The sequence below is a fragment of the Vidua chalybeata genome, chromosome 6 (assembly GCF_026979565.1).
Source record: "Vidua chalybeata isolate OUT-0048 chromosome 6, bVidCha1 merged haplotype, whole genome shotgun sequence".
In the NCBI taxonomy this organism is placed as follows: Eukaryota; Metazoa; Chordata; class Aves; order Passeriformes; family Viduidae; genus Vidua; species Vidua chalybeata.
In genome coordinates, this window is record NC_071535.1 from 7,848,624 (window position 1) to 7,956,694 (window position 108,071).

At 42.2% G+C, this 108,071-nt stretch overlaps 1 protein-coding gene and 1 long non-coding RNA gene across 4 annotated transcripts; both read left to right on the top strand.

Moving 5' to 3' along the window:
* Positions 1–3,124: 3,124 nt before the first annotated feature.
* On the top strand, positions 3,125–62,090 carry NUDT14 (nudix hydrolase 14). Of its 3 annotated transcripts, XM_053946501.1 has the most exons (6): positions 3,217–3,290; positions 3,647–3,746; positions 30,797–30,840; positions 44,519–44,583; positions 49,330–49,567; positions 60,030–62,090. In XM_053946501.1, the coding sequence occupies exons 3-6, from the start codon at positions 30,824–30,826 to the stop codon at positions 60,268–60,270; spliced, it is 561 nt and encodes a 186-aa protein (XP_053802476.1). In that variant the 5' UTR covers positions 3,217–3,290; positions 3,647–3,746; positions 30,797–30,823; the 3' UTR covers positions 60,271–62,090. The 3 variants fall into 3 exon arrangements, with proteins under 3 accessions (XP_053802474.1, XP_053802476.1, XP_053802477.1); XM_053946499.1 differs by lacking the exon at positions 3,647–3,746 and having other exon boundaries at positions 3,125–3,290; XM_053946502.1 differs by lacking the exons at positions 3,217–3,290; positions 3,647–3,746 and adding an exon at positions 15,210–15,322.
* A 19,389-nt stretch (positions 62,091–81,479) lies between these two features.
* LOC128789641 (uncharacterized) lies at positions 81,480–88,696 on the top strand. Its single transcript, XR_008431493.1, has 3 exons — positions 81,480–81,972; positions 83,385–83,442; positions 86,427–88,696. It is a non-coding gene; the product is annotated as an uncharacterized LOC128789641 (long non-coding RNA).
* The last annotated feature ends 19,375 nt before the right edge of the window (positions 88,697–108,071 follow it).

Consider the following 108,071-nt stretch of genomic DNA (forward strand, 5'->3'; position numbering starts at 1 on the left):
ATTCACAACTTTGTATCTGGGTTTTTTTGGGTTTTTTTAATAACAAGAAAACACTCCAGAAGCCACTGTTAAGGGAGAAAAAGGAATGTATTTAATGTAGTGAAAGGCAACCTGTCATTCTGACACATTCTCAGTTTTCTGGAAGTCAAGTTAACAGTCATATTTGGCAAGGAAGATATGATGGCATAAGGCACTTGGTTTGTGGAAGGACATCAGAGGTAGCTGTTTTGATTAGAAGTGCAATGATAAACCTGGATAGCACCCTGCAAAGAAACTGTGATAACCAAGAGTAATCCAGGATGTAAGAAGTTTGGGAACTGATGAACTAGGGACAGGATCGTAGAAATGTAAATGATACTGGAATAATGCTAATCAAACCCAAAAGATTCTGCAAGCAGTTAAACATGGACTTAAGTATTGGAAATATCTCATAGAAGGTAATAGGCATGAACACAGTCCTTTAACACTTTGGACATCTGTTTTCCCAAGTTTCTGGACATATCCCACCACTAGTAGTTCTGCTTTAAAAAGGAGTAAACACACACGGATGTCAAGGAATACACAACAAAGTAGTTGGGGCAGTTTACTGAGCAAACATGCCTTTGGATCACAGGTGGGAAAAGAGCTCTCCTGACCCCTGAGCTGAGGAGCTGAGCAGCATCTCTGTGTTGTATCATCTCCTAATCCTTGCTGTGAACTCAGTGCACCTTGAGCCAGGTTGGTGTCACTGTGCCAGACAGCCACAAAAGCAGTGAAACGGAACAGGAAAGCAGGAGTGTGTCTCACCCATACAAAAGTTGTTCCCCTTTATTATTGTCCCTTTGAATAAATGGTAGCTGAGAGAAATTTCCTTCTTGGGATTGTTCCTGGACTAGCAAATGCAAAGCCACTTGCTGCAGAGGGTATCTGAGCCTTAATAAAGAACTATAATGAAATTCAGTTCCAGGTGCTGAATGATAGTCCCACTATGCAGAACATATTTTTCCTATTTATTTTCTTGCTCAGATTTCACCTGTAAAACAGGAACATTAAGGCAACTCATCAATCTCAGCCTGTTAAATCCTCAATTCAGCTGGCATACTCACAAAGAAGATTTTCCAACAAAGGAATCGACAGCTTTCCATTGCAATTGCAACACCAGAGCATCTCAAGATGCATTTTCCTGAGACACTGTGCTCAACTGTTCCAGGTACATTAACGAGACCAGGTCTGTGACACTTCACAACCCCAAAAGCTTCCCACCTAAGCCTAGGAATGGAATAAGCAATCCATCATACAGTGTGACACGTTCCCCAAAACACACACACACTCAAAACCTGAAAGTGGTGTCAGAATGTTTACTGAAGAGGGCAATCTGAGTGGCTGAACCGACCTGGGTAGCCGGTAACTTTTAACATAAGCAAACAGAGATACTGTAAACCTGCTGTGCATGGAAACTGTGTTTATACTTAAATTGGACTTGGAAGACTGAAATAACTTACTAGAAAAATATAGCTTAAGTTCCCAGGAGCTCTGAATGACCTCGAGATCATTCTGAAAAAAAAAAGAAATATGTAGACATATACAGTGATGCAAACAGAGTTACACAAATATTTTTGAAGTCAGCTAATAAAATACATTTCCTTGCCTATTTTTTATGATAGCTTTGCAAACATACTTTTAAAACCACACTTTTCAGCCCCACCAAGCATTTTTTTTGCCACTTACGTTATCAGAACTGATGGTAAGCATTCTGCAATGTAAGCGCTGCCTCATTTACTTCTTAGTGAGTTTTGTAATTGCTGAATCTGTTCCTTTTAGTTAGACTGCTGAAATTCTACCACATGACAAGACAATAAACTTAGTGATGCAGTGGAAGTACAGAGGAAGACAAAAAAAGAAAAAATACAAGAAACTTCAGATTTTTCTCAGTGTGGCCAATATATTGACAAAATATTTTGATTTATATGGCACCTAAATTGCTGTACACAGGAACATCTGCATGGAAAGTGATCACAAATCAGAGAGATAACAACCACCACAAATTGTGAGCTCTCTTGCTCATGAACCTAGAAAATAATTATTAGGAATATGAAAACACCCAGAGTAATGTAACCTAATGTTGCATAACTGTGATCAAACTTCTACAATAACCAGGAAACTGCTAAATTGAATCGTGTTCTGCTTAAAAAATAGTGAATAAAAGGAGAGGTGATAACTATTTTATAACTTGAAAACAGCCAGAGGAGTCTAACCAAGCTGCTTTTATTCTCCAGCTAAGGGCTGGGTGCATGGCCAGTACTGGAAGCTGAACCTAAAAAGGAAAGTTGGAGATGCATCGAGCGATGGATTGCAGGTTATCCAAGAATCTGTATTTGTAGCTGCATTTTCCACACCACTCATACAATCTCCATTTAGCAGGAAAGCACACACATGCAGGCAGGCAGAAGGGACTGTGCTTTCCACAGCAAGGTGCTCATTCTGCAGAGCCCGATGATGTCCAGGAGCGGGATGACCTGGGAGCACATAGATCACATCAAGGCTTGGGAGGAGGGGGGTGGGTTTCAGTTCCCAATTATGGGCATACCCCATAAATTTTGGTGTAAAGTGTGGGAATAACTGACCCTCTGAGAACATCTGCCAGGCTCCTGAGAAAACAGGAGTGTGAATAGGTGTTTCTGGGGAATTATTCTACTCCATGACCGGAGATTGTAGTGAGGTGAGTGGGGGGCCAGTCTCTCCTTCCGTGCCTGCAGTGAGAGGAAAAGAATAAATAGCCTTAAGCTAAGAGAGGGGAGATTCAGAATAGACAGTAGAAACATTTTTCCACTGTTATAATGGTCAGACATTGCAACAGGCTGCTCAGGGAGATGGTGGAGTCACCAGTTCAAGATGTGTCTGGATCTGGCACTGGGCGATGTGTTAGCGGTTCAAGGGTTACAGGGGCAGTGCTAGGCGGACGCTTGAACCGGATGATCTTAAAGATGTCTTCCAGCCTTGGTTATTCTGTGAATCAAGGCGGCGAGGCTCCTGTGTCCCGCTTTGCGGGGGTGAAACGCAGCATTCCGTGATTCCGGCTCCCTCTGAGGGCAGAGGCCGGAGAGCGCCGCAGCCGCGTCCGTCAGCTCCGGCGCCGCTCCCGGCCCGTCCGGGCGGCTGCGCGCGCCTCTCCCCTTCCTCCTCCTCCTCCTCCTCCTCCTCTCGCCGCGGCCGCTGCCCCCACGGCAGGGATGGAGGCCATCGAGGAGCTGGCGGTCCAGCCCTGCACCTCCTCCCTCTACCTGCGGCCTTTCCGCCTCTCTTACCGGCAGGTGAGTGGCGGCACTGGCCCGCCCGCCCGCCGTGCCCCGTCCCTGCGGGGCCCGTCAGCCGCCGCCTGCGCCATTTTGGAGCAGCGCCGGTGCCACCTCATGGCACCCCCGGCTGCCGCCAGCCCTCCCTCGGCCCGCCCTGAGGTGGGGTTCGAGGAGGGCAGCGCAGGTGGCCCTACCGACCGTGGGGTCACTGCCTTGGGGTGCCACCGGTTCCTGCGTCCCCATGGGTGCTCCCTGTGCCTGCCGCCCGCGCTGGGCTGGGGCTGTCACTTTCACCCCGTGCTGGTGTTGTGTTCACCTTTCTGGAGGCATTCCACACCCACCTGGACTCATTCGTGTGTTACCTGCTCCAGGTGACCCTGCCATGAGAGGGGGCTGGAACTGGGTGATCTCCAGAGGTCCCTTTCCACCCTGACTATTCTGTGATTCTGTGAATAGCCTCAATGCCCGCAGGTAGGAAGTGGGGCAGGAAATCCTATCCCTTATCATGTCTGTATCAACATGAGTCACCTTTCACAGGATCACGGAGAACTGGTGCTTCCAGCAGCGGCAGGAATGCGAGCTTTGAAAGGAAAGTCACTTCTTACAGTGCAAAGCATTGCGTGTCCCTTGGGTGCTTTCCTTGGGCCTGGCTGTTGGCTGGTCCAGGGCGAGCTTCTCCCCGGGCAGAGTGGTGGGAGGGGAGATGAAGGAGAGTTCGGACAGCCCTAGAAATGGATGGTGGAAAACACATCTCTCATTCCTTCTTTGCTTTGCTTCTAAACACATCAGTTGGAAAGGCAGAAGAGGAATGTATTGAGTCCAACAGTGAGATAAACTACAGAAATTAAAAGCAAGGGTTCAAATAGATTTCATCAAAGCAGATGGGCTGATTTTTCACATTTTTAAAAATGCATTTTATACATGATTTTCCTAAAGAAAGCTCTCTTCTCATTTGTTGGGATAAATAAACAGTCTTGATTCATGAACAGCTGAGAACTTTATAGTGAGTTATGTCTTTTTAGGTATCAGAAGTAAACCTGAACAACATTCTTTCATGTTCTGAATTTTTGCTGGCTTAGCTTACAAGTGATGGGTCTTACAACTTAATTTAATTTTCACTTCTGAGTCATGCTCTATTTACATGAAAAAAAATGATTTAATTAAAATGTTTGAAACAGTATTGCAAAATTACATTTAATTGAATAGATGCGCCTTAGATGTGATGAGTATTGTAAAGAAGAAATAAGGATATGTTTGGTCATGTGCTGTGAATTGACAGAGATCAGCATTATCACTAAATGAAGTAGCCTTGCCCTTCTTGCTACTTCCTCTCCTTGCACAAATGTCTGTGCAGCAACTGAGTGAGCTGGACCAGGGTAAAACCTAATCTAGCCAAAAAAAGGAGTCAGTTTTAAGCTAGACAAGATCAGTGATTCAGTTCATTATGCTGGCAGAGGGAGGTGGTAATGTGGTAGTTGGGGATGAGTGTCTGGGGCCTGGTGAGAGATTGTTTCTCTTGGCTGCAGCACTGTCTTAAAATGAACTTGAAAATGTAGTTTCTATGGCATCTGTGCAGAGGCTGGCTTGGGTCCAGCCCACTGAGAGCATGAGCTCAGTGTGAGCACAACTGTCTGAACCTGACCTGAGAAACAGGCCTTACGTTTATTGAAACCCACTTTACATTTAAAAACTGACTTACTAACCAGAGGAAATACTAAATATTTTCACTCATTTGACTAATTGTTTCTAAACCATTTAGGTCTGCTGAAAACCCCATTAAACAGTCAAGTGTCTAAAATCCAAGAGAGTTAGATGCCTGTTGTGCTTAAGAATTTTGAAAATTTTACCACTCCTCTAAAACTGACAGTTGTTTCCAAAATCTAGCCCTTGATCTTAATGCTTTTATACTGACTAGGTCTTCCCTTGTCCAACTATTTTAATTCACTAGCTGGAAAAAGAAAAGAAACTTTTCTTCTTCCCAGCTCCTAATTGTTCCTAAGTAACATTAATTTCCCCCATCCATGAATTCCCTGCAATTGCTTGCTGAACTTGACCCAAATCTAATAAAAAAGTCTTTCTGGATAACAGAATAATCTAATGGGGAAAACTTGAATAATGCCATTTGTTGCACTGTGAAAACTGAAACTAGTTTGGATACTTATGCAATATGTGGAATTATGCAATATGTGGAAGGCTTGGGGTGGTCTTATAGGTACATTTTGTGAAGTTATGACATATCCCCTATAATTAATTGTAGTCTCAAGAAGATTAATTGGTGTATTTTGATGTTTATATAATATTAATGGAGGATAATAGGGGCATTGAAGACTGAGAATTTGAAATCTATTTTCAAAAAGGTGTATTCCTAAAATAGGCATTGATATTTAACATAAATCTTCTGTCTAGGGACATATAGAGAGTGAGAGGGGTTTTTTTATTCATCTGTTTTCTTTCACAACTACTGCTTTTCTGCACAAATAGGAAATTGCAAGAATTTTTACATACAGTGTAGGATTTTAAGATTATTTCTAAGCATTCATGAATGCTTGAATAACAGCACTGATTTCTGGACATTTCATATCAAAATTATGCTACTTGTGTGGAGATAATTTGAATCCTACTACTATATATAATACAGCAAGGTCTTCAACAGAAAAATAAATTTTATTATTTTAAAGATAAATGTAGATAGGTGATTTACATTTCAGTCTACCCTGCTAGTTTGATTTTATCTATTCAATCTGCACCCCACTGGTTTGTATACCACTGTTGTTCTAGCAGCTTTACAGACCACTCAAAATCTGTAAGACACCAGAAGAGGATCCATTTGGGGGCTGAAATCTAAACAAAATGCTGAGTAAGTTAGCTCAGCTGGTCAGAGCATGGTGCTAACAACACCACGGCCACTCCTGAGTGTATGGGCCATTCACTCAGGAGTTGGATCAACGATCCTCGTGAGTCTTTTCCAACTCAGAATATTCTGTGATTCTGGAAATACTTTTGTAAATCCACACAGGTTACACATCTGAAGGAGGCTGTGGTCACACCTGATGAAGAGTGGAGCCACAGAGTCAGATCATTTTCTATCTGCTCTCAGAGGGATTTTACACATTGACAGTTGCAGGCCCAAGGATTGCATTAGTGTTTGAGCCACTTTAGTATTTTCCTTGGACGTACAGATGCTCAGATTGGGAGCTGTGGACAAACAGAAGAACAGAGTTGTGTTTACAAAGAATCCAGTCAGACAACTACTGTCATGTTAGAAAAAAACACAGCACTGTCCTTGTAGGTTTATGCTTGAGTCCCAAGTTCCCCTGTGTTGTAAGAGCTTGAGTCATCCTTTAGTCTGTATTTGGTTACTTATGGAAATACTCTTTCAGAAGTCTGTGAGAAAAATGTCCATTTCCGGCTCGTTCACTGAAGTGAGGATTGTATGGAATCATGGCAGTTCCTGAAGAAGGAATAGTGGAAAACCGTACAGCAATTTATGCCCATGGTGGATTCTGTTGTTCCCATAGAGGGTCATGAGAGCTTTTCATATGAAGTGTTTCATCATCCTCTCCTTCTGCCCATCTGTATTTTAAATGAAAGCAATGAGCTCTGAATTTTTCTTGTAGAGCATAAAAGTAGTTGTATACCCTTCTGAAAGACTTCCAGGTTTCAAACCTTGCAGATTGAGGCACCCTGCAGCTTCATGTTGGGCATCCAAGCTATGGAGAATAGCCTGGCTTGCTGGACAAATCACTGTACCAGTCACTCATTTAAATTATTAGTTCTGCCTTTGTGTAGTGTAGAGGTAGAAATGGAAGTACAGCCAAGGAGTTGTGGAATTCAGCAAACTGCAGTCAGATTTCAGTGAGGGCCAGTATGGAGGGGTAAAGTACAAATTAAGATTATATTCTTCAAAATAGGTGTCTGAAACAACTTCAAAAGGGACCTCAGCTTCTATTTGGGATTTTTAGCTGTCAGACCTGCTCCAGGTGGGGCCCTTAGTCAAATCAACCATGTTTGAAGTGAGGTAGCCTGGGGTTGAGAGATGGACAAGGTACCTCATGTAGCCTGAGGAATATTCTCTTCATTTTGTCAGTAGGAACCCTGTATTCCTATATATTTTGGTTCTGCTTGATACTGAGAGAAGAAAATGAATTTTTCTCACATAGAGGATAGCATCTGTCTAGCTTTAATGTATGCTTGCCCCCAAAGTGCAAATTGATTTGTTATCTAAATTGGTTTTTTTTTAAACATACATCACCTCCTGAAGAATTGGCTTCTTTACCAGGAACTCCATGGTAAATCTCTTTTCACTTTTTCCTATTGAAGTTTTTCTGCTTTTCATAAATAATTTATTCAAGAGACCAGAGGGATGGCTAATGAGAGATTAACTCAATGCCCAAGGGCTAGGGCATTTCCCTGGGATGTGGTAGACTCAGGCTGCAAGATCTCACTTCAATTAATATTGCTTCCCACATCACAGGAGAGTATGCTCACTGCTGGGATACACATTTGTGTGTAAAACTTCAGCTCTCTTTTGTGTATGCTAGCCAGGCACTAACCTATATATTAGACAAAAAAAAAAAAAAACCCCAAAAAAACCCAAAATAAAAACAAGTTTAAGAACTCTGCTGAGACTTCAAGTCATTAAGTCAACTCTGAGTAGCAACAGTTAAGAAGAGTAGTTAGGATTTTGAGCAGCATTAAGTATCCAAATAGGATTTGGATACAACAAAGTCTTCTCAATCAGCACCTGAGCACTGATTTCAGTGGTTCTGCGTGTTGGATTTGGACCCTTACACAGGGTTTTGACAGAGCTATGGTGGATCTTGCTGTAGCAATTTAAGAAATTACTGCATGCAAGTTTTTCCTGTGCTAATGGTTCTTACCCCCTGGGAATCAGTAGAAGGTGGCTTTGCTCCAGCTCTTGCTCTGTTCCAATTCAAACCCACTGCCATCAGCCCATTAAGCCAAATCACTGAGTTTTACACAGAATAAGTGAATTGTCTTCACATATTCTTTTTGGTGGCCTCTGTGCTAGGGACAGCACTCTTCAAAGGGGAGGCACAGCATCCATCAGCTGGGGGGAAGCATCTAGCTGGTGGAATAATACCTTGAGCTGTTACAGAAACATTTGTCCAGAGCTCACATATCAAAACCTTTATGGATCTCTCCCAGACTCATATACCTTTGTTTTTGAAAGTTGTTCTGGCAGGGGAGCTCTTGCCACTGTTTCCTTGCATTCTATAAACATATATGTGTGTTCTGCCCAGGAACTTTTAGAAGTTTGTCACCAGACTAGAAGCAGCTGTCAGTAATTTTCCCAGCATATTTGTGTGTGAGTGAGTTTGTGTTTTGAATCTGTGGAATGGTGAATGGGTATCTGTTTCAATGATGCAGGTGGGATAAACCTCAAAAACTCCATGCATATCGACAGAACCACGCAGTCAGTAATGGTAAATTGGAACTGTTTGCTCTTTTCTGAGCTTCACATTCCTTCCACACTTCGGAGTAGGTCAATGCCTTGGCATCACATTTCCTCTATTGATTTAATACTTAGAATAATTTGTTTTAAAGTTGAACATGAAAAATGCTCCCTTCAAGTTCATTTTAATGCATGATGGGTTTTATTCACTGTTAAGGGATTTAAATTATTGTATCTTTGAGTTTTAAGTTGTTCTAAAACAATTTTCAAGGCTGCTGTAGATTCTAACACCTCATGAACTTTGTAATGGGTAGAAAATGTGCTTCATGAGCAGAGTGCAGTTCATCAGTGAAGAAAGAATTTCTTCTGATCTGAGTTTGCTGCTGCTTTCTTTTGTGACCATGAGCAACCACTGTGTCTTACAATTTTAACTGTCTTGGAGATGTCATCAAGATTAGAACATGTGTATACATGGAGAAAGAAGTGAGGCCTGTATCATTAATGCCATAAAAACTTTGAAGATGAAAAAGCAAAGCAGGGCAATGTAACAATAATATTAACAGTCTTATTTTGCATTTAGGAATTTTTGTATATGGTAATAGCAACATGAATGTGCCCAGCTGCCTGAAATATTCTCTGGAACTTCCGTCTGCTTTTTTATAAACATAAAACATTCTTTTCTGTTTTGACAGTTAAAAATTACGCTGTTGAGGGAGTAAACAGATTTTTAAGTTACCTGTTCAAACAAGTAAGTCTTCTGTTGAATCTTCAAAAGGTTGCAGTAGTAGGAAATATGTTACTAAGTAACACATTTATTTGCAGTTCATTTTTTTAAAGCAGTAGTGCAGTGAAAGGAGATGCCATTTTTTCCCTGTGAAGTTTGCCTCATTTTCTGCAGCTTGTCAAGTCTGTTATGTCAGTATTGAGTAGTAATCTTAAATGGAAACATACTGCTTCCAGCTCAGGGAGTCCCTGAGCTGCAAATTGCAGGAGTCTGAGAGTGTTTTAACAATATATTCTTACTTGGGCATCTTGGCTTCTGTCAGGGGTAGATCCTGGGTGAGACTGATTTTTGATCTTATTGCTGCTGTGTTAGCAGTGAATGTGGTTGAGGTGCAGTATAATTCTTTCATATGTTTGAAAGAAAAGAAAGAAAAGGTTTTGCAAAGACAGCATTAGGGAGTTGAGTACTGAGGGAACCTAATTTCCTTTGAGAGAAATGGTGTTCTCTGCAATTAGAACAGGGATTTAAGAAAAGGAACTAAGGAATCTAGGCATATCCGCTTCTGTCTCTGCCATATGCTTTGAATTCAACTCTGAAAATTTGTACAAGTTATTTTTGTATAAGACATTTATTAATTACTGAAGGGGAAATGAGAAGCATTAGTTAATAACAGCAGTAGTTGAAAAGAACACTAGTACCTGTTTTTGTTTCAGTGAAATTATGTCGTGTTAGTCTTAATTTCTTTATCCAGCATGCTTTGACAAGTGAATGTAAGCTTTGAAGTAAATGCATGAAAAGTAGTTGACAGTGACAAAATTTCGTATTTTTAGGTCAGTCATACTACAATTTAACACACTTGTGACAGCAAACGTCACATAATGGAAAGAATAAGGCCTTGTTGAGCACCTTTTGCAGCTGAAATGTGTCTGCACTTACATAAACGATCAGTAAAATCTCATTTAATGCCATCAGACTACTTGGGTTACTGCACAGTAACTGTGAAGTTAAGACTGAGTGTAGGAGGAGGTATTTAAGTTGTAGTGAGCTTAAATTGTACTTCTCAAGTTCTGATCTGCTGCTCACTGAGTGCCTTCGGAATACTTGTAGGTCATCCATATGAGGCAACTAAGACAAGCAGATAAATTATTAGCAGGCTTAATGTGCTACCAAGGCCGGCAGTTTCCCTGGAAGATCTGCAGATGAAGAAGTTGAAAACCATCAGCTCTGGCAATACCACTCCAGTAGCCTCATCTGCAAGGACTTGTCTGCACAGGACTTTCCTGATTAACTCCATGTCTCATTCTACAACAAAGAGTCTGGTTCTGTTTACGTTAAACCATTTTCAAAGTACGACTGCACTTTGAATTCGTACCCTACCTTAATCCATGTTAACTTTCCAGTGTGTGCCCTCAGGGAGCAGTAAACTAAACTGGATGACTGTGTCCACACAGGGGTTTAATGGAGTTTAAGTAGCAGAATTCAAGTTCATCAAGGTACTTACTTCAGATTCATTTTCTTGATGTCCTGGTATAATAAAAGAATAAAAGTGGTTTAGTTCTAAGTGAATGAACCATGTTATAAAATTCATCACTAAAGTTTTATTATACTTTTGCGTGTGAAATACAGTTCCTGTAGGGTATAAAGAAGGCTTTTTTGGCTTGTTTGGTACCATCTCTTTTGTAGTAATTGAAGTTAGATCTGAGAAATAAAATAGTGCTCATGTTCTTCCAAAAACTAAATGCTGTATTTGTTTTTCAGTTTGGATCAAAATTCATGTGTTTGCTTAACTAGCAGAAACTTTTCCTCATACAAAAAATGTGTCATCTGAATCACAATCTCCGCTATGACATTATGTGTACTTGATATGTTTTAAAGTAGATGAACACTGTAAAATTTTAAGTGTTTATAGCAAATCTGAATATCATCTGTAAATGGCAGTATTCTTTAAAATGTCAGGGTTTGATGTTCTATAGGGGATGAAACTATCCTACTCTATTTCTGAAAACAAGTGTATTTTAAATAATTTTATCTCAACTGCTGCCATATTTAAAATGCATTTGTATTTTCAGCTGCAACTCATAAAAGGTCAGCTCCCATGCTTTGAAAACTATACAAGTTGATACTGAATAAATGAGCATGTTTTACACAGCAGGCATATAATGTTATCTGCCCCTCTGACTTGCACTCATTAATTATTCTTCATAATTTTTAACTAAAGTTAAAGAACTTAGCTTTTTGGTACTGTCCTTCAGACATTGATCAAAATCTTGTTAATATAGTAACACTAAAGTTTACTGAAGTTTAAACAAAGTAAAGCTCAGTTTTTCTTAGTGGTCAGCTCATGTCACACTAAAGCCCTGATCACTGATCAAAACAGCATTAATTATTTGTTTCACGTTGAGGTTGCTGTGTCAAAATCCTTTAAATACCTCTTGGAGAAGAGAGGGAATCTTACAGCCTGTGACAGAGCAGCTGGTGTGGACATGGGCTGATGCCCCAGTTGACAGGTTGTTGGATTAGAAAGAATATCAAAGGCAGTGAGTAAGATTAGGGATAAGTGAACATCTGACAGCAGTTTGCAGCAGGGGAGAGCAGATGATAAACAATGGGAGCGGGGTGCGTGGGGGGGTGAGAGGTGAGAAGGCCATGGGAAAAGTGTGGCGGCAATCACTAAAGCTCCAGGTTGCTGAGCTTCATGAATAGAACAGGAAATGGGATTTGCTGGGACAGATGTGCTGAGTGGTGATGAATACATTATAGGGAAATGAGGCTAAACTCCTGAAGATGAGAGATGTTTTTTCTCTTGAAATAGAAAATATGGGAAAAGTTTAGCCCTCTGGAGAAGTAAATATTCTTGAAAATTAATATAGAAAGAAATAATGCTAATGCTAATTTTAATTAAATTATTATTCCACAGGAGCGTTCATGATAAACTCTAAGTTGTGTACTTCCAGCATAACAATCTTACCAGTGCTATTGCACACAGAGGATTGAAAGTGTTTATTTTAGTCATGAGACTGCACAAATGGTGGAATAGTTTGAATGATGGAACAGCCTGGAATGGAGGCTCTGACTGGATAATGCTTAGAAGCATATTCTGTATCTGGCATGTATTACATAGCACTCACATAACATATGTTTGATCCTGCCACTGTTAAGAGACTTGTACTGAGTGATCTTGTGAGGTCCTTCCAGCCTTAACATTTTTTCAATTCTGTAAAGTGATTGAATGCTTGTAGAATATCATACATAACTCCTCCTGTTCCTTAGTGTATTGTTTCTTTACTTCTTGGACTTCCTTAGTTTATATTCTTGATGGATCCTTTTCCAATATTTATGATATAGTAATGTCAGAAAGCAAACAAACGTTTTGCATGTTCTCTTATAGGGTTGTATGTCAGTTTTCTGACTTAGAATTTCTTATGAGATTTTTTCTTTCAAATTTCTGTCAAGAAAAACTCACTAAAAAAACATCTCACACTAACTTTTTATTAATGTATTACTTTAGCTGAAGGGAGGACAAGCAGAAAGTATAACTGTTAATATTCTGAGAAAGTACCAATAAGATTTGTTTACAAGACATCTAGAAATTTATTCCACAAAGTATTCTCACAGTTTGAGTTACAAATACAAGCTTGGTAAAATAATGTAGAAACACAAACCATGAGAGTCACCAACTGGTAAATATAAAGCTCAGTGTTGTAAGGACAAGAGGTGACTTAGCTGTAATGGGAATGCCTGCCATCTGTCCTTCCTGACCTCAAATTCCTCATATGTGCTGCCCCTGTCCTCAAGTTGGGGAGACATGAGGCTGGTCTCCTTCAGTCCCTGCTTGCTGCTAGCCATGCATACTGTAACTGTAGCTCTCATTTGTAAAAAAACAAGGGATTGTAAAAAAAGAATCTGGGATTGATGTGTCCCATAGTCCTGCTTCATGAAATTAGCTGTTCACATTTGAGAAATTCCATGTTCGGTATCTTGACCACAGTGACATCACTTGAATACAGCAACTGAAGAGTTGGTAGAGCTTTGGAGTCACAGATGTTCCACAAAATTAACAATCAATGAAATTTGTCCTTCAGTCAGCCATAATCAAAGAAATAAAATTATGGTGAGCACAGCAAGACAAATCTGCTCTGCTGATTCTAATTAGTATAAGTACTGTCCCTAATAGGTGTATTTTCCATAAAACTGGGATTTCTGCATTTGCATGAAACTATAACCAAAGAATTTACCATTTGTTGTAGGCAATTCGCATTTTAATGATCATTTATAGTTGGCTTGCACAGTTCTTCATATCCCAGTATTGAAACTGTTACAGGGTCACTGTCATGCAAGTTCCAGAAATACTGCAGTAACACATAGAACTGCAGATAAATCACTAATCAGTTAATCACCGATTTAATCAGTTTACTGAATGCCAGTAGTATATGTTATTTAAGTAATAGGTACATGTCTCACTAGTAGTGCACTGTATTAGAATGGATGACAGATTAGAAGGTGTTCACAAGTTACTTGAATCTTTCTGTGTGTGACTTTTTCCCAATGGGAAGATGATAAGAGGACTGCCTCTGCGGGAGTCAGATTTCAGTTGAGTCTATCAAAATTGAGAGGTAAAAGTGAAATTAAGAGAAGAGCAGAATCTGGAGCTAGTTGCATCTGTCACTTTGAACTGATTTTTGAGAGGGGGTGGGGAGAATGGAGAGGATGAAAAGCCCTGAGGATCTTTGTGAGGAGGGTCTGTGAGAAAGTCTTAGGAGAAAAATCTAAAGATTGTTCCTAAGCCTTGGCTTCTGTTAGCCCCCTGCTGCTGTTCTTCATCAAGTTGTTTTAATGGCTTTCAAAGCAAGTGAGTGGAAAATGGTTTCTCTGGAACTTTAAGGAGTCTGAACTGAAAACTGTCATTGCTTTATAAGTAAAACACATCAAAGATTGATGGAAGAATTGCTTGTTAAACACATTGTAGATTTAATTTTAAAAATGGCTGATACCATAAAAGAGACATCAGATCATCATAACTACCTAAAGGTGAAAGTTTAATGGCTTGTCATCTGCTCAGGAACCTGTGTAAAGTATCTCTTTCATAGCTTTTGTGACCCTCTGTATATATGCAAGATGTTTTTTTTTCCACAAGTGTTGTGGTTTTTTTCATCACGTATAGATGGAAAAGTACCAAAGCATAAAAATATGTAGGTGGTCGTTACTGTGCTTTTTTAATTTTCTCTCTGTCTTAAGGGATGCCTTTTTCTGGTATTTTTAATTAACTAGTGCTTCAAATTCTTATCTAGTTCTGATATAGTTGTTTTTCCTTGTGTTGCAGTGCATAATATTTGTTGTGTGTGTTCAGTGTGTGCAAAGTGCATTTGTGTATCATCTAGTAATTGCATGTTTCTTCTGGAACCTGCCCTCTTATTTTCCTCTCCTCTCCCCTCCCCACTGTCAATTCCCTCCAGAGTCCTTCCAATCAGTAAATAGTGTGTTTTTTACTGTTGTGTTGTAGATCTAATGTGAAAAAGTGAAGGAAAAAAAAAATGTATACATTGAAAACAGCATTTCCACTAAGACTATGAGCCTCATTTTCTTAAACCAAATGCTTTTTCTGATCTCATGCTGCATATGATCAAGGTGCACGTTAAGTAAACAAATACAAACAATTCTTTTTAAAGACTAGAATAATTCCTTAGCAAGCTGATAAAATATAATATCCATCTTCAGATTTCAAAAATATTCAGTGTTGTAATTCCAATTTTAATTCACAGGTTCCTTCTGGAGTAAAACAACTACATCTGTGCATGATTCTGACTCCAGATCTGATTCTATGAAATGCAGAAAATTGTTTTTCCCAAGAGCCTAATATGTGATGACTGCAATTACTGGATTTTCTGCAGATGATAAGGCTTAGAAATTGTATGTTTCATCAAAAAGCATGACATTATTTTAGTGAAATCTGTAAGATTTTAATTATGTACGAGATCATTTAAATAGGGAAGAAGAATATTGACTATCCAATCAACTACATAGAATTTAGTCACTTGATGTTACTGTTTTAAGGATTCTTTTCCATTATATTTGTCATTTTAGGTTATATTTTAATTAGCTGTAATGGCTGTTTGTGAACTTAGATTGGATATAGCATTTTGGTTTGCTGCATAAAAAGATTCTCGACAATAATTGGGTCTGGCCAGATATTAAGATCCTTGGCATGATTTTTGTAACATTGTGAAATTCCAACCTTGCTGAATAAAATGGCATTTTAGCTCTTCTCCTTGATGAGGCCAGGTTGACCCTTACATTGTTTGTATTCAGTCCTAGTTAAAGCAAATTGGAAAGCAATTTGAGTAACTTTTCTTTTTACTTAGTTGGTAAGCTGATTGGAGTAGCAGCAATTCAGTGGTTCTTAACTAGAAATTATATATTCTGACAAACTGAGCTGGAAGAAAATATGGGGGGAAATAGGGACAAACAGTATTGATAATAACATTATAAATAATAAAAAAATATTTAGGCTATGATGCTATATAGCTCTTGTATATATTCTTATCCAGAGCTGCTGAAATAAACTAGCACTGTTGACTTTGTTTAGTTTCATTTTGGCTTCATTTTGGTTATCATTATGCCACTTAAACTTGTTGAGCTTTTGAAGCAGCAGGATTAGAAGAAAAATTGGCTTTCAAAAATCAAATCTTTTGGCAAATCTGCTGTAGAATTTCATATGTGTGTCTGCACTTAGCACTCTGCTTTCAGCATTGTAACATTTCTGACACTTGAAAATATTGGACACAGGCAATTTCTGGCTTACTTTGCAAAGTTGTGTTTCTCTTCAGAGTGACATTTCCATAGCACTGCAGTTTGTACAGCCTAAAATTTTATCTGTAACTCATCTGATTTGTACTGTTCAGATAAATTAAAAAACAATATGAGATTATTTCATGTCTTGATAGGACAAGGGAGAACGTCCTTAAACAGAAAGAAGATAGATTTAGATTTTCTATAAGGAGGAAAATCTTGGCTGTGAGAGTGGTAAGGCATTGGCACGGGTTGCCCAGGGAAATTGTGGGTGGATGCCCCATTCCTTGAAATGTTAAAGGCCAGACTAGATGGTGCTTTGAGCAGCCTGGTCTGGTGGAAGGTGTCCCAGCCCATGGCAGAGGGTCTGGAAATTGATGATCCCGAAGGTTTCTTCCAGCCCAAATCATTCTGTGAATATTGGCCTCCTATTCAGTGAAACCAGTCAGTAATCATTAGTTTGGAAATTACTGCTATAGTGTTTTACAGCATAGTTCCACCAAATCTGAAACACTAATGTCTCCCTTATTGTTTCTGTAAACCACCGTTGTTCCTTGACAAGGAGAGGTGGTTGAACTGTCAGTCTGGAGAACCCTGTTTCTTTTTGTCTCCTTACTTTCTCTTTGATCTGTCTAGGAGTTCAAACCTCTTGGCAGAAATCTGACAGGACTCACGGGAACATATGAGCCTCCCTAGAGCATTATGGGACACTCCATAGAGAAAGATTAATTTGTTAAAGTAATAATATGAATGTTAAGATTTAAGTGTAAGAATTACGTTGAGGGATGGGAAAGTAGAGATTTAATCACACCCAGGGGCTGAAAAAAGTCAGGAAAACTTTTTCATTAAACAGAAAAATTGTCAGGATATTTGCTTTTGAAGTATTTCTGAAAAAACCTAGATGAATGACAGTTGGTATGGTATTTTCCCTCCCCTCTGTCTCTGCACTCTTCTGCAGCCTGTAGGATAGAGCAGTGTCAGGCCTTCCAGTCCTGCACTAAGTGGATGATAAACCACACCCAACAGTTGTGCCTTGAGGAGAGGATGAAAGGAAGAAGAAACAACTTTCTGCAGTGGTATGTTATGTATACGTTTTAGTGAGAAAAATGTGTCTTGCTCTTGCAGGGGAAGGTGTGGAATTGCCTGTAGTAGTTGTGAATGTTGAATCTTCATTCTCGGACTAGCCCTGCTGACCCTGTGGGGTGAACTTGTGACCTTCATTCTTTGTTTAAGATTTAGGCTCTTCTGTATATGCTGTGTTCATGCCATTGCATGCTCAGAGTGAAGTCTTAGGGCTTAAAAGTCTCTTGGTGTTGTAGTGAAGGAGCCAACAGAAGTGGCCAAGAAACAGTTTTAACATGCTCACAGTATTCAGTGCTGCTGAGGAGACATGCTCAAAACCCTGGGACTCTGTGAACATATTGAGAGGATGTGGTAGCCTTGAGTTCCTGTGAGATTTGGTGCATAGGATGTGTCCTCCCCTGCCCTTACTTCACCATGGAGACACAGCAGCGCTGCTCCTGGCTTTGTTCCCAAATTTGTTGACACTCAGGATGTCCCAAATGCTGCTTACTAACCTTGGTCAAGCTTGTTAATGCAGGATCTTTGTTGGCAGGTACCAGCCTGGTGTGGAAGGCAAGGTGTGCAATTCATTGAGCTGTATTTTCTGCATTTATTTGAATGCTGCATCAGAAGTATTTTGTCCTTTGTAAGTTACATATATAAATGAATAGATTTGTTAACTATTTTAAAATCATACTCATGTGATCCGTGATATTGCTTATCAGGTGCCAAGTAACTTGGCAGCTATGCATGATGGATTGTTTTGTGTGTTGTTTGGAAGTTTTTAGATTTTTAAATTTTAAATTTTAATGATACAACAGTCTATGGACAGGGTTTTTCTTGTCAGCATTCTGCTTCAGGTGACACAGTCAGTAATTTTTTTTTTTTTTAATTAGAGCAGTGTTCATCAGCTGCATTTTTTTTGAATGCAGATTTATTATCTGTTTAAATATGGAGTGGCCCAGTATTGTGGTAGAAGAGGGATAGTTTTATTTTCCTGCTGGCTCTTTGTCAGCCAGAAAAGATTTTAATCAGATCCTATATAAGTTGCCATGGATTGTTAGAATGACTAAAGAGGTAATGAGAAATATTAGACAATTGATGGTGGTGATTAGCTTTTGGCTGAAGTACCAGTGGCAACTTAAACTGTGGTTTTATGGTGTTGTCAGTGTTGTTTTCCTGAATGACATAGCAAAATTAATGATGAAAGGACAGTTTCTTTCCTTCCTCTCTTGGATAAGGGTCATGACCTAGAGTAGTAAAGAAAAAGAAATTATGTTTGTAGGCGTAGTGGTTGCCTTGGGACTTGATGATTTTAATGCCTTGATGATTTTAGGATTCATTTATTCCTTCTACCTACTATACTTGTATTTGCTTTTCTCCCTGGTGTGCCTTCAGAGATGAGGTGAAAGCCCTAAATCCCAGCAAAGTCAGGGGGGTGAACTTCTCTCTGAGTCAGAGATCCTACACAAGGCTGTGCTGTACCAGTAACTGACCAAGGAATCGTGAGTTGTGGGAATGTGATGTGGACCAAAGCAGGGTTTGCCCTGTGTGTAGCATTTGGAGAATCCTGTTCCTAAGGGGTTGAAAGGTAATTTTGACTGATGAGTGCACAGGATGAGTACAGGAAGGAGCTCAAGAGTATTCAGTGAGAATTCTCATCAACTGTGGGGTCTCGAACTTGCAATGGGTACTTTATATTGAATTTCACTCTGTCTTGAAACAGCTACTACAGACAGACATGATTGATCTAGGTATGTTATGATGAGTGCAGAATTATTGCCCCTGCCTGTCATTAAATATCACTAGTCTGAAATTTCAGTCAGGCCCTTTATCTTGGTAACTCGTCAAAAGGAGCAGCTGCCAGTGGACAAGAAAAGATGAAAACAGGCTTCCTGGAAATGTTTTTAATTCTTGTGGTCTCTCTAAAAAAAAAAAAAAACCCACCAAAATTAAAATTAATTTTTTTCATTGTTATGTGAGTCTCAGTAAAATTTAGAAGTTTGGAAAATATTGTCTTTAGTAACTTATGAGTTTAAGTGCCATTTTCCAAAGGAATTTTCAGGAATTGGTCTTACTTAATTTCACTAACGCTCCATCAGGTGGTAGAGCAGAAATAATTCTATAATCCTAGACAAATATTGCAGTTTAAGTGCCACCACAGAAATTACAGTATTCAAAAAAGATGTTTAGATGCAGCTGGGGGCTTCTGGCATTTGGCTGAAAATGCAGTGGTCCGCAGTAAAGTCTAAATTCAATTCTTCCATCTTTCTAGTGAGGGTCTTAAAAGTGAAGGCTATTGAATGCTAAACAGTGCTTTCGTAAATCTCATCTTTTGGAGTTACTAATGAATTATTATAAATTTGGAGTAGGGCTGTGAACCCATGTCTGTGTTCCCCGCATTAATTTATTACTGAACTACAAAGACCATGGTTGTTTGTTTGTTTGTTTGTTTCCAACTGCAACAATACGCAACAATGTATACAAATAAGGAAAACTCCAGAAAAAGTACTGAGGCACAGAACACCCAGGAGTTCTCAGCAGCCTTTGGTTGAGGTATTTCCTTGGCTTTTATTCTCTGAGCTGGAGCCAGCAGATGTGCATCGTGGACTTATGCTTCTCAGCCTTCTATTGTAGTTTTTGCTACAATAGAATTTTGTGAGATTTTTTCATAAGAAATATCAGAAAAAATATTGGTAAATGATTAGAGAAAAGGCCTTTGCGGGGAGGCTTTCAGCAAGTATGGATACAAGTGTGAGATGTGTAGTACATCTGTTTGAAAGTACAGCACTTATTTACAGTAAAGTATTTTCCTGTCACATTAGCTGAATTCAGTTTCCAAATTATGTTATCTCTGTTAAAACTTCTTTTGTTATTAGGAATATTTTTCTTATCTACATCCAGTCAAAGTTAAAAGTTTTATGTTTTCCTATAGCGTTCTAGAAAAAATAGTGTAAGTAATTTTGGAAATATGGAAGGTGTATGTTCCTTTTATCCCTGCAAAATAAGAAAGTGTGTTACAAACTTCAAAGGGAAAACACAGTTTAGTTAAATTGGCAAAATACATGCAGCAAAATTCAATAATATAACAGGATTTTATGTAAAAGAACAGTTGAATATTCACTTTAAATTTTATCAGTTGTATACAATGAGAGAGGAATCTGAAGACTCTACGTGTTAGCAATTGGTTCCTTTGTACAGAATTGGGTTTACTTTAATACTAGGAAATCCCCATCTGTACCTCAATTTATAACCTTAAATTATATGCTGACTTGGCAATAAAATGATGTGAGAAAAGTCATAAATTTGACCTTTGTGCATATTGTGTTTCTCAATGTCCTTATTCTTTCTAGTATAGATTTCAATGTACTGCTGTGCATTTGCCTTGAAATAAAACATGTTTGATCTTTACATGCAATTGTTCCTGATAATTATGTATATTAAAAACAGAAAAACAAGGTGAGAAAGGAGATGTGATTGTATTTAATGTACTTATATATGCTTAATTCTCATGTTTTATAAATTTCATTCAAAGGTAAGCGATCTTAATGATAGCTGAATGCCAAGGTAAACTGCAACAACTCCATTGTTGAAAAGTACACACAAAAAAACAAACTGTGACCTGAAAAGTAAACTTCCAGAGGATTATAGGAGAAAGTTTACTTACACATCAGGTATCTTAGTTGTAATTGTTCTGGCAGTTGATGTACATAAAATGAACAAAGTGGCTTGGCCCAGTATTGCATTAACAGTTGAATAAATTAATGCATTCTCTATTGTTTATTTTACCTCCCAAAGTGTGAAAAAATTGCACCTTTGAACAGTAAACTCTATTGCTATAACCATCTGTTTGCAGTTTCATTACACACTCCTACCAGAATAACCTTCTCTTTGAAGAGAAAATTGATATGGGTTGTAAAAATTACAGTCTCTGACCTTAGGTTTTGTGTCCCTTGAGGTGTCCCTGGTGTGGTCTCCACTGGTAGATGTTAAAGTTTCTTCAAGAAGTACCTTTATGTCTTCCAGCTAATTTTAGATAAGAAGCCCATGCATCAAAGAGTTGGCTGTCTCACAGAGCTGAGCACTCCAGTCTCTTGTTCAAGCCTTAAAATGAGCTGAGTGAGACCCCAGGAACTTTGTCCTGCCCTGCCCAGAACTGCTGGACATCTGACATGATGTCCTTTAGTGTAAAGGATGTTTTTTTCTGCATGGACTTCACTAGATCAGTCTTATTTATGAAACTGTTTATATTGTCAATTAAAGCAAATTAACGGCACTAGTATTTTGCTTCAGGTAGAATGTTCACTTTTAATTCTGTTAAAATGTCATCAGTTTGTGTATTTTTGGATGCATACTCTAGAAAGGCAGTTAACTTAGTTGTTTCCAGCTGAAATGCTTGAACAGGGAAGTTAAAAACTGAAAAATGCCATTATTTGTAATCATGATGCTTTTAAAATAAACACTGGATAGTTTAGTAATGAAATATTACAAGCTTTGTTTAAAAAGCAAACACTCCCCCCCTTCCTCTTGAGCTTAAATAGTGGCTTGTTTAGAAAACCCAGTAAAATTCCATAACACTTAAACTCTTTTGAAGTAGTTTTTCAACATCAGCAAGTAATTCTGCAAATTGCTTTTGAAGATGAGGCTTCATTTACTCCAGCGTGTGCAGTCTGATGGAGTGGATTGGTGGGTGTGGACTGAAATGGTAATTTGGGCTTCTTTGTGTGCATGTGTCTCTCTGTAGAACACTCCCTATCAGACACATCTCTGTCCTCCAGGAGTAGTTGTGAGAGGACCAAGGTTCTTCTGCTTAATAGTCATTGCTGAAGACTTGCAGTCTGTATGAAGGCATAGCATTCATGTTGACTAACAATTTTTCATTATTAATTTTTCACTTTCATTCTACTAAATAATGTTTTCATCATTTTTTTTTTTCTAGAGCAAAAAAAAAAAAAATGTTTTTTGATTAGGTGAGTTCCCAGAACCAGCCTACACAAATATCAGTGGTGGGGTAAGGGTAGAGTAAAGATGTGCAGGTGGAGTAGGAAAAGGGGCAGCCTAGTTTTTGTGTGACTTACACTGTTTTGGGACTGCACCCCAGGACAGAGTGACTTCAAGTTTGCATTTGAATTAGTAGTTATGTAATAAGAGAGCCCAACATAAGACAGTTCCCTAATACTGATATGTACATTCAAAAGGAAGAAAACCAGGTCACTCAACTAGTGCAAATTGAAATTATTTTATTGATTTTAATATTTTTGTAACTGAGTTGCATGGTTTTATGGTAGCTGAAAGTGCTTCCTTTCATTTTGAAAGATAATGTAGAACTTTCTATGAAGTCTGTAATTATATAAAAAGAAGACAGCATTCTCCTGCTTCCTACAAATCAAACCTTTCAAGTAGACAAAAAAAATTATGGTAAGTCATTATTTCAAACAGATTTGAGATGCAAAGTAGTCTATTCAAGACAGGGTTTTTCTTTTAGATGAAAAAGTTGAATATTAAATGTCCTTGAATTTTTGACTGTTCATTTGCATATTTTTTTTTATGGATGAAGATTTTTAGATATAGCATGGCAATTCTTTAGCTTCTGTAAACAAAATCCATCCCACTGACTCATTAATCCAATAAAAATATTCAACAGGAAGCAATGAAGCTTTTGAAGTGTATTGAATAAATATTGAATAGGTATGTTATCATCATTTGGAAAACTTCAGGAGTCCAAACTTGCTTTAGCTATCTATCTCAGTTTGATTTCTGTTCTTCATACAGGCTTCACAGCATTGTCATGACTGCCAATGCTTTATTTCTTAAAAAAAAAAAAATCCAAACTTTGTATTTTGAGGGTGATTTTTTTAAATTCACATAACTTTTATATATTCTGAAAATACTATGAAGGATCTTCAGAAAATGGAAGGTAATTTGGTGACTAATTGTCTCTGATAGTGAAGTGAAAAGAATAAAGTCCTGAGATTGTCCTGGAAGTGCAGTTTCTGCAGGCACATCATTGTGGGCATTGAAAACATTTTGTATTGATTCTATAGAACAGAGACTTCCAGCATTAATAATTTAGCTGACAAGAAATTGTTTACATTAGGTTATCAATGCTCTTATGTTGCCACTGAAAACCACTACAGATGTGACATCAGGTTCCATTAGGCTGAAAAAAGAAACGTAAGGAAGCCTCAACTGATAGCAGCACTTCTTCAGTAGAGAGTGGAGAAAGGAGGGGAAAGGTTCGTTTGCAGAGGGATGAGGACATAACTTTTATGGCTTTACCATAGGGGAAGTCCACTCTGTTTAACCCAGGATCTGGGACTTGAGAAACAGCAGCTCACACACATCTTTCCTGTTGCAGAACCATATATTTTATAAACCAAAAAGTTCTGAATTACTGAGTTGCTTTTATTGCAGATTTATCTCTTGGCAACTTTTACTGGTCATAAAAAGGTGAATATGTCTGAAAAGCATTAAGCTGAGACCATGTAAGGAAATAAAGGTGGCAGGAGGTAGCAGGAGCTGGCTGTGTTGATGCAGATTTTTTTCTTCATGAGTCAGTTCCTTGACTGCTTATGTGGATTAACCTGACAAAAACCCATCTAATAAAATTATAAGTTCAGTGTTCTCTTGCTATGAAGGTCTGGGCAACAAGTAGACAGCTCCACAGGAGAATGCATGGTGAATTTCCAGTTAGAAGCATTGCTTTGCACATTGATACTAAACTGTGTGAATACATTTGTAAAAGATTGGTTGAATGTGAAAATAAGTGTAATAGAAAAACAAGTTTTACACTTTTTGAAAGAAAAACATAACCTTCAAACCTTTAAAAATTTTTTGAGAGCAGAAAAAAAGCAAAAAATTGATTATTCCTCTGGGGAGTTTTACTGCTTTGGTCCATGGAAACCATTAAATAGGGACCTCACTCTTGCTTGACTTTGCTGACTCTAGTTTAAGACCATTATTTGCCAATTAATTCTCTTATCTGTTTTTCTGCACCTATAATGCAATTATTTTATTACATGAAGAATGCTCATTATTCCTTTGCACTAAGGACATTAACTGCTTTTGAGTCTTAGGAGTGTGGAAACAGAGTAAATGGAGCAATGAGGACAGAGTTATTTTTATGTTATAATTGCTTCAACTTCTCCAGTTGGATTTTTTTTCACAAATATGGAACATTTACTTCTTGGGTGACTGCTTTAAACCCAATCCAAATGGTAGAGACTGGGGGATCATGACTGATGTTTGTCATTTTAACCCTCATAACTAGTGCATATAGCTTATCTAAATCATAATGTATTTGTCACTTTTCTTAACTGCCTCTGTTTGTTTACAACAACTTTTGTCTGGGCTCTAACTGAATTGTAAGATCATTGAACAGGAACTGTTCCCACTATATGTGTTTAGTGCCTTTCACAATGGGTCGCCAAACCTCATGTTGTCTCTCCTGTAATGTAAACAGAAAGAAGTTAATCATTGTCATGGACAGATTGCTTTTCTTTCTCTTTTAGTGGTATATGTGATGTTAATTTGCTTATTTTGGACATATTTTGGACACATGTCTCCTGCATTTTAAGTGATCTGCCTGCGTGGCCTGTTACCTTTCTCTTCAAAAATATGTAATACAAGGTACAGACCCTTTTTACTGAGGTGGCTTTGGTGTAACTTTACAGTTCTTGGCCACTTAGACTTTCTCTGCCCAAGCAGAAGTCTGTGGATAAATGTGGGGGATGACATAAGGGAGTGCCTTTAATTCGGTCACTTTTTTAATTTTTAGATATTTGTATAAGGCAAATCATATAGGAGAAGCTTTAAGTAGGTTTTGGGTAAAGATCCTTTCTCCTTCACTTGTGTGTTGTCTGTCCAAAGCTTATTTCAAGGAGTCATTAAATAAGTGACAATCCAATGTAAATTTTGTTTTGTTGAATAAAACTCCCAACAGAGTAACTACAGGAAATCTGTAACTGTAAACCTGTGTGTGGAGGATTTATTTTATACACCCTTGTGTGATGTTGTGAAAAAGCTATTACACAAAGTTAAAGGAAGCATTAGAGCAGTTTTGTGAGTGTTCTTTCACTTGTAACACCAACATGTTTTCGGCTTACTCTTCAGAATAAAACTTCTAGCAAAATCTAAGAAGAATAAGCCTTTAATTGCACATGTTTAAAACATACATGTAATGCAGTTTGTCTGTATCTGTTAAGCTGTCAGTTAATTCTTTTATACATAAGCAAGGCAAACCTCTCTGTGCAGCTGCAGGACTTGAGCACTGGTTCATTGAGATGAGGCTGATCAGAGAAGATCAGTGCCCAGAAAAACCTCAGCCTTTTTCCCAGCTAGCCAGCTATGACATACTGCTTCTATATTATGAGAAAGAGTGAATATTTTTTCACATCCACCCTCTCTGTGTGATTCATGGTTTAACAGACTTCTGCTGTGTCAGCCCTTAGTGTGGCGCTGTATCAAGGTTACCGTAAGCTGCGTGCCATGGACTACAGCATCCCTGTCCTTTCTCTTCCTCACCCTGAAACTCAGTAGCATCTTATAACTGGAGTACCACAGCTCTAACTCAATTAAATTACTTACGAAAAGGATCTCATTCTTTGGGAGGATTCTTGGAATGATCCTTGAGGAAAGGCCTACACCTCTCTCTCTAAATTTGTGTTTAAGTACGTATTCCTTCCATTTGAAAAAGCTGCATCTGCAGAGAAATTGTGAGTCTCTGGAGGGCTGTACACCAGAGCAAGACTGAGGGGATTGGTTTGTTTGAGTTGGGTGTATTTTGAAAGCCCAGGATGGTATCAGTCTAACAGTGATGAGTATAGGTACCTGTGCAGACACATTAAGACTTATGTAAGAGTTGGTTCAAGAGCTGGTTCTTCTCAGGTGGCAGATTGTGCATGGGCACTGCCCTCAGGGAAAAGGAGGAAGGCGTTGAAGCTGCCCCAAGTGAAGAGTAGAAACTTCCAGTGACTTGAATCAGAGCATGTCCAGGGTCTGTCACATGTGGAGCATGCCCAGTATCACCCTACAGTCAGTGCCAGTGAATGTTTCTTTCTACATCATTAGCACAGCAAGTCCTTTTTCTCTTCTTTATTGACCTGCCTGGGCTAAGCCTTAGGCGAGTTCCTCTAGCAAGCAAGAGTTATCCTTTAGGCATTCTGGCAGTGACTTGACCTTGCTGTTCAGATATTTTATTGCCTCAGGTGGTGGACGAAAGCAAAGGACAGCAATATCCCTGGCACAGTGATTCTTAAGGGCATGTGATTTTTGCTAGAGGGCATGTGGTAAAAAGAATGGTACTTTGATAGGCTGCAGACAAGTCCAACTGATCCATTACAGACAGTGTGAAGAGACTCCTGCCTGTAATTATGGCACAGAGCTGGTGCAGGAAGAGTCTAAAGAAAATTGTTTCAGGGATGGTAGCAAGACAGAGAATGTGAAGATCAAGTATGCGTGATATAAACAGCTCTGCACAGGTAGGAGTCCCATCTGCTAATATTGCAGCCACTGTCAACACTTGTCTAGCAGAGAGCACTTGGCAGTGCCTGGTTGTCCTGGAATCACTTGAACCAGAAGGTATTGAGTCTCCTTGTGCAGACTGTCAAGCTGGGGGTGAGCTGTTGTTAATTCTGATTAAGTTATCAATGCCATTACCAAGTCAGTCTTACAGACAGTATGGTCTTGTGACCCACTTTGCACATTCAGGTGGTACTGAAATGACTATTTGTGCTTGCTTTTTAGAGTTGAGGGAGGACTGTGTTTATTTGGGTGCCTTTTTGAGGCACTGTCTTTTGCCACCCTTTGGTGCCTTTTTCCAGACTTGGAAGAGTGTTCTGGGGAAGCATCACTGTGTGCTTTCTCAGTTCTTAAATTTTAGAGACTGGTTGCCAGGCAAGATGGACATCTTGTCTGACCTGGTTTGGCTTTCTTATGCAATTAGTACTTATGTAAGTGATCTGTCTTCTGTGTAATGTGAAACGAGGTTCTCTCTCTTGCTGCCTCTTCTGGAATACAGCTTTATTAATTTACACATACTATATGCACTAGTTGAGTGTTGCAACATCACAGAACCTGATCACTGAACACAGAACTAGAGTGTGATTACTTTGTGATTAAAGATTTACCAAATCGATTATGTGTTACACAAGGTTGTTGCAGTATCTGAACTGCTATTCTGAACAGATTAAAACTAGTGTAAAATACTTCTGACATATTTATCTTTATAAACATCACAGGACACATTCCCTGTTTGAAGAATAATTTTTTTAATCTTTCTCAAATGTCATAAAATAATTCTTTCTCCTTCCTGTCATCAATGTTTAGATCTCCCAGCAATCAGTTATACTCAGTTCTCACTGCATTGAGAGATACTGTGATTGTTCCTTATCCTAGACATTGGAGAATGGACTACTTGTAATAATGCAATCACATATGCTTATTAAAATGAAAAATGTTAAGGGTTTGAGAGCGCCTTTGTGTTTCACAAAGATACTTCTCTTTTTCAGGAATGATGTTGACCACGGATACCTTTAATATTGCAGCTGTCTGTAACTGTGGTCATAGCAGAGTTTTGTCAAAGACCAGGATATGTAGAGTGGAACGCTTTAACAAGTAATCATAGCCACTTGGCTTCTAAAAGCATGAATCTTCATCAGTTCTGCAAGTAATACTTCTGTCTCAAAGATAAGATAGAGATACTACATGCAGCTTGATATAGTTGGTTAGATGCTGGCTGGAATTAATGTTCTGTAAAGTATGTAAAACAGCATAAGAACCATTGGTAACTGTTTACATGCTATTAATAATTAGCAACCTTCCTACCAGTCTGTTAGGAAAGAACCATGCATTGGGTACAATAGAAACTCAACTCCATTCGGTTGGGTTCAAATTACATTTGACTTCAACAATAGGGCATGAATGGGGCTCATTTGAGTTTCTGCCACTGTAAACAAAGAGATGTTGGAATGTTTCATTTGTTTATTGATTTATTTATTTGGACAGGTGCAACTTGATCATATGAAAAAAAAATTAATTCAAATATAGGCAGAAATTATCTTAGTAAGCATTGTCCAGTCAGAGTATGTGATACTAACCAATGTCTTGACTCAAAATAATTTAGCCTGTGGCTGGTTTTGAATTTGGGTCTTAAACTAATCAAATCATGTTCTAGAGAAAATACTTTACCTGGGCTTAGAAAATAGAAAATACAGATTTTATTTTCCGATTAATTTCTTTTTAGGTACTAAGTTCCTTCTTTTACTTTCTGCTAAAAATGATGTGCACGTCTGTGAGGTAGGCTCTGTTAATGGTAGTAGAGCTCATCCTTGGGAAGAGGCCATTCAGTTCTGATGGATCCCATCTGTATGAGGATGATTCTCTAGGGTGTAATTTTCCTCAGCTATTTGAAACCCTCTCATAAGTGCTCCAAAGTGATCAGGTTCTATAATTTGCAAAATGATGGCAAAAGGAAAGAGCTAGGAAGATTGTTGGTGGGACTGTTTGTTAGAATGCAGTATCACAGGACTAACAGCCTCAATTACTGCAAGGAGAGACTTGATTCAGGCTTTTTTTTTTTTTTTTGGCATCTCCAGCAGCTGGACACCCGCACTTCTCCAAACTGGACACTGCAAAGGGAGAGTGGATGATAGTAGCACCAACTTATGGTTTGGAGCAGGGGAAGGTTGAGGCTAGAGAAACAATATGAAATTACATGCAGGAGAAATTACCCTTGGTATAAAGTTTTCCAGTTCTTTTGTCTTAAATGGAGAATTGCTCAGCAATCTGCTAACAAATCCCACAAATACCTTGCTTACAGATAGAAATAAACCTACAGAAAAATTGAGCTGACCTTGAACACTTAATAGCTTAAATTATATTACCATACAACACAGCCCATGTTGCAGCTGTGTACTGTATCATAGTCTTATCAAAGTTGTTCCTCTGTCTCTCAGCAGGTGGAATGAATTGGATATACACTCAGGTTTTAAAGCAATAGCTTTAATATTTCAGTTCACATTAAGAATTTGCTGTCTTTATTTCCCTTTCAACATTATATTGCATTTAAACAATGACAGGGCTTCTCCTGTAATGCACACATTGGATTCCTGTCACTGCTAACAGAAGGTATGTGCACACACCAATGGAAGCGTGGATTAGAGTTTCTCTTGAGGTGAACAACTGTTTATAATTAGAGTTGTGAGAATGAAGAAAAACCCAGCTAGCAAGCAAACAGTCCCTCTTCCAAAAAGCTTGGTAAACTCATAAAGCTCAGGGGCTTAATCTCTGAACCAGAGTGCTTGTTATCTAATCCCCACCAGCTGTTGTGTACTTGGTAGCCATGACATCTGTAATAGAGCTGAAGGGCCTGTCTATATTGGTTGGCACCTTTACACACCAACTGAACTTGATTCTTCTCTCATTGCTCACATTTACCTGCTTTAAATCATTAACCAGTTGCTCAGAGTTTGATCATCCATTTAACCATACTTTATAATAGAAGTCAAGTGCTGCTTTTCACATTAAGCATATTTTAGGTATGTAGGTCTTCAGCAGGTCTCGTTTTTGTGTTGCTTATAAGAAAAAGGTATCAACCACTAGAATTTCCTCTGGTTTCATACTGATTCCTAACACAGACTTCAACCTGGGAGTGAAATCTCTTGAGTTGTATTTGAGCTGAAAAACACCATCATGCTTCCAGTAAAGAGAATAAAGAATTATATGCATCTCCATTAACTGATGTGTATGAATTGCTATAGGTAACTATACAAGGTATAATATAAATGTTAGCAAGGTATATGTGTTCATTATAATTATGAAAGAACACTTGTTTTCAGAGATCACTGTCATCTGTGCTGTAGTGGATATTGTTATTTTTAAGCTGGCAGAGGAGAGGAATTGGCCCATCCTGAGAAAATCAGCCATTTTATGTCTCCCAGTTCTTGAGTGAGTGCTGTGATTTCAAGCCTGCTGTGAGGCAGTACCCTCGGCACCAGCAGCAGTGCAGAGGAACAGCTGCTGTGTGTAGAGTGAAGTATGACCCCTTCATGTTAGGTGTAGATAAAACTCCTATTTTGGTGCTTGGAAGGGGTTAGAGGGAAGGTGTCTTGTTCCTGGATCCCACATGGGTTTAGTTAGGGGGTAAGTGCTGAGCCGGTCTCAAGGTAAGAGCATTTCTGGACATGGAAGGACATACCTGTGGGTTACTTTACTGGTTAAAACAGAGCTGTTTATGGCTTCCTGCCACCATGAATGGTTAGACTGGGCAGCTGAAGTTGATGCTGTGGCCAAAGCTGGGCCTGAAGGCTGCCATAAATGTCTGCTAGCTGTCATCATATTATTGTGGGTCTAAGATTTTGAACCCTCCTAAGACAGTTCTCAGTGTCTGTAATACTGTCAACATTCAGAATACTGGCCTCATAAACTAACTATACTAAGTTTTCGAAGAAATGCCTCTCAAGTTTTGTTAAATTTCATTATAGTAATTTTTCAGTTGGAATTAATTTAACTGATTTTTAATTTTTTTCCCCCCAGAATGGCACGAAGAAGTTTTGGGATTTCATGAGGACACATGACAGGTAATGATGGTATCACATTATTTCCCATTGTCTTCATGTTGTATTTCATACTGTATTCTCTTTCATTGGTCAAGTGTTGTTGATGTTTTCTTTCCTCCAATTTCATCTTCAATTCTCACTTCTTGTGTAATACCTGCAGGTGGTTCTCTACTGTTTAAGATAGAATTAGCAGAAATTTAAAAATCTCCTTGTGGTTTATTATGTTTTCAGTGAGTTTTGTCTGTGTTTGACTATTCCAATATTAGAGTTTTAACACATAATTGTACATTAACACATTATTGTATACATTATTTGCACATTACATTATTCACAGATTATTGTACATTTTAATGATTACATAGAAGATGAAACTGAAAGTTTGGATTGTATGAAATACTCTTTTTTGAGTGGGAATTTATTACCTGAAGGAAGGAGTTTCTTCTGTCTTTCCAAATGTATTTCTCTGAGCAGGGAAGAAAAGCAATTAACTCCTGACTTCAAAGATCAGTTCATACAAGATTATAACAAATAAGGTGTATATAAAACAGACCAAGTCTCAGTGTTATTAAAAATAAAATATTTATATGTCTTTCAAAAAGTATTAATATTTAATCTGTTTGCTGAAAATTCAGGCACTAGAAGATAATAATAAAAAGCAAGGGTAACAACTTTTTCCAAGAAAAAGATTTTCTAAATCTATTAAATGTAAAAAATGCAGCAAAACACTAAAATAAATTGTGACATAACCCGAACCACATCAAGAGATGGTTTTTTTTGTATGCATTAAATAACTAAAATCAGTTGCATTTTGGGAAATCCTTCTCTGTTGGAACCCTCTAAGTTCTTTCATGAGTCTTTTTGTGACATGAGTCTTTACATGCATGTGGGTGCCTGGGAGGGATATAAAATTCTAGCAACACTTCTTTTATATATATAAAGATTCTGAAGGTAAAATTTTCAGGAGGACTGGGAAAGCATTAGCTGGATTAAAAATGCCTCCTGTACTGCTTGAGAATGAGGAGAGAAAAGGGAGTGATATTTCAATACTGAACTTCACACTTGCTTTTGGAATTCGCCTGGAAGACAGTTCTGTCTTTGCACTTTGTCTGTCCATATGGGCATGTGCCTGAATTTATGATGGCAGATACAAAGGCTGAAATGATAATTGATTGCTGGAAATTTAATATATTCCCATTCAAGCAAGTGAATCCAGCCTCAAGTCACAGTGCTGAGAACATGACTTCCAGATGAATTTGTATGACTATTTTTGTTTAAACTTTAGTTTATCACTCTGTGATAATGTGTGAATATATGCAACTAACTGAGTGGGGTAAGTATTAAAGGATCAGTTTTCCATGAACTTCTTGGGAACAGTATTTCTGAAGGACTTTTGTGGACATTTTTGAAATAGTTGAGAACATAACTTTATAAAAAGGCTACAGCCACATGTCATGCCAGTCATCTCTGGTCACATAACATTTGTTAGCTTCAGATGCACAACAGCTGCCACCCCAACTTATTAGTGACTACTGTTGAACTGCAGAATGTCTAACACTCTTTCACAAGGAAATTCATTGCAGCTTCTGACACCAAAGGTAGTAATGTGAACTTCCTGCGTAGGAAATCCATGGGTTTACATAATTTTTTTTTGTGAATAGGAAGGCAATTATTACCCAATATATTAGTCAGATTCAAAATCCCATATAATACTTTAAAGCCCTACATTTTGATGTATTTTAATAGCTGTGATGCTTATTATGTGGAAAAGTCATTTTAACTAGTTCTTGAAGATTATAAAGAACTTCATGCTGAAAGAGCTCTTACAGGTTCATTACTGCCAATGAAAGATAAATATTGAAGAAGAGGAGAGGTTTCTGGGACACAGTTCTGTTGGTCAGGATTTCCTGGTGTGTATGTCTGTTTGAAGAAGATTGTAGATGTTTTCCAAAATTAAGATCCCTTTTCCATAATACTTTTTCATAAGTATTCATGGCTTACTACTTATGGAAGTGCTGTAAGACTGTTAAGTGATCCAAGTGTCCATAATAAACATGTATGTATACACATGTATGTATTATATATTTGCATAGAATTTATATGTATTATGAATTTAGTGATGATTAATTTAAAAAACAACTGTGTAATCATATAAAACCAGACATTGAGCCTAACCCATGTCTTTATTTGTCATCCTCTTTCAGCAGCACAAGTAAACATGCTTAAGATTGACTTCCTTGCTGCATGGTAGTGAACTGAGAGCTTGTGTGCTGGGTTCCTTTGGGAGCCCAGTGTTCTGTCTCACTTCAAATTAGGTCAATATAAGCCAATATTTAATAGATTTGCATCAAAAGATACGGGAAAATATTTACCAGGAGAGATGAAGTTATTGTTGTATAAATGTATCCTTTCCAACTGTTCGGATGAACAGCTGATTAAATTATACAAAGACAAAAGCACAGGACTGCAGTAGTCACTTCATTTGCCTTAGATGTGAGTCATCTTTTAAAATCTCTCTATATGTTGTAGTGGGGCAAGATCATTTAACTATATGTAGTCTGGTGGTGTAACTCTAGCACAAGGTAAAATAGCAGAATTGGTGCTACTTTTCTGATTTTTTCCTTTTATTTCTTTTCTTTCGTTTAGTTATTGCACATCTGGGCATGAGTTTACAGTATGTGGTTCATGAGCTTTCTTAAGATCAAGATCATTCAGAACTAGTCATCAATCCTGAAGTCACTGCTGTAATTTATTTTGAACAAGTAATTGCTTATTCCCAATCCCTCCCTGCCACTTGAAGACAAAAATAGTTATGTGCAATTTATTCCTGTTCACACAATAAACTGTGTTAAGGCAAACCTTTGGAACCTGTGCCTTCAAAAGTCAACTGTGTGTCAGCATAGACAAAAGAAGCAGCATTTCTTACCATATTTAGGTTTACATTCAAACAGAAGGAAGATCCACGACACAAGGACATACCTATGGACAATAGTTTGGTCCTGGAATGCTTTGCCCAGAGAGACTGAGGAATCTCCATCCTTAGAGAAATTCAAACCTTGACTGGACAAGGCTCTGAGAAGTAAAAATCCTTGATTACCTCTTCTCCACTGTAATTATTGAACAAGTTTATTGAGCTGTTGCTCCTAAGAGTTACATAATTTTGGCCTGTTGTGTCAGGCACACAGCAAAGATGCTTTCTGGAGTTAGGCACTGCTTACTTTTCTAATTAAGTGTAATTTTCCCTTTAATACTCAAGATGATGTGTTTGGTCATTATTAAACATATCCTGATGAAAATCAGGCAGAGTGCAAGCAATGAAAATTTAGATACAAGGTGTATTTCAAGATTCTTTTTAGACTTGGGTCTGTCAGAACTGGTTAGCAATTTGTGGGGGTGTGATTTGTGGGCTGAAGAGCTGTTAATTTTTTTAAGGGCTTGGCTTTTAAAAATAAAAGTCTTTATCAGGAGAACATTTTCCTTCTGCAAATTTGTGGTGATTTCTGTTAGAAATAGAAACATACTAAATTTTACAGAGTAACCATTGATACCTGTAACAAAAAAATATTCTCTAAAATCAGACTCAGGTTACAGTTATATTCTCCCTCATCCTAATTTTGCTATATATAGTACAGTAAGAGCCTGAAATGTAATACTTAAGTTCTACATTCATCTACTTTATAAAGCAATAGACCACGTTCGTTTCAGGTTTCAGCAGCTCCCCTTAAACAGATTCAAGGCTTTTAAAAGGCATAATTTGGGAACAGATGAAGGTCAGTGTACAGTCATGTGCTCCCTTCTGTGCTTTGAGTAATAACGCTTGAGAACAGGGACGCAACTGTACCTTTTCCTAGTTGACAAAACAAAATTATGTCTACCTCTCTATTTGAAAGTATGAAAATTTCACTGTAAAGTTCACTGCATTTAAAAGAGAACAAATTTGAGGAGACTGAATTGTGTACAAGATAGTTATGTGAGTTCCTCTCAATTCTGAAAATATCATGTGATGAATAAAAAGCATTTGGACTAAAAAACTTTCAGCTCTACGTGCATTGTACCCCATTTATGCTGCATTTTTACCTTCAAAAACATGTCACAGTGACTCAGCAATAGTTCCTGACTTAAAAAATTCTTAATGAAAAAAGCTGAAAGTTTATTCTTATATTCCTACTTTATAAGACTTATCTTTTTGTTTTTTCAAGTAAAGAGAGTCATTTGTTTCACATTTCAAACAAATTAACTCCTAATCTAATGTGCTTCCTCAGAAGAAACGACTTTACACTTTATCTATTACAAAGACAACTGAAAAGTGTAGTTTTCCATCAGGAGTGAGTTTACAGGGTGAAGGAATCCAAAGCAACCTCCACCTCAGCTTGCTCCCTCCTGCAGGTACCAATCCTGCGGGCAAACAGGAGGAGGTTCTGGAGGCAGGTTAGAAATGAGCATAACTCAGAAGGAGGGGATGCAGGTGTGGAGGCTGTGTGCTGTGCAGTTACCTGGCCCAGGGCAGAGATCAGGAGGTCCTGCCCAGGGCACTGAGGAATGCAGCCCAGCAGCTGCGGCTGCATCCCGGCCCTGGCCACGGGAGCCGGCCAGGGATGGGTCACCAGAGCCGGGCCATGGCCTGCAGGAGCCACCGGTGCTATTCTGGCTCAGTGGCTGCACAGGCAGCTATGGAGACAGGGTGGAAGTCATGTGCCCTGACCACATTATAGGAGTGGATTAAATTCCTTCTCCTATTTCATATGCCAGATCATTTGGGCTTTATGGAAACTTAATCCTGTATGTATTTTTCTGGTTTATGTCCTGGTGTATTATAAGACACCATGAAATTTAACTCAGATGCTTCCTTTGTGCAAGAATTGTCACAGTAGCTTTAAAATACAGCTTTTAAACATCATTACAGGTAAAAAAAAAAAAGAAAAAAGTTTTTCTTGGGTGGCATATGCCTTTCACTTTCAATGATGTGCTGTTGTTCTGTAAACCTTGTCTGTCTTTGTAATGTCTCCTCCGGGGTGTCAATGATGTGGAATTTTCTTGATTATCTTCAAAGATAGTGTGGAAGATAATGCACTGTTTAAAATCAGCTGGAGGTAGTTCAACAAACAAAAATCATGAAAAGTTTAGGGAAGTAATAGCTGAGAGAAGGGAATGAGAGCTGGGCATGTTCATGCAAAGGATATCACAATTGAGGAGAGAAATTACCACTTATCATAAAATGTAAAGGAAAGTTACAGAACAGGCCAGAATAATTAAATTTCATCAGTAATCAATGACAGAATGAGAAATGATGTATGGTGGGGAAAGTATTTTTAAAATTAAACACTAAGAAACTGGTTTTACCAAAAAGCAATAAGATAATCCAGGAAGGCATGTTTTGTAATCACTGTCATTGAAAATGCTCAGGTCTAGGCTTGATATCTGTCTATCAAGGATACTATCAGTATAATGATAATTTTCCTGGTACTAGAAGGAAAAAATATAGTAGCCTATTAGTTTCCTTCAACCCAAGTAATTACACGATTTGTTTTCATACAATATTTGCAAATAAAATGCACTTAATGCTGTGTTTTTTGTTGTTCATTTTGGGGGTTTTCTACAGTGAAGGCTTGACAGATCCTCTGCTTTTGTGCCAGGAATTCTGCAGGCGTATTTACTGTCTTTTAAAATTAGTTACTATGTTGTTACCTTAGGATCCAATTTAAATAAAAGCATAGGAATGAGAGAAACATGAGATGAGATGCTGTAAAGTTATCAAAGAGAAACATGAAGTAATAAATTTTCAGATTCTCATTTCATCTTCTTAAGCATATGATATGAAAGCACCCTATAGCATATAGTCTCTTCTCTGCTTTATCACTGAAACAGGGTAAAATGGCAATAAAATCTTTATAGAGGGCATTGCTTCATTGGGAAGTTAAATAATTGCCTAATTTTAAGAATAGAATCCATGAAAATTCTTATAACTAAGCAGGTACACAAGAATTTTGGCTGGTTAGTCATTAATTTCTGAATACAGGTTTCTGGTATCCAGATTAGAAGCATCTTGGGTTTTTCACAAGTTTAGGGATTTAATAGTCTAGTGTTTCCAATGATATGCAAAATAAATGAATGTGTTCATTCTCCTACAATCACTGAAATTAGAAAGGTGATTTCAGGTGAAATTAGAAAGGTGACTTCTGCTTTTAGGTGATTTTGAAATATATCTGTTCTGTGTAAAGGGTGCCAAGAGTTTGTACATGGCCTAGAGACAGTAGCATGATCATGGCCTGCACTTGGGATGGGTAAAAATAATCTTAGGCAAGCTAGGAGATGTTCTGTAGTTGGAGTGCCTGTATTTTAGAATTTTAACTGAAAACTTCTCTTGGAAAAGAGGGAATTATTTAAACCTTATTCTAGAAAATTGAGGAAAATATGAACAACTACCATCATACTTGTATTTTGGTAGGTAATAAACAAAGTTGCTGGTTTCCCGTACCTTAGTGCAGAACACTTGAACTTTTTTGTTTTGTAAGCTGTCCTTGAAACCTGATGGTGTTTTAAATCTTTGACTTTTGCCATTTCAGAATGGAATAGAGGCATACTTAGGCTTTTTGGGTGGATTATTTATTGGTCTTATTATGTGATAGCATTTATAAATGGCAGTTTCACAAATAATTAGGAATTGGAACAAAAGCCCATCAGGCTCTGACATCTGTTGCACATAATTCCCATAAAGCTGTATTTAATCAAATACGTTAGCATAAAACCTGAATTTATTTATTAAAATATTTTGTTGAAAGAATCCCATTGAGATGCAATGTGTCATTTCTAAGGGTATCCTGGGACACTGGCCAAGATATGACACTTAAGGAATGTTATTGAGAGCAGCCTGCTTTGATGTCTCATTTATATTGCAGTTGAATTTTCTTTCTAATTTTTCTTTGTTGTGTGAAAATAAGTTGCTGAGAGAATTGTTTATTCCAAAGAAGTTGTCCTGATGATATTCTCTGGTTGGCAATACAAATTGCTACTTTACAAGTAGATACAAATTGTGTTTTAAAAGTGCAAGTATATGGGTTTGTTACCACTTCTTAGTTAATTTTAAGCTGGTCTGATGATTAACCAAATATATGCTTCCTGCTTTATGCTGTCATGAACAACTTCCTGCTGCAGTTCAGTTTACTGAAAGCAATCTTCCTTTTGATTTTTTCCAAAGTAACGTTTATTTTCTTAAGCATACATGGCTCACCTCTTTATTCTGGGTTTATTTAGTATTAAATATTTACGTTGTGTTGGAGAAAGCATTCAAATTTCATCCGAATACAGAAGTCTTTTAGATGTCTCTAATTATCTATTGCCAAATCCACTTTATCTGTGATTAGTATGAAAGGGTGAATGTTTTTGTCAGGAGCTTATAGCTTTGCTTTTGTAATAGGCTGCATTTTAAGCAGCCAATTGGATTGGTGTTGGCCTTTGAAAGATGCAAAATGCTTTGAAGGAAGACTTAAATGAACCAGTAAAGATTGTGCAAGCGCACACATTTAATCTCAGGACTATCTGCATTATAGTTAAAGCTCTGGGAAACTAAAGGAATTGCACTGAAGAATAATCAAAGGGTACAGCTTTGTTACGTCTCTGTTCTGAAAACGAAGGGGCTGTTTTCTCTGGCTTAAGGTTCTGGGTGCTGTGCTGATAAAAGGAAGAAGACAGCACTTTAGATGCCACATTAAAAGTTTTCAGGACATGTCCAGCTGTGAAATTGATGGTTAATTTGAATACAGAAGTGGCACGGGGGCTACATACAATTTTTTCTTACAGACATCAAAAATAATTTCAAAATAAGATGAAGTAGGCCCTCCTAAAGGTTGACTCCTCCCAAAGAATTGCTTTTGAGTGTTGGCTCTCAAACAAGTTTATGTGGTTTTTGATTATCGCTTTCAAGTTGAAAGCACAGTCATTTTAGGTTCAAACAAGGAGAGGACACGTTCCCAAATGTGAATGTGGTTGTGTGGAGACCTCACAGCACCTTGCAGGATCTGAAGGGGGCCCACAGAGAAGCCAGAGACAGATTCTGTCAGGAACTGTAGTGACAGGACAAGGTACAGATTCAAAGAGGGAAAGTTTAGGTTAGATATCAGGAAGAAATGTTTTACTGTGAGGGTGGTGAGGCACTGGAACAGGTTGCCCAGGGAGGTTGTGGATGCCCCAGCCCAGGAAGTGTTTAAAGCCAGGTTGGATAACACCTTAAACATCTGGTTGCCTGGGAGGTGTCCCTGCCCATGGCAGAGGGGGTTGGGGGTAGAGGATCTTTAAAGTCCATTCCAACCCTTTAGCATTTTATGGACAAACTTTATTTGTGATCTTGGGTGTTTCTCAAATACGATATTTTAAAAAGACTAGCTGGAATTACAGGCTTGACATCAAAAACTATGAATAATCAATTTGTCATCCCTCTATGAACAAAGAAAGCCAAATTCATATAAGTTCAAGAAGAAAAACAAATTTATACTTTAAAGCTAAAACAATTATGGGATTTCTGATTTATTTATTTATTTATTTATTACTAATGTTTCGTCTAGTATGATTTGTAAATCTTGACATTTTCTCCTTTATGAGCTATGTGGGCAAAAATATGAAATGTATGTTTTATATTCACATGCTCTCCAGCAGAGATGAATGCATCTCTAAATACCTCTGTGGTTGCACACTACATTTGATTATTTTCTTCTGATTGTATCAAAGGGATTTTTAAAACCAAATATCTGTTGAGAGTCAAGGGGGCTGATTAAATCACTTACTTGCTTTTATTCCTGCATGCCATTTTTGTGTCTTCTTTTGGAATCTGCCATTCCTTTTTCTTTGAGAATGGTAACTGAAATACTGCAGGCGCTGTATTAGTAGTATTGGAGGGGTTTTGGTAGTTTGGTTTGGTTGGTTTGTTGTGGTTTTTTAGAAATCATATATCATTCGTTCCTAAAGTCTCCCCCATGGAGCTGAGATTATTGTTTCTAGGCAGCACTTACCAGTATTACGAGCCTTAAACTATTTTTGAGATACTTTTTAATCTTTAACAGTAGGTGAAAGTGGCTGAGGTTAATAGCTGAGAAGTCCTGGTTTTCAATATCAGTTAATATCAGTCTTTTTTTAGGTGCTTTATCTTCCACTGTTCATTTCTGATCACAATTTGTGTGTGTCACACACATACCCATCATGCTTGACACAAGCTCCAGAGTTGCTCTTACAAGGATTTAAGAAAGGTCAATTTCTTTGCCTGTGTTACCTCATCACTTACCTAATGTATTAGTATTTTAGTTATTAGTACAGGATTGTCATTAAAAGCTCTCATCTCCAGCCCTGAGAGTCTTAGCTCACTGATGGAAATACAGGAGTCTTGTCCTTGTCTTTGCTATTGCTGTACTGTGGGGATTTTCTAAAATTATTTTTTAGTTTAGAAATTCACATTTGTAAAGTCAGCATTAAGACCACATCTAAGAATAAAGACTGAATCCATCTGTATTTATTAAAGGATTTTGAAAGTTTGTCTCATGAAAAGCAATTAGTAAGTGTCAGCAGTTGCATGTGGATTAACTATAGCCCTAGAAGTACACATTTAAGAAACTGTGGTGGAGTTCATTTGTTGATCTCAATTGCTGGGATGTATTTCAAAAGAATTAACTTTGCATGGTCCATATGTGTGTGTGCACATTTTAACAGGATGTCAGTTTTCATCTGTCCCCTACCTCAGCTGCTGTGGTCAAATGCTGTGTGTCTTGTGCTGCTCCATGAAACACCACCTTCCTTTCTCAGGTTTGAGAGTGTGAAGTTGTAGTATTTCTAGCTAAGTGTCTGCTGAGCTGGAATATCACAAAGCATCCGTTTCTGTGATTTCAATAAATACAGAGCTGTACTATGTTGGGGGAAGGAAAAATGTGGAAGTAGTTTTCTATGACACACAATGGAGTCATTTTCTAAACTATTCTCAGCAGTGTTTTCAGCTGTAAAAGTTGTATTCAGGTGGGTATTTTCTCTTTTCCTAAGAGTCTTAAAGGTGGAGGAGGAATTAAGGTTCTGCACTCTTATGTTGCAGTGTCCTTGGCTCAGCTATCTGATTTCTGCACATTGACTTAGTTTAGGGAAGTCAAATATCCATCAGAGAATCCTAATACCTATTTCACTTGGGGATTTCTTGAAGTTTAAATGGTTAAATGCTACATGAGAGCCTTGGCTGAATAGTTGGAATCCCTTTCAGAAAACATTGTGTTAGGTGCCAAGACCAGACACACTTCAACTGCAAACTTGAGTACAACAGCAGCTCAAGTACAGGTTAAACACTCTGTATGTGACATTTTAGGTACATATCTTTCTTAAAATATTTTAAAGCTACTCTAATTATTCCTTTATTTATAGAAAGAACAATATTATACATCATTGCACAGTAAGCTGTTTACATGCAAGTTTGCTTTGGGGAAAACTGTAATTTGGGGAAAACTTCTACTGTAATTAGAGTAGTGATTTATTTTATGTATAAAGTGAGTGAGAGCTACTGCAGTGGGAAGTTGAGGATGAGGTTGGGTAAGGCTAAGTAGGTCTGTGGTCTTCACCAGCCCTGGAAGACGCTTTACACACCCTGTCATCTCTTAATAAATTCTTTTTCTGTTTGGCTGTAGTCCCTAATGCAGCCACGACAGATGTGGTGTGGAGGAGCCGAGTCTCCTTCACTGGGCAGTGGTATTTGCATTCCTGAGCTCTCCTTTTGCACCTCTGATTTCCCCCAGAGTCAGCTGCTGGAGGAATAGCCAGCAAAGATACACACCTCTGGAATATGGTAAAAGTAACCTGCCACACAAAGTGTAAAGATTAGCAGGTCCGAGCTGAGACAGCGTTTCCTTAGTGCAGAGGTTGTTTTAAGGCATGGATGGAAGCTTGGGATTTATCATGATCCTTTTATATCTGGGTATTGCTTTCCTTTGTAAAATATAATAAAAAAGTGGTCTTGTGCTCCCATTTGAGACAAGAAGCCTGTTACTACATTAGTACCTTTGATACCCATTTTAGATTAAATTCTTGTATAGTATTACTGCCTTCTTTTAGGGAATGTGGCTGGGCTTTTTTCTTTTCTAGTGCTTCTGTGTGTTTTTCCCAAATGTACAACTTTGGCTTCATTTCTTTTCTGTATCTTTTAATTGTGGAGATGCTTACAAAGGTCCTTGTGGCTGTTTTAATTTTTTGTATGTTTACTCCTCACTTAAAAACTGTGTATACAATACCCTAAAATAGACCTGGTTGTAATACTTCGAAGGGAATTGCCTTGAAGCATCAAATACCTCTGTAATACCTGATGGTATGGCACCACTGAAAGATGTATTTGGACCTACTAATGGATTTGTAGTAGTTCTTTTTCATAGCCTGTATCATCTGTAAAAATAGCAATTTCAGGCTGATTTTGTAGTGAATTCTTTGTATGATGGTTTAAAACTCCAGAAGATAAATATTTTCCTTACAGGCCAGACTAATCATATAAACCCACATTTTGAGTCGTTATAAGGAAACCCACTGAAAATGGGAGTGAGGCTCCTCCACTTAGCTTAGTTGAACTGTCTTGCTCTAACTTTGTGTAATACTCAAATAACTGTCCTGAATGCAGCCTTCAGTGGGTTTTCAGAAGTTACAGACCTGGTGACCCGTGAAAATATTTCATGTTACGTTGTTTCTTGTGAACAATGAAACAGCAAATGGCATTCCCAATGTTACCCCCTCCTAAGAAGGTGTAATTCTGAACTTTCTTTTCCATGACTCTCCAACTCTGACAGGAAATATTAGAGCTTGTGTGTTGTGGTTTGTTAAAAAATGTACATTTCTGTTCAAAGTTGTTTGTCAGGCTCTCAGAAATTAGAAGTAATTAAATAGAAAGTTCTACAGATTTGTGCCATTTCTGTACCCTCTCATCTCAAGATGGTGTGAGAAGCAGACAATTGTAATAACTTGCTGCTACTCCTTTCCAGCTAATTTGATCTTGTTCCTTAATTCTGACAGATTGTTTTTAATTTTCCCATCTGTTCCATAAAAATCTCAAGTGATTGACTCCTAGGAAAAAATAATGTCTAATAGCTGAGCCATTTTTAATGAGTTGGTATGAGTTATTTAATGAGACGTGCTGAAGAAGGCAAGCCAAAGGAAAGATTGGGCCTGGGGTGGTGGATGTAAAGAAAGGTAAAGGGCAACCATCTGCTTCAGGAAGCTTCCACTCTTCATCAGCAGCTTTAGGCTGCTGCTCTCTCCAGTTTCAGGCAGTGCCCGTGGACAAAACAACAAAGGTTCAGTGGCAGTAATTCCTTTTCCTCTTTTATTTAGAGCAGTGTCTGCCCTCAGACAGTACTGCTTTGGGGAGAGGAATGGTCATGAAAAGGAAAAAAAAATCAAAGAATAAAAGAATAATATTTAAGTAACCTTAAAAATATTATGGTCTGTGGTTTAACTTCATTTCTTCCCACACAAACTCCCAGATATTCCAGAAAGAACCCTAGTGCCAGTAAACAGAGTGTTCTCCTCCAGCCTCTCTGAAGGCTAAAACCTTTGCTTTAAAATTGTCTGCAAATGGCATCTCCTGGGGCAGGAAGCCATCAATATGCAGTACAGGTCTTTGAGAATAGCAAGCATGAATATAAATACTAACATCTGGACTTCTCCATTCTGTTTGGCTTTTATGTACTATTATAATAAACATTAATATTGTTTTTAATAATCATCAGATAGCATTTTCTTTGGCAGCTTGGGACTTCATTATTAAATCAAATAGTGAAAATAAATATACAGCTCTTTTACAAGGAAAGTTGAAAGTTTGACTCAACCCTGCAAATATGCCATTGTGAGTCATATCCATTGTAGAATTCATAGAATAATGAATTAACGTCTCAATGGCATACAGTGAGGCAGAACAAATGAGAGAATGCTGCCATAGTAATGAGCAAAATACACACTTGTTTTTTCAGGTGGCAGTGGGCTACCAACTAAGGAGAAAAACTTTTGCTGCATTTTCTTAAACTGGTAAAACCTGATAGTGTGTTAGGCAAGCAGAGAGCATCAGTACTCTACACATCCAGAGCATGTCCAAATACTCAGCCCATCAGGTGTCCCCATGACACTTACTGCAAGCAGCCAAAGAACCACTGAATGTGGCAGGTGAAGCTACTGGATTAAGTTTGTACAAAATTGGACTTGGATGGTGTCTGGTTTGAAACCTGAGCTCAGCAAGTATCTGCACATAGGAGATGCTCTGTGCTTTTATGGAAATCACTGGCTCTGAATGAAACTAGACTGTGCCTGAGGTTTTGACTATCCTAATTTGAGACTGATATAAGGGGGAAATATGTTTTTATTTGTAAGGATTTTTTGCCAGTTAGTACCAGTGTTCTTAGACTGGAAGAGGGGGTGGTGGTCTTGTTCTTGTTAGGAAGAAGGAATTGATTGGTGCTTATTTTGCACGCCAGGAGACAAAAGGGACTCAATTTTGAGCAAAATTGTTATGGGCTTTGGGAACATGATCCTTTATCTATCCCTCTAGATGGATTTTTTGGACAAGGACCTTGCTGTGTTGAGGCTTTAGTAATAAATCTTACATGTATTTATGTAGTTGAAATTAAATTCACAAGATTTAAGTTTAATAGTTCTGCATTAATCCTTCATAAAGCATTGATCTTTTGGTGTTTTTTATCTTCCTCCTCAGTGTGTCAATCCTGATCTTTAATACTTCTCGGCAGTGCTTTGTTGTGGTGAAGCAGTTCCGCCCAGGTAATCCTCTCTTTAACATTTACTTTTGCTCTTTAGTGAAGCAAGCTTTTAAGGGTTTAGCAGTTAAAAGTTGGTGCATCTGTGGTGATAAAATCTTTGTTCTATATTCTGTTTCTTTGTATGATAGCCCATCCTTTTCAGTCAGTCAGAATTTCTAACCAGGCAAATTTCCATTACAGATGAAACGAATGATCAGGGTAGTCTTACATTCTGCTCTGGGGCTGGTTCTTGTCCTTTTTTGGATGGAATTACAAACAGCTCTACAATGATCATGCAAGAAATTGCTTTAATTTGAAGTTCCTTCTTGACCTACTTGTACAGAAGCACAGTATTTTCTGTTTTGTTTTGTTTTATCTTAAATATTCTTTTTATTTCTAGTGTCTTATTGTCCATTATATAGTTGGGAATTTGAAATGAGGGAGATTCAGGACTGTATGCTTTTTCATCAGTATGTGGACAACTTCATTTTACCAGTTATTATGAATTTAGGTTTATATACATTTTCTTCAGAGTTTTTGTATCAGTTATTTTAACTCAAAGCAATATTTACTTCCTGGAAGTTAAAAACTAAATGCGTATTCGCTGCATGTTAATGAAAAGAAATGACAGGGTATTTCACTGACTGTTGCTAAGAGACCATTTCAAGACTGCTCATGGTAGACTTTATAGAAAACTTTCTAGGGTAGTGTCACACTGCCCTTTCTTCCTGACAGTGATTACAGCCTCTCCAGTGCTGTGCAGCAGTGTTACATTGAGAGTGCATCCTTCTCATCAAGTGCTAATTGACTTGTATAAAGTGTTTGGTTATTTGTTCATCACTAATCCACTGTCTTTTATTTGCCAGCAAATAAATGGCTCCCATAGCTCTTGCTCTCTTTGAGCTATCTTAGGGAGAAGCCTTCATATCTGTGCATACACATATATATACACACATGTATATATATGCACTGAGCAGCAACACATCATTGCATTATCTCTATGAAAGTGTCAAATCAGCCTCAAAAGACTGGAGTTAAACAATTCCAGAGGCTGTAGCTGCTCAGACACCTGGTCCTAGGCACAATGGTCAGTCAGATACCCCACAGCACTTCAGTGATCACAACAATGCCCTGCCATTACTCACATCCTTATATTTATAATTATATCTCCATTCCATGGTTATTGTCTGCCCTGGTGCCTGGTCCACAAAGCCAAGACAAAGGCTGAGGCTTTTCTCCTCACCAGATCCCACCAGGGTCCCACCAGGAAGGCGACCACTCGTTGCTGTGAGGGAACAGCTCTGCAGGCACGTCCCCTGCACATGTGCAGGTGCCAGGTGTGCTCACCTTTCCCTAGGCTGTGCTGGCAGGAGCGGCTTTTCCCACTGATGTCTGTGCTGCTTGTAAAGGCACTCATGCCTCCCATTCTGTTTGGCAGCAGCAGCCCTTATGCAGCCACAGCAGAATGGCTGCAGACAGGAGGTTTTGAGGAGCAGGGAGCTGAAGGAGTTCATGCTGACTTGAGGGTGGCAGAAGCACACAACCAGCGAGGCAAACAGTGTGCTCTAGGATTAGATCATCTTGAATGATCATGAAATCACACATTTGGGAGGAGCAGAGAGAAGAAATATAAGCATGTATCTCTGTATATGTACCTCACCCATGACTAATTTTCAAAGGTATTGGTCCATGCTTATTTTGGTAGGCAATTTACCACACATTTTCAAATATAATAAAATAATATGTTGCTAGGGTTGAGACCCATGAAAATGTACTCTGGCTTATTAACTGTAAGTATAATGACCTTTAAATGGATTGTGATGTTTGTTTTTCCACAGACTTAAAATGGGCAGTATCAAAGATTTGAATCATAAGCCGTGTTCCATTTCAGGAGGTACGAAACTCCAGTGCAGTCAGACATTTAGAGATGAGCCAGCACCTTCCCAGACAGCCAAACCCCACTGGCTCCTTAGTCTGTACTGTTGTTTTCTTCTGTTTAGGGACAGCAAACAAGTCCCTGTATGTGTCCTACAAAGGCTACTTTTAAAAACAGCAGTTACCTTATTTGTTCTGTTTGGTTGAACCATCTATACTTTGTCCCACATTACAGAAAGGAAGGTGAGAACATCAATTCTACTGGAGTTTCCACTCTGGGTGGAAACTTCCTTAGAGCTGAGTGCCTCCAGGGTAATTAGTACAGATGTGGATTTCATCACTTCCTTGGGAAGCCTTTTCCAAAGCCTGACAGCCCTTTCTGTTGTCATTCTTCCTGATGTGCAGCCAGAAGCTGCCCTGGCACAGGTTGGTTCCTCACCGTGCTGCCGCTCGTGGCCGTGTCCATCTGGCAATGGAGGAGACTGCCCAGCAATGGTGCAGGGGCAATTCCTGGCCGAGGAGGCATCAGAAGACAAGGGAACAGTGGACATGGGACAAGTGGGTGGATGACTGTGCTGGGGCTTCTGGATTCTGCTTTCCAACCTCTGTGGATTTGCAGTAAGATGACAACCTCTGGTGAGGAAGAGGAGGGTCACAGATTTCCCTCTGAAGAATGTGCCTTAGTCAGTAGGTCACACACTGCTTTTCCATCCAGTTCTTCATCATCCAGTGCATCACTTGTGCAGTCAGTTTTGCACTTTCAAGAGAGTTATGGGAGATTCTCTGCTCCCTGTCTTTAGAAGGCAGCTTGGCTTCCTTGGCTTTGTTTATCTGTGAGAGTTGAGTTTAAACTTTTGCAAGCCACATGATATTAAATTCATAATTAAACTCCTTGGTTAATGCACTAATATTTGGGCTCTTACAGAAGTGGCTAGTACTGCTTCTTTTCTTCCTTATCTACAGAGAAAAACTGTTCCTGGGCTTGAAGTGTGGCCATATCACAGGACTTTGCTCTGAAGAGGACTGCTGAATTAGGTCCTTCTGGGAATGTAGATGTTGATCTCCGTGGGGCCCAGTTGTGCTGAGGGAGAAGGAGAATGGCAGATGCCTGATGGAATGACAGGATGAGTTTCAGGGATACAGAAGACTTTTAACAGTTTTAAGTCACAGCTTCATATGTCTGTATCCCACACTCTTACCTGCATCCTGGTTTAATGTCCAAAGCCTTTAATGGGATGTATGTGCTGTTCCTTTTTTTAATTATCTTATATGGGTTTGTCAGTACTAAAAAAGAAATAAAACTTTCAGAGGATTTGGCTTGTCTCAGAGAAATCTTGGATGTGGTTGTCATTTATGATAATTTTCCTAGCTTTTAGAAGTTTTTGGAATAATGACAATAGACACCCTTCAAGGAGCTGTCCCCTAGAGCTGGCAGGGAATATTTTTTTTCTGGCTTCATGCTGTGCTTAAAAAAAAAAAAAAATGAGCTCTAACTCACGTCTTTCAAGTAAGAAATGGAAACTCCGATCCGTACCTGTTTGAATCTCAAAGACCTGGATATACCTAAAACTAGCATCTTTGAAAGTTTTAACTTCTGGAGAAAGATTAGATTTTGGATATTGGACTGATCTGGACATCTCCCTTTCAAGTGCAGATCTTGCTATTCTACACTTCTGAGGTGTCAAAATGAGCACTGCAGAAGGAGCCCAAGCACAAATTGCTGGGGTGTAGACTCTGCCTCAGAGACCAAGTGCTTAAGGAGTCACTGTGGTACTTCACTGTTATGCAACAACATTTCTCCAGAGAACTTTTTTTAAGAAATACCAAGCTACAGTATCTGGAAGGACAAAAAGTTGCCCATTAAATCTGAGTTGTTATTTATCCATTCTGCAAGATTTAGAATGGGAAATAAAAGAGAAATGAATCTGAAAACCATGGTACATGTATGTGAAGTATGTATGTAAAATATTTTAATGGAATAAAAATAGGTTCAAAGTTTAAAACAGTTTTATTCAGGGTGGTTTATAACACTCTCTTGGAAACCTTTCATGAAAAGCAAGGGGATAGACATAAGGAAATTTCAAGGAAAAAACAAGTAGAATTATGCCTGTATATTAAAGTTACAATGATCTGAAGTTGTCTGTCAGTAGGGATTCTTTGTGTGTTGACATCCAGTCCTGCAGTTCTCACTCAGGCAAAATTTCTTTTGACATCAGTGAGAGGTTTTGCTTAAATAAGGACTAAAATCTGACATTTGCACTTTCTTTAGGGGTGCATTACAATGGCAGCTGTTTGTAGATTAGTTCAAGAAGTCTTTTTCAGACTCCACACAGGAATCTGTGCAAGGAACTCTATGTTCAAAAGAGGTTTTTTTTTTTTCAAAAAACATACATGCTTTTCATACCCTTTCTAAATAACAGCTGAGTTGACAGGCTGAAAGACTCATCATTGTGCACATGGTACTTTATGTGCAACCCAACTTTCCTGCAAGATAACTGCATAGTTTAAATTAAATCCCAATATCTGCATTGCCCAACCAATGGGAGCTGTATGGTGCTTCTGGCACTTAGATTTCTTGGATGAACTAGCTTCCTTTTTCCATTCTTATTTATTTTAAGGTGTGCATGAATTAATTTCAGATGATGTAAGTACAAATAAGAGTTTAAAGAATAATTTTACAGACATGGCAAGAGAACCTTTGTTCTTTAAAATTCCAGTTTGGTGTGTCATTATTTTAACAGATAACACAGCTGAATTCCTTGTTACTCTCAAGTACTCTCATGGTTGTTAATTTCCAGGCGAAATTTGTCTACCACCCTTTTTTATATTTAATATGAAGAGACTAATATATTGCCCTTTGTTTCCTTTTGTCTTTTGGGTTTTTTTTTTTAAGCTGTTTACATGTGTGAAATAGAAAGGCATCATCCTCAAGCCTTTGAGAATCAGGACAAGCAGAGCTTCACTTCCCTGGAGAATCCCTTACCTGCTGTGGTTGGAGTGACCTACGAACTCTGTGCTGGCATTGTGGACAAGCCAGGCCTTTCTTTAGAAGAAATTGCCTGTGAGGAAGTCTTGGAAGAGTGTGGCTATCGTGTTTCCATTGCAGACCTCAGGAGGATCACTTCTTACAGGTAAAGAGCAGCAAGTTACAACACTTAGCATTTTGTTGTTTCGCAGATTGCTGAAGTGGCCTGAATGTTCCCTCTTGCCTTGTCTAAACAGAGTGTTGGAGGAACATGGACATCTGAAGGCACAAGAAAGGTGTAATTTTTAGCAAGTGAGAAGAGTATTTACAGAAATGTAAGGAATTAGAAATATACAATCAATATAATAATTATGGGATTGAATTCCCAGGAAGAGTCATGCTATTGTGATTTATTCCAAAGACTGTTAGAACAGGAAAAAGTTGCATTGGGCTCTTCAGAGTTTGGTACAGCACTAGAAAACAGCCCATCTTTACTATCCTGGGTGTTCTCCATCTCTGATTCTTATTATTCAGATTAACAGTAGAAACTGCTCAAGATGCTCTCTGATTAAACATGATTTTGCAGAAGCATGAGAACCTGTGGCATTAGATCTCTTCATAATATTTGGTCTGTAATTAAAGCTTCTTTGAATTGGATAGTATTTACTGTTATATATGAAGATTTTGTGGATTTGACTGTCAAAATTATTACATTGTACTTTTGCAGGGTTATAAATAGTTATTGAAATAGTTTTTAACATGATTTAAAACATTCATTAGGAGTAAAGGGAAAAATTAATATGTAAGTGGAAAAATACAAAGTGTGGGTTGTTGGTGAAAAAAAACCCTCAAGAGAAACTTTGCACACAGCTTTAATCCTATTCTATCTCATTCACTGCTTTTAGTATTGTTATCCAAAATGTATGTATGTTTGTATTTTACAGAGAAAGCAGCAGGTTTTTTACTTTCTTTATTTTACTTGACATCTCCATTGAACTAGGCACTGTCATTGGTTTTTAATTTGGGAATTGAATACAAATCCACAGCTGTCAATCCTGGCAAATGTTATTTCCTGCTGGATTAACAAGCAGTGCTTCTGTAGAGGGGAGGGGGTGAATCACAGGAGCTGTCTTTTACAACTCATTGAAATCAGATTAAGGGTTTGTTCTACTGAAAGAAAAAGTGTCTTCCAGATTTATGAGCAAAAGCTGTCTATAGAATTTCATAGGTTGGGTGACACTGACAGGCTGCTGCATGCAGATGTATACATATGTATGTGTACGTATGTGTGTGCATACAAATGCAAAAGAGGAAAAGTACAATACAATTCCTGTAGAAGGTTGTAGATTTAGTGCAGAAGTTTGACTCAATATTAATGATTTATATCTACGTAAAACTCTCTGTGTTTTGATGTTGATAAATGTCTTTGTATGTTACAGGTGGTTGTTCATTCAGTTGCATTTTTTTTTTTAATTGCACTGACTTGTGAAGGGTGTATACAATTGGGGTTTTCTTTGTTGAGACCTTTGCAAAGAGCTCGTAATCCTCCATTGTCCATGTGGACACAGCTTTCTGCCCATGGAGATCCATGCTGAAGTCAGAAGGGCCTGTATAATTTTTACATTTTTAAATTAGTATGAAAGGTTGACGCCTCAAAGATGATATTTCACAGGGTTTTTTTTGTGTGCTTTCCCATGCTCTATTATTAGGATTTTATTCCATATATTTTGGTACTCCTATTAGGAGAGTCCTGTTTTCCTCCAGCCAAGGATTGGCATATCTTTCTGATCCTTAAGGATTTGATGCAAAGACAGGAAGTAATCTGTTCATTTATGGTCTCCTAAGGACATTTTTTCTGTAATGACTACAGTACATATAAGAATTCCTGGGCTTTTTCTAAATGTAGCAGGTTTTTCCAAGTGGTTTATGCTGCTGTTTCATGCTGTGACTGTCAATACAAAGCACAGGCATAAAGCATTGCATTAATGCATATGCATGCCACTACAGTTGCAATGCATCCTGCACTTCTACTCTTATCTCCCATCCCAGCAATCTGTGTAATAGCTGCTCTGCATTATTTATTGATCCAGTGCCTCAGGTCAGAGTTTTGGGGGGCTCTCTCTAGATGGCTCCTCTTCCAAAGATCAGCCTCAGCTGGATTGGCACCAGTTGTGACAAATGTGCATCTGTGCTTTCTCTCAAATCTGATCATTCCGTGGCCTCTCTTGGAGGGTTTTGGCATTCTGTCTGAAGTGTCTTATCTGTCTGCACTACAACCAACTTTTCCTTCATGTCTTGCCTAAATTTCCCTTTCTTTACTTCAACACTGACACTTACTACTCTGTCCCCAGTGGACTTGAAGTACTTCTGCTCCTTCCACCTCCTTGTTAAAGCATGTTCCCTTTATTTTATTTTTGCCTGTGCAAAACTATTTTAGTTGATTAAGTCTTTATTTTCAGATCATATTTTCTAGATATCTGATCATTCCTTCTGCTGTCCTCTGCCTTCTCTCCATCTGGTCTGCATATTTCTTAAAAATTTAGTGCCCAAAGTGAAGCACAGTGCTTTAGTGGGGGCTTTCCTGGATAGAGTGGAAGCATTATCTCCCCTAGTCTCACAGATCATTCTTTATACACTGCAGTTTGTTGTTTGCCTTTTTTGCAGAGGCATTACATTACTGATGTAATTTATCTTCCACGATGCCTCCCCTGTCTCAAAACTAGGATTTGAACCTGATGATCCTTGTGGGTCCCTTCCAACTCAGAATATTCCATGATTCTGCATTGTCATTCAGCTCCTGTCCATATTCTGTGTCATCAGAGCTTTTGATCTGAAAGCAGGGAGTTGTATTCCTAATGACACCCCTTGCTGGAATCATGGTCATCAGAAGGAAAGTGCCTGACTGAAATAAAAGCAGGATTTAAGTTAGACCTGACAGAAGGGCATGAAGAGCCAAAGACACATCAAATGTAAAGGGAGAAATGGTTTTGGCTAGGGAGGTCAGTACATTTCCATGCCTAATGGATTAAGAAAGATGGAGCATGGACAATCCACAGGGAGAACTTAGACTATGGGGAAAAATTGAATATGAAAACCTGGAGTGGAAAAAGAGGAAGAGATGAATGCAGAGAAAATCATAGGCTGAGAACTAAATGGACCTGGGGAAAGTACATTCACTGTAGTAGAGAAGAATTCTCTGTAAGGAAATGAGGAAAGTATTTAGATTGTATTTAACTCTGCTCTGTTCTGTGTTCTATAACTGTATAGGTTAGAGGTAATCTGAAGATAGCAGGGATTTTCCTTATTTATTATCAGGGCCTGTAGCAGTGGTTTTGGGGGACTTTTTTTTAATTGCTTCTCAGCTAACCTGGAAAGTGTGACCCCAGTACTGCCACAGGTAATTCATACACATGCAGGTAACCCACTGGACCCCTTCTTAAGCTCTGTCGAAGCTCCAGTGACTTAATACTCATCACATAGAAGTCATACAGTGAATTAAGCAGATCTCACATTTAATTACCTTGAATGATCCACAGAGGAGCTGTGGAGTCAATGAGGAATCAGGAAAGAAGCCAGGAGTTGGGGAATTTGCACCATTTGAATAATTTGGAACAAATTGTTCCAGCAGCAGGAGGACAGTATGGTGTGGGTGAGTGAAGAAGGCTGGGTTGCGGGCAGAAAACAAGAAATACAAACATGTTTAGAGGAACTTGACTGGAGGAGGACAGAGGAATCACACTTCAAAAATCAGAAATATCTGTTCCTATTATAGAAAAATGCCAGACAGGAGGTGAATTAAAATGCAGATGGTTCATGTTGCTGTGTAGACAGAGGAGAGATCATGCTGAAAAGAATCTGCATTATTTGCAGACAATGTGGTGAGTTTAGTTTCATCACTCCACAAATTTCTACGTTTGTGCTTGGCATTTAGTAACTTCATTTTGGTATTGCAAAAAGGTTGGTTTAAATTATGGCAGCAGCTAATTCACTTTTGGAGACTTCCAGGAAGTTTTGGTGGCTGCTGGTGTCTTGAGTTCTTGTCAGTTTTATGTATGGCATCAGTCAAAAATAGCATAGGTGATTGATGTGAGGGGTATAAAGGAATTACCTGGTTCAATACTCAAATAACAAAATGAAGATAATCCAATTGTAGTATAATTACAAACTTAGGGTTCATGAAGTTTGAAGGTTGCAGTTAAATTCAACATGTTTAAAAGCTCTAAAAGAAATCTGTGAGCTTCCCTTAATGTTTGGGGTTTTTTCCACAAATGGAAAAATTTTTTAAGTGAATGTCTTACTTTGGACTTACTCATATACCAGATAAAACAATTTTTCTTTCTGTCATGGTATCCCAGCAGTTTTCTGATTGAATCCCATGTGCTGAAATTCAGCTGTGAGTTAATTTCTTAGGTTGAAGTAGTTCCAACTATCTGCCTTGAGACGTGTTTCCTTACAAGACAGGGGCAGGGAAATAAGTTGTTGTCATTGTTGTTATTGTTCTTGTTGATGTTATTGTTGCTATTGCCAAATATTTTCTTTTAGTTCTTGAAAATGTTAGTTGTCCTGAAGAATATTTATAAAATTAATTGGACTTCAATAACACCTCAGAGCATCAGGGTAGAGTTGTACAAGAGCTTCTAGTTCAGCTTCTTTTTCCTTTCATTACATCTTCATTTTCTCCCAGAAGCTGTAAAATACTCTTGGCTCTGACCTGGATACAATAGGAGCTGTAGGTTTTCAGCCCTACTGCAAAGAAATCAGATGGATTAGTTTAAAGGACTGACTATATTAAAATAGGTACTTACTTTAATCTTCCTACATTTGATTTTTTTCCCAAAGTGTACAAGAAGAGCATTCAGAGAATTAATATTGTATTTTCCAATTACTGTGCCATGGCTTTTAGCCTCTGTGCAATGAGGTAAAAATGGTTTGTATTCACAGGTTTTTATGTAGAAGGAATAATAGCCCTGAAAATGTTAGAGTGCATTATAATTAGAAAGATCACCTGCTAGTACACCTGTTGGGTGATGGCATAATGTAATATAATTTTATGTTAATTACTTCTGTGCTTTTTTCCCTGCACCTGCCGCTTATAATGTCAGAACTGTTCAAAGGTCCTAAGAAGTGACAATAGGAGCTGCATGTCACTGATCATCAGTTTACATGTTGCATGCCTAAGTGGATCTTGATTTAAACATGAATAACAGAGATGTGTTTCACATTTATTTGTAAACATGAATTATGTATTCACTCTATACCCAAATTCTGCATCCAGATGGCTTATGTCTTAGAAAAGGATATATTGCTTTCAAGAATTTGGACATTTACTATGTAAGATTAAAACCAAAAAAAAAGAGACATATTTCTGTGTTGGTAAGAATGTTGATTGTGTATAGATTTTGTATTTGTTTAATATTAACACATTACAAGAAATTTAGCTTTTAATTGCTTTCTATCAGAAATCTGAACTAAAGTAATAAGTCTTCACAAGGATAAACCAATTTATTTGTTCCTCATGTTGCAGCAGAGGAGAAGAGTATAAAATACTGTTTACATTCTCATACATGCTTGTTTCTTCAAATTAAAAATATAATATTTACGAACATGATACTTACGAATGAGATAATTGGTTGGCATAGGCGAGCACCCAGACATGAGAAAAAGGCAAAGCTAATCTGAACCAGAAGCTTTGAATTTTGGCCCTGATTACCAACGTGTTTGTGTGTGGACATGCACACGTGTGCACACTCATTGTGAAGAAAAAACTCACGGACTGTTGGCAAACTCAATCTCACTTTGGCTTCAGACACTACTAAACCTTTTTTTTTAAGCCATAAGATACTGTTTCCCACTTCTGATAAAAAATGTATGTACTGTATCTTTATGCTCATGAACTTAGGACAAGTAAGTAGTCCCATTTTGTGAGGTCAATTTTGAGCGTTGTGTATTTCCTCATGCATTTGATAAAAGGGAACAGTTAAACAAAGGCTTTGTGGTAGCTGCTATTGCCCTGTTTCAAAAACAGATTGGAGTGACAGTCTGCCTCCTGTGTTTCCCCTGGTCTGAGGAGGAGGTAGATGGAAATACTGTACTTACAGCCTCATGCTGCCAGCCAGTCCCACCCCTGGCCAGGAGGTGAGAAGTGCTTTGCAGTCATTCTGCAGAAGCTCCTTCTCTGGTGTGGCATTGCCTAAAAGTGTGTTGCCCAGGGCTTTAAAAGCCATAGCATGATTTAATCTCACTATTTGAGTGTTTTATTCAAAATGAAATATGGGAAGGCAGCATACAGTCTTGTTTTGGTGTGTTAAACTTATATATAAGTTACTGTTGTGATGAAAACCATATGACTTCGGTATCCTTACTTTGACATGCTTACATTCCTAGACTTGCTGTTGTCAAAGGTAATGGAGGTTTCTGACTGTCTGAAGCAACACAGAAAGTTTAGTGCTAATAGAGTTTTGGGATTTAAAATCTCTCTGTTGAAATTACGGGGCTTGTGAGCTTAAGCCCTAATGACTTGACAAGGAGTATTTGTGAGCCCTGTAGCTGTTAATTGGAAAGACCATCGGCTCCTCGGAGGAAACCCATCCTCAGGATGAAGAGGCCAGAAAACCAAGCTCTGTTTTGTGTAGATCATTTGCCTTTGTCCCACAGTGGCAAGTCAAGCCCTGTGCAGACACATCAGAATACAGCTGGAACAGTCAGCTGAGGTCAAGCCAGGTTTAGTAGGTCTGGGTCAGTGTGAGCCATGACCTGCTGGGTTTGGGCAGCATGCTGCTTAACCCTGGACTGACACCAAAGCCTGAAGTCTCACCGTGGGCTGGTGCTGAGTTCAGACCTGCTCACCCTCCCCCCAGCCAAGCCTCTCTTGTCCCAGGAAGGCACCTTTATCAGGAAGGTGGCTTTCCCAGGCTGAAACTCATCACTTACAGTTCGGGTGTGCTGACCCCTGTGATTTCCACAGATGCAAAGCTAATGAATATAGCTGTAATCTGTTAATAGGTGACTCATTTCAGACCATGGCAAAAGTGTTTTATTAGTAGTGGGAAATACTGGGGAAAGGAAAAGTGTATGCCATATATGTGGGATAGAAGAAGACAGTAGCAGAAAGAGGAGTATAAATAGGACTAAACGCACATCAAAATTCTTTAAGCAGCATACTCAGAAAGTGCAGGTAATTGTGTCAAAGCAGAGAAAATTCCTAGTGACAGATAAACCTGAAAGCACACTGCAAACATAATGTTTCCTGTAGCCTATTCAGTAGTCAGACCCACTTTCTCCCTCTCTGCTTTCTTCCAGTGCCCAAAATCACTGAAATGTACAATGTTTTGCACGGTTATATGGAAAAATGCTTTATTACTTCTACCTGAAAAGCTTCAAAGCAACAAATCTACCTTCTGATTTCTATAAAAGCCAAAGGTACTAAGACAGACAAAATGTGAATAGCATTGATTTGTGTGCAATTTTCTAAGGACAAGCAGGATACATTAGCAGTGTGGAAATGTCGTGAAAGACAGCAGTAAGCAATACTGAAGAATATTGAATTTAGTAAAGGGCAGTCCATGTGGATCTATGCAAAAATTATCAACTGGCAGTGTAAGCGAGAGCATTTAGAGAATAAAATATCAAGTGAAAAAAGGTAAGATATTTATTCTTTTAAGAATTAAAGTATATTTCTATATCTTTCAACTTCTTTCTGAAACCATTGAAATAGTCTTTTAGAATCAGAGACTAATGGAATGTACTGAGTTGGAAGGGACCCACAAGGATCATCAGGTACAGCTCCTGACTCTGCACAGGACATTCCAAGGGTCACACCCTGTGCCTGAGAGTATTGTCCAAAGGCTTCTTGAGCTCTGTCAGCCTTGGTGCTGTGACCACTGCCCTGGGGGAGCTTTTTCCACTGCCCAAACACCCTCTGGGTGAAGAACCTTTCTCTAATATCCAACCTAAACCTCTCCTCTCTCAGCTTTGTGCTGTTTCCTTGGGTCCTGCTGCTGGCCACAGGAGTGAAGAGATGGCTGTCAGTCCATCTGCTGCACCTCGTGAGGATGTTGAAGGCAGAATCCAGCACTTGCCCTTGTGGTAACCTCCATATGGTTGATGATTGCCCCTCTCTTAATTCGTTGAGGCCTCTCTGCAGGGCCTCTCTGCCCTTGAAGGAGTCAACAGCTCCTCCCAGTTTAGTATCATCAAATTGGGAGTAACTGTCAACTCCCTTGAGGGAGACTAGACAACAAATTAAAGCAGTGAATATGTTTATAAATAACATCCTGCAACAGTCTGCAAAGTCGCCATATAAATAGTGAAAGGACTCTAGGTAGGCTTAGGTAGGCTTAGAAATGTTAGATTTGCTGATTTGGGAAGGAAAGAGTAGAATAGAATGTAATGAGTATTAATACCAGCTTTCTTTAATTTCATTTATAGCTCACTTGGAAGTTTTTATTACATTGTAACTAGTATCTTGTGGCAAAAATGCACCAGAGAAGAGAAAGTTAGGTAATCAAGTAAGAGAGAATGATCTTGTGGGTATGTCCTGCTTTGAATATGTATTGTTAGAAATATTTGTTTGTTTCTGTGGTTAATTATATGCCAATAGATGTGAAGAAATACCATAACTTTGGGCATCATATCAAAGGAAAGACCTTGATGTCCAAGACTTTCATCTTTTCAAGTATATTAAGTGTAGTAGCTACTCTTGATATATTTCGTTCATAACAAGGGAGTATCATGTGAGTAAGTGCAAAGAAATTGCACCATATGGAAATCAATCCTGCTATTTGAGCTCTGGTGGCAAGAACCTGAATCTTACAGTGTAGCACTTTGGAAATCGGTTTTCCTTTAGAGAAAAGATGTGTGGAAAGTGAACTGATTTCCGCAGCTGTAGCTGTTTCATAAGGAAATGGTCATAGGTGCCATAGAAGGAGATTATGCTGTAAATAATCAAGCCAGAATGTTCTTATAGAAGTATTTCTTATATAAATTTGCTGGTTTCGTATATAACCTTTATATATATATAACATCAAGTGGACATGGAAATACTCAGGTTAGGATTTTCATTCTCCAGGTGGGGCATCCCAGAGGAAGGTGTCAGACTTGATACTCATCATAAATAACAGGACATTAAATATATTATACACAGTCCTGTGTTTTTTCATGGAACCTGTGGCAACCAGCAAACTGCATTCTTTGTCTTGCAAATTTTACAGCTGTTTAAAACATGGATCAAAAAGCCCAGTCCTAACACTGGGATAAAGTGATGAGCACAGAATGACAGAGGTCCAATATCAACCTTCAGAGTTCCTGAAAATGCCAAAGATGGTCAAGTTTCTTTTCATAAGAATGATCCTGGATGGGTGACACATCTTGTCCAAAGTCACAGAATGCATCAGAAGTAATTTTAGGAAAAGAATTCACTGATTCGCTCCCTATTCAGTATTTTTAAAAAATTTATATTGATATAAGAAACCAACTTCAATAGTCACTATTAGAAACCAACTTCTGTAGTCACTATTAATTCTCCAAACAAAATAATTGGCAGTGTTCTTAGAAAACTGAGAGACAAATGATTAATTCCTGCTATGGGGTGTGATGTGTGCTGGATTAACTGAAAGATTTAGTTGACTAATGGTTGGGTAAATCTGGATATACACTCTAAGATCATAACACTGCTACAAATCTGAGAATCCTCTGTATGTGTAATAATATGGAAGCTAATTTTTCATCTTACCCTAATGCCTCATTCATAGTTTCAGTGAACTTTGGATCCAGATTTAATGTGAAAAGTCGCTTGTAATCATGTGAAATGAAGAAATTGCAATTACAATGTGAATATTTTCTTGGAAGGACTAAATGAGTGGATTATCTACTGATCCCTTATTTAATAATACCTAAATTAAATAGTCCTAAGGAAATAGAGGATTAACAAATAAGAAGTATAATACACAGCAAGCAGTCTAGCTGAAGAAAGACTACATAATCTAAAATATCCTCAACTAAATCCACTGAAGCAAATTTAGCAGGGAGACTGAATTACTTTGGACATGTGCGTGCTTACAGTGGTCCATTTGGGTCAAGGCTAAAGTTCAGGAAGGATAGAGAGCGAGTCTCAGACTGCCTTTCCCTTCTTTACCTATCCAGTCCATGAGTGGAGGACTCCAGCTGTGAATGGATATAATCTTCTTAAGAGTAAAAAATCTAAATATTTGTATAAAAACAAGCAAACAAATGTAGCACGACAGCACACAGATACACTGGGGAGCTTCTTCCTGTTGTTTGTGCATCTCTGTGAGTCATCCTGCAGTTTGCCCTCCCTGAGGTCAGCTGGAGGAACTCTTGACTACAGTGTGTGTAGGACAACAGTTCACCAGTAAAAAATCTTTCTTATTTTTTTATTTTCTCCCAAATTCACATATTTCCAAAGAATATATTTGAAGATGGATCTATTTTATATGGAACTGTATTCAAAACTGTTGGTATTTCTGCATGAAAGTTGCAATCAATTTCTGTCTCAGTAATTCTGTCTCAATCAATTTCTGTATCACACATGGAGGACACAGGTTTCCATTCCTAGCTCCTTGCTGCCTTCTTTCTATCTAAACCAGAGTTTCCTCTCCGCTTTCTTCCAGGTCTGGAGTTGGTGTGACAGGTTCTAGGCAGACTTTGTTTTATGCAGAAGTAAACGACCAGATGAGAACCAGTGGAGGAGGTGGCCAGCCTGAAGAAGGAGAGCTGATTGAAGTTGTGGAAATACCTTTAGGAGAATCCATGAAGTTTGCTTATGATGAGACTTTCCCGAAGACAATGGGTGTCATCTTCAGCTTCATGTGGTTCCACAACAACATAGCACCTAAACTACCCAAAAAGTAAAGCACCATGATTTTAAGGAAAGCTTTTCTGCTGGTGCTGTGCATGCAGAAAACTGCAAATCTGCCTGCCTCAATCAACTCAACTTCTCACAAGATAAATTTTTCTTTAAATAAATTTGGATGTAAAATATGAATTAAAATATTCACACAGTTTCCATTATTAGCAAAACACTAACTGGCTTCACTGGGGCCAGGATTTGCCTTGGAGAGCCAAATGTTGATTTTTGTGCAAAGGTTAAATGAATGTGTCCAGTTCTCCTTTCTCACAGCACTGTTTGAGGAGCTGCCCAAGCCCTCAGCACAGCTGTCTCAGGAGCCTCTCACCATGTCTGTACATACTGGCAACTGTGTATTCATTGTCAGTTTTGATATTTTTTTGAAGAAAGCAGCAAACCTTAATAGTCACAGATAACAGTGTTCCTGAGTTCAGCACAGCTTTCAGGGAGCAGCTTTCTCTGTGGTGTGTGGCTCCTGTGCAGAGGAGGCTTTTGCATTTCTGAACATGCAAACCTTTATTTCATAAGCAAACAGGTCTGTAAATCCTGCTAACGTGTCACTTTGACAATGGAGCAGCTGTAAGATTATGTGCTCCTGTTTGTTCCCATCACAATGCTGGGCAGCAGTGATGGTGATGGAGGGGTGAAGGGTGGGGGCTTCTGCTGGAACACATGCTTCTTTGTTTGCTTTATGGGCAATAGTTGATAAATTAGATCAAACTTTGTCCTCGAGAGCAGGACCAGAGAGGCCAAATTCTTTTAATTTGACTATGAGGTGATGAACTCAAGTGATTTCTCTGAGGTTTGCTGTGGTCTCAATTTCCTTACCACCCAAATGAGAGGAATGGGACTCACCCCTCAGATAGCACTTCTTGGAATCTAACGACTGAAAGTGCTTTATTGTGATTTTATCATGATTTGTGCAGTTTACATGAAAGCCTGTGCAACCTGCACAGACGTACTGAGGAATGTCTTTTAAAATCAACGTCTTGATTTAATAATTTGATTTAATAAAGTGCTCTAATTAGAACATATAGTACATGTTCTATCAGTGTAGGTTGGATGTGAACTGTTTGTCATGTGAAACTGTTAAGAGCATGAATGAAACAGAATCAGGTCTGGCAATTTAATTATGCACTGGGTTATGTTATTCACTGACTTAATCAACATGTCCATATTATAAATGCCTCCAGGGGTACTGAGGTGCTAAGTGTGTTTAGAAGAGAACTGCGAATATGCAAACTTGAACTTAACAGCTGAAATAAATGCAGCAGAGGTGTCTGATGGTGTCCAGTGGCTGATTTTAAATCACTGCTTATCTCAATAGGTGTATAAATAAAAAAAGATTTTTTTTTTAAGGAGCTTTTAGAATTGCTGCTTGCTGGTTCTCCTCGTGATAGGGAGGAAAGATCCTTGGCAAGCCAGTGAAGAAGGAGCAGCCTCTGTCTGTGGAGTCAGGCTATTTGTGGAAGTTCAGACACAGCTGTGTTGAGCTGGGCCTGGTCCATGGTGAGTCAAGGGCTGAGTTATTGTGAGAAGCAAATAAATTCTGTCTGTCTGATGTATTTACATTGGAAGGTGTTTCAAGGTGGGGTCTCCACTGCTCTGTCTAGTACAGTGTGTCCTGATTGCTGCTGAGGCCTTTATGAACTACTACAGTCCATAGAATAAATAATGCCTTTTATTCCAGACTGTAGTAACCAAAGTTTCTGTTTGATTCCACTAAAATTACTGGTCACAAAGCAGCTTGTGTGCATACATGTCGAAAGTTTTTTTTTCTGTATAATGCAGAAATTGGGAAAAATAAAATATTTTGCCCCTCCAAGTGCTGTGACTGTGCCTCTTAATGTACCAAACCTCCCCAGGGGCAGTGCCAGGCTTGCCAAATTTTGGCCCTAGGTCCTGCTGCTGGTCAGCAGGAAGCTGTTCCCCATTGCTCACCAGCGCGGTGGGGCTCGCAGGAGGTGTCTGCTGGGGCCATCAGGGTGACACCGAGGAGCCATCGCCACCAGAGCAGCAGCAGAGGCTTCCCAGGGGTGGGGAGAGAGCTGGAGGTCACCCTGTGGGAAGAGGGGGACATGTGGCAGTGTGGAAGGGTGTGGGGAGGAAGCCACAGGGGTGGCAGGGTGGCATCAGTGCTCTGCTTGCTCTGAGGTGACCTCACCACCACAACCTACAGGCTTCAGAGTGCTTTTAGGCACTTGATACTGGTGGATAGTGGTGATGGTGCAGTGGCATGAGCTGGGCATTCCCTCAGCACTCCTCCATGATGTAGGCAGCCAGACAAGAAGCATTGTTCCCACCTCCCAGGCTGCTCCTCAGGGGTCTACTGGGCACACACCTCCAAACTCCTGGGGGACTGCAGTGGCTCTGATGCTGGACTCCATGCCTGTGCTCTTCCTCACCATCCCCGCATTGTGCAATTCTCAAACACACAAAACAGTCCCAGGATTACTTCCATTTTCTTCCACAGTTTGGGAATTTTCCACAGAAACAGCAGTATACTGAAAGCTGTGCATAAAGCAGTGGGGGATCTGGAGTTTGAATCTGCAATATTAAATATAAATGTGTCTTCCACCTCTTACTTTTTCCATGTTAATTTTGGTGGGAGATTTTATAAGCAATTATAAAGGTTTGAAAATGTGGGACAAAGGGCTTTGCCTTGTTGAGGGTTTTTTTTCCAACACAGTAGACAATGCATATTTATAAAAATAAAACCAGAACAATTCAGATGTCATTTCACTCATCAGGGTTCATTTCAAAGATCCTAATTAGAGTAAATCCAATATACATTGGCCAAGCCAGGCAGGGGGAAAGTTCTTCTAATGGAATCTCACAATCACATCAGTGTTTTAGATGCATCCTTTGGACGTGCCACCACACATACATCCATGGAAGGTGGACAGTTAGCATAAAGCAGGGTCCCCATTTGCTGCTAATGAATACTGGCTGCAGCCTGCAGAGCTCTGATCTGATCTCATCCCACCATCCCCATGAGATCAGCATCTTTTATTGAGTACAATTGAGCGGTCCACATTTATAACACAAGTCTTAGAATCTCTGCTGTATTTATGATGTGACTTTGAGATGTAGAAATAATCTAATGAACCTGAAGTTATGACTCAGACTTCTAATGAAGCCTGGAATGATAAAATCTTCAATGCAGTGTCGCTGTCGGGCTCACTATTGGGTGGCAGAAGAGAAGACACCTGCACCTTGCAAGTCCATGGATCCCCTCTGTTACTGCTCTTTGGGACCCTATTTGTAAAGTGGCTGCAAGCCCTGGGCTGCTCCCAGCTCTCAGGAGCAGAGATATGATTAGAACGCCTTCTCTAAAAGGCTGTCACTGTAAAGAAGCGAGCTGAATTGCCCGCTGGGGCTGGCGGGGTGCGGGATTCCCCTGGGAATGCGGGGATGCTCCCGCGCCGCTGGGAGCGCTCCCCGGCGGGAGCCCGCTCGCCTTTCCCCCCTCCCTCGCCACCGTCCCTCGCCGCCAGCCATAAAAGCGGCGCTCCCGACTCCCCGCGGGGCCAGGGCCGGGGCCAGGCCAAGGGCAACCGAGATAATTGCTCCTGAAATACACGTGCCGACCGCGCAGGGCGACCCGCTGGACAAATAGGATTTTTGCTAAATTAGGACAATTGCCGAGCACGCTCCATCCCTTCTCCGGGGCTCTATACATAGATGAAAGGCACACCCAGTTGTGCAATCTGTTGCAATGGCACACCTGGTGCTGTCTGCAAGTCTATTCACAACCGTCAGCAGGTGCGACGTGGCCTTTGTGGCCATAAAAGTCCGTCTGGGCCGCCCCTGCTGTGCTCCCCGCGCTCTGGCAGGAGAGGCTGTCACAGATTAATGTGGTTGTTTGAAGCTGCTGGGAGCCACCGCCTGAAGCTTGTAGAGGCTTCAGGGGGATCAGAGCGAAGCCTGTGCACACAGGATGGATTTGCAGCTCCTGTCGTAGTGGCTGTGCTGGGGTGGAGGTAACCGGCAGTGCTGTTGCCTGAGCAGGGACAGGGGACGAGATCAACCTGGTGTCCCTGAGATGGAAGGTGTCCCTGCCCATGGCAGGGGGGTTGGAATCATATGATCTTTAAGGTCTCTTCCTAGACAGTGATTCTATGATACAGCAGGTTTCTGCTCCTGCTGCCCAGTGGCTCTGCCATCAGGTACCAATGATTTGCAATCGAGCCCGTTTGGGCTCAGCCTCTCCAAAAAGGGGTTTGCTTGCTTTGCTTTGGGATGCTACATCTCACACAGCACAGCATTAAGGTGGAGTTCTGAGACCTCAGGCCCAATCCAGATTTGACTTTCATTAAAGGAAGGAGGCCATGGACCCTGAAGTAGGTTTTCAGTGGGAGTTTTTGTTCCCACTGGGTCATGCAGGATTTTGCTTGATACAAACAAAAAAAAGGGATGTTCAAATCCCACCCTGCTGCAAAAGGTACTTCTCAATTTGTCCAATCCTTCAGAGCTACTCTCACATTTTAATTGGCAATGCATTTTTACAAGGACTTAAATGCTCTCGAGATGAATCATAAGGGAAGAGAGGAAGAATTCATAGCAGCTAAATGGCCCAGATTTGTGGCGCTTGGAACTCTCTGGCCTGTCTCAGGACTGGCTTCAGTGCATTTCTCGTAATTGGAAATACAATCAGATCCATATTAAATCTTGCCAACCACGCACTGTATTGCTCTGCTGCCGAAGTGCTCAATATCCTGTACTGGCTTCAGTCTCTAATAAAACATTCAAAAGCAGTGACACGCAGAGAAACGCTTTTTGGACCCTTGGTTATGAGGAAAATGGGCTGGGAATGGGCAATGTGGGAATGTCTGTCAGCTGTCATCATTAACAGTGGCCCTCGTGCCCCAGCCTCATTAACAGAAAAATCCCTGGGCTCCTCCTGTGCCCACCTGTGCATCAGTTCTCAGGGTAGAGAATTGATGGGTAGAGCATTCAATGGTGAGGAAAGCATGATTTGACCCTTTTATGACAACAAAATGTTGCTGTGTGTGGGAAGCCCCTGGGGTTGAAGCCACACGTGTGAGAGACTGACCCCTCCATCCACCCCAGTGCATGTCCATCATGCTGTGAACACAGCCTGGGTTTAACCCTGTTTCCTGGGACTTGTGGAGAGGGGCTTCGGAAAGGAAAAAAAAAAAGGTCGGTTTGTTAATTCTCTGAAGGAATTAAGCCCAGACAATAAGCCCAGGACATCTCACCTGGCCCTAGGTGCCATGGAAACATCTGATGAGCCTTGCCCCAGTGCTTTGGGGTATCTGGCACTGGCCCCAGCCCAGCCCTTTCCAAAGTCCTCAGCAGGTGATGGAGGGCACGGGTGGTGCTGTGCTCTGTCTGTGGCACAGCCCAGCCACCCCGGGGGCTGCGGGCAGGACCGGGGCCATGAGAATCCCTGTGCTCCAGCCTGCTGGTCCCCTCCAGCTCTCCTGGGCCAGGCTTTGGGTCCAGGGTCACTAATCGGGTTTCCAGTGTGTCTCGCCTGGGAGGTGGCTGGTGAATAAAAGGTGCCTCCATCTCCTGCCCAGCGTGTGGGTCCCTCCAGAGTCCAGCCCTGTTTCGTGGGGAGGGGGTGTTGGGGTAACACTTGCTCTTGCAGCAATCGCTAAAATAACTGTTCAAGGCTCAATCACGCTCTTGAGAGTGCTAGAAACAATTTAAGAAATGTTCTTGGGACGAGTGGCGGTCGCTGTGCAAACAGCTCGCCGGGTTTTGTGCGAGGGGCCCCGGCCGCCGGCCCGCCCGGCCCCGCAGGAATGCGCTCGCACCGATAACCCGCACGCTCCTTTTGTAACCTCCTTCCTTTGCTCCTTCAGGCTCCCCCCGCTCCCACCCTGGCGTTTGGAGGTCCTCCTTTTGCAATAAAATCAGGAAAACAAAACCGGATTTATCACAAGTTCATGCCACACTTTCTTCAGCGCCCCTTTTCTAGTCACTATTAAAGCAAGGGCTTTGGGAGGACTTCAGCATTCCCCACGAGTCTCCCCAGGGGCAGAACTTGGGTTTTGCTGCTCCACAGATTCCCAGTTTCCCAGTTTCAGCAGGCTCTCAGTGGGAGCTCGCTGGCCTGGCTGGGTTTGTGCCACAACCCGAGCGCTGCTGACCCCGGAGCTGGCGCTGCAGCAGGGATGCAGAGGCTTGAGTTACAGCAATCCATCAGCTGCTCATCCACTTGCCAGCCCCACTGCTCTCCTGCTGTCAATCATGAGGGAGCCCCAGGGCGGGTTTGCAGCCCGGTTGCTCCAACTATGGCAGCTCAGCAGGGTGTCAGCAGCACAGGGGAGCCCCGAGCCTGCGGGGCCTGAATGCAGCCACAGAGCTGCAGAGCTGCACAGAGCTGAGACTTCCACATCCACAACAACTCTCCTTGGTCTTTGGGACTGGCATCAGGATCTGTCCTGTCTCTTCCTATCATGGTTGGGGCAGCTGGTGGGGCGGCATCAGGGCAAAGCAGCCAAGATCACATTCAAGGTTTATGCTTAGTCATGGAAGTGCTTCAGAAAACCCCATTTGCTGGAGTGAGCAACCTTTTGTCTGGTATTTATGCAGTATCTGTAAAGAGCAGGGAGAGGGGTTTGCAACAGGCTGCCAGGAAAGAAAGGGAACAGAATTAGGCTGGTGCAGGGTGTGTATGAAAATTGCACAGCCTCATGCTGACCTCCGAAGCAGCCACAACCCTTTACATCCTCAACCAGCTGATTTTGTAAGAGTGGAGACTGTCCCATCTGCAGCAGCAGTATCATGTAGCAGCATCATTTTGGGCTGCCCAGAGCTGGAGCAGGACATGGCCAAGCCATGTACCAGCTTTGTACCCAATGTTCTCCCCTGCTGCATCTTCCCAGTCATGCTGCCAGTTTCATTTTTCCAAATGGCACTGTTTTACCTCTAATGTCTTTGTTCAGGGTATTTTTTTTTACTACTATTTTTTCTCTGTTTTATTGCTCTTCCACACAACCTGATCCCAGCCTCTCAGTCAAAATCACACCAATACATCACCATAATCAGATCTGATTGCAGGGGCTCTCTGGGAGCCAAGGCACTGAGCGAAGGCTAACAGGCTTATTGATCACAACAGAGTGACAGCTCTCTCTAGCACAGGATTTAGCTCCTAGGTGGACTCTAATATGTGCATTTGTTTTTTCTCACTGGCAAAAGCAATGTGTAAATATTCTGCTGTTAATGATACAGGTCGCTTCCTGGTTAATAAATGGGGAAACAAAAAGATTGAAGCGAATGTCTTGCCTTCTAAAGCCTCATGACTGATCCTAATGCCCTGTCCTTTTTCTATCAATCAAGGCTGATTGGCAAAGCTTTTTAATTCAAGTCTCTAAGCAGGATGATCAGCATTTACTTAGCTAGTGTTGATTTCCACTTGACCAGGCTGCTCTGGAGAAAGGTATCACCTTATAGTGCAAACCCTCTTACAAGGGATAAAGAAACTGAGAGCGCCTCCATCCTCCTCATTAGCCATCCTCCCGAGCAGCTCTGGGAGTGGGTCAGGGCAGGGTGGTCCCCCAGGAGCTGGGCAGGCTCCACTGAGGACTGAGGGCAGAGCACAGGGCACCACCTCCTGTGGCCCCAGCCCAGCTGTGGTGCTGGCTCGTGGCAGCCCAGCCCCAGACCTCCCTTCCCAAATCCTGGTTCCAGGCACGGTGCGTGGCCTGGGACTGAGTCCCAGAGCTGCTGCAATATAAAACAAATCTGGCAGCGGGAGCCTGCAGCCCATGGCACACCCCCCCTGGCTATTTTTAGCTGCTTTTTCAGAGAAACAAGGCTTATGCAACCTGCCTGCAAGTGCAGGGGCTCTGGCTGCTGCTCACCACAGCACCTCCACCTCTTGGATGGGATAGTTGCTCCAGGATGAGTTTAGCAATGCTAGTGGGGAGGGCAAGCCCCTGGAGTTGCAACTCAAGCATCCACAGAGCTGGACCATGAGCTCTGCCACTCACAGGGTGATGAATTTCTCCCAGTATTTCTTCTGTCACCTGTACCTGAGCACCCACCCTGGGCTGCCTGGCAAGCAGAGAGGGGAGATGGAAACTAGGATTTAACAAAATTACTTATTTTTGTGAAGTTTTTTTGCTAGCATTTAACAAAATGACTGACTTTTGTGAAGTTGTTTGCTTACAAAACACGTTTTTGTAAGGTCCTGTTTCTGGATGGAAGAGGGTCAGAGCTGAGAGTGGTGGTCTGGCATTGCAGGGCTGGTGCTCCCAGCTGGTTTTGTCTCACTGGCTTCATAAAACACATTCAGGACCTGCATATAGCACTGCAGAATTTACACAGAGCATTTACACTTGATGCAAAAAAAGAGGAACTTTCTTTTCCTTGGGTACTATATTTAGATCTTCTTTGTGGAATAAGAGTTTGGGTTGTCTCTTCAAGAAAAGTAGAGATTTTTCTTGAAAAGCTGAGCTCCTTGGAGCAGGGGAGTCTGAAGCTAGAAAGGACCACTCTAAATGTTTCAGGGGGCTCAGGATCCAGCCAAGACTTCCATGGCATGAGGAAGCCTTCCGTTCTTGGGAAAAGCCCACAAGGCTGTTGGGGCAGTAGTCTGATGACTTTTGACATGCCCTACTGCTACAGCCATGCTCCAGCTGCAAATATCCATCCTATTGTAGTTCAAAACAAAAATATCTTGTCTGCAGGACAGCAATCAAAGGTAGTTTGAGTAATTTCATAGCCCCTCTTGTTTTGCCAGCAAACAGCACACACTGCCATGAAACTCCAGACTGAGCCAGAGGAGTGACACAGGGGAGTTAACAGGAGCCATCTGTGCAGGTTAGGAACTGTTTCCTTCCCTTGAACCAGTTTTGGGCCAGCTGGGTCATTCTGAGGTAGAGAGAAGAGTGCCTGCCTCTTTGTGCCACCTGGAGATGTCAGATCCCATGCAGCAGCATCCAAAACAGGGCAGCTTAACAGTATTCCAGGTCATAATGCAGTGCTCAGCCCTCCCACCAGCCATTTGTATGCAGATCATGGGTGCTCTAGATCAAATAAATTCTTCTAAAATTTCAGAAAAGTGAATGCCAGACAATAAAAATATTTGACACTTGTTCTAAGCCTGTGTGTGCACTGATATTCCGCTGATACAAAACACATTATTAAGCATAGACAGAATATTGCACTAATGCTATAAAACCAGCCTGAGTTGGAGTACTCAGAAAGCTGCTTATCTGCTCCTTTGGACTAAGAAGACTCAATGCCTTTCAGTTATTAAAAGGGCTGAATTATGTCTCAGTCTAAACTTGGAAGTCAGAGAAGCCACAGACCTCTCCAAGACCTCTGAAGGAAGTAAAGCCCTTTAAACCCCAGCTCAGCTTTTCAGAAAGAGCATTTGACTCCAGGAGGGATCCCTTCTTTGTTTGTTTGTTTGTTTGCTTGTTTGTCTCCAAGCTTATTCTCAAACAATTTGCATTGACACCCTTTATGAGCTTTGGCTTCTCCAGAGCTTCAAGGAAGGTTCCATTCCAAAGGATTTTGCCATCCCAGGTGAGAACAGATGCATGTGCAGGGAGGAACTCAGTGCCAACCCCATGCTTGCATCCATTTGACTCCCTCCCCTCACCAAGCCACCAAACAGCCTTTTACAAAGGACATTGTTTTCACCAGAAAATTTGGAGACTGGGAGGCTCAGACTCCAACCTAATGACCAATGTAATGCAGCCCTGTAATCTTAGAGGTCCCTGCATCAAAGGCAGTCCTTCCACTGGCAAGCTGCAAAGGCTTTGTAAATCAAGTGTGTGCTTGTGGAACACCAGCCCTGGGTAACAGCCAAGGTCCTGAAGGTTAAGGGATGATATGGAAATACAGCAGACCCCAAGGATACTGGATATATTTTCTATTTTCAGATTTATGTGCCTGTCCTGGCATGTGTTTTTTGTCATGTGTACAGCATGAGCCCTGTATTTGACACTTTAAATCAAGGAACAAAGGACTGTAACTGTAGAGGGGGCTAAATTGAATTGAATTAATTTGTTTATCCTGCAAATCAACATCTGCTCAGACCTATTTCTTTCAACTCTGAAGTTGTCATAACGGAATATTTTGCCTTCTGCTCAGTCTAATTATAGATGCATGAGCCAAAAGCTCTTAGTTTTGTTCACAGCCATCAGTGGGAGCTTTCCTGCCACACAGCTAAATGAAGGCTCTTTCTCAGGAAGGTGTTTTCCCCAGTGAGTTGTGTGTCGGTACCCATCTAAGGGGATGTTTTTGCTCTTAATTCATTGAAAAGCTTCTTTTCAGCACTAATGAAAACCATTACAGAAGAAGATCCCAAGGAGTCAGGTCTGCTCAAGCAGGGATGGGAGGAAAGTTCTCAGAGGCACACAGCTCTGTCATTGTCATTCTGCAGTACACAGGAGATGGACTTGTGCCACAGCACAAACAGAGCACCCCTCACCCCTGAAGGCCTCAGAAAGGATCATAATTCCATAAGTACCTGGCACAAAAACCTTTCCTCCATCCTTATATCATCACAGAATCCTAGAATGGTTTGTGTTGGAAGGGACCTTCATGATCATCCAGTTCCAACGCCCCTGCCATGGAGAGGGACACCTTCTACTAGATCAGGTTGCTCCCAGCCCTGTCCAACCTGGCCTTCAACACTTACAGGAATGTGGCATCCATGGATTTCTTGTCAGCCTGTGCCCATGCCTCACTACTCTCACAGTGAAGAATATGCCAGGGAAGCTCCTGCAAGATGGAGGTGCCCAGGCTGGGGCAGCCATGGGGCTGGTGAATCTCCCCAGCCCAGCACAGACATGGCCACAGGTTCAGTGGCATTAACCTGAGGAGCCTCAGCCAGGTGCAGACTTGTCCCCACACCTTTGATGCAGCAAGTGTGTGACCTTACCAACCACAGTCGCATTTCTGATCACCTCAAACTGTATATAACCTTTTTCTGCCACCTCCTAAAGAAGTCCAGATGTCCCACACTGTAATGATAGAGAAGTGTGGTTTAATCTTTCAGATTTCATCAATTTTCTTAGAAATATGAGGCATCTCCACTTCAAAAGGTCTCTGAAAGCAGAGGGGAATTTTCAGCTGCTCGCTGATGGAAATTACATGGTTTTATTTGCCAAATCAGGGCCAAACCAGGTTGGATGCAAATAAATACAGCTCTGTTGTTTCCAGAGAAGGATCTCTGTTGACTTACCCTACACAGAAAGATAGAATTACTTTTCTTTGCCTTGATTGTTTTGGCACAGCTCTGGGTGCAACAGCTTACTAAGAACTGTCAACACCAAAATCCAGCTCTGCTATTGAGTAAAATGAGCACTTGCTGCATTTCCAGGCCTTCTGACCACAGACCCTACCAGAAAAAGGACATAGGGATAGAAATGTGAAGAGAAACCACTCTTCCCTCCCTCCGGAGCTGTGCCTGTCTCTGAGCTCCCTACAGGACTTTTTCTAGTCAGGAAAAGGTCTCCAGTGTCTGTCAGTGGCTGCTCCCAGTGCAGTCCTGCCCTGAGGCTCCTCAAGATGTTGTCTGCCTGCCTACTGCTGCTGCTGCTGCTTATCAGCAGCCCTGGCTTGAGGCTACCCCAGCAGTGCATGGCCATTATTTCCTCTGTAGAATTGCAGAGTTGGGTAAAACAAGAAGCTTTTGCCAGCATTTGATATTCTCAGTTGGAGATTGCAAAGTAATTAGCTCCCCTATCTGAAGTCATCTTCAGCACACCAACTGGGGCTTCTTTAAGTAAGGCTCATTTAAAAAGAGCATCATTACCAGCATTGGGCCTCACGTTTAGAGTTTTTTCAGAGAGGCTTGAGGAGGTGAAGAGTTTTTGCCCTTAAGTCAGAGATTTGAGTGCTTTTCTCTCCTTTGGAAATATGGCCTGGAAAACACAGTTGCCAAAAGCAATCCCAGTGTAGGGTCTGTATTGGCTTACACAGAGGAGGGGTCAGGATGGATGTTTAACTCCTCTCCATGTGCCTACAGCACCTTCCTTACCTGCTGTCTCTGGATCCTCTGTCAGAGTGGTTACCTCAGAGGTTTCATCCCTGGATATGATACATTGGACCAGAAGTTATGTCAGGAGTTTGATACTGTCATTTAAATATAAAGAAAATATTAAAAAAAAAATCCCCTGAAAACCAGCCCACCCATTTATACCAGGTAGCCCAATTACAGGTTCATCCTCCAGAATCCTTGGAAAGGCACAAGACCCTGAAAGCAAATGCAGGAGTGGTCCAGATCCTCTAAAATGCAGAATAAGCAGCTGGGGGGCAGTTAGTGCTGTAGTTAACAATACAGCAGATTCTGCCTGGTAAATGGGCACAAGAGACCCAGGACAAAAGGACATGGCAAACCTCCTTGTTCCTCCAGACACTGGAAAATGCATTTCTCTGACCAGTGCCTGGGTGGTCTGTTCAGTTGGATTTTAAGTTCTAATGAACAAGGATAAAAGGTATGAAGTTGAGCAGGAATGTGCCTGGTGAAACCCTGGCCTATGCCAGAAAATCCACGAGTTTTTGTAGGGCCAGGATTTGACACTCTGCCAGCTGGCCTGTGTCTGTACTCCTGTGTTAGGAGAGTGGCAGTGGCTGGATGTAACTGCTGTGCCCCAAATATCTGCAGGACCTTCTCTGCAAGTGGCACAGGCTTTCTCCAAGATGAAAGCCTGGGGAAACAAAGGTAGCACTGAATCAGTATCCTCTCCCAGAGACGGAGCAGGAATTTGGAGCACTTGAATAATCCATCCCCAAAGAATCTTTTCCAGGTCTGACTCTGATCCTGGTGCATGCTGAGACAAGACTGTGTGAATTTGCAATCAGGGCTGTAGAGATGATTTAAGGCCCTATAATATGTATCTGACTATCACATCACAATGCTTTGAATTGGGGAGCTCCAAGAATTGTGTTTTCATGCATATTGCCTGCATCTCAGATAACTCACACCACTGTAAAATAACTGTCCTTTCAAACAAGTCCTTAGCTAATCTGCAGCCTCAGATAACCCAGGGGTCATCCCAGAGTATCAGTTATGTGTGTGGAACCATGGGGACAGGGTGGCAAGTATCCAGTCCGCTCCTTCCTCAAAGCCTCCACCATCCCTTCCTGCTCCCACCTCCTTCCCACCAAATGCCAGGTTTTCTGCAGTCCCCATCTCCCTTCCCGTGTGCAGCAGATGTGAGATGGGACAACAGAGCCAACAGCATCTCAAGCTGCTCACAGCTTCTGGCCCGGTTTTGTTTCTACATGTAACTGGTGCTGAGCATGGACCATTCCAGGGGCTCCAAGGGACAGTCAGTGTGGTGGCAGCCAGCAACTGCCAGCAGTTCATATAGGGTGGAAAGATGGTTAAAGTCACAAGCTGGACCCTAAAACTGTGCTGAAAAACAAAATAACTAATCCTGTCTCTATTGCTTGTGTTGCCTTCTCAGAGGTAACTCCGTCCAGATGATCTTCCTGAGTATTTTTTTTTTCTTATTTCCATTCAGAGTGCAGACAGTAAAGCCTTCTTGATGCAAATTTCCCCTCCAGCCTACAGAAGCTTGGCAGAGAAACTGAGCATTTATAGGGATGCTTGCTGCAGCCAGGAGCCTAAAATTAGACTTTTAATGCCACTGCCAGCACCTGAGAGGTGACCTGGTTTTCAGAAGTCGGGGGAAATGTCAAAGCCTGGTCCATGTATGGCTCAATGCTCCATGACAGCAGCTGAGTCTGCAGCTGCTCCAGATCAGCTGCTTAAAGCCTGGTCTGTGGCAGTCAGATCTGCAGCACAGAAAACCCAACTGCCCTCTCCTTAGGGGACCTGCCTGCAGAGTTGTGTCATCTGTGTCAAATTTATTCACCCACCTTACCTCCTCCAACCCCTTCTCACTCACAAAAATGTCTGATCATGCCTTTTAAGTTCTGCTGTTGAACAATATGGCACATAGGTTCATTCTGCTGACGAGGTAATGGCATCATGTATTTACAAACATCAGCTCATGGGCATTTCCCATGCCCAGGCTATGGGGTCTATTTAAAACCATAAAATGTATATTCCAAATGAGTCAAAAGAATATCTACCCTGCCCAGCAGCAGTGATGCTGCTGGGTGTGCACAAGACCAGCCAGTTTTGGCAAGACAGTGACACATAAAACCTCTTTTATAGTGAAACCTGTGTGTGTATCAACCCCCTTGCACATGCTGCACCTTGGGGCTTGTGTTTATTTTTGACCAAGGTCATCACATGAATTATATCCTCATTGTAGGGTTTGTTAGAAAGGTCTTTGAAAGCAGATGGGATTGTGAAACACTCCTTTACTACACCTAATGCATTGCAAATAGCAGTGAAAAAAATGACAGCAGGCTGGAATGCTGAGAAAATTGCTTTGCTAAACTAAAGTGTTTAAAATAAACTTTAATGTTATTGATTTTAACCCATGTTGGGAAGCTGAAGCAAGAAACAATCTTTCTAGTGTAAATGAGTTCAGCTTCAAGTCTCTGTAAAATTGAAAAAAAGCCACAACACAGGGAGTAAGAATTAGTCTGTGAAAAACTGGAAATGTGTGAGCACGTCAGGAGAAAATAAACACAGGCTGGGCATCCCTTAACACTTGATTTGGTTTTATTATTTTCTTTCACCAAGAAATATGAACATCCTAGCTAATGCTATGTGCTCCAGCTGGATGAGGGATGCAAGCAGCCAAAGCCAACTATCCACTGTCCTTTGGGCAGGGAGAGCTCATGTAAAACTTGTGCGAGGCAGAACCAAAGGGCCATTGCCCGTCCTGGAGCTGAGCCAGGACCCTTCCAGAAAACATGTTTTAGGAGACAACTTGTTTGGTTTCCATTACAAAGCCACCTCCATGTCTTTGAATGCTTCTGTAAGAGGCACAGGGAGTTGGTCTCCATGCTTCAGTCACTGAATCTGAGCTGGCACAAGCGTGTTCATCACCAGGGAAGGACAGTGGGGAAGGGGGGATGCTGAGATCACATGAAATTTCCTATTTACGCTGTGAAATGAGAAATCAGCACTTTCTGGGGCAGTGCCTGCAGACAGCTGCTAAACCTCTGGCCTTCATCTCCTCCCATCTCATCCCTATCTCGTCTTTGCACCACTGCAGAGAGGGAAGAACAACAGTGACAATCTCAGTCGGTGGCTGAGGTAAGTAAGTGTGGGGGTGAGGGTCAGACCGAGCTGTACCCGGGGGTTCCCCAGCCCGGGACAGCCCCGGGGCCCACCGGCTCCAGCAGCGAACCAGGAGAGGAGGGGGCGGTGCTGGGAGCAGCCAAGGGAGATTCAAATGGCCCTGGGGAGCAGCGAACGGGCAAATGGGCAAAAATGGACAAAAAATGGGCAAACGGCCAATGGGCAAATGGGCAAGAGATGGACTAATGGGCAAGAAATGGACTAATGGGCAAAAGGGCAAGAAATGGACTGGTGGGCAAACAGGCATGGCAGGTGGCCCAGCAGCTCATCTTGCCTTGGTCTAGCACTTTGTAGGACAGTTTGCAGGGCAGATTGCAGGACAATTTGTAGGGCACTTTGCAGGACAGTTCACCTGGCAGTTCGAGAAGGGCTCTTCTCTGACCCTCCCAGAGCAGCCAAGAGAGGCAGCAGCAAACAGGCTCCTGGTCTGGAAGGATGAGCATGAAGAGCTCCTTTCAGCCCATCCCATTGACATTCTCAGTTGTAAGCTAGCACAGGGCAGCTGCCCCATGGATGCATGGCTGATGGCTGTGCCACACTGGGATGAGAAATGTGGCTGGTGGGTCAGGCTCACTGAACACCAGTCCTTCCAAGCAGAGTGGAGGGGCAGCCAGAGCCATCCCTGGGCACTGGAATACCCGCTGTGCTAGCTCTCTGTGTCCTCTGGATCATCCCTCTTGCCCCATCCTGGCAGTGATGGAAGCTGCCGGGGCTTCTCCACCTGTGTCTGTTTCTTATATAAGCAGCCAGTCACTTGCCTTCAGGGGTGAGAGTGGAACATATGACACTCTTCCAGGAGCTTTTCTACTTTTCAACCTTCCTCTAATCCCATACCCCCTTTCTGGCTGGGCAAGTTCCATTTCTGCTCAGGGCCTATATTGTGGCCATCCACCTCCATTCGATGGTGACCCAAGCTAAAAACACAACCTTTAAAGAGCCAAAGAAACTCTATCAAAATGAGAGCTGGGAAATGCAGCCTCCTGTCCAGGCCATGTTGTAGAGCTGAGCTGGGAGTGAGGTCTTTGAACTGACCTCGCATTTGAGACTTTAATGCCCCATCCCGCCTCATGTCCCAGTCTCCTTGCAGGGGCCCTGAACTGAGAAGAGGGTCAGATTTGAAAAGGCTGCTTGCTTGCTTGCTTCTTTTTCCTGGAAATTTCCCAGCCAGCTGCTGCTGTGGCCTTGTCTTGTTTGGCTCACAAGGTCCGATAGGATCAGAGCTCAAGATAGTACCCAGATAGGCCAAAATGACTGGTGTCACCTGCTGCACACTTGTAGGAACAAACTGTCTAAGACTTAATGGTGACAGGCCTGTGAGGTCCCTTTTTGGGGTGCCTCTGGCTGCAACACCCTTCTCTACAGAGAGGATGATGCCAACACTTCTTCTAGGTCTCTCCTTTCAAAAGAGCAGAGAATAACCCTGCGTTTATCTCCAGACTTTAATAGACATTGTAATGCAAAGCAGCTGCTCAGCCCCTGAGGGATCCGTGCTTTCCTTTTGGCTCAGTCTCAGGATGTGAAAGCAAGATAAAACCAAAATCTCCTGATGAAACATCCCTGCTGGACTGAGGAACTGGAGACCCATGATGGGAGTGCAGGACACCCAGGCCCAGCCCCATCTTGGGTTGGGCAGCACAGTGGTGTCATCCCCTATTGTGACTTGATCTCTCTCTGCCATAACTCCACTCCACTTTCCTGCAGCAGCTGAAGCTTTGGTGCTTTGATTTTTGCACATACCAACACAACCATGCTGGGTATTAGATCCTACCTCAGGTCTGAGTTTTTAAAAATCAGTGTGCATCAGTTCTGAGAGACTGTTTGCATCAGCAAAGCCCCTGGTGTTGGATTACGGGGGTATTTGAAGGGTTAATAATAATAATATCTCCAATAAACTTATTCAGGATTATGACTAGTCTGTGGGTGGTCACTGCAGTCAGGGCCCCACGTGACAACATCTCCCCATCCTGTCCCATCCCAGAGTGTGCTTGTGGCTGTGGGACTACCTCCATTTGGAATCAAATTGCCAATTGTGGGCCAAAAATGGCAGAGCACAGCATAAAAAGAGGGTGCGATTTGGCCCTGGAGATGTATTTTTAGACTTTCTATTTTGGACTACTCATCTTTAGCATAACATCTGTTGGATCATTTTATAGCTGTGATTGTTTACTGGTGACCGGCTGCCACTGACACTGCAGGGATTTGATAATAGTAGTTTTTCTGTGTGTCTGTGGATACGTGTTACTAGAAGGCAGTGGGGAGGGGTGAGTGAGCTGTATTTAAACACCACAGCAAAGGGAATAAATGTTTAAGTCAGTCATTTTCTTGCTACTTGTAGGATTGTCTTTTCTGCAAAAGACAAAAGAAGGGATCTTTATGCTTATGTTTGCTGTTCAGAGATTACCTTGAATTTGACCCTTCTGCTCAGTTTACTTTGTTGAAGCTGCTGAAATTGTCATGTCCTAATGCCACAGAGTCAATTAATCCCAACTGCACAGTTGCAACTCTGGCCAGGGACTCCGTGGTTTCTGCACTCTCGGTTCCTGTGAAAGCCTTATCGGCAGGGCACATCAGAGAAAGGAGAGTGAGGGGGTTTTAAACTATAAAATTGTGGTTTATTACAACAAAAAGGAGAGCTAGAGAAGGAGAAAGGAAGAGAGGGACAGGCAGTTGCCATGAGAGGAGAATCAATCCGGGCAGAATTTCCAGCAAGGCACATTTAGAAGCGGTGTGTAATTGAGATTACATTGATTTTCCTCCATTTACTGTAAGGTAACTGCGAGTGAAACTGTAACAGGAAACTTAGAAATGCTCTTCACAGAAGCTATATTTAGGCAGACACACTGACATGATACCACTGAATAAAATAAACATGCAGGAGACAACCAGTCCTGAGAGACTTTCAGCTCCATCCGCCTGACATGAGCAAGGGGAATGCATTATTCCCAAGCCATCTATGTGACCTTTACAGTAGGAACCTATAGAAGCCAGCAGGCTCCTGGGCACCTTGAATAAACTGGGAGGCATTTTCTTTAAACACAAGGGTTTTGCCCTTCCCTGCTAAAATAAAATGCCTGCTAGCTGGTTTGAGCACAGCTCCTCTGGCTGCTGTTCCCTTTTATAATGGGATAATTTATGGCTTGGTTGTCAACAGAAAGAGCAACAATTTGTTTACTGCACAGGCTGGAAGAGATGAGTTTTCTCAGAAGTCTGGGTGATTTTTGGAATTAGGGGGCAGCTGCTTCTTTAAAGTCCCTGGCATGGTTTCCTGGGTGAAATTAAGCCGTGCATGAGGTAGAGCCGCCTGGTCTCACTGATGCTATCACAGTGCACAACAAGGGCCTGATTTTTGGATGGGGCACCCAAAGCTTTATCCAATTTCTATGCCAAATTCCCTATTGCTCCTTTACCCCTGGCAAGGGGCACCATTTCCCAAAATCATGGCTCCCAAAGTCCCAGGGAAAGAGAGCAACCCTGTGCCCCAAGAGCTCTGATGGATTTCAGGTCCTGTTAGGGTCCAGATCAAGCATGGAAAAGTCACTTAACTCCCCTCTAAGAGGGAGGGATGATACTTTCCCTCCTCCCCATCTACACGTGACACACACTATGTAAATATTTAGTATTTGAGCGTACTAACGCTTGCTGGAGCAACATAAGTGAATATCAGATCTGCAAACATTAAATCCAGGAATGCAATTGAGAATGCTGTTTATTTTTATCAGCTAAGTGCACACCTTCTCCCCTTGGCTGCAAAGACTGCTCTGTGATGGGAAGCGAAAGCATAAAATACCTGAAAAAATTTCAAGTTATTTTCTCCTTGCACAGTGTCCACACTGAAGTTACCTTCCACAGACTTCTCAGCTAAATCAACTCTGAATCAATAGTCTGCTTCTGCATCTGGAGGAAAGGTGCAGCAGCAAATCCCACTGCTGATATAGCAGCCCAATCTCTGTATCCAGCATGCCCACTTCAGCACCAGACCCCTGGCAAGGCCATAGGGTGACTGATGAGGTAGAGAAATTCAGCAGAAATTAAACCCTAATGAGTTGCAGCTCATCATGTGAGATAAGATGGGCAGAGTGCAAATAGGCTGAATTTCTGATTAGAACCGATTCAGCACAATAGGGCTGGTGGACTACAATAAGAACTTGCACAATCCAGATTCTGGAACACTGTATTTTATTGAGAAAACAGGAAAGCAGGAATAAATACACTAACTCTCCCTACCAAGCGTATATCCACTAACTGCACAGTAGCTACTTAACAATTGGTGGGGAATAAGTTCACTATCTACATATTAACTACTTAAACGTGAACTACTTCTAATATACACCAAGTCCCTCATCAGGTGTGAGTCCCTACAAGCTGAGCTCTGTGTGTTGGGACTTGTCTCCAGGACTTTCTTTGCCATAGCATTGTTTCCTTCATCTTTTTCGGTCTCATCCACATTGTTGCTAGATGGATCTGGCTCCTTTTTTGGAGGAGAAAGCACAGAACCAAGAGCAGGACCAAGACTGCAGCAGCAGCCCAGAGCAGCCATTGCTGCAAGGTAGCCCAGAGTGTGACACCCTAGGAGCTGCCACTCTGCTCCGGGTCCCACAGCAGCCGAATCCTCTGCCACTCCTGGCACTTGGCACGCACTTCCATGTGCAGACACGTCTCCTTCTCCGGCCCTTCCCCAACCACCTGTGCATCCTGGATAGGGCTGTGCACAAGCCAGACCAGGAAGATTATGGCTGCCATGGACAAGGGACACAAGGGATGAGGGAGGCTCTGAGGGATATAGGAGGAGGAGAAGTGGAGATAGGAGGCTCAGGGAAGTGGGGGCAGGAAGGAGAGGGAGCCAGCTGGCAGGCACCAAAGCCCTGCTGCTGCCACAGCCACAGCCACAGCCACAGCCACAGCCACAGCCACGGCCACAGCCACAGCCACAGCCACAGCCACGGCCACAGCCACAGCCACGGCCACAGCCACAGCAGCAGCCATCCTGAGCTGCGCCCAAGAAGCTCCTGTGAGGGGCCCTGGGTGCAAGAGGGGAAGCACTCTCTTGGATGCCCAAGTCTGTGCTCTGGCTCTCGTCCAGCGCAGACTCCAGCCTGGTACAAGGGACATCATGGGCAGGCCAGCCCTGCCCTTTGTCCCACACCAGCTCAGCCCCTCACAATGGCCTGGGGCACCCACAGCCCTGACACCCAGCAAATGCAGACCCGCCACTCCAGATTGGGCACCCAGGGCTTTCCCTTCAAAGCAGGATGAAACCTTGTCAAATATAAAACTGTATAATGTGACCCAGGGATGCTTTGCTCCTTGACATCCCCTGCGATGAGATGGGATTGTTTCCCTTGGTGCTGACGTCTGTGCTTGTGAGGGTGCTCTTGGACCTTTGATACAAGGCCTGAAGTTTGATGCAAGGCCTCAGGTTTGACACAAGGGCCTCAAGTTTGATAGAAGCCCCAAGTTTGACACAAGGGCCCCAAGTTTGACACAAGGGCCCCAAGTTTGACACAAGGCCCCAGGTTTGATACAAGGCCTCAGGTTTGACACAAGGGCCCCAAGTTTGATAGAAGCCCCAAGTTTGACACAAGGGCCCCAAGTTTGACACAAGGCCCCAGGTTTGACACAAGGCCCCAGGTTTGATACAAGGCCCCAGGTTTTGTACAAGCCTCAGGAGGCCTCTGGCAGAGGCAGGGACATCTTTGCCACCTCTTTGGGACAGCGGTGCTGTCTGCGCAGCACCAGAAGTGCGATGCAAGTGGAACCCTGTGACAGGGAGCTCACAGCAACACTGGTGGCACCTGGATATCTTTAAACAGGAGAAAGGGTGTGCTCCAGTGGTGGCACTGCCAAGAGATGATGTGGTGGGGCACGATGGTGTGGGAGGGATTGGAGCCTGCAGAAGGGTGAGACAGGCATAAGGAGTTGCGGACGCCACACAAGCCGTCGAGTGCCATCTGCTGCTGTCTGGAGATGATGTGAGCTCTGCGAAGGGCACGACACTTAAGGGTCTACCTAATATGGAAGAAAAAGCAGGAATGAGCTCAGTGGTGCTGCATCTGCTTGCCCAAGCTAAGGAGGAGGAAGGAAGGGGTCTGGCAATTGTATAGATCCCCCAGCTGGCTCAGCACAGTCTCAGCGCAGACAGGAACATCTTTCCCAGTGATATTTTTCTTGCCACCAGAGCTTAGTAGTGTTTTGGGGCTTTTTGAGACAGGTGTCTGCTGCCCTTTCTCTCCTCCCTGCAGAGCTGTGTGGTGACATTTCTTGCTGCTGCCTGGCTGGCTGGTTGTCTTGGGCCCTCCCTGACACCCTGCAGGGCCTTTAGCAGTGCAGAGAGCAGAGCATGGCTGGCAAACGGCTTGCAAGAGCAAAGGGGGATCTATAGCTCCCAAAATAAGTGGATTATGCCATTTTGGTCCCCATAGAACAAACCCAGATCCATACAGAGTGATTCTGAAGCTGTTTCAGCAGGACTCCCTGCTTGCACAAACCTTCTTTGTCTCCTCTGGATGGATGGAGCTGTAACTCTCACACTCGCAGGTGTTCTCAGGTAGGTGACGGTCACAGCCATGGCTGGCCTGGGCCAACGAGCAACCTGGGTGTGACCTATGGACCACCAAGGGAATCTCAATGGAAAAATGGTGTTCCACATACAGGGGCCTTCCCTCCTCCAGCAGCCCACAGCTCCCCCGATCATGACTTGAATCATGGTAGGGTTTTGCCAGAAGACAGAGGAGACTTTCAGTAGCAGCCAAGCAGTGAAAATCTTCTCACCCATGCCTGACTCAAGGAAATGCAACTCTTTGCCTTGGCTTCCTTCCTGCTTGACCTTCCCATAAATGCAAAGTGAGGTCCAGCTCTGGTGTCCATGCCTTGACTAGGGGCATGGTGAGCTCTACCCACAGGCCTGAGGCTGCTGGATTACTTTTGTCTCAGGCAATGCTTGAGCTGCAATTTTTGAACAAGTGCTCCTGTGATTTTTTCATTACAGCATTGTGTGAGTCGGCTCCTCCTGTCATTCCCTTAAGAAAGACTGACTCAGGAGGAGAGCAGGTTCATTTGTCAGTGGTGTAACAGCTGCAGTTAAACACAGTTCTCATTCCTACTGTGCAGCTGACCAGCTTGTTCACAGGCCTGACCTGATCACCCAGCCCCAATGCCATGGCCCGGTCTGTGCAGTACTTAGCACTGAAAACGATGATTTCTGAAATGTGGATGCATCACAGAAATTATGAGACACTTTCTGGATGGAAAAAAAATGATGAGACATTTTCTTTTATTTCTTATGCCAGAACCCACTTTGTGCACTGCAAACCCTTATCTTCCTCATTGAAAGAGAAAGCAAACAGGAAAATTGGGTTTTTTTGCCACCCAGATGGGTCTTTGGATGTTGTGAGCTACATCATGGTGTAATTTCCCTGGCCCCACCAGCAGCAGGACAGGTCTGGGCAGAATCCCTGCGCTGTGCTGGGGATGGGGGATACCAGAGGAGCAGTGCTGGGGCTTGGTATGGGGGCAGGGGTGGAGGGACCAGCACCTGCTGCCTCTGCCAGCAGCACCTGCTCACGTGTGAGTCAACTGCACGGTGGGAGGCTCTTGAGAGAACATAAGAAGGAAAGCAGATATTTAAGAAATTAGTCACAAACATAATGGCTTAATCAAGAGCCTGTTGGAGGCATTTGGGTTCCATTTCACCAGAGGCTGCTCCAGCCACCTGGGCCAAGATGTGGAGATGAGGGGTCTTGTTCAACAGCATGGCTGGTTCTTGACATTCCTGCATCTCTCCATACCTCATCCTGAGCCAGCACCAGGGAAAATCCCTCCTGACACATACCTGCCCATACAGCGTGTCTGTGAGCCAGCCTAGGAAACTGATCCAGCTGGAAAATAACACAGGGAAGGAGAAAAAATCCCCACATTTTCCCCACAACCAACTCTGATCTCTGACATTGTCCTCACCAGACCCCAGTACCTTTCCAGAAGCATGGCCAAGAGGATGGAGCAAGTTGCTGGGAGGAAGGTGAGAAGGGATTTTTTGTTTGAAACTCATCATGCCCAGAGCTAATGAGCTCAGAGAGGCAGGCTGTCACACCACCCTGTACCAAGCTGATACCTGGGTCACCATGCTCACCCATGTGGGCAACACCTTGAGGCCTCCAAAGGCTCCAAAAGAGTCAACAGAGGGGTGGCCTCCCCTCCCTTGCACTGCCTGATGCTCCTTTAGCTGCTGCTGTTTGTCATAACAGCAGGTCATAATTGTATTTGTAATGACAGCCTGGGTACCTTGACAAACCAAGGGAGCAGAGGGATGAGATGCTGAAAAGCATTTGATGTTCATACTATTCATATTTGGCAACTTTAGTGCAAAATGAACATTAAAGGCAAACCAAGCATGTACTGAACAGGGAAGGAAGGATTATTGCATGAACAAAGAAAAATCAGAGGGAATCATGTGAACATAAGAATTCAGAAGCTGAAAGGAGTTGTATTAATAGCTGTCTACTTCATTTCAAGTTCTGTCTGGAATATATTCTAGTAATAGATAGGAACAGAGGCACACTGCTATTAGTCAATTTAGCTGAAACATTTCTGCTGAGACATTTTTGCTATAAGAAACTGGAAATTTTACTATAAAAAAGTGCTTCTATATTCTGTAAGAGAAACTAGGTTTTCCTGAGGAAAGCCATAATGCTTCACTGCAGCTAAAACTTCATTTTGTCAAAAAATATCTCAGTGGGAAAAGGGCAGGAAGAGATAAGGAGAGGATTTTCTTAGTCTGCTCTAGCCATTAACCACTTTGAGGCTTAATATCTTGATTTCATGACCTCTAATAAAAAGTTAAGCTACAGGACGAGTCCCTGCATGATGAAATTATTTTTTTCTGTCCCTATAAAATGTTTCAGAAGACATTTGGCACCATGCAAGAAGTTCTGATAAGAGATACTATCAATAAATTCCCAGCTGCATTAAGATGTAAACATAAAAGACAAGTATTAAAAAAAAAAAAATAAAAAGAGTAACAATTTATGTTAAGAGCATTCAGAATAACAAAAAAAAAAAGTAGTTGGTGTAAACAAAGCTCGAGGTTTGAATTAGATCTCTGGTTAGTCCAGCTACTTCAATCTGGCTCAGGAACTGAAGGCAGAATCTGGCTTTTTCAGTGTACACCTACCATTTGATTATATGAAAATGTGCTATCAAACTTAAATTGTTACTTCTCATCTCTTTCCTGAATGCGAACCCTTAGCACAAAGAAGTAAGACTATGTGGCTACATTTTCCTTACAGTAAAACAAAGGGGAATGAGGAGGGGATAAAAGGCACCAGCAAAACCCACTCCTTCTGTTTAAAATTATAGATGTAAGCAAAGAGCCAAGGGAGCAGCCCATATTAGGCAAAGTGCACTCTTTTCTTGTAAAAAGTTTGAAGAATTGAAGGTCTGCTCTCCCCACTTAGGACCATCAGTGCGCTTGTGTACTGGGAATGAAAACAAGAGGAGATGTGAGGATACGGGAGTGAAAGGAGGGGCTGTCAGCTCCCAGCTGCAGGGACTGAGGGGAGGATGGGGTGATGAGGCCTGCACAGAAGGAAATCATGAGGCCACCTGGGCTCCAGCATGGTCCCCATGGCCAATCTGGGGTCAGCATCACTGCTGCACCCGCGCTGCCACCAAGGGGGACTTTATGTGTCCAGGGCAGCTGCAGGGAGAGCCCCGTCCCAGGGGCTTGTCCAGCTTGCCCACCTCTGCTGCTGGTGTCAGTGATGGGCCATGCTCAGCCCCACGCCTGATGATGCTTTGCTTGGCAGCTCCATCAGAAAGACTGTGCTCCCAAAGCACCATCAGACAGACCCAAGACAGAGCACTCTGCCTGTGATGACAAAATCAAAGCTTGTTTTAGCTCTGAGAGCCTCACTGTACAGCACAGCACTGGGTAACCTAGTGAGGACATGGTGAGTAATCCAACCTATCTGATACATCATGTAATGCCACACCTGGGTCAGGATCCCAGGTATGCTTTCTGCCAGCTCTGCAGCTGAAAATGTGCCTTCTGGTATCTGGTCTCTATCAAGCTTCAGGGATCAGTTTGGTTTATGAACCTGCTTATATTAAGAGCAAACAATTTATCACTGCAGATTTTCCATGGAGTTGCCTCACTGTTCCTCTGGTCCCACAGCTACCTGCCCCTGAGAGCTCAAACCTCAACCCATGGCTTCTGGGAGCTGTGCAGCATGGGGTGACTCTGTGGGTACCTCTCCCTCCTTCTGCCCTCAAGGCACAACTCAGATCTGGCATTTTAAACCTTACTTTTTAATTTTTCTGTCATGCGAGGTGCTTTTGATCACAAACATCACATAAAGAGATCTGGTGTATAATATGAGTGAGAATAGCGCACTCTCTATGCTTTATACAATTCCCTTCTTTACCTGCCATGGCTTTTGAGTTGGTTACACCATGATCAATAAGGTGTGTTTTGTTCCAGATAGACTCCACATACCATACCGTATGTTTAAAATTGCTGCATCAACAAATCAAAGTAAACAACCTTCTCTCCCCTGTGAGATGATGAAAAACATAAATTATGTAGTCTTTAAACAAATGGTAAAGAGTTTCCTTATTAGGCTTCAGGGTCCTGTGTGTGTATATGCCCATTGTAAAATCCTTGTCATTCCTGGGTCTGTAGGTCTGTATAATGTTCCTCACAGGTTCAATTGAGTGGTCAGCATACCAGGCTTGGACTGGGGGATTTGACATTGACACTCACACACATCCATGTATATATATATATATATATATATATATATATATATATATATATATTTACTTATATAAACTACAGTGAAAAAGTTAAAATCTCTGCTGTTTCTTTTGCAAAAAATTTTCTTGATGGTGAAAGCTTGCCTTGCTTTCAGGAGAATTTTTTCTTCCATTTCCCTTCTCTAGCATTTTCTCCATTTCTTGGCTTGCAGAGAATTATCTCTTACATTCAACATTTTGCTTTACCAGGTAAGAAAAGCATATCATCCCTGGCTGGGGACACAATGCTGTCCTTCCCATCCATGTGAGATCTAGTCCACCTCCATGTCCCTCAGCCAATGGACCCAGCCACATCCTCACCCACTGCCCTTCCCAGCCTGCCACCTTCTCCCGGCCACAGCCACCAAAGCACCTGGAAACCAGGAAGGACCTTGGCTGAAAACTGAAAAAGGACACTGAAAACACTGACTAAAATTGTATCAGCAGCGTTGCTCAGTCTCACCATGGCCAGCTGGGCTGTGGCAGACATCTGGGTGAGCTTCCCAGGGACAGTGGATGGGAAGAGCCCTGAGGTGCTGTGCTCGTTGGCCCAGGCCAGCCATGGCTGTGACCATCACCTACCCGAGAACACCTGCAAGTGTGAGAGTTACAGCATCAGCCATTCCCTTCATAAATAATTTTGCTTAAACAAATAGCATCAAGATCATTTTACTTGTTATGGGAATTATCTTGAATAAAGCAAATATTGAGGTTATCAGAGAGATATGTCTTATCTAAGGCAAATGGCAATTTTTAGGGGGGTCATCACTGTTGACTTATTAAACATGTCCCTGATGGGATGTCTGGCATGTACTTATCCATAGAAATGCCTCACTTTTTCTGAGTAGCCTTTGAGAACCAAAGCATGTCCTGGTCTCTTGCCCAACTTCTATTTCCCATTCAATTACCTGTTATCTCAAAGCAAATGAGCAAGAGAGGAGGAGAAGCAGCAACTCTCCAAACTGAGGTGCTGGGCCACAGCTGGGCCTCCAAGTATAACAGCAACACAAACAAGAAGTCTGTGTAGCCAAATGGACTCGATATCTCACCATCCTGGCCATTCTCCATCTCCTTTCTACAGAAGCTTTCAGCCCACCATTCTGCTCTGTCTCATTTGAGATGTAGCTGACATTAGAGATAGAAAATCTTTCAAGTTATTTTAACTGAGTCAATGAACAGCCATCCCAGGATCAAGCCATGAACCTGCAATCTGAGGACGATCCTTTTCTTTCCCTCTTACTTCTCATGGACTGGCAAGGAACAGTTTATATCTTTGAAACTATAAATAGGACTGGAAAACCAAGTACTGCACAGGTAAATCAGCAGCATTAAGGATGTCTTCAACTACATCAACACCTCAATTTTCATGACTCATTCAGACCAATTGCTCTTTGCAGTAGCTGAGCAGGTTGCCAGCATTGAGGGGCCCACCTGCATCTCCCTGAGAGACCTGGTGACATTACCTCTTTTGGAAAGCTGAAAAAATGAGAAACTAGGACATTAAGGTCAAAATTGCTACTTTCCAATTACTAAGAGTGCTCAGCCTGATATATTTCTGAATGTTCCATGTTTCATAGCACCAAGCAGACTTTGCAGTTTGAACATAAAGACTTTGCACTGCCTCTGAGCATTCAGACATCAGAATATCTGAAGTATTAATGGAGAGCTTGTGCCCTTACATCCCTGCAGAAGCACAGCCAAATAAGTGGATATCTCCCACCTCTCCCCTCTCTTCCCACCTGAGGTGCACCTATACATGCCTGTTCAGCAGACCCATGAAGGGACAGGAGAGACAAGAGAGCACAAAGCAAATGATCATTCCTGTCCAGGGACTTCACCTTGGCTCCTCATATGGAAGGCACTCAGGTGCTATAAAGTGTGGTGGCAATGCATCACATTAAAATAAATGAGTGTCTCATACTGTGCACAGAAAAAAAAAAATAGGAATACACCAAAAAAGTGTGTGTGAATAGTTTGCCACATACTTTGTGCAGCTTGCATGAGGGAGGTGCAGGGAAGAGATGATTTCTCCAGCCTGGTGTAGGAACACCCTCCTCAGACCATCTGTTCTCCCTCATCTAACCCGCCACCTGCTTTCTTCAGCAGTCACTGAAAGAGCCCCCCGAGCCCTGTGTGCTCCCAGTGAGCCCCCAGCCCCTCCTGGAGTGCAAAGACTGAGAGCTGGAGGGAAGTGGCACACAGCACATGAAGAGTGCCCCATCACCTCTTACAGCTGGATTCACCTTGTGTCCAGGAGCAAAACAGAAGGAAGTCACCTCTGTCACTGCCACTGAGCAGGGTTTGCCCCTTGCCAAGCCCCCTGTTTGGCTGCCCATCCCCAGGCTGTGGGAGAAACCAGGGAGTGCATGGTACATGGACACCAAGTTGTTACCATGCCATAGGAGTACTGGCCATGTGGGAGACATTCCAGCTGCTGAATACAGCCTTGGCCAGATGGAACAGGGCTTGATGAAAACAAGTCTTTGAGTTTAGTTAAGGAGATTGTTTTCAATTAAAAGTGTATTTTCTAAGGTGATGAGTAATTTGAAGGTGATTTTTTTTCTTTGATGTCTCAGCACATACTGCAGTTGACTTCTTTTAACTTCCTGCTCTTTAAGCACATCGGGGTAAGACTATCCACAATTTCTTCCCTGATTTTGGCACTATCAGTCTTTCCTGGTGCCACATTGTTTTTATCTGATTACTCCTAATCAGATATCCCTACCCATGGCAAGGGGGTGGAATGGGATGAACTTTAAGGTCCCTTCCAACCCAAAGAATTCTGTAATTCTATTATTCCAATTGTGCCTGTCCCCCTGGCATATCAGTCCTCACATCCTCACCCTTGGCTTTGAAGCAGAAAGGTTAATTATCCGGAAAAGTGAGAAAAACTTATTTACTGTGAAAAAACAAACAAAGAAACAAAGCAGCTCATTCAAGGAAAGCTAGAGATAAGCATTTAAAAATCCTAAATACCTGACATTTTACCTGAGTTGAGATTTTTCTGCCTCAGCTAATTCAATGCAGTTTAACATAACATTAGGGACCTGACTCCTGTTCCATTTATCTCACTGAAATAAAAAAAAAAAAAAGAATAAATCCATTCTATTCTGAGGAACGAAAGCATTTTTAAAAGGGCTGGAGGTCACCAGTAGGCGTATCAAATCCAGGCAAATTTACATGGTGTAGGAGTCCCCAGCTTTTGAGCCACAGTGTAGCTATTAAGTGAAGGATCAGGGGTTCATTATGTTAATCTGGCACTCGGTACAAGGCAGCAGGTGACTGGGGAGCACGTTTCAAGCAATCACTGTGAGTCAGATTTAACTCAGCTTTCTTCCAGGGCGGCTCACCATTATCTCCCACAGAGACCTTTTCAGGCATCAGGGTCAGGGGAACATGCACCAAAACACTTCCCTCCCCACAGATGGAGGGATGGAGAGCAAGATGGAGCAGGGAGGTCGATGCCTGCACGCCCACATCCAGCAGGACCAGGCTGGGCTCTGCAGGAGGCAGCCCCTCCATGGACCAGCAGGGCTTCAAAGCCCCATTTCAGCATCTCCTACCCAGGGTGGGAACTGCTGCCCATCCCTGTCCTCCCATGACTGTTCATGCTGGAACAGGACCAAGAAGTAGATGCTGTTTACATCTCCACTTCCTCACTCTAAATCTCAGGAGGGTTATGGGGTATATTTTGCTTTCATGTGCTGTGTTCCTGAGGTTCATCCTACATTTCCTGCTCTTGCTTTTGCCTGTGCATGGACTGGATGTGTGGATATTGCCTTAGCTTTATCCCAGCTAAGCTTTTGTATCTGGGCTCTAATGTTTATTGCTTAATACATCCCCATATAGTCATTTGGATGCTGAACACAAGGAAGAAAAGAAGTGGAAGGGCACTTAAAGTAGATTTAAAGACTTACTACAGTGACCATCAGTTTGTGCCAGATAGTCAAAGCACTGAAAAGGATTTCAAAACCTACCATAACCCAGAGGCTTCAGGCCGATTTTTCTGTTATTTCTCTATTCACCATTTTTAGCTCAAAACAGTGCTTTTCAGTGTACAGGCCTAGTGCTACTTTTGCACATGGGTTAAAAGAAAGACCCCGAGCACAAGTGCACAGTTCTCCAGTGGAGATGTGAATTTGCAGTGCTGAAGGCTGGGGGAAATGCTCTCCTGAACGCTCAGAGAGGAGGAGCAGCACCAATGACCCAGCAGTCTGCCACAGAGAAGAGCTGCTAATGGCATTTCTTATCTCTTGGCAAAAGCTGCTGCTGATTGTAATTTCCATTTCCACCTATTCCCACCTCCTATTAGGCCATTTTGTCTCCTGCAGCAAAGCAGAATAACATATTTGTGATGCTGAAACACAGTCACCTCAGTGGCCAGCAAAGCAAGCCCTGCAGTGCAACTTACCTAGAAAGTTGTTGCCATGATTTTGAGATGTTCTGGTATTTTCTTTGCTTCTTCCTCACTCATCCTTCTTCATCCCTCTGTTTTTTGCTACCAGGACTGCTGTCATAATTTCTGGTTTCCACCACAGGCAGAGGCACCTGAAGTGACCAGCTCCATCTTGTGTGTGGCTCAGCCTGAGCCAACACCTGCACAGCTTTTGGAGCTCCATCAGGTCACAGTGCTTCCTCCACAGTCATGGGAGGACTTGGAAATAGTGTAACTATTGCTGTGTCCAGTGTTCAGATCTGGGAACAGTCCCAAATCAGGTACAGTACCTCTCCAAAGTGCTTTCTGAACCATCCCAGCTTGCAGACCCTGCCTTCCCAGGAGGTGCCCAGAGGAAAGCCAAGAGTTTGCATTGCTTATGCTACAGATCCATGCCAATGTTTGGTGGTTAAGTCAGGTGTGCCAGCTCAATGGATGGATGGAGTGGTGAGAGCATTAGGGAGAAGCCTTTGGGATAGTGATGACTCTTTATGGTCACACTCTTGTCACTTCTCCAGCAGTGGGTGAGCCCCAGCTGTGAATCTTGCCATGTACCATGTTTTTTTAATCTCCCACAAGGTGTGTGCAAAAGACAGCTCTCCTGGTGCAGCAGCACTGCTCCTTGCTCTCTTTCCCTGGGACAGAAGGCTGGCAGATGGGGATTGGCTGCAGAGCCAGGCTTGGAGCCCCTCAGAGGGCACTGGAGTTTAGATGTCTGTTCCTTCAGCCTGCGGTGAAGGCAGAGCCTGTTTGCAAATCTGGATTTCAGCAGGGCTCAAAAAGTCAAAAGTAAAGACATCCTGTCGTTTAAATAGGGCATGTCTGACTTAAATGTTCTCTCAGAAAGGAGTTTAGCTTTTCATCCTTCCTCCCCAAGCCAGAAGGCAAGGATCAGTCCCCTCCATTTTCCCTCTATTGTGCAGCCCCCTCTGAAAGATCACCAGACCCTCAGGGATGTTTATTTACACTGGTGACAGGCACATCTTGAACGCCTCACAGAAATAAATTTGCTATGAGTATTATAAGTTAGCTGGGGAATTGTTTTCTTTATAGCCCAAAGCCCTACCTCTTTGGTGTCTGTGTTGGGTTGAATATGACCGGAAGGCCTAATGTCAAACCTGGGCTTTGAATAGGACCCCACGAAGCATTAGCTTCATTCAGACCCCAAATGTGATGGCAAGTGCCCAACAAGTGAGTCAGTGAGGTTCTGTGAATCTGTTTATCAGACAGCAACAATCATTTGTGGAAATGTCTTTGGTAGCAACAGAAGAGTCTATTTGATGGTAGCACTGACTAATGTAAATGAGGATTAATTAATGTTTTCCTGCAGTGATGTTGGCACTGATAGTGCCTTATTCATGTAATTTAATTTCTATTGACAGGCTGCTAATGGAAATGGATAGCAATGGTTGTCTCTTCCATCAGGCACGCTCTGCCACAAAAAATAATTCTCCAAACTGGCAGTTGGACTCATTCATTGCTGAAAACGTGAGGCAGTAAAAGAGGATGATTCAGGAATGAGAAACAAAGCAACTTACTGTCTAATTCACAGCAGTCGTCTCCCAGGTATTTGAACCAGGATAAATTTGGGGGTTCAGGTCTGGTTTGGGCTTAGCTGCCTGTGGAGCCCAGCTTCAATTTAGCCCCAAAACATGGACATGCAGCTTCAAAGTGGGAAGGAGCATATTCCAAGTGGGCAGGTGGATGTACCACAGCTCAGGGCACAGGAGGGGAGAGGCTCAGTTCCCAATGGCAGCCCAGCACAGGGGCCAGGGAGGAAGGGTCTAGCAGGGTTAATGTGCACCAAGTTGGGTCATCCCCTCCCCCTGGAGAAATCCAAAGCAGTCCCTATTGTGAACAAGGCCCCAGGAAAGCCACTGGTGTTATTCTAAGACAATAACCAGAAACAACTGCTGGTGTTTGGGAATGGTTTGAGTTCAGCAAAAGACTCAGGTTGAGACACCCCTATGGATTGAGAAAAGCAGTCTTCTGGTTTCCTTCCAGTGTTCAATTCCACAGTGTCCTCAATTGCTCCCCTCAATGTTTGGAAGTACAGTTGAAGAATTGCTGCTCATGAGAAATCATAAACGTTGGAGAGCAGAAAGAAATATTCCAGTGGAAAAATATCTTCCCTCCTAGCTAAGTAAGTAATGTACAAAATCTAATTGTCCCGGGTTAAACCACGACACATAATTTTTTTTCATTTTTATTTAATAACTTTGCACACTGATCATTTGTTGAGCAAAGATATCATTTCCAAGTCTCTTTTTGCCCATGGGATGAATTTCTAAGGGACTGCAATTTTCCCCTGTATTGAGGAAGGTCCACACAAGGATGACTGAAAGGTCTCCTGGGAAACTGGGAAATTACCATTCCATGAGAGCCTGACACATGCTATCACCCCTCTCCTTGTAGAACTGAATGGCAGGGAACCATCTTTCAACGCCTCTGTGTCTTCAAGTCCCACCAAATGTCTGTCACTGAAGAAATTTTAACTGCTGAAGGTCTTCCTATGATCACCCTGAAATATTCATGACCACATTTTGTCATACTCTTGCTTACATCACAATCAGTAGAAAAATACCTTGAAATGTGCAATGTGCCTGTTCATAATAAGTGGTAGGGCTGGAACAAGAGCAGCACAGAGCAACCTGCCATGAGCAGCCCGGAAAGCAGGTGCAGCAGCACCACTGTGAGAGGCGGCAGCAGCAGCCCCAGGAAGAGCCCCGTGGCCAGCAGCTGCCCCACAATTCTGCCTGTCCCCACATGCAAGGGCCTGCAGCTCTCCCTCTGATCTGATCACCCATTTACCTGCTCACCATTAGCATTTGCTTAATCCTCATGCCTTCGCTGCACTCCATCTTTGTCCTTTCAAAGCAAAGCCATAACCTCTCCCCTCTGGGCATGCTGCTGCTGCTGTCCCCATTCTCTGTCCACACTGGAGGCTTTAGTTTGATGCTTCTGCTGTGGTCTCATTGCAGCAGGAGTGAGGAGAGTCTGGCACCTCAGAAAATGACATCTATGCCAGCTCAAGTCAAGCATCCAGGGAGTACTGAAGCTGTGAGGGGCTGTGATGCCCGAGTGAATCACAGTGGTACCCTCTACATCAAAGTCTGGGGCTGGCTGAGATCAGCAGAGCTCAGAGCTGTGCCCTGGGTGGTGGCAGCAAAGCTGTGGTGGCCCAGCCTGCAGGAACCTTCCCAATGCCCTGGTGCTGAAGCCATCGCTGCAGTATAATTTATTTCCCACTGCTTTCTGGGATCTCTCCTCTCTGCTTTGGACAGGGAGGAGCCAGCTGTGGGGATCAGACTCCCTGGCTGCTGCTGTGGCACACTCAGATGAGGAGCCAAACTCACTGAGAGTCCTCAGGAGGCCATCCACACTGGGCTGAGATGAAGTGGTGTTCCCCATCCCCTCTCCCACCAATACCAAAACAAAGATAACTGTGCCAGGAGGTGGGGAGAGGAAACAACTCCCCGGCCCCATGCTCGAGGCACCCCAAAGGAAAGCCCTCTGCATTTAAAATTGAACAGATGTGGAAAGATTTGGGGGAACAGGGACAAGAGCACAGGGCTTTCTTCTCCCTGCCATTAAGCAAGGCCAGGGTTGTGTGGAAGTATAGTGACCCTCATCAGACAAACTCACATGTTTACAGAAAACAGGCAAGTTTAGAGTTTTAAAATCCCTTCTTTGGGTTTGGAAAAGAAGGAGCAGTTCCAGTCTAGATGTATCTGAGCACAGCTTACGGAGCTTAATTTTGTTAATTATTCAAGGTAAGTGAAAATTAGGGTTAGCACCTGCAACAGAAGGGAGGACTGTTTACAAGGTGATAAGATTAAGGGGAAAAAAAGGCAAAAATTACGGCCTAAGGAAGGGAGAAAGGTTAGTTCAAGGTATGACCTGAGTAAAAAATAACAGCATGCAGAATCCTCAGCCTTTTGCAGTCAGCAGAGCTATGGAGGCTGGCTCCCAGGCTCACCTTTGTCTCAGAGGTATTTCTCCCCTTTGCCCTTCCTTCCTACAAGCCCCTGCCTGCACAGAGTCCTGAGCATGCCAGCTGTGACCGGACACCTATTGTGCTCCCTAAGGGGCAGAGGGGATGGTGTTTGGACCTGTCCCTCTTCTGAAATGCTCTAATTAGGTGACTGCAGAAAGTGACTTCAGTCCACCTCCTGCTCCCTCCCTGCCTGGGGCAGGGACCCGAGCAGCAGTCCTGGCCCCTTTTAAAGGGAATGCCAAATGAGGGGTGCACACTAGGACTTCTCTTTCCTCTTTCAGCATCTTACAGCCATGTGCTGCGGCTGCTGCGTGGATTGGGCTCCTCACTGCCAGCAACATCCCAAACCTCATTGGTGCTCTGGCAGCAGGCAGGGGAAGCAACAATTCTATCCAGATTGGAGGCATGCAGGGGGTGTGGAAGAGTGGTCAATGCATTCATGTGCTGGACAGAAACTTCAGCTGTGTGCCATGGGATGCTGGATGCTCAGTGTGTAATGCTCCCAGTCCATGCTCTGGCCATGCCTGCATGTTCTCCTTCTCCGTGGCTTTGGCTGTGCTGAGAACCCATTAGCTGATTTTACCAGGCTACCTGAAGGTTTTGTGACAGGATGCAGCACCCACAGGACACCACAGCTTGGAGATCTTGTGCTGAGGCTGGTCCTGGCTGAGCAGTGGTGGGTGCCCAGCAGCACCCCTGTGAAGGTGTTGAAAGCTATCACCCCAACAGAGGCATTGCTATGGAGGCTGGGCAGCTCTGTGGTGGGCAGAAGAGGTTCAGCTGTGGTGCTTCCTCTTATTTGTATCACCAGTATCCCTTGCTGAGGAGCTGACAGCAGCTCTGCAGCAGGTGATGTCCTGCTGGAAGCACAGGGTTGCCCAGAGGCTGGCAGATGCCACACTCCTGGAACTGACATGGCTGCACGGACAATGGGATATGTTTTCTGAAAAACACTTTTGCACTGTTAGGTGGTTCTACATTTTGGGCATTGACAACCATCTTAAAAACCACTGCCACACATTTGATCCCTGAGAGGCTGAGCACACAGCCTCTATCTGCAAGCTTCAGGATTTTCTGCTGGGCTACCAATAATTTATTCCCCCACCCCATGCATCTGCTGCTTGGTGAGTCCATGTACTGACCCCTGTGAACACGATCATTTAACTCATCTGTCAAGGGGATGTGACTCAGGACTCACTTTTTGCTGGATCTATCGAGAGCATGTAGCAGTGTCTGACAAGCACGCTCACTGATCTTCTGATAATAATACCATGTCACCCTGCATCTTCAACACTCCCATCCCACACAGGCTTGCTGTATCTGTTTCACTTACAGAACACAGTCATTATGTGTGCCACACGTGAAGTTACGATGGCAGCCCAGCATTGTTCAGCTGGCGGTGTTTCAGCTCTGGTTGTAGACTACTCTGGCTGCCCGAGAGGTAAACAAACAGCCTATTTAATGAGTACCAAATTCTGTCAATGCTGGTAGTTGCTATGGTGAGAATTCCCAGCGCGACGCTGCAGCCCTTGGTCACTCCAGGCAGAAAAACGTGGGCGTTTCGGATCACAACACTCTGTTTACCAAGGTAGGTCTGAAATGCACAGAAGGGCAGGGGCGGAGGCTGCTGGAACGGGGAGCCTGCTAAGGAAACTACCAGAAACAAACACTCGTGGATGGGAAGATTTAGGAATAATCAGAAAACCAGCTCAGGTCAGCAGCACCGGATTCAGCACTGGCTCAGAGCTGCTCAGTTGCTGTTGCATTGGTATTTTTCAGGGCAACCTGGAGCATGCAGGGATCCACAGCACAAAATCCCTGGCCACAGCAGTCAGCAAAGGCACCAACCAGCAGCTGCAGAGGGAGAAATATCTGTGCTTTCAACCCTCGGGGAAGGCTGTGCAGAAGAGATGAGAGGGCTGATAGCACTTTGCTTGATCTGCCTGCTGCATCCTCGCTGCTCCAGGAAGATTGCAGTCTCCAGGGCTGTCAAGCCGTCAACTTTCACTTGGTTTGACAACAAACTCACTTCACATACATGGTTACACTTAAAGAAAATAAGAGGAAGAAAAAAAGAAAGCTGTTGGAGCAAGCAATGCCCACAGATGCTTCCTAGAAGTAGAACGTTATTTTGCGATCTGGCACCAACATTTTAGCAGCCTATAAAAGGTAAAGTTGGTACTACAGCCAGCCATTTGTACTGTACAAATAAGAGCTGTGAATATATTCTGGAAGTAATGTCAAAGAGGACCAGATGGGAAATGAGCAGCATTCATTCTAATTTAACAAAGACAGCTAACCCAGAATATGCATTAACATGTAGCATTTTTCATCTGCCTCCATTCAGAACAGATTCTCAGTATCATTTCCAAGGAAAGGAAATTGAAGGAATACTTACTCCTTGGTGAATTACTGTTCTCTCATAATTGGAGAAGTTTGGCATCTGAAGCTAGGTGTAATATGTTTTCCCTGGAAATGTATGCAAAGACACAATACACCCACAACCCCCTGCATTCGGGCGTGCAGCCAGCTCTGTGTGTTTTGGTCCATGCTGGATGGATCCAGGGTTTCAGAGGCCTTGGGGACATTGCTGGCCTGCAGAGAGAGGTTTCACAAGGCAGGGCAGTGAGGGGAGGCTGTGCCAGGTGTATGAAGGGTCTGATGCCACAGCTGGAGGGTCTCTCTCCAGCCCCAGGTAATTTTGCACATTTCAGTGACAGCAGGTCTGATTCCTCATTTCTTTGCATAAGGACAACATGGCTTGTGGGTGACATATGCTTTAGACACATGCTTTGAGGACTGAACCCAAATTCGAAGGCTAACAAATCCTAGATGTAGATTTTAAAAATGTAAGCTCATTTTTGACTCTTCCAGGATGCATTGAGTAGGGTGAGCCTGTTTGAGGGGAGGGATCCCAGAGTACAATATGTTGAAGCTTTCCTTCATGTGTTTAGGAGAACCTCTGATCCTATTTTTAAACAAAGCACTATTTCCATTCTCTCTTTTTTTTTTCTTCCTTAAATATTTAGAAGGGATTAACCACAGAAAACAAGCCACATCCTGAACTTCTTTCTTCCAGCATAAATTCAATCTTTTTATTCAAAATTGTTCATTACTGGAACCTCTCTCAACTTCCAAGTTCCTTTGTGTAACATTTCTCTTTTTTAAGTCCAGAATTGCCACATTTCCCCCAAGCCCCCCATCCTGACACATCATAAAGCCAAAGTTTTATGCCATTCCACTCAGTGGAGCTCTGCATTTAAAACATGCCATTAATTTACAATGGACAAACAGGTATCAGCTCTGTTCCACAGCACTCTTCCCTTGCCTGGGAGAAATGCATAGACACAACCCATGCTGGCTCCAGGAGCTTTCTGCTGCTCAGCAGTGTTTTCTCAATATATTTGGCATCCCCTGGGCCACATTCTGCCCCGTGAGCAGCCTGTCCTGATCCAATCCTGGGGAGCCCTGCTGCAGAGCCTCTCTTTTAATAAAAGCAAGCAGAATGAAAGCCTGAAAACCAGTTGAGGTCAGACCAGATCACCACCAAGTTCCTGTCTGACCTTGAAAACCTGATAAAAATGCACAACTCTGGCTGCAAGTTGACACTGTACACAAAATGCTTTTTGTATGGCTGCAGTACCTGGTTTAATGCATCCCTTCATTCCCTCAGCTTTCTCTATGCAGAATTCCATTTGGAGAGACTACATGTAACTCCTGGCCAGTGATCTGCATCTGCAGAAATCCTCTTCCTATCTCTCTCAGTAATACTTATGGTATGTCCATTTGGTATGCAGAGAAGCCACTTTAAGAAGCAGAATAGGATCTCCAACTTTCCAGGCTAAGGTTTGGCCCTCAATCCCAGGGACACTGGTGCTGGCTTTGCTTGGTAGCAGACCCTGTGCACCACAGACAGCCCAAATCCAGCAGCAGCCCCTGGCTAAGGTGTGCAGCCAGTACCATGTCATCCGCACAGAATCACCCCAGTCTCTGCCCCTGCAGCCCCTGGTATGGGGTCATTACAGTGCCATGTGTGTGCTGTGCAGTTTGCTGGGAACAATGCAGCAGAGGCTGCTGGAAGTGGTGGCAGCCTGTTTCACTCCCTGCTTCATCACTGTTTGTGTGCTGGGCAGGTGCAAACCTGGTAATGGGTGAGGGAAGCGAGGCACAGGCTTTGAGGCTCACTTCTTCATGGCTCTGAGAGTTTTATAAAGCAACTCTGAACATGAGACTGCTGCTGTGTGAGTATTCCAGGGATTGTCACCACCAGGAGCAAATACTGCTGGAAACAAAATCTTAACCTGTAATTATATGCAGTACAGTGCACCAAATCCTCTACAGCTCACAGCCTTTATTTCCTATGCTTTCAGCCTCTGCAAAGCTAAGGTGCAGGTTGTTCCCTGTTCATTAGGACTGGAGTAATGACTTACAATGGCTCCTGAAATCCCTGGCTAGGGCAAGGGAAGCAGCATGAATTTTATAGGCAAGAAAGACTAATAATCTTTCTCCCTTCCTCTAAAATCCTCCCTCCCCCCTCCTCTCCCGGAACAAACACACTTTTTAAAAGGCTTTTAAATAATCTCGTGTTCCTTAACAAAATTACAGCAGCAGTTTCCTCCTTTAATAGCACTCTTCTTCTTAGTAATCTTGTTTTAGCTACAGTTTTTGATGGAGAGTGCTGGTAGATGAATCATCTCTCACCCCTCTTGGTTATTTTGCCTGGTTTCAGGAAGAAGGAATTCTGTTGTGGAGCAAAGTTTCCTGTTCAGAACAGGAAGCTCCATTTATGTGTGCTTTTAACTAGGAGTGATAAGAAATTTTATTTGAATGGTTAATTGGGGCATAAATACATGAATTGTGAATGGCAATCTGATCCATCCCAGTGGATGAATTGAGCTGTCTTCTGCAAGCTTGAGGTCTGCTCCTGCACATCACCTTATGGAAAGTGCTGGAAGACACTGGCTGAAGGGAACAGAGACTGACTGAGATCCCAGTGCAAATGCAGACAGGAGCACAAAGTATTTTAGTTTAAGAGCTATGATAAGGACAATCACTTCTCTGACAATCTCAGTCATAAGAGAAGCCCTAAAAAGAAAACTTTTATGATGTTTATTTTGCAAAACATAAATGGCTGGAAGTGTCAGTGAGAGAAACAGATGATTGCATGAACATGTAATCAGATCAAATTGCACATTGAAGAGCAATTCAAATAAATTCATTAATAACTGGAAAAAATTATAAGACTGTTGTTGATAAGAAAGTTATCGTATTTTTTTTTCCTTTCTTTAAATCAGCGTCACTGTGTAAGTGCACTAACAGATCTTTGCACTGGAAGAGCTTTTCTTGTGCCTCTCTGCTGCTGAGGCTGGACTGGCAGGATGCTCACACTAGGATACCCCCAGGTCATGTTCAGCAGTGCCAGGTACAGATCTGCATTTCCTTAGGTCTGACTGCTTTACCACAAATTGTCTTACAGCTGTCTCTACATGACAGAGGATGCTAACAAAAATAACTCCTCCTCCTCCTCCAGTGCTGGGTAGGTTTTCCAGGTCATCAGAAATAATGAACATTATCAGCTGCTGGGAAAGAGCCTGATATCACTGAGGACTGCATGAACCCTGCTCTACTGACAGTGAGTAGGATGCTCTCAAAGAAGATGGAATCATAATTTTAAATAACTCATATTTTTAATTCCCTCATCTACCATACTCTCCATTTTACTCACATTTAGGTTTAACAAGGTGTGAGCTGGTCAAACCCAGCCACATGGCTAATGTGGGGAAAGGAAGAGAAAATGACCATTATATCTCTGTAAATACACCACAATATATTGCACCATAGCAATTTATTGCATAGACAGATGTCTGCTTTCCTCCCTACTCACTGAATATGTGTTTTGCACAGACACAAACATTTTATTGCATTTTCCTGAATTCTGCCACCACCTCTGCTATAGTAGGAAAACATCACCTTCTGGTCAGTGAGAGCTTCTGCTCTGACAAGTAGTCCAGACACAGGAGAGGGATGTTAGACCTCCCTGGTCTTACAATAGGTCATCAAAGATGCCAGTGGCTTAGTCTAAATCTAGATTAGGTTTCAATTAGATAATCTGCTAACTGCATCTTGGGTAATTTCCTGTGATCTTTCCACAGGAATCAGAGATCTGATGTGTTGGCAGTTGTCTAGACTCAGCATATCCAGAGTGGTTTTCTTAGCACTGGTCAGGCTAATTCATGGATTAAAGGAAGAAGGGAAAATTCCTTCCATGGATAAAGCACTAGCTATTTTGGTCACGAGTGGCATCAGCTACTTATAACTCTATTCCTGGAAATGAATGCATGACTGTGCAGGTGGTTTTGGCTTGCTTGAACCTGGATGGATGTTCCAAGAAAAAGAGCTGGTGATCAGAGCTAGGATGGAATGCAAGACAGGAAGAGCATTTCTGTGTCCTGACCTGCTGGATTAATGAAACCAGGATCCACAAGGACTGATTTCAGAAGTGAGCAGGTAAATACAAGCATCAAGTACTTGGGCAGAGCCATTATAAATGAGGGGAAATACCATTACTCATTAGAGTATTATTGGAGGGCTGCTGAAGAGGATAAGAGATCACCTGATGGAATCATAAAAACAGCATAAGGAATAAATAAAAAGAGATTAAAATCTTGATACATAATCAAAATGAGAACTAAGTTTGACCGAAGAGAGGAACCACTTATATCATGCAAGAGGAATGCAGCTTGGGTGAAAATGACCATGAAACAACATAGTTCACAAGCCATAGGAAAGGAAAAAAGGAAAACAGCAAAATAAATACAATGGACTTCCAGAAACCATATTTCAAAAACCTCACTGTACTGATAATAACTCTCAGAGAAAAGAGAATTCAGGAAAGTTTGCAGAACCTTAAAGAAACAATGGTAAGGGCATCAATTCAAACAATCCCAGCAGAGGAGGGAAAGCAGCTTTTGTAAGAAACAAACTATTTTCTTAAAACATGACCACTTCATTGACCTGTTAAGAAAGAAATGGTTTATTCAGAAAATGGAAAAGAGATTCACTGCCATGGGAATGTAAATGTACAGGCTGAAAATGTAGGGACCAAACAAGAAAAATCAAGATGGAAAAAGAAATACAACCAACAGGTTTGAAAGCACATCAAGAAAACATAAAATACATTATCAGGGACATAAAGGCCTTCTATCACAAGCACTATTAACAAGGAAGAAAAGCACCATAGCTTTCAGTAAAAAGACCACTTGTACCAAAGGGTTTGCACAGATGGTGCCATGGATGACAGGAGAACATCTCAGTCTAGAAGAATGAAAGAATAAGCAAAGAATCTTGCCTCGATTACATATAATGTGCTTAGACTGCTTGTTAAAGCAATCTCATGACTGTTAACAGCTCTCTGGGATCCCACAGAGAACCAACAAGGTGTCAGAATACCACAGAAGTGAGACATAACTCCTTTTTGGAAAAGGGAGGAGCTTAAGAATATGGCCCAAGCTAACACCATGGGAATTACCAAAGAAAATTGGAATAAAGAAATGTTCTTTAAACATCTGGAAAATAACATGGAGTTGAGTAATGGCTAACACAAGTTCATTCAATCACGTAGATATATTGTAAAATGCAGGTGAACCCAATGGGAAGAAATTATGATGTCCAACATCAGTTCAGAAGGCTGAATGATTTCTTTATTATAACTATGCTATAATACATTAATATACTATATAAAGGCAGATACTAAAACTACATACCTACTTTCCCTATCATATCTAACTACCAACAACTTGTGACTCTGTTCGCGAGAGTCCAGACACAGGTGGATCTGATTTGCCATCAGGCTCAAACCATCCTCACCAGAATCCAATCAAGCAATCACCCCAGGTAAACAACTCTCCAAGCACATTCCACATGAGAAAAACAAAGAGCAGAAATAGAAATAGTTTTCTCTTTCTTTCTCTCAGTGAATCTCTATGAAAAATCCTGAGAGAGAGAGAAATGTGCTGCCACATAGATACTTTTCCTAAAGGTCCAAGACTAAAAAGGTGCTCAATGGATGGCAAACCAAACTGAAGTCAGTAACACTGTGCTGTTGCAAGAAAAAAAGAAGGAAAAAATAATTTAAGCAAATATCATGTGGCATTTACAGACAGGAGTGATTTCTGCCTGGTCTGTGATGTGTTCCTCTCATCTCATCCAGTGCTGCAAAGATCTCACTGGAACTCTGTCTCCAGTCTGGGACACTGGATTTTAAATTAATGGCAGAACCAGGACAGAGAGATGACAATAGGGCTACACAAATCATGAAGGGTCTAGAAAATATAGCCAACAATCATGTAAGACCCCCAAATTTTTTTTTTCCAATTGTAGAAAAGAGACATCAGAGAGAGGCACAACACTAGTCTTCAAATACATAAAGGGTAGCAGCAGAGAGGAAGGGAATTTGCTGAGCTCCACATCCATTGCAAAAAGGTCAAGAAGTGGGATCAAAATGTAGTAATGCAGCAGCATGCATTTTCTGATGGTTATCCATTAGAACAGGTTATTGCAGCTAAGAAATTTCTATCTGAGGATGTCTTTTAATCACTTGTAATGCAAGAAAGAGGCACTGTTTTTCCTTCCTTGTGGAATAGGATAAACTAGACAATCTCTGGATAACCCTTCTGACCTTGTTCTCTGTGATTCATGCACCAGGAAAGCCATGGGCAGGTGTTTCTTTGAGGATGACTGCAACGAACCTGAGGAGCAAAGGCTGGGTGTGGGTAGCAGACACAGCACACAGCATGGTTCAGCCAATTTTGAAAAGGCTTCTCTGATGGGCTGTTTTCTGAAAACCCACAATGAAGATAAACCACTAGGAGAGCAAGAACTTCACTTTTAAAACAGTGGATTGTTTCTCAGAAGTGAGCTGAGCTGGTTTTCTAATTTTTTTTCCCCCCCAGGTGACCAATTAACACCTCCACTCTCACCCCAGGTGTTCCCATTTTAAGCAGGGCTCACACACAGGTGGTGATGAGTTGTGAGTAACTCTCAAAGTCTGTGTTCAGTGGTTCTCCTTCACTTTATCAATGTTGCTGGCCTTTAGTACCCAGAGCTGCACAAACTGTGTGCAACTGTCTTCTTGGGCCAGACTCAGCATATGCTTCTGCTGGCAGAAGACCAGGCCCAAAAGCAGAAAGCACTCCAGGCGGCAAAGATAAAATGGTAGGAAATCGCCTCTTTTCTGCTCTAAAGCCCGTGGAGACCAGTGCCAGATCAGAGCTGGGCAACCACTGAAATAGAAAAGGGTGCTGCCAAGATCTCAGCTCCTTTCCTGGCACAACTTCCATCAGGCATAACTTTACTTTCCTAGTAGTAGTCAGGAAGGAAGACAAATATAAGCACTACCTTATGCCTTTTCCACCTGGTCTTCTCTTGGGCCCTACAGGCAGCTCAATCCTAACTAAGAGAAACCACTCCCAGGGTTTATACTGGATAATATTTAAAATCAACATCTTTGCAGTTTCGATCTGGTTTGCTTCCATGAAGAGCAAGCACATGCATGTACACCCTTATTAATGACATTACACAAGACATACAAACCCAACAGGAGTCTTCAGTCAAAGTCAAGGGACAAGATGTGCCTTTGTCTGCCAAGCCCAGAGCAAAACTCAAAATACCTTGCTCCAGTCAAGTTACACAAAGAAGAAAAAAAAGAAAATTATTCTCTGCTAGTTACCCTCTACCTCTGTCCCTTAGCAGTATTGTCCATCCACATCCTTAACCCTGACACACAAGGCTTCACATGGAAAAGGAAGGAGAGAAATTAATTCTTCACAGCTGGTTCTGTCCTGCAATGCCTTGCTCTCAAGGACAGGCAGCTGTAGCCTTTCTGGCCACAAAGGGAGGGTTAACTCCTACCCTGCCAACTTTCAGGTGGATAGCATCCAAAGTGATCTTCTTGCCTTTCCCAAGTGGAGATATTCTGGCCCAGGTAAGTGAGATGTATGTCCATGTCCATATACACAGAGATACATGGCATTCCTATACCTCTAAGGCACATGGATAAACCCCACCACTTCCTAGCTGCTGAGAACCTCCAGGGATATTTTATGCAAAAGATTTAATGAGCATACTTCCAAAGGATTTGCATGCAGGCATAACCTTAGCACAAGTGCACGTCTAGGGCACAAAAGCTAAAATCCTGGCCCAGAGGGCTGGGAAGGAAGAGGTGGTGGGATGCTAGGACTCCACCCTGCCCAGGGCTGCTGGTGAATGCATCCCTCCCCTGCCAGAGGGACCGATGTTCTCCAGTCCTGTCCCCTGTGCAGGATGAGTAACTGCTGGCTACATGCTCAAACTCCAGTTAAAGTTAACCATGAGTTTTTTCAGCCTTATTTTCACCCCTCTATCATGCACAGCCCCTGGTTCCCACTTGCTACCATCATCAGGAGTTGCCAGAGAAAAGAGAAGGAGCAGCAGCAGAAGGAAACAAGGGAGCAGCAATGGGAGGATATTTATGTTTTTTTAATCTGGATCTTGGCAGCCCTTGTTTTGGTGAGGAGGGAGCAAAAGAACAGCACCTCAAAGCTTGTGCTCAGCACAGGGAAATTTATATCAACTCCCCCTGAGCAGTAGGCAGGTGCCTGCATCCATGGGACTGCATGAACAGCCCTGTGACCCAACACAAAGGCACAGGGACCCTTCTCTGGGAAAGGTGAGGGGACAATGACCCCACAGAGGGAAAGGAAAGGCCTTGGCCTCACCCACTGGAAAAAGGATGGCTACTGGCACAGGGTGCAGCCAGATGCAGGATGGCCGAGGGAGCGGGCGGGTTGGGTGACAGCAGGCTGGGCTGCAGGTGTGTGTGTAAGAGGAGACACTTGCTTACACTTGGCAGCCCCGAGCAGGCCCGGGAGCGTGCAGCTGATTGGGAATGAGTTATGGAGGCAGCCGCCTCCTGCGTGCTTGCTCAGAGCGGGGGAAGCCCGGTCCTGGGAGCTGTCCTGCAGCGGGGGCCCACAGCCCGGGAAATACTGGAGGAAAAGGGGGAAATCCTGCCACTGCGCTCCTGGGTGCAGGAGTTTGGTGGCTGTTGGACAGGCACCAAAAGGCACCCAAAGGCTGCACAGGGCGTTTTGCTTTTCATCCCACTGAACTTCATCTCTCTCTGAAAGCTAGAAGGAGGAAGCCCTGGTGGGAAGGGAGGGACAGTTCCAGAGGCTGGACTGCCCTCCTCCAGGGCTGCTCACACACGGGTCATCTGATGTACATTCTCCAAGCTGCAAGGGATGTCCCCTCCTAACCGTGCTCGGCATTCACCTCCAGATGTGGCCACGAGGCTTTTTTAAAAGCTCAAAGTTCATTTGCTAAGAAATATTCTTGTTGCATTACCTGAAAGCCATCACTGTCTGTGTGTAACTGTAATGAAACAGCTTTTCATACCTGAAGGAGAATAGAGTGAGATTCCACAGCACTCAAAAAATAATAACCACAGCAAGAGAACTAAGGAGTTCAGGCTGAAAACGGGGCTGCAGCACTGAGAAGAATAAAATCAAAATTTCCCCAAGCAGAGAGAATGGCCGGAAATAGCTGCACCTTCCCTCTCTGCTCCTGTGAAGTCAGGTTACAGTGAGAAAAGGCATTTTAAAATGGCACCAGAGTTTCTGAGTACTGTGGAATATTTACAAAGGCAAAACCAAAGCAAAAAAAGAGCACACTGTGTGCTCAAGGTAACAAAGAAATTCTGTGATACAGCAGGTAAGCGAGCTAGGCTCTGTAGAGACTGAGCATATGCTGTAACTACTGGATCATCTTTCTTCTGTATTACATTTGCTTAGCTCGGTGATAAAAATATATGTCTTTCTCCACAGGCGTATTGACCACATAGTGCTGAAGGTAGATTGTGAGGTTTTATGTTTGTTTATCATGATACATGCAAACAAAATACCGGTCTTGCAAAATATTTTGGCTGCCATCCACCACAAAATAATCTTTAGGCAGAAAGCTCGTCTAAGAAACTCCTTCCTTTCAGCCACCAGAAAGAGTAATTAAAAAACTAAAAAGCATTTGTCTGTCCATTTAGAAGCCAGCAAGAAGCTCAGCCGGGCAAAGAGCATGAGCTTGGTGGAGTTTCTGATTAACAAAATGTAGCAACTTTAATATGAGACTTCAACCCTGCATAACAACCTTCCCTCTGCTCTCCCCACTTTCCCCCTGCCGCCTTCTAAAGGTGGTTATCCCAGAGGTTATCTTAACCAAAAAAATGCTTGAATGCAGCTATCTTGGGAGGCACAGTTTCAAAGAGAGGACACATAAAATAATTAAAAGCAATATTCACCTCTCCACTTCAGAGAGCTCCTGTTTGAGCTCCAGAGGGATGAGAGGGAAAGTAAGGGATGCTTCCTAGAGAGCAAGTAAGGTGAACCAGGACAGCAGAGGGGTAGGCTCGGGACAGTGGGGAAGATAGGAAACTGGAGCAGATTGTGGCAAGTGGGAGACGTGGTGGGGAAGGAGAAGCAGGTCTGTAGGTGGGGAAGCAGGAAAGCAAGGGGAGCAGGGCGGACAAGAGGATTTTGGAGAGCGGCTAGCCAGCTGGCACACACATAGCAGCTGCTGCTGTGTCAGCCTAGGAGAGTAGCTGCAGCTGCACGCTGGCCATGAATAGCAGAGGAGCAGCGTGCCGGCTGGCTGCTGGAGGGACGGGGGCAGCGGGGCGCTGAAAAGGCAGGGGGAGGCTCTCTGAAAGCTTTTCTGCACAGGGCAACTTGACAGCCCTTTGATTTCCGAGCTGTTTGTTCTCCAATTGTCCACTCCAGTGGATGATCAGCAAGAAAGAGTTAAACGGGGAGAGGGGGCAGGGAGAGAAACAGTAGGAAAACTTAGGTCCTAAATGCAGATCTAGGCTTTGATACTGTATCCATAGCATGCAGTTGTCTGTATATATAGCTTTCATAGCTGTCAGCGGAGATCAAAATCACAGAGTGCTTAAACTAAAGGAGAAATCTCCGTGCAGTTACCCTCATATTTGCTTGAGCCACCACTGGAGGAGGACATGATCCACCACTTGGCCATCTGTTCCGTGTGCCGCACATGTCACTCTACAAGCCCTCCTGTGTGAGCTCCTACGGGGCTGTGGGTTCACACAGCCTTTGTGCCTCCCCGCGAGGGTGGGTGCGCACACCCCACGCACTACACCACAGCCATGTGTGGTCCTACACAGCTGTGGGTGCGTGCACCCCACACTCTCTGGGGCCGTGGGTGTCCCCAGCCTCAGTGTTCCTCTGGAACTACGGGTGTATCCACCCCACACACTCCTCCACAGCTGTGGCTACACACACCATGCATGTTCTTTCACTAGCACAGATGATCCCATACTCTGTCCTCCTCCATGGCTACATCTGCACATACCATGCACCTATACATGACTGGAGGC

Excerpts from the sequence above, each read along its gene's own strand:
- NUDT14 (XM_053946499.1), top strand. The coding sequence starts at position 3,210 with ATGGAGGCCATCGAGGAGCTGGCGGTCCAGCCCTGCACCTCCTCCCTC. Across the intron at positions 3,291-30,796 it reads TCCGCCTCTCTTACCGGCAG|AATGGCACGAAGAAGTTTTG; the intron begins GTGAGTGGCGGC and ends TTTTCCCCCCAG. Across the intron at positions 49,568-60,029 it reads AGGAGGATCACTTCTTACAG|GTCTGGAGTTGGTGTGACAG; the intron begins GTAAAGAGCAGC and ends GCTTTCTTCCAG.